Source organism: Grampus griseus (genome assembly GCF_964374135.1).
Source record: "Grampus griseus genome assembly, chromosome: 5".
In the NCBI taxonomy this organism is placed as follows: Eukaryota; Metazoa; Chordata; class Mammalia; order Artiodactyla; family Delphinidae; genus Grampus; species Grampus griseus.
This window is the reverse complement of record NC_138998.1, coordinates 126114296-126258474: the sequence shown is the minus strand read 5'-3', so window position 1 is coordinate 126258474 and position 144179 is coordinate 126114296.

The following is a 144179-nucleotide window of genomic DNA, read 5'->3' as shown; positions in this document are numbered from 1 at the left end:
AAAACAGGTAAAGGACCTGAACAGGCATATTTTTCCAAAGAAGATATAGAAAAGGCCAACAGGTACATGAAAAGGTGCTAACATTACTAATCATCATGGAAATGCAAATCCAAAACCACAATAAAATATCACCTTACGCCTGTTAGAATAGTTGTTATAAAAAAGAAAAGAGGTAAGAAATGTTGATGAAGGTGGAGAAAGGGAACCCTTGTACTCTGTTGGTGTAAATATAAATTGGTTCAGCCATTTTTTAAAACAGTGTGGAGATTCCTCAAAAATTAAAAACAAAACTTTCATATGATCCAACAATCTCACTTCTGGGTATATATCCAAAGGAAATGACATCTGTATTCCCATGTTTATTGCAGCATTATTTACAATAGCCAAGACATTAAAAACAACCTAAGTGTCTGACAAGGGATGAATGGATAATGAAAATGTGCTATATATTATGAAATATTATTCAGTCATGAGAAAGAAGGACATTCTTCCATTCAGGGCAATGTAGGTGAAACTGGAGGGCATTATGCTAATTGAAATAAGCCAGACAGAGAAAGACCGATACTGCATGGTATCACTTTTATGTGGAATCTTGAAAAACAACACCAAAAATAATGATATCATGGAGAAAAATGTGAAATGATAAAATGGTGATTGCCAGGGGTAAGGGTGGGGGAGATGGGGAGATGCAGGTCAATCAAAAGGTACAAAGTTAGTTATAAGATGAGTAAGTTCTAAGGATCTAATGTACAGTATAGTGACTGTAGTGAATAATACGGTATTGTGTACTTAAAATTTGCTGAGAGTAAATCGTGTGTTCTCATCCCCCCAAAAAGAAAATTGAGTTAAGTATATGAGATGATGGATGTCTTAATTAACTTGATTGTGCAAATCATTTTACAGTGTTTATGTACATCAAATCTTCTCATTGTACAATTTAAATATATACAATATTTTCGTAATGATAAATATATACAATATACAATCCAGTGGAGTGGATTTTGATGACATCACAAGCTTTACAGCAGAAGTGAGAGCTTTTAATTTGATACTGTTGTTTTATTTTTCTTTTTTTATGAAAAGAAGCAAAGTTATGTTAAATGACATAAAGTGGCCATAAAATGTTCAAGAGAGCTAGAAGCCAACGATCAGGAATTAGTTTTAATCAATACTTCAAACTTAGTTTATTCACAAATAGTTTTTTTCTTTTGTAGACTTACCTTAAGAAGTTGCTTCAAGGCCTAGGAGAAAGGGCCAGGCTGGGGGGCAGTGGAATGAGGAGGGACCGGGAGGAACGTGATGGAGAAAGAATTCAGACAACATAAGCTCTCTAACTTTTTAAAAAAGAAAAATTGAAGGTAATCAGTTTGTGGTTATTTGTGCTCTGCACCCAAACTTCAATGTGCGTAGTGTGTGGTGGATAGGGGTGGGCTTCCCCCATACTCCCAGGTAATTCTCCCGACTCCGCTAGGTGTCCTGCTGTTCAACTCAATTCTGACACTATTTAGCCAAAGCTAGCATCAGATTCTGCAGGTTGAGGGCTCAGACCCACAAGACTGCTGTCTTCTCCCCACACTGCATGCACCAGTCGCCAGTTGCAAGCCGAGGTTATTGCTTGTACTTCTGAACAACTGGGTATAAACCAGAGGTTCCCACAACCTTCTCCACGGGGTTGATTCTTTTGCTATAGCAGCTCACAGAACGCAGAGAAACATTTTATTTACTAGATCACCAGTTTCTTATAAAAGGATAGAACTCAGGAACAGCCTGATCTAAGAAACGCACAGGGCAAGGCATGGGGAAAGAGCCAGGAGTTTCTATGCCTCTCTGAGAATCACTCTTTCAGCACCTTTATATGTTCACCAACCCAGAAGCTCTCCAAACTGTCCTTTAAGGCTTTTATGGAGGTTCATTACTTAGAAATAATTGATTAAATCATTGGCAGCTGGAGATTTCCCCCTTTTTCCTCCCCCAAAGGTGGGCTGGGTAAAGAAGTGGGGTGAGACTGAAAGTTTCAACCCCTCTAATTTCTCCCTTGGTTGTCATGGCAAACACCCTCCCCATCATTTCATTAACATAAAAAAAGACACCTTTAAGGCTCTCAGCAGTTAGGAAATTCCAAGAGTTTTTGGAGCTCTGTGACAGAAATAGGGTCAAAGAGCAAATAAATATTTCTTATTATAAATCACAAAATCACAGTGCTATTTTTATACTTCAGTCTGTGACCATGTTGCAATAAATAAATAAATCCTGTTACAACCAAGTATATTTTCTAATTTTCCTCTCAAACCAAGTATGTTTTCTAATTTTCCTCTCACTGCCTAAAGGATGATTCTGTTTTCCCAGCTAATGGTGTGCTGTTGTAGTTAAGATTCAGGTGTATAAATAAACTGAGAAATTACCCAAGCTATAAAAGCAGTATACTTTGCTTCCTTCCATTTGTTAATTTAGGTTTGCAGAAGATGTATTCCTAGGAAAAATGAAAAATATATGTATAATGCCAGATGTACACTAGAATTAAATTGATGGGTTTCTAAAGAGACTGTTTAGCCAAAGAAAAATTAGAAATTCTGAGAATAAAGGAAATAAACTTTTCTGAAAAACAGTTGTTGTTCCCAATGACCACTAAATACGCTTTATTCCATGAGTTGCAATTCTGTTTCTTTTTTCTGGGAGACTCTTGGGAAGCATTGGTTCCTAGTTTCATGGGCGGGGAGGTCTTCAAAGTCCAGGCACATAGAGAAAGAAGCAAGTTCAATGGTAAAACCAAATGAAGCCTCCTGTAGCCTCTAGTTCAGTCCCCCTTTAAGATGTTTGGAGGAGATTGACTCTGATCTAATACCTTTTGGCGCTGCTCTGTCTACAGACACTCAAACCTGAAACCCAGCCAATCATAACAGTTCCTGCCCATACGAATAATCACAGGCATTTCAGAGTTTAGTCTTACACTTTGGCTGTGAGTTTATAATGAAAATATGCTATTCAGTGTTTGCAGAATGAGGAAAGCTAACTGGCCAGGTGTATTTTTCCAAACTGTCAATTATTTCTAGAATCTAGGAGTATTTTCCTTTTTTTTTCTTTTTAACAGTGATACTTTGCTTTCATATAGTTCAGTTTGCACCCCCTCTTTTTTATCATCTGACATTCCTACAAGAGTAGAAACTTACAACTTTTATGAAAACTTTGTAGTCGCCAATCAAAATGATAAATCAAATTAAGTGCAATTTTCTCTTGAAGAATCTCATGAGTGCTGCTTTCTTAGAACAACCTCATATTGCAAAACATCTACTTTCAGGCATAATTGATGCAAATCAGAATCAATGACAGGCCAGTGGTTTACTGCTTTCTTCCTGTATCATTCCTACATCATTTATTCAATGCATATTTATTGAAATTGTAGAAAGTAAGGGGCAAGTCAACCATGATTGTGTCCTGGGCCTCAAAGAATTTATAATATTTTAGGAAGGCAAATTTGGAGAAAAAATAGATAGCCATGCATACATATGCAGTAAATTTCTGTAGCTACAATGGATGAATGGTATTTTTTTTCCTGATTGTGGCCATATGAATGGAGTCACCTTTCTCCATGCATGTGTTCCGTTCTCCCTAATCCAGTACCTTCAAGATCCATCCCCAGGCAGGTGCACCCATTTCTTGTTGGTACATATTAGCCAGACCTGCAGTTATATGTTGAATAGTCCCTTTCTTCCTTTAGCAGGAACATGATTTTTGTGGTCATGCCAGGTTAAGACTTAATCTGTATGATTGGTTTAGAAGCAATGAAGAGAAGTAGGAGTCGATAATGAGAACCACATTATCTTGAGAGGCATCTATCTTGGGTGAATCCTTTGCATAGTTTCAGTCAATTTGGGGCTATCATGATGGAGGGAGGGGATATATCCTTGCTGGCTCATAGGGTCCAAGAGCGTTCTCCCAAATGTCTCCATCTAGGCTCGGTATTCTAGTATTCCTTTATCAGGACCCAGAATTCAACATAGAAGGATTTGCCAGGAAATACAAATTTAGCCTCCTTTCAACTGTAACTCTCTTACTATTAAATCTCAAGCCTGGTTTTCCGTGTATTCTGCTCTTCAGCTAAAGGAGATGTGAGCCTGTTTAAATGCTGCAAAGAATAGCTTCTGGCTTACACTCTGCGACTTTATTTGATAACCTCTATTTTCTTCCTTCAGAGTCTATATGGTCACTAACAACAGCTAACCAATCTGATAATCTTGATAATTATTATTTTTTCCATGCATTTCCTGTGAAGAGCTATTACAAAACCAATCATTATCTCTTCACTTGTACTTCAATCCATCACAGGTGGTGAAAAGTACGGTGCTGAAAATTTCAACTAGCCTATTTAGATTTTGGAAACAATGCATACCACACTTGAGAATACCATTTTACCCATGTATTGAAGGACTCAAAAGGCTGACAGTCTTGAATGTGCCCCAGAGATGATTCTGCAGTAGTTTCAGTCTGTAGTACAAGTAACCCTTCCACTTGACTCAAATGATTTAGCCAATTCCACAGTGCAGGAGGGTTTTTGGTAGATAGGACATTATATCTCATCTCTGGCAAGCCACAGAGAAAATGACCTTGCTCTAGATATTAGAGTAAGCCCATACCATCTTTAGCAAAGAACAACTCACCATTTGAAAAAACAGCTTCTTATATGCTACAGGGCCCTACTAGAGACTGAGCAACAGAACACATGATATCAAGTGGCAGTGTTGTAAAAGACACCCATCAAGAGCTGCATATTGTCTGATCCATCAAATCATAAGTTAGATTGAGCACAGTAACATCTATCAAATGATACAAATAGCAAATTTGGGCCCAACCAATTCTAAAGGTCATGAACAAATTATGCGAAATAGATGACTGAGGTCTCAAGTCACCTATGTCTCTTTCCCTGACTCCTATCTTTAGCTCAAATCTATGACCTTGTGGAGGACTCCCTACAACCAGATGATAGAGAGGGTAGAAAATCTGGTCCTAGTTTATGGATGGATCGATTTAATATGTTGCTGTGAGTCAAAATGGACTGTTGTCATACTAATACAGCTCCATTTAGGAATGACTATAAAAGTCACTGATGAGAGAGAAATATATCAGTGGGCAGAGCTTTGAGAAGTTTTTGTGGTCATAAACTTTGTGTGAAAGAGAAGTGGCCTAAGTTAATGTAATCCTGAGCAGTGCCTAATGGCTTGGCTGCATAGTCAAGTGTCTGGAAACAGCAAAATTCATAAGGCACTAAACGAACCTATACACAGGATGACCCATCCAGTGGAAGTAAAAAAAACTTTGTCATCTGCCACCCCACTGTTTGCACAGCGGGCCTATCCATAAGTAACTCTGATAGAAGGGGTACACATGGGCTCAAGAATAGAATCCTTTAATCCACTTCACCAACACTCATCAAGCTTCAATGCTGCTAAATGTTTAACCTATCAAGAGCTGACTAAAACAAACCTTTGAGACCAACCATCCCTCTTTTATGGGCATTAACATGAGACACAAAAGATTTGCATACATCAACACTGGGGTTGGGGAAGCAGCAATTTTCCCTTACAGGGATTGGTATGTTTTCTGAATATGGGCTTGCCTGTCATGTTCACAGTGTCTTGGCCAGCACCAAAATGCAAACTCATTAAAAATTCTGCATAACAGCAAATATTACCTTGAACCAAACGACCAAATTGATAGGAAAGATCTGTGACCCTGGGCACACGGCCACAGGACTGATAATTTGTAGCATGTACTTCATCACCATGAAGATGCTTGCCTGATAGAGCATTGAAACAGCTTTTGAAAAGCACAGCTAAATTGTTGATTACATGGGACAGTCTATGGGGTTGGGGCATTTTCATTCAAGACAACGTGCATACTTAAAGACAACGTGTATACTTAAAGTCAATAGCCATGGCATGGTACAATAACCCAGATAGAGCACATAGGCTTGGGAATCAAGAGGTAGAAAGAAGTGTGGTCCCTCACACCATCATTCTCAGGGATCCACTGAAAAGAATTTATACTCTATACTTCTCTTTCCAACGATTTTAGGCCCTGCTGAACTACTGATAGAAATACAGATGCCAGGTGGAGGATGGGTGGGGTAGAGAGGACTCTTTGACCAAAAGAAATAGTAAGGATTTAACTTAAAATAATAAGGATTGAACTTTAAAATTACTAATTCTACATGATTATTTTGGGCTCTTCATGCCAGTAGACCTGTGGAGGGGGGCAAGTTAATGTACTGGCAGGTATAATCAACCCTGATTATTGTGAGACACTTAGATTGCTGTTAAAAAAAATATAGAGGCATAAGCATCAGGGTATGCACTGGGGCATGTTTAGATATATCTTAACCCATTGACAACCACAAGTGGGCAAGGTAGAAAACACAATTACATAAGAAATCAGTAAACAGAAATTTACTCAAAGGTGAAGATCTGCCCGTGGAAAGATTTCACCACACTACTGTTTAGGAGGTCCATGTTCAATGGGCCTAAAGTGTGTGTCTTAGTCAGCTCAGGCCTCTATAACAAAATACCATAGACTGGGTGGCTTAAACAACAGACATTCATTTCTCATAGTTATGGAGACTGGGAAGACCAAGATCATGGTGCCAGAAGATTTGGTTCTTGGTGAGAGCCCTCTTCCTGGCTTGTAGATGGCCACCTTTTCACTGTGTCCTTACGTGGCAGAGAGAGTAAGTTCTGGTGTTACTTCTCTTTATAAGGGCATGAATACCATCATGGGGGCTCCACCCTCATGACTTCATCTAAACCTAATTACCTCCCAAAGGCCACACATCCTAATACCACCAGCTTGGGGGTTAGAGCTTCAATATATGGACTGAGGGTGGTGGGGATGACATAAACATTCATTCCAAAACAGTGTGACAGCCATCCATTTGCCACCCTCATCAACACACTCGGCTGGCTCATGAAGCAGGCCAAAGTCTTTTCCTTCTCTGTTGGGTCATTGTAAAGTGCCTCTCTGCAACTCAAAGAAAAGATATAAAAGAAAAGGAAAGAAGAAAGTTCAACATAGGTAGGTAGCATGGGAGTCAGGCCCTCTGTACCTGCCTGATCTTACCTGGATTCCCTGGTCAGTGCTATGTGCAAGCAAACTGGACAAACAAAAGTGCTGTTGGAGGATAACAAAATCTAGAATGGATAGTAAGAAGAGAAAACGTATGAGGTTGGGGTCAACTGCAGTGGTGGGGAGTGTAGTTTATTTTACTTAATCTTTCTTTTGCAAGGCTTTAATTGTGACTGGCCACTAGTATATAGTGTTTGTATTAGTTTTCTATTCCTACATAACAAATCATCATTCACTTAGAGGCTTTAAAAACCTCTCTCACCATTCTGTATGTCAGAAGTCCAGGAAGGCTGCCAAAATTAAAGTGTTGGACAACTGGGTCATTTATTTAGAGGCTCTGGGGAAGAATGTCTTCTGAGCTTATCTAGGTTGTTGGCACAGAATCTAGTTCCATGCAGGTGTAGGACTGACATCCCCATTTTCCTGCTAGACAATTTAGGCATTCTCTACCATGCTTTCAAAATTTTCCTCAAATGCCTTCCAGACTCCACCCACTTGATTCCAAAGCCTCCCTCACATTTTTATGTATTTGTTATGGCAGTACCCACTGCCAAGTACCAAAATTGTCTATACAAGTCAGAATACAACCAGAGATGTGGAACCCGTAGAACATGTGTGTCTGTGCACAAACAAGATAGGAGATGGATGGATAGATAGATGACATGGTTGCAGGAACTGGCCAACAAAGTCTGAAATCCATGGAGTAGGTGTTTAGAAAGAGGAAACTTTGAAACCATGGTTCAGGCTGAAACTGTCAATCATGAGAAGGGAAGATAGCAAGCAGGATGGAACTCCATGAGAAGAGGTCTAAGGTGTTGCCTACAAGAGGGATTTCTTCTGTTTGTCTTGATGAAATGTCAGCCCTCTATTTAAGGTTTTACAACTGATTGACTTAGTCCCACTCAGATTATCCAGGATAATTGTTTCCTTAAAGACACATTATTAGGACCTTTAATTACATCTACAAAGTACCTTCACAGCAACACCTGGATTCATGTTTGATTGAGTAACTGAGAACTGGAGCCTAGTCAAGTTGACACATCACAAAAGCCATCACAACGTTAGTGCCCTCTGTGTAAGCCCTTAGAATGGTACTTGCTCTTGCCATATGGGCAGTAAATGTCCCATTGTAAGCATTTGTGGCTCTAAGACCAAGAGTCTCTTCTCAGTCTGTGAGCTGGATGGTATGGAAATGTTGGAGAATTATCATCCCCAGGAAGTGCCCTCGGTCAATGACAAATGGAACTTCAACACCTTTCCTCAGTGTTCTTTTCTCACCAAATCCTAACCAAATTAATCAGCATTCTTGGTTGCAAACAACACAAACCACTTCTAGTGAACTTGACGGTGTTGATGAAATTCAGTTAACTATCAAGTTCAGAAGTAAAAGGGAATTTTATTTGAACCAAACTGAGGACTGTAACCCAGGAAGCAAATTCTCAGAAAGCTCTGAGAACTATTTCGCCTGTTAGAAGTCAAAGGCATAGTCATATACATGTTTGAGACAAAGGATTGTACATCAAAATGACAAACTGATACTTTACATAAAGGTCACCAAGGATCCATAGTCCAGGTAAGCATGTACAAAGCAAGCAGAGTCACCATGACCTCCTGCTGAGTTGGGAAAGAACACTATCCTTTCAAGAAGTTACATTGCTAGCCGTCAGAATTAAGAAAAAAAGAATTGCTCTTTATGGTTGAGCAGACACTCCCATCTTTGAGGAGCTCTGGTTAATGTGTAATGCAGATGCACACCTCATATTAGGGAGGAAAGGAGGAGGCCCAAACAAACACACAGAGAGAATTTTATGTTTAATTTTGTTCCTGTCCTGCCTTAAAATATAAATTTGATTTCATCAGCAGGTAGAGGCTATTTGCAACAAGGCTGCCAGATGCCTCCAGAAATGAATGAAAGCCTAGAGAACTAGGCTTAGAAAATGATAGAAGCAAAGAGACATGAGTGGTGAGAACATAGTCATGGTTCTTCCTTAAAAACTGTCTACTTAGAAAGCCCCAATCACTAGAAACTAACTATAGCACCTTGGGTTCTCAATTGCCAGCTTCTCATTGGATATGTCTGCTTTTGTATCTTTGTGCCGTTTTCTCAGTGGGGACATCGGCTTGACAAACACAAGGTCGAATGGCCACACTTTGGCAGCTAGGGATCAAGACAGTGCATACCTCCTTCCCAGGATAGAAAGCTTAATATAGTGTGTAGCTAAGGAAAGACCAATGTCCTCAAGATAGCCATTTCCAGTGAAGAACTTGCCATATGGTACATCTCATTTTAGTGTATGCAGTGGTATTAAATACTGGATTCCTACGAAAGGAATTCCAACTTCCTCTTATCCTACCCATATTGTCAGACCTTTCTGCATGAGTTATGGGTAAAACAAGATCATGCACATACCTATGTAAAAACATGTAAACACAAACAGCCAAGACAGCTGGAGATAAAGATTCTTATACAAAATTTCAGCTAGGGACCAATCTCTTGTTCTTTCCTCTCTACATGAACTAATGTAGAAGAAAAGTCAATGCCAGGAATAATTGCTTCAGGAATTGTATGTAACTGGGTAAAGCCGATAGGATATCTCAGACCTTTCAAAATGAACTAGCAGCATTTGAGTCTTATATGCCAAACTAACACTTAAAAACAACAAAAAAGACATGTGAGAGATGGAGGTACAGCTGACGTTGAGAGCGTCTCAGGTCATGGTTAGGTTAAAACAGGGGTGAGGCTGCAGGAAGGGAGAGAAAGACTGTAAGACGATCTTTTAAAAATAGATTCCTATGCCTGAAACCACCCAAAACAAGCTGTTGATGAGAACAGTGACTTATGGTAAACTTCAAGCATATTATTTTAAAAGAAAAGGAAAGAAAGAGTGATATTAAAAGAGAGAGAGAGAGAGAGAGAGAGAGAGAGAGAGAGAGAGAAGGAAGCAGGGAGAAGAAAGGGAGAAAGAAAAAAGAGAAAGAAGGAAAAAAGAGAAAAGAACACAGCCTGCATTTCAAACACATGGAAATTCTGGACAAGCATATTTTACAGAAAATATGTTTATATATTTCTTTCACCAAAAGTTCACATGCTTTCCAGGTAGTCAGTATAATTTCCTGCTTTATTATAAAACCTAATACTTCTCTTTAATTTTCCTACATCCCCCAAGCAATGCATTAGGCCAAAGTTCTCATGAATTACCAAATCTCCCGGAACACTAAAACTAATCCTGTTTTATAATTTGAAAGAGTTTAAAAAGCCTCTTGCTCATGAATTTACTAAACCAAAATAACAGGCTTTATTATTCAAAATGAACTTTGTGCTAAGGACTTAGTTAAGTGCTGGAGACATAAAATCAAATAAGAAATGTCTTCAAGAAACTTACAGTTTAGAAAAACACATACACAGATGATAACTACACAGTGCAATAGATGTTGATTCAAAGCCAGAGCTAGCCAGGGTTATGTTAGGAGAATCAACGAAGCTCAAGGAATGTGAATGAGAACAAATGAACCACAAACCAGGAACCAAGTCCTGTGATGTGTAATGGGAAGTTGTAAAATATACCGCTGAAGAAATAATCAGAGACAAGATCACATGCAATGCGAAAGAATGTGTGACCATAAGCAGTGGGGAGACATTAAAAGGCTTAACTGTAGGAACCATATTTTGCATTTTAGAATGAACCCTGGGGAATACATTTGGGGGAGCAGGAAGAAGGCAGAGAACACAGGCTATTGTGGAAGTTCAAATGAGAATAAACAATACATGAACCGGGAAAGAGGTAGTAGAAATAAAACAGAGGATATGCATTTAGAGGTGTGTAGGAGCTAAAAAAATAGTCAAAGCCTTGACTTTGGCTCAAGTGGGGGTGAAAACACTCAGGCCAAGACAATCCCTAGTTCTCCAGCTTGGTGACTTTGCTTACGTGATGCACCAATGGTGTTTCAATGGAACTGAAGCACTCAGTTTAGTGGGAGAAGAAAAAACATTTGTCTTTGAGCCTGTTGTGCTTGATATGCCTGTGTACGTACATATAGTTGGAAAAATAAGGGAGGTGAGGGGCTAGAAAAGGTTAGGAGTCATCACTGATGCTGGCAGAATAATACCTCCTCCTCCTCAAATCTCTAGAACCTGTGAACATATTATTTTATACGGCAAAAGAAACTTTGCAGATGTGATTAATTTGTGAATCTCAAGATGGGGAGATTATTCTAGATTATCCAGGTGGCAGAATGTAATCACAAGAATCCTTACAGGGAAACCTTAGAACTAAGAACTCAGGAGAATCAGAGAAGGAGCTGTGAAGAAGGAGACAGGAATAGAAAGAAAGAGATTTGGAGATGCTACTCTGCTGGCCTTGAAGGCTTGAGAACGTGGAAGAGGTAAGGGCATACAGCCTGGCCAGCACTTCGATGTTAGGACCCCTGACTTCCAGAGCTATGACATAATACATTTATATTGTTTTGAGCCACTAAATTTGTGACGATTTCTTACAGCAGCAGCAGGAAACACAAACACCATATGAAAGAGCTGAATTCAGAAGTGTGGTTTGTGGGACAGGGTAAATACAGAGAGAAATTGTTGTAAGATAAGAGCATTGGAGAAAATCATGTTTTAAAGAGAAAGAGAGAGGAAGAAAAATGAATATGTAATTAACCACTTCACAAGTTAGAAATATATAGGTATATATAAACACACACATATTTCAAATTTAGATCCAATATGGGAAGAAAAGATAGAAAGAAATGAAATGAACATAAAAGCTATAGTTACATTTCATGTGACATTTTCTCACATTCATTTGATGGAGAAAAAATTGTTTTTTCTTAAAGGAGAAGTTACATGATTTGACACTCCTTTTTTCTTTTAAAAATTAAATGGAAACAAAACCAAGCTAAATACCCACAAAACAAACTTAACAAATATTCCTGGATGCAGCTTGTTGGACACAGTTTCTAGGGATCATAGACTATTGCTCTATATTCCCTCAATTGGAAAAGTGCAAGTGTATGTTATCCCAAGGAAAAATGAATGACTTCTCTCTAGGGCACTCTGTTCCTGCCCAAGCGTCTATATTTAAATAAATATTTTCTGTTAAGTAAAGGTCAAAAGTCTGTGGTTGCAACTGCAGTGTTAGGAATCGTTGGCCCTAACAAATGAATGTGTGAAAGAATGTCATGTAAAAGGAAACTAAAGGCACCAAACATTTCTTAACACTTTTTCTCCATTCCTCTCATTGAATCCAAATATTTTACCAGCTTCTGCCAGCATAGGATTCAAACATGCACTGTGGGCATCTGAAGAGCAAAATCTCAAGAGGCCAAGAAAAACATGAGCTAATCCTGTAGGTTTCCCGTTCATTTGCAAAATTGCCTTCAAAGTAAGAAAGAGCCAGGAAGGTGAAAGACTGGGCTGGTGGTTTCAGTAACAGCCTCAAAATGAAGACATATGATCTTTTTTCTTAAGACTGACATTTACTCATTGATGAATTATTTTCTGGCATAAAGAAGACATTTAACTAAACTTTTTTTCTAATATGGTCAGGTCATTGAGATTTAATGCCAAAGGCTCATTCTAGGGCAGAGAAGTTATTGGAGGGAAGCTAACTATGAAGTCCCTCCAAAGTCTGGTCCCTGCTGGTCTCTCCATCCACTTCTCTTGTTAGTCCTTCATTCTAGCCCTAAGGTATGACTTGAACCTCTTCACACTGTTCCACTTCTCAAGTTGCACATTTTCTGTCCTGATTCCTGAGTTCCTGCTTCAATGAGGCAGCCCTGGTTTTCTCCAATATGAATAATCACTCCTTTTATTGATCTAGACCTGCTCTATCTACCAGCAACACACAGTTAAACAGAACTTGAACTTTGGCTGGTCCAAATTGAGGTATACTGTATAAGTATAAAATACATGCCAGATTTTAAAGACTTAACACAGAAAAAGAAGGCAAAATATCTCATTAATCCTTTTTTATATTGATTACATATAGAAATGAAAATATTTTGCAGTATTAGGTTACATGATATATATCATTAAAATAAATTTCACCTATTCATTCTCACCTTTTTACATGGCTAATAGAATTTTAAATTACATATGTGGATCAATATTCTATTGAATATTACTGCTCTAAAACTTGTCTATCTCCACCATTAAACTTCTACGCAAATTCTATGGTACTACTTTGACCTGTCTCCTATAATAGACTTATTTTCGTTAATGAGAAGAGGGTCATGTTCTATTTTCTCTTGTCCTTGTTGCCTATGACAGCACCTAGAACTTATTATACAATAAAAAATATCTGCAGAACAAGTGGAAATGGAAATGAAAGCATAAGAAAATATTTTACAAGCAACTGTATAGCTCAAGTGATATTGTTAAAACATTATTATTGAGTAAAATAGTATGGGATTACATTTCCTCATTTTTCTTTTTGCTTCTTGGTGGGTATTTGTTAATCTATTATTCAAAAGTTATGAAGTTCTACCACTGAAACTGTGTTCCCACTGCTTTAAAAAGTCTATGATATGCTTAATGCCACCAAGAAACATAGGATTTTTATTGGCAATACTGTGATATCTTAGCTAATTGGTACCCACTTAACCAGAAAATAGTGCACGTTTTCTAATTTTTTTCTTTACCTCAAGAAGATAGTATTAAATAAAAGTAAAACAACTTCATCCCTGCTATATATATTATATATATATATATACATTTATACACACATACATTCATGTGTGTATATATATATGAATGTGCTGTTCTGAATACAACATGACACTGCAAATTTTTAAACAAAAATCAATTCTATTGTCAACATTAGGAGTTGGTATTCCAGGGGATTGCATCTCTCTAATTGTGATACTTAAAAGTGTTATAGAAAGAAAATAATTTTAAAAAATTAGCTTTAGACAATAAATTCCTCTGATCACCAAAGAAAACTTCAATTATACTTTTTAGCCTGTACTTACTAAGATAAAATAACTAATTAAAATATTTTATGCAATTTTCACTGCACTAAAAAAGTTTAGTTGAAAAAAATTACTTAGTTTTTGTAATATCCAGTTTAATCTGGATTTCATTATTTCTTTGTGCATTTTCTGAGTCCGAATTAGTGAAGGTGCAATGGAAAAGAGCAAGAAGAAGCAAGTCAAGGCATTCTCCAAGTAATCTGGCCATAACATGGATCACCAGTTTAAGGATTATCAAATATTGATTGAAAATTGTTATTGTTGAAAATAAATTTACTTACTAAGATCCACTTGTGAACTGTAATATCCTGTTTGAAAAGAGCTTGATTAATTAATAAAATATGCAGTTATTTTCAGATAATACTACTTACCTTCAGAGTTCAAAATATGCCCATGGTAAAGCCACTCATTGGTCACCTGATCTTAGGAAACCCAGTAGATTCTTATGGGAGCCTCAAATTTGTCTGCAAAATACAGAATCTTAATTCTGGAACCTGACTGTCACAAAACTGTTCTGTGCCTGTGTGGTGAGTGGAAAGACCGGTGAACTTGAATACGGAAAATCTGGGTACATTTATTAATTTAGGTGAGTTTTTTGCTTCACTGGACTTCAATTTCTCATCCAAAAAGAACTATGGATTAGATGAACTTCAAGATCAATTTCACTTTAAAATGCTTTTTAAAAGAAACTGCTGTTTGAGCAATCATATTGCTCATGTGATATTCTTTAATATTGTTAACATATGTTGTCTTATACAAAATAATATATAAAATATAATTTACTAAACTATCAAGGACTATAAACAGTAAAGATATTTTTATATTAGAAGAAGTTTGGGTAATTTATTATATCTCTTCTACCATGATGGAGATCAAGAATATGTACTCAACAGTGACAATACTTTCAGAGACACAATCTAATCTCAAGTACCGATTTATTCTTAGAGATTCATCTTGGTAACAGTTTCAGGACTATGTTTAGTCACTGTTTCATAGTACAGTAAGATGAAAACAGTAGTTTTCAAATTTCTTGAAAAGTGAACCACTATTGAAGTGTAGGTCTAGAGGACAGTTATATCCTATAACTGGAGAAGTCAGGACATCAAAAGAAGTTCAAGTGAAGTTGAACTTCATTTGATCTACCTCTATATAGACTTTACATGCTTGGGTAGCAACTAACCAAATATCTATCTGTCCTCATATTCTTGTATTTATAATTGGGGAGCTATCGTGATTCACAAAGGCATTGAGGAGTTGAGTTCAGATTTAATGAGCTTTGCAAATACCACAGTAAATTAGTAATCACAAAAAAATCCATGGTCCATATGCACTGAGTTCCATCACACAGCTTGATAGATTTGAGGATGTGGTATAGATTAAGACACGTTTCTTTTTTAACTTTAAAAGTAGGAGAGAGCCTCCCCCTCCAACCTGAAAGTAACATTTTTAAAAAGATATATACTTTATTTTATAATTTGTCCCTCAAATCTTTACAAATTTTCATAACACTGCCAGAGGTATCCTTCTAAATCTATAGATGTTCGGATCTCCGCTTTGCTTTGGAACATTTAAAGAGGACTGTGTTGCTTACAGGACAAATCCAAATTCCTGGTCACACAGACTTACAGACAAACTGTCTTTGGCACCTTATCTCCTGCTACTTCTCCTTCACCCTCAAAAGCATCATATGCCCTAATTACACTATTTTCATTACACTTTATCTTCTTTCATGTACCTTCTTCTTCCTTCCCTTTGTATCAGATATCTTTCTAACAGACAGTCTCCTCTTCATATACCCTTCTCCACAGTGGTGGAATTACACTCACCTTTATGGACCATTGTGATGTCACTTTCATTGTTACACACTCTCAGACCTGCAGACTCAGTAACATCTCCTTCTTCTATTCTTCCATAATGCCATAGAGAGCAGCGGTCCCCAAACCTTTTGACACCAAGGACCGGTTTAATGGAAGAAACAGACAGGTGTGTGTGTGGGGGTGGGGGGTACGGTTGAGGCAGTAATGCAAGCAATGGGGAGCGATGCAGAAAAGCAGGTGAAGCTTCGCTCACTCACCCTCCACTCACCTCCTGATGTGTGACCCAGTTCCCAACAGGTCTCGGACCAGTACCAGTCCAGAGCCCCAGGCTTGGGGACCCCTGGTATAGAGTATAAAGTAAATAGAATGGTACCACAAACATAAAAGGTACAACATTAATATACACTGATTTTTTTTAATATAAATTTATTTATTTACTTATTTTTGGCTGTGTTGGGTCTTCGTTGCTGCATGTGGGCTTTCTGTAGTTGCGGAGAGCGGGGGCTACTCTTCGTTGCAGTGTACAGGCTTCTCATCACGGTGGCTTCTCTTGTTGCAGAGCACGGGTTCTAGGTATGTGGGCTTCAGCAGTTGATCCATAGAATTTTAAATAAAATTGATATGAAAACTCAACCTACACATGAGCTACTTAGTGGTCAGTAGTGTCCACTCTAAAGCAGATTGCCAGAGGTAGAATCCCAGTAGGGCCACTTACTAGGGGTTTGTCCAATCCACTTAATTATGTTGGGCAAGTTTCTAATCTCTTTTTGTTATTGCTACTTCATTCTTAAAATGAAAATATTTTTGTCATGATTAAAGGAGTAGAACACAAATGTAAAGCATTTAGAATGGTTCTAGCATATAGGAAGCATTTAATAAATGTTATTACTATTATTTTGTTATTAGAAGTTTGTTTTCTACTTTGTTCCTATCAAAATTGAGCTATCTGCTTGGTGAAGTGGAAATAACAAGAACTTTGAGATAAGAAAACCCCGACCATACAAATAGCTCGGAAGAGTTTGAATTTTCTGGCAGGCTTTGGAGAATTCAACAATTTGGGGGAGATCCCATGGCCAGATTAAGACTAAGATCACTCAGAATGTAAGGGAACATCTCAGAAATGAATCTTCACTTAACATAGTTACATATTTTCATAAAGAAGTAGAAAATAAAGGTCTTAAGGTGACTAAATAGAGAGTTTGGGAACATTTAAGGTCGTTTAAAACAAGTGATTTTTAAAAGGCTATCTCAATAAAGATGTTTAAACTTTTCAAAAATGGGAAAAAATGTAGATTTGAATCTGTATATTATTTTCATGGGCAGTAACTAATGTTATTTAGAGTATATTCTACAATTTGCCTAATACACATCAGTCACAGTCTATAAGGAGATTATACAAGTAAAGCATTCATAAAATTTTAATTTTATAAGCACTGCTATAAAACTAAAGTGTTCATCAAATATTGATAACTATAAAAGGCAGACTATGTATCCACCGTTTTCTATAATGGGAAGTCCTTCTTTTAAATCATTTTGGTTTTAACCCACAAACTAGAAAATACCCCAAAGAGAGTGATCAGGATAGTGTACAGTCTTAACTCACCATATTACACAATACAGTGAAGGATATTCAAAAGTTTTGCTTGAAGGAGTTAAGAAGAGAGCTTCAGTCAAATATTTGAACCACTGGCAAATGGAAGAATAATGAGACTTACCTAGTGACTTTCCTAAGGCCAGGACTGGAACAAAAGACTAGAAATTATAGGGAGAGCAACATCAGATAACTCTAAGGCAGAATTTCCTGACGACTAGAGATGGCCCAACAAAGTCAAAGTCACAGACTACCTGATATAGAAGTAAGCCTGCTCCGTTGTTGGGAACCTAAACGAGAAAACAGATAAATGTCTTCAGGAATTCATCAGATCAAAGTCAGGTTTAAAATGTTAGCAACCCATAGGCATAATTCTACTAATCAGAAAGGACAACAGCTCTTCCACCACAATAGGTAGATGGATTGCACAGGTAGACAGACTTTTCTGAATCAGAAGAGTGACTAGACCAGAAAACTAAGTTTGAGGCTGTATTGACTATTGTCGAGCATGCATGAGTAAAGAAATATTCTACAGGAAATTGACATTTCATGATTTGGGGTATGTTAAGGGTCTATCTTTCTTTACTTTCATGATGTGTGCTGGTTTCTTGGTGATCTCCTCTTGTCCCTTGACTTTAAATACAGTCTAGACACTGGTGACTCTGAACTGGGTATCCCCAGACCTACACTTGCTGCCTCGATGGATCCATAATACAATTAGAGTGATAGCCTTATTATGGCCTTGAGTGACCTACCTAATCTGTCCCTCAGGGAGCCTCGTCCCATCATATCTCTGATTTCACCCATTACTTCTCTCCCCTTATTCCATCTGACTTCAGACACTCGGTTCCTTGTTTTTTCTCTGACACACCCAGCACCCTCTCCATTTAGGACTTTAGCAAAGGCTAGTCCCTCAGCCTGCAATAATTGTCTTCTAAATATCCTCATGGCTTAATTCATTACTCCTTATTCAAAGCTCACCTTTTCAATGAATGCTATGCTGCTTTATTTAATATGTTATGTTCTAAATTACATTAATGTATTTGTATTATACCATTATATTGTTATCTATCTCCCACAAGAATGTAAGTACCATGAGTGCAGGTATCTTTTTCACTTTTGCTCATTCTATACTTCTGACAGATATTTTTTATTTTAAAATTTTTAAGTAAATATGTAATACTCCTCCTCTACAGGAAGAGTATACTTTATTTCCCCGGTTATGTTGAACTTGACTCTGTCTCTTGTTTTGGTGAATGGAATGTGGGCAGAAATGACAGCATGCCACTTTTAGACAGAGGCTTTTCTCCATGACAAAAACATATCTGTGGTAGCTACTGCTTTTTGGGGTATGTTTCTAGAATGATAGACATTGAGGACCTGAATCCTACATATGCCTAAATCCAAACTCAACCTAGCCCAGCATAGCCCAGCAGAGCTACAGACAGTCAGTCTACAGATCCAGAAGCAAGACCTAAATGTTCTTGTAACCCACTGGGACTAGGGGTTGCGTGTTATGTAACACATCCCTAGCAAAAATCTGACTGATGCATATCCCAAGTACGTAGAACTGTGCTTGACACATAGGAGGTGCTCGATAAAAATTATTACAGTGAATCACATTCATTTTACCTGAATGAATCAATAAGTTAGAATTAAATGACTTTCTAATTAACCTTTTAGTACTATCATAATTGTGTTTGATGCACCCATTTTTCTCTAGGTTTAAGTTAGGTACTTAGACAGTTGTTTGATCTCTTTCAAGCCACTCAAATATCACTGAGTAAGTTAGTATTCAGGATACTAAGTAGCATTCCAATAAACTAAAAGAGTTTTAGTGTTTTTTAATGAGTTTATTCAAATGAAATCCACATAAAACAAACCAAGTGTTTGGTTTCTTTTAATTTGTTTAGTCACTAATATCAAGTGCTTCAGGCACCAAAACTGTTTATTTTTAAGGAAATAAAATTGACAAGGATGTTGGTGGTCCAGACACCTCAATGATCCTAAAAACTGGGATAAAACTACTATTCAGTAATTGAATCTGGTTTAGTATGATGTTTACATTGATGTGACTTCACTTTCAGTAAATTGCACACTGGGGAAATTCAGTTTAAAGGAAATGATGGATTTTTGGAAGATGCTATTTCCATGGTTTGCTAAGGAACCAGATCGTGATATGCTTCCATATTTGAATATAATCACTTGAAAATTTTTTGAATTGCTCCTTTCTGTTTTGCTTTCTACACTATTCCTGCTTTTGGTTTGACTTCGCTCCTTCATTCTCTTGTTATTTTTCCCCTTACTACTTGATCCTTTTAAAAGGCCTTGTTAACACTCATTAACGAGAGCAGTCCAAAAGTCCAAAGCAAACAAGCAGCAGAAGAAAGGGGATGAAAGAACTGAAGTTAGTTCTCCTGCCAGGTTTCAATGGATCTCAACAGCAGCTGGGTCACCAGCCAGTTTTTTGTAGGAACTGCTACAAGGCCACCACCCTTTTAGTCTCTATACAAGTATAACCAGAAGTGCAAGAACTGTCCAAACACTTAAAAGCTGACTTTCTTAGGATTGGTTTTCCACACCATCAAAAAAAAAAAATTTGTATTCTTTGTAAAGATCATTTGCCTCCCTCTACCCTGAGTATTAAGCCTCCCTCCAAAAGGTGGCTGCCTTCAAACCATTACACAGGAACATTTAGGTTCTCAGCTTTAGCGAAAAACTAAGAGAGTCGTTAACAAAGACACTGGTATTTCTAGATGTCTGTCAGGTTGACTAGAGAGAAGCCTCTGTGTATAGTATTTTATTTGATTTTGCTAATCTCATTAGAAAGTTTTGACTTTTAATCTCTTATGCATGAGAATATTTTATTTCCTTTACTGTTTGCTTGCTTAGCATATGTAGCCTTAATATTATTCATGTATCACAGATGTGTATTTAGCAAATTAATTCCTTTTTCAACAAATATTTATTGAGCTAATGCTACAGTACATGCAGGACCATTGTAGGTGCTGAGGACACATCAATGAACAAAACAGGAAATAATCCTGGTTCTCATGAAGCATATATATTAACAACGGAAACAAGCAATAAATGTGTTAAATAAATATAATGTATAATATGGTAGATAGTGTTAAGTGTTAAAATGAAAAAAAGTAGAGAAAGGGAAATTTAAAGTCTCTAGATTGCAATCTTAGATAACATACCAAGGAAAATCTATATGAGAAAATACCATTTTAAAAATGACTTAAAGGAACAAGTATTTTTAAAATAGTTTTGTAATTACAAAAAAAAATGCAGTCATTGAAGGGGAAAAAGAAAGACAACTCAGGAAATCCCAGAGAAAATTGAAATAACCATCTGAAATTCTGTCATTCATAGTTAATCTTTATTTAAAAGTTGATATAGATTCATCCTAGTTTTTCTTTAGATATGGCTGAGTTTAATGTGTGTGTGTGTGTGTGTGTGTGTGTGTGTGTGTGTGTGTGTGTGTGTGTGTGAAAGAGAGAGAGAGAAAGAGAGAGAGAGCTGAAAGAGAAAGAGAATATTTAGGTTATTTAGAGAATTGGGACACTACTCAGTTTCAACACTGTGAGTCTCATTATTAAGCAAATAGTCTTTGAAAACAATTTTTAAAACTTTTCATGTTATGTTGTTAAAATGACACTGAGAAGAATATAATTGCGCATACATTCTTGCAAATAATTCTTCTGTGAAAAGGACATTTTAAAAAATTGTTTAACCTTAGACTTGTCTTCATTTGTTATGTTGAATTTTACTGCTATGATCAACCATTTACTGCATATTCGCCAATTTGGATACTTCAGGTACAAGGAAAATAAGCTCTAACTCAATGGGATTAAACAATAATGAGTTTATGATATACGCATGAAGCATGACATTGAGGTTTTTCAGAGGTGGCTAATTTAGGAGCTCAGTGTTTTCTTTTCACACACTTCTACCCTCATAATGATGATTTTGTCCTCAGACTTGTATCCTTTGCTGGCCATTAGGCAATTGTTTATCAGCTTCAGAGCCACACTTTTGTACTCTGCTTGTGACACTGGGGCTGGTGTCCTGCAAAGCACATTTCACAGTGCCAGGTGGCTCCCTGTTAGGCTCTGCCAGTAGGGGGAACGAGAGGGAGACTGGACAGAAGGGCAGAGAAAAGACCGACTCCTCTCAGCTTCCTGTCTTGTCAGGTGAACGACACAATAACTTTTCCCACAGGCACCAGTGGTTACGTCCAGTTCCACCAGATGATTGCAGTTTGAGCATGCTCCAATAGTCCCTTGACAAGCTTCATTTCACCCCTTGAGATTCAGAGCCAGCCAGTTAGTGCTCCCTCCTCAGAAGTCAGAATCATAGCTGTTGGACCTCTTCCTCCAACTCCAAAATTTAATAATTCTATGTTTTTTCCTCTGTTTCCTCAACTGTAAGAGTGGCAGATACTTCCTTATAGTTAACACAACCATGATACCTCAGTGTTCTTTTTTTTTTTGATGTTCTTTTTTGCCTTTTCAGTTCTCCAATATGTGATTAATTATTATTTACACTAAATCCTTTATGTTAAAATAATTGTTGTACTTTCTGATTCTTTACTGGACCCTACCTGATACTACCCTCATGGTGACAAGATGGCTGCCTCAAGCCCAGTTCCAAAGCTTTACACAATTCCCTATGACCAAAAGAGAATTTCCTTTCTCAGTTCTTTTGAAGAAAGAAGAAGTCTTTTCCAGAAATCACCAAGCTTATATTGTCTATGCGTCATTGGCAAGAATTATGTCACAATGACCTTTCTAAATCAATCCCAGTCAGAGGGTATAGAGTTACCACTATTTAAATAAACTAATTAAGATTGTTAACAAAGGATGGAGGAGCCAGACTTCCCTGAAATATATGTACCAGATCAGATTCCCGATAAAACTAAGGGTTTATTTTAAGAAGGAAAGAAGGAGGGTGGTAAAATGCTATAGAGTTGATAGCTAACAGTGTCTGCCATCATAATGTATTGAAAATCTATAAATTTCATTTCTCAAAAGCCTAATATTTAGCTTTATTGCCATCTTTTACTCTATGAATAGCTTCAGGTTCTGTAAGTGTGAAAGCTCTAATATTGGATATCAGATTTCCATATTCCTGAAGAAACTCCACAGAAAGTGATGTTGGAAATTTTTATTTGAACTTGAGTAAAGACCATGTATGTATATAAGCTCAGATATGATTCTTTTGGATTATTGGCCCATTTCACAGATGGAGAGTCTGAGACCCGGAGAAATATAGTAGCTTTTCAAGACTTCAAAGTAAGGTAAGAGCAGAGGCAGGCCAGTAGTCTCTCACAGTCACCCTAACTGCACAAAGAAGCCACTTTATCATGTCCCCACTGTTTGTCAGAATAAAAGCGGCTTTTGAAAATGTCACTTGAAGTATAGGCCTGCAGTATTTCTGATACATTTCAGTAAACTAAATTCCAAGAACAGCAGAGAGGGAATTTCATCTAAATAAAAAGTGATTGGCTTTGAGTAATATAAAAAGACTGTGTGATTTTTAAAAGCAAATTCACATGCAGCAATTTTAAAAACCTCAAGTCACAATTGGCATATAATTTATGTTTTATATTAAATATATTTGTATCTATCTATTATTCAGATATTGGGGGCCAAGCAAAAACATTTCTCCCCTCCATTTCTTGTAAGGTTCCACATAATAGAAGCTTTGTTTACTATGCTTCATCATATCATATTGTATTGAATTGTTATACCAATTCTAGTGAATGCTGTTGTTTTCATTTTATACGTAGGAATGTGAAGTGCAGGGAGGCCATGTGCTTTACCCAAAATAGCAGAGGAAATTAAAGGGTCAGATCTGAAATTCAAGCCTATCACACAGGATACTTGGTCAGGCTATTCATTTATATTTGGGAGGAAACAGCTGATAAGAAACCTGCATCAAATGGCTAACTAGATTAGGTGACCTCAAGAATTTAGTCCATGTCTGAAAATCTTTGGCTCCAGACCTTATGCATAACTGGAGTCATCATGACAACCTGAGAGTTTTTAAGCCTCTCTTTAGCAGCGCATATGGAATGCATCATAGCAAAATTGGCGTTCAACGTGAATAAAGATAAATGAAAACTTTGCTATAGCAAAGTCTTATTTATGTACAATAGCCAGTCCTCCATGATGCTGGATAACAGTTTCACCATAAGCTTACTATTGTAATAATCATAATATACTTTCATGATGACACTTTTTGGAAAGTATCTACAATTATTTATGAACTCTGAATTTGAGAAACATAATATGGAGAATAAAATCTATCAAAATCCTATCAAATTCTTTCATGTTTACATTTTTTCAAAGTCTCAAATGGATAAAGCCTGATAAGCAAGAGTTTTTATTTGTTTTTGTTTTTTTTAAATAAAAAGCATGGATCCTCTGAATCAGGTCTTAAAATTTAGTGTATCAACTAAAAGACATCAGAAAAACTTGGTAAGCAACTTACTATTCCAACTTACTATGTAAACTATTTAAAAGGGTATGGAGTTTCTAAATAAGCTTCCAAAGTTATCCATTCATGAATGGTCAAAAGAGAACTTAATAAAAATGTAATATATCTATTCTAAATATTAAATAATCTAAAAAGAAATGACTTTGATTTAATGAAATATTTTAGATTCAGTAATAAGCAAGTTCTCTAAAATAAATGAAATAGGAAGGGTGTTATATACCTAAATGATACAGAGGATCAACACTTGTTATTCTAGCATATTATTTCTCAGTTTGTTGGTTAATTGTCAAATCCATATTTCTATGACTTAACCATTGAGAAAAGTGTTAATGTATACTTACTATACATCACCTTGACTGTGAGTCCCTGAGTAATTCCCTGTTAAAACTCATTTATTTTGCAAACAAGTTCACCTGTACCACCTTTTTAGATTCCACATATAAGCAAAATCATATATTTGTCTTTCTCGTCCAACCCACACCACTCAGTATGATATACACACTGTACTATATATAAAATAGATAATTAATAAGGACCTACTGTATAGTCCAGGGAACTCTACTCAGTGCTCTATAGTAACCTGTATGGGAAAAGAATCTAAAAAAAAGTGGATATACATGTAACTGATTCATTTTGCTGTACAGCAGAAACTAACACAGCATTGTAAATCAACTATACTCCAATAAAAATTTAAACACACACACACACACACACACACACACAAGTCATTTATGTTTACCATAAGTCATTATAGGAAGAGAATGTGGAGCCTTGTAATATTTTGAGACCAGTAGGTAGAATTCATCAATGAACAATGAAAATGATTTGTTGGTTTATCTTATACTGGTTGTAAAATAAATTAAGTTTTTTGTTTTGTTATTTTGTTATTTAGCAGCAGCCTCACCAGAAAAAGCATCACTTTAATGAGGAGATGCAATGAAGAAAAACTGGCATAACTAACTACTCAAAGTATAATTTAATAACAATAACCTGCTACTGAGAATATAATTGAACATGGAATATTTATCCACTGATGGCTTAAGAGATGCTCTCTTATCTAAATCATGTTGTGAGGCAAGTTACTTGTTATCATATTTTTAAAAAAGATTTTCACTGTCTTCTCTTTTACATATTTTCATTGACTCCATTTTTATTTCAAAAATAACCCTAAATATAAAGACTTGCCATGGCACCATCATGAACTGAAGGAAAATTTATGGCACTTTGTGTTTCAAAAGAGTCTTTTTATGATCTTAAACTTTAGAAATCACTGATTGGAGAGTCTAAAGTATCAGACATAAACAGTTTAATCTTGCATGTTACAAGGATGCTGTTATAAATTTATTTTTATTCATGTGGTAATCTATTCATTTCTTAATATTTTAAAGTTTCCTTAGACACTTTCAGAATTAGCAACATTTTAATGTATTTAAATTTAATTTAGCAGCCAGCGTGTGCCACTACTGAAGAAAAAGCAATCACTCTCATTTTCCTGAAAGACAGTAAAATTGGAAAACGAATCTTTGGAATCCTGGTCAGCTCTTTGCTCATTTATTCAAATCCTTACTTGTAAATTTCTGGGGATATACATGTTAATGATCTTAGTGCTACTATCATATCCTACCTAACTTAATGTTGTAAGTCTATATTATCTAAGTGAGCCGTGAGAAATTAAAATAGACAATAAAGAGAACTAATAGTGGAAAAGCCCCAACATTTTAGAAAAGGAGGCCCAAAGCATATATATGTTAGAAAAATGCTCATAAACTTCATAATTTTATTCAAATACATAACTGATGCCTGGGTACTGATTATTTTCATTTTGCAGAATAATTTTATTGATTGCTAAGTTCTTCTTGAGATTTCACTGCAAAATAGCCATAATACGAATTTTTAGAATGACTTTTCTACTTGCTAAAGTCTCTTGTCAGCACCAACTGCAAAGATTCATGGTTATTTGTATAGTGAAACTCTCTGGATTTGACTTAACTATATTTGATAGAGTAATAATTGTTGTATTTGTTCATTCTTTGTGCTTTGTAATGACCAGCGATAGGATAGGCTGAGCTAAGTCACAGAGCAAGGACAGCTACTTGACTTAAAAATGGTGTTTTATACAACCTGGTCTTAAGGATCTTATTAGTTGGTATTTGAAGTGTCCTTGAAACAACTTAAGGACAGAAGGGTTCATTAGCCCATAACAAATAAAGAACATTATTCTCTAGTAGGTCAACACTAACATTGTGTATAAAAAGAAAAAAGAAGATGAGCATCTTATATAAAGCAGAAACCTGTCAATGGGCATTTCATATAACACCTAGAGGTAATTCTCAGTATTGAAGTTGGATTGGGTCTCTTTGGGGGCTATATATTTTTTTTTAATCAAAAATTTTAAAAAATGTACATGTTCTTGTTTATCTTTTTACTGAAGTAAAATATACCACAGAAAAGTATGCACATCCTGAGTATAAAGCTCAATACATTTTTACAAACTAACCACATCCATGAAACCAGTACAATATCAAGAAATTGAACCAGTCCAAGTCCTGGACAGGCCTGTTGAATCCTGTTCCAATCACTGCCTCTCCAAGGTAATCACTATCCTAACTTCTAACATAGGTAATTTTTGCCTGTTTGACAAAAGTAAAATCATTCAGTATGTACTTTTCATGTCTGGATTCTGTCACCCAAATTTGTTTGTGAAACACATTTTTGTATTATTGCTTAAGTTCTAGGTGGTTCATTCTCTTGCTCTGTAAGTTCTAGGCAATTCATTCTCTTGCTCCATAGATTCAATTGTGTGAATGCCCACTGCTTACTTGTCCATTCTACTGTTGATGGTCATTTGGACAGTTTCTGCTTTGGGGCTATTTCAAACAGTGCTGTTCTTAAGATTCTAGTGCATGTATTTTGCCAAACAGGTATTTCTGCAATTATAGGTCATTGGGTACGTCTATGTCCAACTTTAGTAGATACTCCCAAATCATTTTCCATGTCCTGACTGTACATTTTACATTCCCACCAGCAGTGTGTAACATTTCCGATTGTTCCACTTTCTTTCTAATACATGTTAGTGTCTGTGTTTTTCTTTTTGAACCATAAGTTTTCCAACTATTATTTTTCGTAGGTTTTCTAAACATATATGCACTAATCTATTTTTATAATTGCATCCATTTTAACTGATGGGTTTAGCATGGTAAAGTTTTAACTCTTCAACTCTCATTCTGCTGTTGATTCTTTCTCCACTTCTTTTTTGTTTTCCCCAATGATGAAACATATTAAAGAAATATTATATAGAGAAAAGCATCAAAGAGAAAACATAGGTAGGCAGCAAACAATATTTTAAAAATCATCAATAGTATCAATTTATTTATTCATACCTAAGTCTGAAATTGCAGATAGTATGTTTTCTAATAAGCAGAGGATTTTTTCCATTTCCAATGGGAGTTACTTTGTCTCTTAATTTGAATGTCAAACACATTAAAAAAAAAAAGCCCAATTTCAGGCCCACTTGTAAACTCTAAAGCCGAGTTCATCAGCATACATCAAGAATGTATTTCTTGGATCTTTTCATGTAAAATTATTTTATTTGTTCCATCAAGAAAACAAACCTTGTGAAATAGCACTGTTGGTTTCTTACAAGTGGAGTTCAGAAAACTTGTGACTTCTAAAGCATGTATCTTATATAAATAGAAGAGCTGGATTCTGAACTCAGATCTGCTAATTCAGCATTTTTCCACTTATTTAGCCAAAGAAATCTCTCTTCACAGAACACTTGTAAACATCTGACAGGACCTGTTTCCTACAAACAAGAGTTTGGAAAGCATTATTCTAATTCCAAATTCAATCAACTTTCCATTACACTGCAGATGTCCCTACCAAGCTATGATTAAACTATATTTAAAACAGTACAGAAATTCTGGCTATCAAAATTAAATGAGTCTCAACATTTCATTCTGTTACTTTAGGTAAAGGACACAGTTAAAAGGATTACCTCAGAAATGTCCATATTTAAACATCTTTAGCTATTTTTATTCCAAACATTAACTTTCATAATTTGATTCAGAAGTCACTAGTTCTTATATGCCTCATTCATGAAGACTTAAAAAAAAATCCATCTCCTCAAAATGACATCTCAGTTTCCTGAACCATGAGAGTCAGATGCTAAGGCTGGGAGCCAAGACTAATAAGCATCTTTACAAATGTATACAAGATGGGAAGGACATGATAGTAATCATGTTGTAATCTTAGAATTGTAGTGTCAGGAAGCAAGTTCATGGTAGAACATACAAGGGAAACATGAGCACAAATGCCTAATTTACATGCATAGTTTTCCACAATAATGAGAACTAGCATTCATGTAGAGTTGACTGAATGCCATGTAGCATTTTAAGTGCTTTCCATTTAGTAATTTATTTAATATCTCCAAGGCATAAAGTAGGTTCTATTATTACTGGTTTTTGAGCAGTGAAAAAGTTGATGTACCAAATGATAATTTGACAAAGGCTGCACTAGCAGAGTCTGATTTGAACAGAGGCCATCTGAAGCCAGACTCCACTCTCATCCAGGCCAACTTCAGGAAGTCAATTCACACCTTTTCAGATAGTATTAATCTCTCCCTTTTCAGGATTCAAATAGATTTTTTTTTCTTTCTTTCTCTCTCTCCTTCTCTCTCCCACCCTCTCTCCCTCTCTCTCTCTCTCTCAGTTATAAATGTCTTTTTTGGATAGACTGATGAGTTATATTTGGGGTATTTAGGCTTGGCATTACCTTTCATTTAATCCCTCATGAAATCGATGAGATAATAATTAGAACTAGAAAGCACTCCCTCTTCATCCCCTCAACGTTTAAAGGGATATTTCTGCCTAGTGAGTTCACAGAGGCAGCAGATCTGACAAACGCAAACAAAAAGGGCCCATGTGTGGTTCTTCAATCTTCATAACTATCTCCTGTGTTTCATGGACAAAAGCAATGATACATTTAGGTAACAGCCCTCTTGTAGTAAACTTAATACTCCTTTTTCTGTATGGCTCTGCACTATTGAAGGCAAATTTCTCATTCATAGTCTAAGGATTAATTTTTGCATTGGGGATACCCATCACTAAATACTCAAGGTATAGAAACAGAAACAGAAAAAGAGCAATATTAGTGTATCCAAGCCGGATGTGTCAACATTTCAATGTTATTTCTTTGTCTTCTGAGGACCCCAGGGTAGGAAGACAGGCATATCCTCCCTTCCTGTGAGGGGAGGTACATTCCATTAATCTTTGCAATCAAACCCTTAGGGAGCCTTGGTATCCTGCTCCAAGTGAAGACTTTGGTCTGCTCAGCACTTTTCCAGGGGGGTCTCCCTAGGGGCACATAACTTCAGACTATGACTTTTTAAAGCTACTTGTACTTACTCTCCTTACTTTGGTGCTTTCCCATTTCTATGACGCGTTTTCTGCAATAGGCTAGGGCGGGTATTTTCAAAGATAGTAGTTTGTCACTAACTCCCAGGAAATAAAGGATACCTTATTTTAAATGTTGAGAAGAAAAACTGCTCATCTTTATTCCAAAAGTATGTCCAGAGATGGGATTCACTGGCATTCTGACAAAGGATACTCTGAAAATGAAAATTTAATTATCTTAAATGTGGACAAGAAGTACCTGCTGTTTTAGCTTTCTTAGTAAGTGCCCAAATCAAAAGGTTTAGTATGAAACGTATCGCTGCAGTATAAAAAAAGAAACACACACACACATATCATATGTGATCATAGATTCACTGTGTGCATGGTGTCAAGGCTCAGGATAAGTGTATTCAGTTATAAAAATCCATTCTTTTGTTTCTCAACACTACCGCATGGGAGATATTAGTCCTTTGTTTTGTTTTTTCTGTTGTTGTTGTTTTGTTTTTCCTTGGGAGCCAGTATTTACTGAGTGCTTTTGCTGTGTTGGGCACTTTACCTAGATTTCTCATTAAATTCTCCCAGCAGTGCTCTGAGCTAGGTATCAATGCCTAGCTTACTAATCATCCTTACTACAGATGAAAGAATAGACCTTAGGAGGCTCAATAATTTTTCCAAAGGCACATAACTGGCACTGAACTTATTTAAGTTGAGAATCCATCGTTTTACCACCATGTCACTCTGTTCCCAAGACCCTCCTTATGTTGGAACTTAACATTGCTTATTGTTTCTTTCCCCAGATATTCCCTGGAAGTTCAAAGTATTCTTTCACTCACACTGCTGTCAACTCCCCACTGATGCTGCCAGGTCAACCTTGTTGCTTCCATGGCTTGTTTTATTACCACAGCTGCTGCTGCTACCCCAGTAGCGAGTACTGACAGAGCTTCGGGGTGGAAAGAAAGTTTATCCTCTGAGTGATTTCAGGTCTATACTTAAGACTGCCCATACTCCCCTCATGTCCCTCCAAATAAAATGGTTTCTTCAATTTCACAATCACCATTCTTACAAAAAAATCAAGGAAGATGAAAGAAAGAAAGAAAGAAAGAAAAGAAAGAAAAGAAAGAAAGAAAGAAAGAAAGAAAGAAAGAAAGAAAGAAAGAAAGAAAGAAAGAAAGAAAGAAAGAAAGAAAGAAAGAAAGGAAGGAAGGAAGAAAGAAAGAAAGAAAGAAAGAAAGAACCATGACCAGCTTCTCAGGGCAAAAAAAAATCATATTATTATTGTGTGCTCGCCATGTGACATCATTTTGCTTACTCTTCTCAGCAATTCTGTAAGTTATTTTACAGACTAGAAACAGAGGGTTAAGAAATAAGGGCATAAATTGAGTGAAACTTTATTTCAAACTCAACAAAAGCACCTAGCCATTGACTAGAGTCTGGTATTTCCTGCTGGGATGACATTTTTCAGCTGCCGCCTCCTTCAAGAGGAAGGCCTGCCTTTCCAGGGCTTTTGTCTGCCTTATAAGTTGACACACACTCTTTTCTTCAGGGGTGTTAATTTTAATATTTTAAGAGCCTCTCTGGGCTCTCCTACAAAATGATTCATAAAGACTATCCCTTGGTAATAGAGCGAACTCTTGCACATTGTAAAAAATAATAACTACAGTATCTCTAATATCATAGGCATGACAAGACTACATTGTTCTAAAGTAGATTCCAGATTTTTCTTGACTTTGCCAATACAGTTATTAAAACTAGACAAATACCTTTGCTGTTGAGTCTGTGCTTACCAATCAACTTTCTGATCTCCAATTTGACTTCATAAAAACCTTAACTAGGAGCAAAGTAGCCCAGTGGTGAATGGGAGCACTTCAGTTCCTGGAAAGGTCTAGTCTCATTGGGATTCTATTTCAGGGTTTCCAAAACATCAGTTAATTTCACATTACATTCACACATTTTGCCAAATCTGTATGCCACATTTTATTATATATTTAATATTTCATTTTAAAATTCTCACATTTTTAACTGATATAATTTATCAGAAAAAACAACAACAAAAACTCTGGGCAACTACCTAAATCATGGTTATTATGTGCCTGTTACATTTCCAAATTCATATTTAATATCTAAATATAAATTATTTTTAATGTTCATTAATTTACCATCTTAAATCATCCCAGGAACTACCAGTTGGCTGCAAAGCATACATTACAAAACACAGCTAAGGTCTATAAATTAATCATTAATCCATTGTGTATTGAATGTGTACTTACACAATAATTGGTAAATTAGAATTACCGAAAACCTAAAAAATCTGTGTTTTTCGGTCAAATTTAGTTTATACTGCTGCAAAGTTTAGATGCAGACTCTTACTATGGTCAAGCCCAAAGTTTATTCCCTCCACTTTATTTTTATCTCTCTTTTCTCAATTTCAATGACTTGCTTTTTTATTTGGGCTTTGAAAAATATCTTTAAATGTCTATAATTCTGGGAAGAACCACATAATCTGACTTTCCTTCTTTTTTAAAAAATTTTAATTAATTAATTTGACTGCATGGGGTCTTAGTTGTTGCAAGCAGGATCTTCATTGTATCGTGCGGGATCTTTTTTATTTTTGTTGCGGCACACAGGCTCTTATTTGTGGCATGCAGGATCTAGTTCCCTGACCAGGGATCTAACACCAGGTCCACTGCATTGAGAGCACAGAGTATTAACTGCTGGACCACCAGGGAAATCCCTGACTTCCTTTCTTATGTATCTTTGCAACCTATCAACTTTAAAATTTTTCTCTAGTAATGGCCAATTGATTTGCTACTAAATTATATTCCACATCATCTCTAACTTCTCTGTGGTTCTTCACATGTCAATCTTTATTCTCAAAAACAATATGATTTTGTGCATAATTGAAATAAGTAGAATTATTTAGCTTATGTTTTGACAAACTAGACATAAACCTAAAATAAAGCAACCTTATGTTTCCCTAGCTAAAAAAAAATGTATGTCTCTCTCAATTAAGACTATGAAAAGTGATATAAATCTAAGATGTTAAACAGCTTTCCTTTGAATTTGAAGCATGAGTTCAATACTAATATCACTCCTGCTGATTTCTCATTTTAAATATTCATAATTGAGTTTCCATCCTCTAGATACCTATTTTAAATGTTAGAGAACCAGTGGTAGACATGTAAATTCTCAGAAGCTTGTGTATATAAATGTACACACACTCATTTAAACTTGAGATTTGAAAGCTAGGGTTCATGAAATTCTCTGGTGATTTCCCATAATGATACAAGTTAATCTAATAATTACTAAAAGCCTTTGATTGTGATAATTCAGTAGACAAATATTCTTGAAAAACTTACTCTGAGAGGGTCCCCTGTGTAAAGTGGCATTGACAGGCTATCAGGCAACAATCCAGCTGTGCTATCAGGCAACAATGCAGCTAGATAGATTTTGGAAAAGTTCACTCACTAGAATGAACTAGTGTGGAAAACAGCAAGATCATCAATTTGGCATGTGGAAGGGATTTGAGCCTTTCCCATCAGGAAAGCTTTCCCATGAGTCACTAAAGCAGATTCATTGGAGGCAGAGTACACCACAGGTCAAGAACTGTCAATTCCTGGGCAAAAGCAAGGGTCACTACGCTAGTGTGAAAAACTGAAATCAGCATCTTGTATGAAATAGATGCAGTAATCAGGAACTGACACCTAAAACACAAGAGATATGAATCAGATAGCCAAATCAAAGTCATTATGTGAGTTGCATAATACCTGACTCTGATCTGAGAATGATCCTCTCCCCCAGCCCCCCAAAAGAAAATCTCATGATAGGACCTTTTGGCTACTACATCTTTGTTCAATAAATATATTTTAAAATTTGTCAGCAAACTCTCCCCACTCCTCTTCCATTCCCAGGTTGAATGGCTTAGGTTGTATAATTCGGATGGGTTTGATGGCTCCAAAGGAAGCTCCAGTGAATATATCAGACCCTGCCTTGTTTTCTGTCTTCTGGCCAACTCCAAAGCTTAGACCAGCCACAACTGTAAGCCCTATCCTGGGAGAAGCATCTCATCACATCCTCCAAGAGGCAGGGAAGTTCAAATAGTTCTAGGACCTAGAAACAGGCACAGTTTCCCTCAAATATATCTGTCCTTTGGGCTCGAGGTATCTTTTCCTGGGGTCAGTCCTCAATTTACCATCATACTTCCTGATGGTTTAGAGCAAACGTCTTGATGTTCCTTCTGGAATCCAAAAGGTTGTCACTTCACTCAGTAGTACCCCATTTCCTTTGTAGACTGGATTCCTGTACTGAGGCCCGATCCATGTGATGGGAAAACCAATGCCTAAGTATATAATTTTGTTCTTCTTTCCATCTACCACCCAGGGACCAAGATCCTGCCTATTCAAACTTACTTGTTGGCTTCTTTTTCCTGCATGGACAGACCTCCCAGAATCCTGACCTCATGCATAATGACTGAATTCCTGTGTATAATGACCCACCCGCAAAACTGGTGGACCTACCCAGTTCTGACTGTTCCTGGAATTAACTCTGAAACCATTTACCACCTCTTAATATGGCCCCCCATGTGACCCTCTTCCTTCCCAAGCAACCCTCTATGTCAAGATCAAGTTTTCGAACCATCACAACTTACACTAACCAATTGACTTTTTAAAAGTTTTATCCCCATGCAAAGGCTCTAGTTTATGCTTAGAGCCAAAGAGAAGGAAAGAAATAAAGAAAAACACACATACACACTCATAGACACAGTTTCTTCAGGTTGTGTTTCTAACATGTTGTCATAGCCTAAAAGTGCTAAACAATCATTTTCTAGGACAAATGCCTTCTTTGTTTATTAAAATAAAAACTATTTTTATAATTTATAATTACATAAATTATATATTGTATAATTTAACTTATATATTTATATTATAGCATTAATAAATACAAATATATTTATTTTAAATAATTTAGGTAACTTATTTTAATGGGTCAAGTTTTCACTTCATTTAAAAGTATGGAAACTATTTGTGTTAATCTCCTTTGAAGTTTATCCTGAGAGTAGTTTCAAGGTCACAGCATGAAGATTCTGCGTCACCAGATAAAGCCTCCTTTGAAATCCTTCTGGACACTTCTCAGGAACTGGTGGAGCAGATCTCAACTCAACAGCAGGAACTGGGTGATCTTGACTATTATTAGAATCTTCTCCAGAGTTGCTAAAGAGGTACTGACCAAAGAAAGACAGAGAGAGAGAAAGAGAGAAAGAAGAAAGAAAGAAAGAAAGAAAGAAAGAAAGAAAGAAAAAAAACATACTCTTTCCTACTTTCTACAGATACTTTAAGTGAAAACAGGAAATGTTTCTGTATCTACTATGAGGATAGAGTGAGACTTCTAAAGCCTCTGCTACTTGCTAATTTAAAATACGATGCAGTTATGTATACAATGTAAGTAATAAAATATACGGTATATTTTATAAAATATACCATATATTACTTTATTTTATGTACTAGAATAGGGGTCTGCAAGCTTTTTCTGTAAAGGGACAGATGGCAAATATTTTAGGTTTTGTGGGTCATAATGTATTGGTTGCAATTAATCAACTATGCTGTTGTAGCATGAAAGGAAAGTAGCCATCAGCAGTATGTAAACAAATGAAAGTGGCAATGTTACAATAAAACTTTATTTACAAAAGAGAATGACAAGTTCATGAGACATAGTTTACCAATTCCTGATAGAGACTATAAAATAATTTAACTATATTGTGAAATACATAATTTACACATGATATAATAAATATTTTTATCAGGAAACATCATTTAAAATAGATGTATTTAATCATGTATAATTAGCTGTGAAGGAATGAGAATTATCCTGTTCCAGAAAGTATTCTGACTGATTAGTGTTATGGTTGTTTTGGTTGTTTTCTATCTCAGTGGTAGAGTCAATTAAATCCAAAGCAGTTTCTTTAAAAGTAAGTAAATAAATAAATGGGTTATTTTATTGAAGAACAGTACACAATTTCAATTGTTTCTTTTTTAAACATTTAAATTAACTATGTGATCTAATTAGCAAATTAAATAGATAACAATTAGAGGCATTTTTAGTTTTTGATGATCTATTTACTACTTTCATTTGCTTTTCTCCATTTTAAACAGAATAAATTAAACAGAGCTCAGTGGACTGAATATTAACAAGAAATGCATTTGTGATCATCACACAATACAATTTAATTACCAACACAACTTGCAGTTTCACATTTGTTACTCAATAGTCCTCAGTTTTCATGGCACATTCATTCAATTGTTTGTCCTCCTTAGGAGCCCTGAGGTGCCTCTCAAACAACCTGAAGTAAGGTTATATACGCAAAAACCTCCAGTATTCACTCCCGAAGTATTAAATGAAAGAAATTGACTACTTGTTAAGAATGTACAGGCATACAGCTCATAGATCATGAAAACATTAGTTTTGCAGAATATCAGACAGATGTGATGTGTGTCACTTGTTCATGCAAGTCAACGCTCCTCCTAGAGAACTCCAGTGCCCTCCAATACCTTCAAAACCCATATTTAGGGGCCAAAGATAGTTTTTGATATTATGCCTTGGGGAAAACTATCATAATGAATCACATTTTTTCATATGAACCGTTATTCTTACTTACTGGATCTTCCCTATTGGGAATGGAGAACAAACTCATTTTAAATATCCTATCTGGATCCAAACTGTTTTCAGAGGGGGTTCATATTATTTGTCATCTTCCTTGGATTGATAAATGCTTACATCACTTGGTCTAGATTTCCTTGGGTGAAATAACTGAAAATAAGTTGAAGACCATTTTGAAGTTACCCTTTTTGCCTTGGAGACAAGTTTTACAGAATAAAAATAGAGTGTAATAGTGTGGATAATGGGTGGTTTCCAATAATGTCATTTTATTTTATTCTATTCTATTTTATGTATAGTAGTAGTGTGTATCTGTTAATCCCAAACTCCTAATCCTCCCCTCCCCCAGCTTTCCCTTTGTAACTATAAATTTGTTTTTTTGTGTCTCTGAGTCTATTTCTGTTTTGTAAATAAGTATCATTTTTTAGATTCCATAATAAGTGATATCATATGATATTTTTCTTTCTCTGTCTGGCTTACTTTGCTTAATATGATAATTTCTAGGTCCATCTATGTTGTTGCAAATGGCATTATTTCATTTTTTATGGCTGAGTAATATTCCATTTTGTATATAAACCACATGTTCTTTATCCACTCATCTGTCAGTGGATATTTAGATTGTTTTCATGTCTTGGCTATTGTAAATAATGCTGCTATGAACATTGGGATGCATGTATCTTTTTGAGTTAGAGTTTTCATCTTTTCCAAATATATACTTGGGAGTGTGATTTCTGGATCATATGGTAACTCTATTTTTAGGTTTTTAAGGAACTTCCATACTGTTCTCCATAGTGACTACACCAATGTACATTCCCACCAACAGCATAGGAGGGATGTCCAGTTATTTTAGAACACTATACTTTAAAAAATAAAAGATCTTCTTGCTTCATATCTCTCACTAGAGTTTCAAATATCAAATATGTATAAGAAGTCTTGTTTTTTTCCAAGATATGAGGAGGAAAAGATGCAAAAATTCTCATTTCTAGTTCTCTGTGCTTTTTTTTTCTTTTTAAAAATTACCAACAAATAATCACCAATAATCATCAGCTCTCTATGTCACCCAAACTCATGACTTGACGACTCAAAGTATCTAGCTCCTTTTGGGTACTTCTGGTCACAAAGTCTCTTGGCAAGTGCTTCAGTTTCAGTGGAAGGCGATGCAAAGTTCAATAACTTGTCCTTGACTTTGGAAGGGGTATCACATGTTGCCCCAGACAACTGGAGTCTTTAAAATAACACCGGTGTAGTAGGTTACTGAATGTTTTAGAGTTCATTTTCCATCCTCTGGAGTGCGTATTTCTTACCAGTGCCTCCAGAATTGGTATTACTTGCTCTCAGTTCCAATCAATATGACATCATCAATACTGTGGACTAATGAGGGTTCTGCAGAATATCCAGATGGACCAAGCCCCTTTGGACTCTATATTGTGACCAAGAGTAGGAGACTTAACATAGCACTGGAGCAAGACAATGGATAAACTCCATTAATTATTACTTGTGAATTGTTTCTAATCTCACTTTCCAATGACTTTGAAAAAGAATGCATTTACTGTATCAATAGCCACACCAGAAGCTGTGTTAATCTGCTTTAATAAGGATACCACATCTGACACAGAAGCTTTGATTTGGGATACTAATTAAATTGTGGTAGTAGTTATTGTTCTGGTTGTGACAAGCATGGAGTAGGGGGAATAATGGGTTAGGGAGTTAATGTAGTCCCTAAGGAGGGCAAGCAGGGCATACAGCACTACAAGAAGAATTTGCCAGTGGTGTTTTTAACAGGTTGTGGTGGAGGGTTTCTCAGGAGTCTCGCTGTGATTGTTAAAAGTCCCTGAGAGGAAGAAGAAGCATTCTTCTTTAGCTGTAATAGAGCTCTTCATAAAACTTCACAGAAAGTCTTTGCTGTATGCAGAACTCTAGAGAATAATAAAATTCAAATGAGCCTCTTGCTCTCAGGGAACTGACTAGTTCACAAAGAGATAAAGCATATTCATTTGAAATTATGAGATGAAAATATGCAAATAGCAGCAAAATCTAAAAGTATGTGTTTTATGTAACAGGGAGAATGATCAGCATGAGTCGTAAGGGGTAGAAAGGCAGTGGAGATGGAGGATTGCTTAAATTGGATGTAGATAACAGGTTAGTTTTACCATCATCGATATTTGATAAGGAGAGTGAAGGAAATGAACTTTTAAAAAATGTGCTTTACACTCTTTGACCATGGAATAGTAATTTAATTGCTCTGAGTTTCCATTTCGTCTCCCATGGACAAGGAGTTTAAAACATGGATTAACCCAGTTTCCAAAAACAGAGGCTAATGTGAAGATTACACACTAATGCTTTGGGGTTGGGGATGAAGGGTGGGAGGTGCCATGTCAGAACCACAAGAGTAAGGGATGAAGAAAGACAAGGCAGAAAAGGAAGGAAATATATAAAAGGTGATAAGTTGTTTAACTGGCCACACCTTTAAAAGAGAAACACAGTCTGTGGCTTAGACATGAGAGATCATAACTTTAGTTTTCAGAATACTCTATTTGGTAAAAAAAAAAAAAAAAAAAAAAAGGGAGGAGAACACATTGGCTGAATCCTTCCAGTTTTTTGTCTCTCACTAGTGAAAATTTATACCAAAGGGCATTAATATCACTCATACTTTTAGTTTCTCAACCCCAGTCCCTCAGAGCTGCCATTAGAGAAGTCAGATCTCACAGTCCATGGACTCTTCCGAGCCTAGAAATGAATAGAAGAAGCACAGCCAATGTGGTACAGTGGGGTCAGACTGGGGTCCCAGCATCAGTGCAGCTCTCACATCATCAGGAACAGCGTGGACCATATTGAAGACAATCCTCACTCCTGGGGAGGCAGAGTCAGGCACAGAATTAGAAGATGGATGGTGATAACAGATGCCTTTGCCATGGCAGGGGCTAGAAGCAGGGCAAGAGAAGCTGGGAGTAGGCTTACACTGGGTCAAATACACATGAAATGATGTCTAAGACTTTTACCAGTTTTAGGATTCTATAGCCATATGGGTCTTTTTGTATGAAATCCCAGAGCACCCAATAATTAATCAATTGAGACAATTCCATAATTACAAAAAAAGTTCATTAATTTTACATTGGCACCATTCCAATGAAACAAGAGTTTATGATGCTTTTTTTTCTGTAGCAATGTCTGAGTTCCATGAAATCAAGTCGAGAATTGAAATATGGAATTGTGTGCTTAAAAAAAAAGATGTGCTACAAAGGCAAATCTGGCCTCAGTCCTGAATTCCATAGACAGCTCCTTATTGCTAACAGCTGTGTGGGTTTGGACAGCCCCACATTCTCTATATGTGAAGTAGCTAAAACATAGAGATGGCTTTTTTGGATCTGCCTGATGTATTTGCATGTAAAGGTGACTGATTGCACTCTTACAAAAAAAAAAAAAAGAAAAAAAAAGGTACTGTGTTTAAATGAATGAGCTTTTTGATAATATTTTTAGTTTTAGAATCTTGTCCTAAACAGTCTTTATGGCTGTATGTAAGTCCTTGATTCTAAGGAATCCCCCAACCGTAGCCCATTTAAAGATTAAGTGGTGAGAACAGAAGTAAATCAATTAAATATGGCTAATGTCCTCCTTGTTCTCTTTGTTGTTTTTGGTACTGTGCACAAATAATTGATGCAATAGGCCATCCTTCTTCATGTCAGGGAAAGGACAGCATGACTACCAAAGGCTCCCACATCTGTTTGCTTAACTCAGTTCTTCCTGGATGTAAAGGGGTGGAAGAAATAGCCATATTGTAGATCTCCATGAATTGCACCCCTGACTTGTACAGTGCACAACCTGGGCAGCATTTTGGGCACTCTTAGGAAGAAAGTGTACCAGTCTCTGTGGCCAACATTATGTCTGTGATAGAGATTACTTTGCAGGTGAGGTGATGTATATCCAGAAAAAGCTAAATGATTTGTTCATTAAAAAGGGAGAGAGCAGAAAATAGTCTAGGTCTTCTGATTCCTGTTCCAGCATTATGTTTTGACTAAACCCTCGGAGAAAAAGGAAATTTAATGAAGTATCACATATTAATATGATGTGCAGTAAGGATGAGCACAAATTACTAAGTAAAGGAAATATGACTTTGGACAACAAATGATCCTCTTTCAGACTACAGTACAGGCTTAGTCCAGACACCACCAGGGACATGCATCCCCCTTCACCTCAGAGAGGAAATTTTCTTTCAAGAAGAGGGAGTGTTCTATTTTTCAACTATCCTTCTGCTCTATTGTAATTTTATATCCCCCAGTCTTGAGGCTGTACTGTAGATTAGACCGTTTTGTTGATGTCAGAATTTAAAGTCAATCTAAGTTACAGGAATATGAAGAATTAACAAAACATTGAGCAGAAGAAAGATGGAAGATAATTCAGTCCAATTTGATTGGTAAAATGACCCTTTCTTTAAAACATTTACCATAGGAGAGCTTGAAACCATTAATACCGATAATAATCAGGAAGGCTGTAAAAGTAGCTATTAATAATTTTAAACAAACATGAATCAAATGCTCATTTATTATATTGCATGGAGCTAAGTGCTTACATACAGTATTTTATTTAGTCCTTTTGAGAAACCTGTGAGATAGAAACTATTATCCCTTCTTCATAAATGAGAAAGTAAAGCAAAAAGTCGTGTGTGTGGGGGGGGGGTGGAGTGGGGGATTGGGAAAGTCATTTCTCTTTAATCAACTTGTATTGAATATCTACCCATAATACATAGCAACTTTTTGTTTATTGCTGCATGGGACAAAGATGAATGAGACACAGTCCCCAGCTCAAGTGATTTGTAGTCTAGAGGGTTAAAGGGACATGCACATAATTACAGGACTGTGGATGTAATTTATTCACATTCTCAAAATCCCCCTTTATTATGGAAGATGGATGATCTGAATATAAAACTAAATGAACTGTAGTTATGCCTGATGATGGTTAAAAGAATAAGCCAAATTAATAAACCCATTAAAAACAAGTCTTAGAGAAAATTCCACTGGTGCTTCAAATAAAAGCATGCTAATAATTCCCCTTTATTCCACACACACACAAAGAAAAGAAATGGAAACAAAAAGGTAAAACTTGGATACTAATATTTTTTCAGTCATCTCCCATTCCATTACCCAAGCAAAGTTATTAAACAAATGGAAAGCAGACATAAAGAGGGATTTTGGAACGTACTAGCTTTAGAAAAAACAGTTTAGTCACCATACTGTCATATCACATACCCTCTAAAAGGTGTGGGTTTGAAGCTGATGGCTGATTATGATCACGGAGCAACCTTGTTTGAGTGACTTGACTGAGTCTCAAAGAGGAGACTGAGGAGGAAAATGACTACAGTATGAACTCTGTATTCCATTAGAATGTTTAGAGTCACAGGGCTTCCAGCTTAGAGCTGCATCTATCTGCAGGATATTGCCAGTTTCTTGAAGAGCTAGGACAATCTTGGCATTGTTGTCTCAGGGCACTTACAGCTCCTAGACAGTTGAATAAGACCCTGTCCACTGTGAATCGATCATCAGCAGTCCCAACCATCTTATTCCATTACTTCATTGCTTTTGATATTTACAGAGGGTGACAAAACTCTACAACATTTTAAATTGGATTATTTTAAAGCTGTTTAACTATTTGGGGAAAAAGCAAAGCATGTTGGTAAAAATATGGAGAACGCTGAAATGGGATTGTGATATGACTAGTGAACAGCAAGATAGTTTTCCTTTTAGGAGAGAAAAAGTTGGCAAACTCACTAATTGCTTCAGCTAATGTATGCTGTCACAGCTATGCTTTTTATTCAATTAGCTTGAATAATTAAAGTATATATGCTTTATTTACATAATCTCAGTCATAATTGAGTAAGTGAAGTTTATTATAGTTAAGAGCAAGTAGCAGGAACGGCAGTTACTATTTTACACCAGTGGTTCTCAAACTGTGCTTTCTGGATTAGAGGCCCCAGCATCGCCTGGGAATGTGTTGGAAATTACCAGGTCCTACCCCAGTAGTTCCTACCAGGACCTACTGTTTCAGAAACTCTGGGGGTGGGGTTAGCAATCTGCTTTAACAAGCCCTATAGGCGATTTAGATGTATGCTTAAGTTTGAGAACCACGGTTTAATGCTCTCAAAGGCCAGAAAGAGTAAATCAATCTGTGTAACTGGCTTGCAAAGACAATTAAATGGTTAAGCCATTGGCTGCCTGGAATTCGGGCCCCAGTTATAATAAAAGCACTCACATTCACATTTAGTAAATCTCTATGCTGGTCAAACAAATTATGTTTGCTGGTCAAACATAATTGTAGGCTGAATTATGTTACCCACTGACCCTTAGTTGGCAACTTTGGTTTTAAAAACATAAGTATTTAGCAACACAATTTTAGAAAAAGTTTTACAATTTTAAGACAGGTTTACCACAATTTACAAAAAAGAAAATATTTTCCTTGTAGCTTACTGTCCTGACACCCACCTTGGAAGCTTATCTCATACCTCAAAACTTTTGAAGCTGTTGATGGCCAACTGCTATTTAAACTGGTTGACTGGTCTGATGATGAAAAAGAAATGGAGGAAATTATGGCTCCTAAAGATCAATGACCATAGGCATGCATGCAGTTGGTCCAATCAGGATGGGTTATATAATTTTTAAAGGTCAGTGGAAAATTTAATAAAGAAGAAAAAACATGTATGCTCCATTGCCAAAAGTTCACTTATAAAACACAAGCTCAAGAAAAAACATTAAAAATTTCAAGATGGTGACAGAAGAGTAGAGCTTTGCTGAGGCTGGGTTCATGTGTGACAGTACAGATAGTGCACCTATGGAGTCGGTCTTCGATCCAATGATCTCTCTTTTAACTCCTTGGATACTATTTGCTTATATTACCTAAAAACGAAGAGGTAAAGTCTAGGGAATGCTTGTAGGAAGGAACAACTAAAACAGATCAGTTTTATACTATGGGATATATGATGCACTTGGATGAAGCTTGAAAAAGATTCCAAAAATAGAATAGAATACTAGACAGGTATTGTAATTAATCTTAACATTCACTTCCAATAAGACTTTGCTCTTAGTTATATTTATATGTAGACGACCTTAAGTTGAAAATTTCGTAAAGACAGGAACTCTGTTATAATTTTTTCTTGTAATTTTTGAATTTTTAACATATTAAAATTTATGTCTCTCTTTTTCTCTAATTTAATTTAATTTATTTGTTTTTTATACAGCAGGTTTTATTAGTTATCTATTTTATACATATTGGTGTACATATGTCAATCCCAATCTCCCAATTCATCCCATCACCGCCATCACCACAACCACCACTTTCCCCCCTTGGTGTCCATATGTTTGTTCTCTACATCTGTGTCTCTATTTCTGCCTTGCAAACCAGTTCATCTGTACCATTTTTCTACATTTCACATATATGCATTAATATGCAATATTTTTCTCTTTCTGACTTACTTCACTCTGTATGACAGTCTTTAGGTCCAACCATGTCTCTGCAAATGACCCAATTTCGGTCCTTTTTATGGCTGAGTAATATTCCATTGTATATATGTACCACATCTTCTTTACCCTTTTGTCTGTTGATGGACATTTAGGTTGCTTCCATGACCAAACTATTGTAAATAGTGCTGCAATGACCATTGGGGTGCATGTGTCATTTTGAATTATGGTTTTCTCTGGGTATATGCACAGTAGTGGGATTGCTGGGTCATATAGTAGTTCAATTTTTATTTTTTTAAGGAAGCTCCATACTGTTCTCCATAGTAGCTGTATCCATTTACATTCCTATCAGCAGTGCAAGAGGGTTCCCTTTTCTCCACACCCTCTCTAGCATTTGTTGTTTGTAGATTTTCTGATCATGCCCATTTTAACAGGTGTGAGGTGATAGCTTATTGTAGTTTTGATTTGCATTTCTCTAATTAGTGATGTTGAGCAGCTTTTCATGTGCTTCTTGGCCATCTGTATGTCTTCTTTGGAGAAATGTGTATTTACGTTTTCTGCCCATTATTGGTTTGGGTTGTTTGTTGTTTTTCTTTAATATTGAGCTTCATGAGCTGTTTACATATTTTGGAGATTAATCCTTTGTCTGTTGCTTCATTTGCAAATATTTTCCCCATTCTGAGGGTTGTCTTTTCATATTATTTAGAGTTTCCTTTGCTGTGCAAAAGTTTTTAAGTTTCATTAGGACCCATTTGTTTATTTTTGTTTTTATTTCCATTACTCTAGGAGGTGGGTCAAAAAAGATCTTGCTGTGATTTATGTCAAAGAGTTTTTTCCTCTAAGAGTTTTATAGTGTCTGGTCTTACATTTAGGTCTTTAATCCATTTTGAGTTTATTTTTTGTGTATGGTGTTAGGGAGTGTTCTAATTTCATTCTTTTGCATGTAGCTGTCCAGTTTTCCCAGCACCAATTATTGAAGAGACTGTCTTTTCTTCATTGTATATCCTTGCTTCCTTTGTCATAGATTAGTTGACCATAGGTGTGTGGGTTTATCTCTGGGCTTTCTATCCTGTTCCATTGATCTATATTTCTACTTTTGTGCCAGTACCATATTGTCTTGAATACTGTAACTTTATAGTATAGTCTAAGGTCACGAAGTCTTATTCCTCCAGCTCCATTTTTTTCCGTCAAGATTGCTTTGGCTACTCAGGGTCTTTTGTGTCTCTTTACAAATTTTCAGATTTTTTGTTCTAGTTCTGTAAAAAGTGCCACTGGTAGTTTGATAGGGACTGCATTGAATCTGTAGATTGCTTTGGGTAGTATAGTCATTTTCACAGTTTCGATTCTTCTGATCCAACAACATGGTATATCTCTCCATCTGTTTGTAACATCTTTGATTTCTTTCATCAGTGTCTTATAGTTTTCTGAGTACAGGTCTTTTGTCTCCTTATGTAGGTTTATTACTAGGCATTTAATTCTTTTTCTTGCACTGGTGAATGGGATTGTTTCCTTAATTTCTCTTTCTGATCTTTTGTTGTTAGTGTATAGGAATGCAAGAGATTTCTGAGCATTCATTTTGTATCCTGCTACTTTACCAAATTCATTGATTAGCTCTAGTAGTCTTCTGGTAGTATCTTTAGGATTCTCTCTGTATAGTATCATGTCACCTGCAAACAGTGACAGCTTTACTTCTTTTCCAATTTGTATTCCTTTTATTTCTTTTTCTTCTCTGATTGCCGTGGTTAGGACTTCCAAAACTATGTTGAATAATAGTGGCAAGAGTGGATATCCTTGTCTTCTTCCTGATTTTAGAGGAAATATTTTCAGTTTTTCACCATTGAGAATGGTGCTTGCAGGGATTTTGTCAAATATGGACAGTGTTATGATGAGGTAGCTTCCCTCTATGCCCACTTTCTGGAGAGTTTTTATTATAAATTTGTGTTGAATTTTGCCAAAGGCTTTTTCTGCATCTATTGAGGTGATCATATGGTTTTTATTCTTCAGTTTTTTAATATGGTGTTGCACATTGATTGATTTGCATATATTGAAGAATCCTTGCATCCCTGGGATAAATCCCACTTTGTCATAGGGTATGATCCTTTTAATGTTTTGCTGGATTCTGTTTGCTAGTATTTCGTGGAGGATTTTTGCGTCTATACTCATTGGTGATATTGGTCTGTAATTTTCTTTTTTTTGTAGTATCTTTCTCTGGTTTTGGTATCAGAGTGATTGTGGCCTCATAGAATGAGTTTGGGAGTGTTCCTTTCTCTGCAATTTTTTGGAAGAGTTTGAGAAGGATAGGTGTTAACTCTTCTCTAAATGTTTCACAGAATTCACATGTGAAGCTATCTGGTCCTGGTCTTTTGTTTGTTGGAAGATATTTAATCACAGTTTCAATTTCATTACTTGTGATTAATCTGTTCATATTTTCTATTTCTTCCTGGTTCAGTCTTGTAAGGTTAAACCTTTCTAATAATTTGTCCATTTCTTCCAGGTTTTCCATTTTACTGGCATAGAGTTGCTTGTAGTGGTCTCTTATGATGCTTTGTATTTCTGCAGTGTCCATTGTAGCTTCTCCTTTTTCATTTCTAATTTTAGTGATTTGAGTCCTCTCCCTCTTTTTCTTGATGAATCTGGCTAAAGGTTTAACAATTTTGTTTATCTTCTCAAAGAATCAGATTTTGGTTTTGTTGATCTTTGCTATTTTTTTTTGTTTCTATTTCCATTTATCTCTGCTCTGGTTTTTATGATTTCTTTCCTTCTACTAATTTTGGATTTTGTTTGTTTTCCTTTTTCTAGTTCCTTTAGGTGTAAGGTTTTAGATTGTTTATTTGAGTTTTTTCTTGTTTTTTAAGGTAGGATTGTATTGCTATAAACTTCCCTCTTAGAACGGCTTTTGCTGCATCCCATAGGTTTTGGATCATCAAGTTTGCATTGTCATTTGTCTCTAGGTATTTTCTGATTTCCTCTCTGATTTCTTCATTGATCTCTTGGTTATTTAGTACCATACTGTTTAGTCTCCATGTGTTTGTGATTTTTACATTTTTCCCTGTAAATGATTTCTAATCTCATAGCATTGTGGTCAGAAAAGATACTTGATATGATTTCAGTTATCTTACATATACCAAGGCTTGATTTGTGACTCAAGATATGATCTACCCTGGAGAATGTTCTGTGTGCACTTGAGAAGGAAGTGTAATCTTCTGTTTTCAAATGGAATGTCCTATAAATATCAATTAAATCTATCTGGTCTATTGTGTCATTTAAAGCTTGTGTTTCCTTATTAATTTTCTGTCTGGATGATTTCCTCTTTTATAGCTGTTAGCATTTGCCTTATGTACTGAGGTGCTCCTATGCTGAGTGCATATATATTTATAATAGTTATATATTTTTCTTGGATTTATCCCTTGATCATTATGTAGTGTCCTTCCTTGTCTCTTGTAACATTCTTTATTTTAAAGTCTATTTTATCTGATATGAGTATTGCTACTCCAGCTTTCTTTTGATTTCCATTTGCATGGAATATCTATTTCCATCCCCTCACTTTCAATCTGTTTGTGTCCCTAAGTCTAAAGTGTGTCTCTTGTAGACAGCAGATATATGGGTCTTGTTTTTGTATCCATCCATTTTGTATCCTGTGTCTTTTGGTTGACACATTTAATCCATTTACATTTAAGGTAATTTTTGATATGTATGTTCCTGTTACCATTTTCTTAATTGTTTTTTTTTGTTTTGTTTTGTTTTGTTTTTTGTAGGTCCTTTTCTTCTCTTGTGTTTCCCACTTAGAGAAGTTCCTTTAGCATTTGTTGTCAAGCTGGTTTGGTGGTGCTAAATTCTCTTAGCTTCTGCTTGCCTGTAAAGCTTTTGATTTCTCCATCAAATATGAATGAGATCCTTGCTGGGTAGAATAATCTTGGTTGTAGGTTCTTCCCTTTCATCACTTTAAATATATTGTGCCACTCCCTTCTGGCTTGCAGAGTTTCTGCTGAGAAATCAGCTGTTAACCTTATGGGAGTTCCTTTGTATGTTATTTGTCATTTTTCCCTTGTTGCTTTCAATAAGTTTTCTTTGTCTTTAATTTTTGTTAATTTGATTACTATGTGTCTTAGCATGTTTCTCCTTGGGTTTATCCTCAGACTCTCTGTGCTTCCTGGACTTGGGTGGCTGTTTTCTTTCCCATGTTAGGGAAGTTTTCAACTATAATCTCTTCAAATATTTTCTCAGGTCCTTTCTCTCTCTCTTCTCCTTCTGGGACCCCTATAATGCAAATGTTGATGTGTTTAATGTTGTCTCAAAGGTCTCTTAGACTGTCTTCATTTCCTTTTGTTCTTTTATCTTTATTCTGTTCCACAGCAGTGAATTCCACTGTTCTGTCTTCCAGGTCACTTATCCGTTCTTCTGCATCAGTCTGCTATTGATTCCCTCTAGTGTATTTTTCATTTTAGTTATTGTATTATTCGTCCCTCTTTGTTCTTTAATTCTTCCAGGTATTTGTTCTTTAATTCTTCTAGGTCTTTGTTAAACATTTCTTGTGTCTTCTCGATCTTTGCCTCCATTCTTTGTCTGAGGTCCTGGATCATCTTCATTATCATTATTCTGAATTCTTTTTCTGTAAGGTTGCCTATCTCCACTTCATTTAGTTGATTTTCTGGGGTTTTGTCTTGTTCCTTCATCTGGTACATAGTCCTCTTCCTTTTCATTTTGTCTATCTTTCTGTGAATGTGGTTTTCATTCCACAGGCTGTGATTTGTTCTTCTTGCTTCTGCTGTCTGCCCTCTGGTGGATGAGGCTATCCCAGAACTCTCTTATTCTTAATTCTTTCTGTGACGTGATTGATAGCAACCTAGAATGTATTATACTGAGAAAGGCATTTGATAACCAAATCTTCCAAATGAAAAAATTAGAAATTTTGGAAGCTTGTACAAACTTTTTCACATCACATGGGTACTGTAAATATCACTGATGGAGTTAATGCATCTTCCATATTTCCTAAATTTTCCCCAAAATATGACTTCTGGGAAAAAAAAAAAAAAAACAATGTCAAGAGAGCACCTCAGATTTAGGCAGAGTAGGTACTTGGCTACTTAATGGGGTTTAGAGGAACACATTCCAAAGTCTTCCTTTCACCTCAGTGTGAGACAGAGCTTTGCATGTTGCCTGAAATTTATTTTCTTGTGGAACCACTAACTTGGTCAAGGTATTACTTTGTCAAACAAACACATGCTCTTGACTTCATACTGTGTCAGGGCAAAGCATTACTTCAGAACTGAGCAAACTGCAGATTTCACAATAACATCACTTGCTCTTAGAACAAAATCCAAACATCTTATGAAGGTTTAAGGACATCTTTAAAAGTATGCTTCTCCTACCTTTCCATCCCATTTTACATCATTCTACCACTTGTGTGTCATTCTCTGGAAACACTGTCCGGGAACAGGTGGAGCTGTGTTCTCCCATGACTTTTCACCTAGTTGACTTTTATTTGACCTTCAAACCTAAGCAGAAAAATATCTGAGAGAGGCCTTCCCTGACTTTCCTATCTAATATGCTAATATTAATATCTAACTAATATCCCACCATATGGACCAACCCTAATCACTTTCCATTAGTTCCATGGCTACCTCCTTCTTGGCAGACATTGTAATCAGCAATTCTCTCTCACTTTTATTTAGTTATTTATTTAGGTCATTTATTTATCCTTTTTAGAATATAAACTCCTTTAAGGCAGGGACTTACTGTCTTGTATATATCTCCATATCCTTAATGTCTATGATAATGTCTGGCCCACAGTAGACAATGAACATATAGTGACAAGTGCTGAATGAAATATAGAAAAATATATTTGAGTGGTTCTTTGGTTCTATCTCCTTTCACTAACTCAAAAATATATTTGAGTTAGTGAAAGGAGACTGGGGACTGGAAATCATGGAAAGAAAAGCTGGAGGGAAGGAAACTTCCTGAGGCTATGCATAATCTAGTTGAGAACCCTCCATAAGGAGGTCTTGATGCAGAAACGGGGAACAGGCAGATGCTAGGACCTCAGGAAAGAAGAAGCTGCAGAAAGGGAAATTGAGAGGGAACTAAAATGCTTGATCCCCCTCACAATACTTTCATGGGTACAGTTTTATTAAAATCTGACAATATTGTTAACTCCCCAGAAGACCAGTTGTTAGGACTTCCACTACAGGGGGCATGGGTTCAATCCATGGTTTGTGAATTAAGATCCTCAAGCTGCACGGCGCAGCCCCCCCCCCACACACACACACACACAAATCTGACAATATTTATGAGAAAGCATTCCCAAAATACAGTCTTATTCTAAGAGTTCTGGTAATTTACTTTCTTAAGAATTGTGCAAAGCAAGCAACACCCTCTTTTGAAGACTGGAAAACTAAAAATCGAATGTGCTGACTGAGGTTTGCAAATCAACAACAAAATCAGGTTTTCACTGAGGCTCACAGATCTAGAAATCTTTAGCAGTTTGGACCTGAAGTTACTTTCCAGAAGGAAATACTTGGTCAGGGTTAAATTTTAAAAGTAGAAGCCATTCTTCATCTACCTCCTTTATGCTCAATTATGATTTTTTTTTAAAGTACTTTGAGGAGAAGTTTTCCTTGTTTAGTCACAACTTGGAAGAATTTTATTTTCAGTTTTGACCTAAATCAAATAATATTGAACCATAGCATTTTCCTTTTACAGCTGGAGGGGGAAGGGAGCAATAATTTTCTCTATTTTAAGAAACCTGAACTCTATTTGCACTCAGAAAAACAACACTCTCAATAACCTGAACATGCAAACTTCAAAACTTGGCATTGTGGAAGAGTCTGATTAACAAAAAAAAAAGCAAGCAAAGCTAAATCCAATGAAAAACTGTCTCATATTTTAAAGTCACCCAGATTTAAATAGAATGTCTTGCAGTGAGAGGGGCCACAACTTCATCCATTAAAAAATGTTATCTCCATTTATAATGGTTCAGTGAATGGTAATGTAACTAGAAGATATGGTTTAGGATGCTGTAAAGATGGTTGTATAAATCAGAACACTAGTTAAGGTGTCTGATAGCACTCACCAGAAAGCAGTCTCCAAGTACTTTCTTCATCCCTTTCTTGTGAGCAACAGGTGATAATTCAGAAATCAATTTGTAGTTTTTTTGAATCCAAAAGTCTGACTTCAACTATCAGAATCCTAAAATTAGCACTACATTGCTTGGCATTTGGAAAAACCTACTCAAAATACATGTAATTTCGTATCTCAGGGTTGGGACTTCTTCCAGGAATCAGTCATTGTTTTTTTTTTTTTAATTTCTCTTTGTTTTGATAGTCAGTTTATAAATTAATACTTTACGTACACAACTGGAAATAGCAAAAGAGTGAAGGTAACTTAGAGTCACATATCATGAGAGTTCCCTCCTCAGTAACTGAGAATAATATAGGGTACTACAATTTGTTGAACTAAATGGAATACTTTTTAAGAAACATAATCAATGTGAGAGAATATCCCTTTCCTGGTTGATTGTAAACTTACTGTGAGTCTCTATAAGTTGATCCCAGCCCATTATGATAGTAAAATTATTCAGAACTCAGACCTCAGCATTAAATAAAGGGGATTTGAATGTCAACTGTATCACTTATTTGCTATGTGAATTCGGGAAGATTATTCTAGAAGGCTAGATTTCTTCATCTGAAAATCGGGTTGATAAAAATCCCTAAGTCCTAAAAATCTGAAAAAATAATAAAATAGCCAATGTTATAAAGTGCTGAACATAGGTTCTAGCACATGACAGAATACTCGTACACTAATGGTGAGACCAGAAAAAGTGACTGAGGTAGTATTGCTGGTGGTAGCAGCAGCAATGGTAGTAAGACAAACACATTTCATATCATTAATTATAATATATAATGTAATTACAGAATAATCTAGATTTTCTTCAAAGTTACAGTATATAAAGATATCTCTTATTTTGAATATTTCAGGGATATCATTTGACTGAAGTAAATTATATATTTAAAAGGCATTTTAGGTATTTTTTGTATCATGGTCTATTGACCATATCTCACTATAAGCTTATTGCTTTTCTGTTTCATAAGGAATGATTCTTTGTCATATCCTGTTAGAAAAACAGTCTCCAAAAAGAGGGATAAGAAATAGGTAAAACATGCCTCATTTCCTATAAGAGATGTAAAGATGAATAAAATATACTCCCTGCTATCAAGAGTTCAATCCATAGAGTATAGGGTGAAAAAGAAATACAGATGCAATGAAGAAGTGCAAATCAATACATGTCTTAAAAGAGAAACACAAAATGCAGCAGAGTTAAAAGGAGAAAAATGGGCTTAATTGGTGGAATCAAGAAAGAATTCATGAAGGGGTAGAATGTGAGGTGTATTTTGAAAGACCGAGCAAGGAAGTAGCATGTGGGGAGACAAACCTCCATGAGTCTCTTACATTTCTGCATGTCTTGTGGGCACTGACTGCTTTTGTTCTAGATCATTCTCTCCAATAGTTAAGTTTTACAAACAGCTTTTGGGGGACATAGTCTCTCCCTATGGCTCATAAGACAGGTTTGTTTACTTTCCAGTAAAATAAAGATAGTGTCTCCCATTGGAGCAAGGGTCAGACAGGTTTGCTTGCAGCCCATTATAAAAGATGTGGGTGTCCCAAACTTGGAGTTCTTCAGGTATGGTGCAAAACCACTGTGTATGCAGCAAATAAAACTTAATTGTAAATAAAAAATTACTATTAGAAAATTAATCAACCTAGATGTTGTCTTATAACATATAAGATTATATCTGATGTAGGAACAAATGAGAATTTAAAGAATATATTATCATTTAGTAGAACACTGTATAAACTTCAAGTTGCATTATTTTCTTTATACATTCTAATTATTTGACATTAAGCAATTTTAATAACAGTGATAAATAATTAAAATGTACATTGAAGGTAGCATTTTAAACTAAAAGTTATTTAAAATATTTTTTCAAATTATATTTGCCCATAGAACAAATGATACACTAGCACTGCATATGGTAAAACAAATATTTATTTGGTAAAACAAAAATATATATATACACACACATATATATATATATAGTATTATAACCAACTACTAATTTAGTCTTAGTAAATATTATATTGTGCCCTGAATCTAAAATCAAAGCTCTCTAGAACTAACAGAGATGGATGACAGACATTTCAAGTTAACAACGTCAAAAGGGCATGTTAGTAGAATTCCAGCAAGGGAGGCATGAGGGAGGAATGAATGGAATGAAAGGAGGGGAGGTCTTTGACAGTCTGTCTCCCCCAGTCTACATAGTTTCCTGGGCAGTTAGTTACTAGAAGAACCTGTCACGTATTTACCTTGACATCTCATTCTTAAGAAGAGATGAGAAAATAGTAATAAATAATAAAGGCATTACTGCCAACAGCTGGCAAAATTTTTATTTCCTAAGATATTTAAATCATACTTTCTTTAATGATTGTTTCTTTGTATTGTCAGTCTTTTTTAAACCATATTTATTTAGCATGACTCTGAGACTCTGTGTTCATGGTAGTCTGGGGGGAAACTTGAGGGAAATTCAAATATCATTTCTACGTTACCTGGTAAGCCATTCAGCCAAGAGTCACAATACCTAAGTAATGACTATAACTCTCCATACCTGAAGTCTCCAATTTCTTCACTAAGTGATTTTTTTTTTATTTGCCAATCATCAAAATGAAGATCATGAGTCAGTTCAAGATGACTGTATAGGAAGATCCTGAACTCACCTCCTCCCACAGACACAACAAATATACAGTTATGTATGAAACAAATCCCTCTGAAAAAAACCTGAGAACTAAGTGAACACTTGCTCCAAAACTAAGGATAAAAGGGCCACAGGGAGATGTGTAGGAGAGGCAGAGACACACGCTTATCAAAACCCACCCCAGCTGTAGCAACTCACAATCTGGAGAGATGTCAAACATAAATAAATACACACATATACAAAATGGAGCTTCTCCCCCACACCAGTCAGCTGAACACTTGGGCCCTGTACCTGAAAGATGAGCCCCAAAATGTCTGGCTTTGAAAACCAATGTGTCTTATGTTCAGGAGAAACATAAAGTTATAGAGAAAAAATATTCTGCTTTTAAAGGGTTCACACAGAGACCCATTTGTCCCAGGACCCAGCACAAAAAGCAGCAACTTGAAAACAGCTTAGACGTTATGTGAAGGAGAGATTCACTTACATCTGCCAGAGGGGCAGAAATCCCCTGGTTCACTCTCCAGGAACAGAAAACTGACTGCTGCCATTAGTACGGGCTTCCTCAGTGTTGCTGGCATTGGCGCTGGTGGGCGCCATTTTTGCCATCTCACTCTAACCTGATAAAGGTGGTAGGTGAGCAGTCCCTTCCCCCCAACTGCACCACTTGCACCTGACTGTTATGGCTGCAAAAGGCAAACAGCCCACCCCCATCATGCCACTTGTGTGACGCCACCATAACCAATGGGCAAGGAGCCTTGCCCCCACCAATGTTGTGCACACAACCTGTCAGAGCCAACAGGCACACAGAGCCCAAACAGGGGACACCCCATTGATCACCAGGCTTAGCCGGAGCACGTTTATGTACCCCATGAGGCTGAAATAAGTGGAGAGAGATAATTTGAGAGACAACCAAAAACTACATCAACGTTAAACAATAAGGTTCATCTCCTACACAGGGCTACCATTCCAATACAGGGAGAGATGGCTGTTTTGTATAATGCACAAAAACAAACACAGAGAGTCAAGCAAAATGGAGAAACAGAAGAAACTGTTCCAAATGAAGAAACAAGATAAACCACAGGGGGAAAAAAAACCCTTAATGAAATGGACATAAGTAATTTACCTGATAAAGAATTCAAGATAACGGTCATAACAATGCTCACGGGGAAGAAACCATCAAGATGGCAGATGGTGGAGGAGTAAGACATGGAGATCACCATCCTCACCACAAATATATCAGAAACACATCTGCATGTGAAACAACTCCTACAGAACACCTACTGAACGCTGGCAGAAGACTTCAGACTTCATAAAAGGCAAGAAACTCCTCACAAACCTGGGTAGGGTAAAAGAAAAAAGAAACAACAGAGACAAAAGAATAGGGATGGGACTTGCACCTCTGGGAGGGAATTGTGAAGGAGGAAAACTTTCCACACACTAAGAAGACCCTTCACTGGTGGAGACAGGGGTGTGGCAGGGGGTAAGCTTTGGAGTCATGGAGGAGAATGCAGCAACAAGAGTGCAGAGGGCAAAGCAGACAGATTCCAGCACAGAGGATAGGTGCCAACCAGAACTCACCAGCCTGAGAGGCCTCTCTGCTTACCTGCTGGGGCGAGTGGGGGCTGGGAACTGAGGCTTGGGCTTCGGAAGTCAGATCCCAGGGAGAGGACTGGGGTTGGCTGCCTAAACACAGCCTGAAGGGGGTTAGTGCACCACAGCTAGCTGGGAGGGAGTCCAGGAAAAAGTCTGGAACTTGCTAAGAGGCAAGAGACCATTGTTTTGGGGTACGTGAGGAGAGGGGATTCAGAGCACTGCCTAAACGAGCTCCAGAGACGGGCGTGAGCTGCAGCTATCAGCACGGACACCAGAGATGGGCAAGAAACGCTAAGACTGCTGCTGCAGCCACCAAGAAGCCTGTGTGCAAGCACAGGTCACTATCCACAACTCCCCTCCCCAGAGCCTGTGCAGGCCTCCACTGCCAGGGTCCTGTGATCCAGGGACAACTTCCCCAGAATATATGGTGTGCCTCAGACTGTTGCAACGTCATGCTGGCCTCTGCTGCTGCAGGATCACCCAGGATTCTGTACCCTCCCTTGCAATGACCTGAGTGAGCCAGAGCCTCCTAATCAGCTGCGACTTAACCCTGTCCTGTCTGAGCAAAGAACGGACACCCTCAGGTGACCTACACACAGAGGCAGGGCCAAATCCAAAGCTGAACCCCAGAAGCTGTGTGAACAAAGAAGGGAAAGGGAAATTTCTCCCAGCAACCTCAGGAGCAGCAGATTAAACCTCCACAATCAACTTGATGTACCTTACATCTGTGGAATACCTGAATAAACAACAAGTCATCCCAAAATTAAAGAGGTGGGTTTTGGGAGCAACTGTAGACTTGGGGTTTGCTTTCTTCATCTAATGTGTTTCTGGTTTTATGATTATCTTAGTTTAGTATTTAGAGTTTATTATCATTGGTAGATTTGTTTATTGATTTGGTTGCTCTCTTCCATTTTTTTAATATATAGATATATATAATTTTTTCCTTTTTCTTTTTGTGAGTGTGTATGGGTATGCTTCTTTGTGTGATTTTGTCTGTAGAGCTTGGCTTTTACCATTTGTCTTAGGGTTCTGTCTGTCTTTTTTTTTTTTAACTATTGTTTTAGCACTTGTTATCATTAGTGCATTTGTTTTTTGGATTGGTTGATCTTTCTTTCTTTCTTTTTCTAATTACTTTTTAACTTTTTTATTAATATTTTTATTTTTTATTTTAGTAAATTTTTTAAATTTATTTTTCTTTCTTTCTTTCATTTTTTCTCCCTTGTCTTCTGATTCATGTGGCTGACAGGGACTTGGTGCTCTGGCTGGTGTCAGGCCTGTGCCTCTGAGGTGGCAGAGCTGAGTTCAAGACATTGGTTCACCAGAGACCTCCTGGTTCCACATAATATCAAATGGCAAAGGTCCTCCCAAAGATCTCCAACTCAACATTAAGACCCAACTCCACTCAATGACCAGCAAGCTACAGTGCTAGAAACTCCATGCCAAAAAACTAGAAAGACAGGAACACAACCCCACCCATTAGCAGAGAGGGTGCCTAAAATCATAATAAGTTCACAGACACCCCAAAACACAGAAGCCAAAGAAAGACAATATCCAGACTCATCCATGAGAACACAGGAACAAGTGCCCTCCACCAGGAAGCCTACACAACCCACTGAACCAACCTTAGCCACTGTGGGCAGACACCAAAAAAACCCGGGAACTATGAACCTGCAGCCTGCAAAGAGCAGACCGCAAACACAGTTAATTAGGCAAAATGAGAAGACAGAGAAACACACAGCAGATGAAAAATCAAGATAAAAGCCAACAAAACCAAACACATGAAGAGGAAATAGGCAGTCTACCTGAAAAATAATTCAGAGTAATGAGAGTAAACATGATCCAAAATCTTGGAAATAGAAAGGAGAAAATAAAAGAAACGTTTAACAAGGACCTAGAAGAACTAAAGAGCAAACAAACAATGATGAACAACACAATAAATGAAATTAAAACTTCTCTAGAAGGAATCAATAGCAGAATAACTGAGGCAGAAGAACAGATAAGTGACATGCAATATAAACTAGTGGAAATAACTACCACAAAGCGGAATAAAGAAAAAAGAATAAAAAGAGGTCACTTTCAGAGACCTCTGGGACAACATTAAACTCACCAACATTTGAATTATGGGGGTCCCAGAAGAAGAGAAAAATAAAGGGACTGAGAAAATATTTGAAGAGATTATAGTTGAAACCTTCCCTAATATGGGAAAGGAAATAGTCAATCAAGTCCAGGAAGTGCAGAGTCACATACAGGATAAATCCAAGGAGAAACATGCGAAGACACATATTAATCAAACTATCAAAAATTAAATACAAAGAAAACATATTAAAAGCGGCAAGGGAAAAACAACAAATAACATACAAGGGAATCCCCATAAGGTTAACAGATTATCTTCAGCAGAAACTCTGCCAGCCAGAAGGCAGTGGCAGGACATATTTAAAGTGATGAAAGGGAAAAAAAAACCTACAACTAAGATTACTCTACCAAGCAAGGATCTCATTCAGATTTGACAGAGAAATCAAAACCTTTACAGACAAGCAAAAGCTAAGAGAATTCAGCACCAACAAACCAGCTTTACAACAAATGCTAAAGGAACTTCTCTAGGCAGGAAACACAAGAGAAGGAGAAGACCTATAATAACAAGCCCAAAACAATTAAGAAAATGGTAATAGGAACATACATATCAATAACTACATTAAATGTAAATGGACTAAATGCTCTAACCAAAAGACATAGACTGGCTGAATGGACACAAAAACAAGAGCTGTATATATGCTGCCTACAAGAAACCCACTTCAGACCTAGGGACACAGACAGACTGAAAATGAGGGGATAGAAAAACATTCCATGCAAATGGAAATCAAAGGAAGCTGGAGTAGCAATTCTCATATCAGAAAAAATAGACTTTAAAATAAAGACAATTACAAGACACAAAGAAGGACACTACATAATGATCAAGGGATCAATCCAAGAAGATATAACAATTGTAAATATTTATGCACCCAACATAGGAGCACCTCAGTATATAAGCCAAATGCTAACAGCCGTAAAAGGGGAAATTGACAGTAACACAATCATAGTAGGGGACATTAACACCCCACTTTCACCAATGGACAAATCATCCACCATAAAAATAAATAAGGAAACACAAGCTTTAAATGATACATTAAACAAGATGGACTTAATTGATATATATAGAACATTCCACCCAAAAACAATAAAATACACTTTCTTCTCAAATGCTCATGGAACATTCTCCTGGATAGATCATTTGTGGGACACAAATCAAGCTTTGGTAAATTTAAGAAAATTAAAATTGTATCAAGTATCTTTTCCAACCATAATACTATGAGACTAGATATCAATTACAGGAAAAAACTTGTAAAAAATACGAACATATGGAGGCTAAACAATACACTAATAAATAACAAAGAGATCACTGAAGAAATTAAAGAGGAAATCAAAATATACCTAGAAAAAAATCACAATGAAAACAAAACAACCCAAAACCTAGCAAAAGCAGTTCTAAGGGAAGTTTATAGCAATACAATCCTACCCCAAGAAAAAAGAAACATCTCAAATAAACAACCTAACCTTACACCGAAAGCAAATAGAGAAAGAAGAACAAAAAAGAAAAAAAAAAAACAAATTTAGCAGAATGAAAGAAATCATAAAAAACAGATCAGAAATAAATGAAAAATAAATGAAAGAAACAATAGCTAATATCAATAAAACCAAAAGCTGGTTCTTTGAGAAGATAAACAAAATTGATAAACCATCAGACTCATCAAGAAAATAACAAGACCCAAATCAATAGAATTAGAAATGAAAAAGGAGAAGTAAAAACTGACACTGAAGAAAAAAAAAAGGATCATGAGAGATTACTACAAGCAACTATATGCCAATAAAATGGACAACCTGGAAAAAATGGACAAATTCTTAGAAAAGCACAACCTTCCAAGAGTAAACCAGGAAGGAATAGAAAATATAAACAGACCAATCACAAGCACTGAAATTGAGACTGTGATTAAAAATACTCCAACAAACAAAAGCCCAGGACCAGAAGGCTTCACAGGCAAATTCTATCAAACATTTAGAGAAGCACTAACACTTAACCTTTTCAAACCCTTCCAAAATAAAGCAGAGGTATGAACACTCCCAAACTCATTCTACAAGGTCATTGTCACCCCGATACCAAAACCAGACAAAGATGTCACAAAGAAAGAAAGCTACAGGCCAATATCACTAATAAACATAGATGCTAAAATCCTCAACAAAATACTAGCAAACAGAACCCAACAGCACATTAAAAGCGTCATTCACCATGATCAAGTAGAGTTTATCACAGAAATGCAAGGATTCTTCAATATACACAAATCAATCAATGTGATAAACTATATTAACAAATTGAAGGAGAAAAACCATATAATCATCTCAATAGATGCAGAAAAAGCTTATAACGAAATTTGACACCCATTTATAATAAAAACCCTCGAGAAAGTCTGCATAGAGGGAGCTTACCTCAACATAATAAAGGCCATATATGGCAAACCCATAGCCAACATTGTTCTCAATGGTAGAAAACCTGAAACCATTTCCTCTAAATCGGGAACAAGACAAGGTTGTCCACATTCACCACTATTATTCAACATAGTTTTGGAAGTTTTATCCACAGCAATCAGAGAAGAGAAAGAAATAAAAGGAATCCAAATCGGAAAAGAAGTAAAGCTGTCACTGCTGGCAGATGACATGATACTATACGTAGAGAATCCTAAAGATGCTACCAGAAAACTACTAGAGCTAATCAATGAATTTGGTAAAGTAGCAGGATACAATATTAATGCACAGACATCTCTTGCATTCCTATACACTAATGATGAGAAATCTGAAAGAGAATTTAAGCAAACAGTCCCATTTACCATTGCAACAAAAATAATAAAATACCTAGGAATAAACCTACCTAAGGAGAAAAAAGACCTGTATGCAGAGAACTATAACACACTGATGAAAGAAATTAAAGATGATACAAACAGGTGGAGAGGTATACCACATTCTTGGATTGAAAGAATCAACATTGTGAAAATGACTATACTACCAAAAGCAATCTACAGATTCAATGCAATCCCTATCAAACTACCAATGACATTTTTCACAGAACTAGAACAAAATATTGCACAATTAGTAAGGGAACACAAAAGACTCTGAATAGCCAAAGAAATCTTGAGAAAGAAAAAGGGAACTAGAGGAATCAGGCTCCCTGAGTTCACACTATACTACAAAGCTAAAGTAATCAAGACAGTATGGTACTGGCACAAAAACAGAAATATAGATCAATGGAACAGGATAGAAAGCCCAGAGATAAATCCATGCACTTATGGCCTCCTTATTTTTGATAAAGGAGGCAAGACTATACAATGGAGAAAGACGACCTCTTCAATATGTGGTGCTGGGAAAAGTGGACAGCTACATGTAAAAGAATGTAATTAGAACACTCCCTAACACCATACACAAAAATAAACTCAAAATGTATTAAAGACCTAAATGTAAGACTGGACACTATAAAACTCTTAGAAGAAAACATAGGAAAAACACTCTGTGACATAAATCACAGCAAGATCCTTTTTGACCCACCTCCTAAAGAAATGGAAATAAAAACAAAAATAAACAAATGGGACCTAATGAAACTTAAAAGCTTTTGCACAGCAAAGGAAACCATAAACAAGACAAAAAGAGAACCCTCATAATGAGTGAAAATATTTTCAAATGGAGTAACTGACAAAGGATTAATCTCCAAAATATACAATCTCATGCAGCTCAATATCAAAAAAACAAACAACCCAATCCAAAAATGGGCAGAAGACCTAAATAGACATTTCTCCAAAGAAGATATACAGATTGCTATCAAACACATGAAAGAATGCTCAACATCACTAATCATTAGAGAAACGCAAATTAAAACTACAATGAGATATCATCTCACACCAGTCAGAATGGCCATCATCAAAAAATCTACAAACAGTAAATGCTGGAGAGGGTGTGGAGAAAAGGGAACCCTCTTGTACTCTTGGTTGGTTGTAAATTAATACAGCCACTATGGCGAACAGTATGGAGGTTCTTTAAAAAACTAAAAATAGAACTACCTTACGACACAGCAATTCCACTACTGGGCATATATCCTGAGAAAGCCATAATTCAAAAAGAGTCATGTACCACAATGTTCATTGCAGCTCTCTTTACAATAGCCAGCACATGGAAGTAACCTATGTGTCCATCGACAGATGAATGGATAAAGAAGATCTGGCTCATATATACAATGGAATATTACTCAGCCATAAAATGAAACAAAATTGATTTATTTGTAGTGATGTGGATGGACCTAGAGTCTGTCATACAGAGTGAAGTAAGTTAGAAAGAGGAAAACAAATACTGTATGTGAACAAAAATAATAGTTCTGAAGAACCTAGGGGCAGGACAGTAATAAAGACGCAGACGTAGAGAATGGACTTGAGAACACGGGGAGGGAGAAAGGTAAGCTGGGATGAAGTGAGAGAGTGGCATGGACATATATACACTACCAAATATGATATAGATAGCTAGTGGGAAGCAGCCACATAGCACAGAGAGATCAGCTCGGTGCTTTGTGACCACCTAAAGCAGTGGGATAGGGAGGGTAAGAGGGAGATGCAAGAGGGAGGAGATATGGGGATATATGTATATGTATAGCTGATTCACTTTGCTCTAAAGCAGAAACTAACACACCATTGTAAAGCAATTATACTCCAATAAAGATTTTAAAAATAAATGAAAAACTGCACACGGATCCCAGAAGAATAAAAGATGAAGACAGTGAGACGTAGAAAATATAGGCAAGTTCCAAACAGAACTCACACAGCCAAAGAATACAGTAACTGAACTGAACGATACTGTAGAGGGAATCTACAGCAGACTAGACGATACTGAAAAATGGATCAGTGACCTGGAAGACGAGGTAGTGGAAATCACCCAAATAGAATAACTAATAGAAAAAAGAATTTTTAAAAATGAGGGAAATTTAAGAGACCTGTGGGACAACATCAAGCATACTAACATTCTCATTTTACAGGTTCCAGAAAGAGAAGAGAAAGGCAAAGGGGAAGAAGACATGTTTGAAGAAATAATGGCTGAAGACTTTTAACCTGGGGAAGGAAACGGACATCTAGGTCCAGAAAGCACAGTGTGTCCCAAGCAAGATAAACCCAGAGGTCCACATCAAAACGTATTGTCACTAAAATGTCAAATTTTAAATATAAGAATCTTAAAAAAAAAAGAGAAAAAAACTAGTTGTGTACAAAGGAACCCCCATAAGACCATCAGCTGATTCTTCAGCTGCAACTTTGCAGAAGACAGTGGCATGATATATTTAAAGTGTTGAAAGGAGAAAACTTCCAATCAAGACTACTCTGCTTGGCAAGATTATCATTCAGAATTGAAGGAGAGATAAAGAGTTTCCCATAAAGCAAAAGTTTAAGGAGTTTATCAACACCCAACCGGCCTTACAATGAATTTTAAAAGGATTTCTTTCAGCTGAAAAAAAAAAATGGGCAATAGCTAAAAATAAGAAAATATGTAAAAGAAAAAACCTCACTGCTAAAGGCAAACATATAGTAGAAGTAATGATATAACCACTTTGAAAACCACTTATGAAGGACAAAAGTAGTAAAATCATCTATAACTATAATAAGTAGTTAAGGGGTACACAAAGTAAAAATGATATAAAATAAGACATCAAAATAATAATAAAACAGGGAAAGGGAGTAAAAATGAAGAACAAAATAAAATTTTGTTCATTTTAGGTGATTTTAATATGCCATTTCCTGAAACAAGAATGTTCCTTCTTCAGAGAGCCCCATGAGTCACTCCTTCACTTCTTTCTGGTCTTTATTTAAATATCATCTTATCAGATAGAGAGGTCTTGCTAATCACAAATATAACACAGCACCTGGACTGTCAATTTAGTTTTTCCTCTCCCCATTTACTTTTTTAACTTTTCTCTATGGTTCTTACACCATTGGGCAGGTATTTAATTCATGTCTTTATTTGTTTACTGCTCATCTGCTAACCCCACACCAGAAAGTAAGCAACATGATGTCATGGATTTTGTTTTATTTATTGTTTTATATCAAACCCTAGAGCAGTGCCAGCCACAGAGATACTCAAAAAGGTTTTACTGAAAATGAATTAGGAATGAATATATAATTTAATCAAGGTTTAAAGAAACAAAATTATAGGATACCTATTTAAGGAGATATCTACTCAGCACATTCAGTTTTCTGAAAATTGCTTTGCTCCTTCATATTTCACCTCTCTTTGAATCCATACATATGTTTCCTATGAGTGCTCCCATGTGCAATTAGTTCCATAGTTCTTGTCCATAATAGCTTTCTCTAGCAATCATTATCTGACCCAAGATGGGCAGTATCTTTCTCCAAGATTCCACACCTGGACACAGTTAATTGATGGGGAATGGGCATCAGTCCTAAGTTAGAATTTTTAGGAACGGTAGCAAATCGAGTCTGTCTCTCCTTATGTAATTAAAGTTTAGATAGTTAAGCCTCCTGTTAACTGGCCTATTTTATGCAGAAAGCTAGGAAGCTGTGGGAAAACACAATGAAGCCAAAAACTGAAAAACATAATACAAAATGGTGGACTCAAGTCAAAATTCAGAATCCTGATTTCCTGAGTACTGCCTCAAGCAATAAAATAGTTTTCAACAAATTCAGGGAAGAAATAAATTAGCACTTAATTCTTGAGCTGAAAAATTATTAAAACATGACTTCATTTTTGATAATGCTTGTCTCTTTGGAGGTAAGAGCAATGCATCTATTTTAACATGGGTGTGATTTTTCTACAACTTTGCCATTAGTTATAGCTCCAGGTCAAAAGAATTCATTCTATTCTCTATGGGAATATCAAGGCTGAGTATTTTATTGTTGCTGAGAAAAGAACTTTGAAACAGCAGCTGATGTAACCAACTGAATGCAAACGTAGTGAGGCAGATTTCATTTCATAGTGATCAAGTTATTCATGGAATTTTATTTAATCACACCCTGACTTAAAGGCTAAAAGAAGTGGATAAAAATGACCATTATCTTTATTTGGTAACAAGGCAAAAATAATATCAGTGGTCCTATAGCCTAGTAACCAACCCCTAGAGGGATGAAACTGTAATTCATTTTTAAATGGAGAATTTATAAACCAAAATGGGCAGTGGAATTCTAAAAATCATCATTTCTCAACACAACAGCGAAAGATGTCTCAATGCAAAATTTTTCTACTTCATAACTTTCTCAGAGCTAATCTATTATGTTATAATGACTGTCAGCATTATTTACTTCCTATGTTTATCTGTTTTATTTTCCTTCATAGGTGTTGCAACTACAGGAATATGAGTTAATTATCTCTAACCATTATGTGTGTTTGGATAGCTTAGTCACTCTCCCTTTCCAACTCTTATATGCATGGTCTTATGGGTTTAATAGTGTCCTTTAAATATTCATACGTTGAAGCCCTAGCTTTTCTCATGCCAGAATGTGACTTTATTTGGGTATAAGGTCTTTATAGAAGTAATCAATATAAAATGAGTTCATTAAGTTGGGCCTTCATCCAATATGTTTGATGTCCTTATAAGAAGGGGAAAGTTGGACATACAAATGTAGAGAGAGAAGACGATGTAAAGACACAGAGAGAAGAGAGTCATCTACAAGCCAAGGAGAGAGGAATGGAACAGATTTCTTTTCAGAGCCCTCAAAAGGAACCAACCCGACCAATTCCTTTTTCTCAAACCACTAGCCTTCATAACTGTTCTTATTGTTTAAGCCACCCAATTTGTGGTACTTTGCTGTGGCAGCTCTAGCAATGTAATACACATGATGCATCTTCTCTTTATCCTTCAAGGTTCAGCATTGAATATTATCTCAGCTCTTTCTCCTAAGCTTCATGTTCATAGATTTATTAACTATGTATTTTTCCATATGTATAACACTCACTACTGAAAACAATTTGAGTGACCCCATTGCTCTCATGTCAAGATACAATCCCTTTCATATTATATTGTAAACACTCCATTATCTGGCCCCTGTCTACCTATCTAGTCTTGCTATGGACCACATTTCATTCTTTCTAACTACCATGTTCCAGCAGTACCAAACTACTACACTTTTCATTCCACAAATGTTCACTATTCTTGTGCCACTAAGTTTTTACTCATGCCATCTCCTCTGCTATGAATCACTTCTAACTCTTCTCCTTATACTCTTGCTCCTTTATCTGACTGAATTTTAGTAATCATTTGGTCTCAGTTTATACAACTTTCTCTTGTAAGGTTTCCCTGATGCCTAATAACTAGTTTACATATCTACTGTTATCATAGCACAAAAAATTATCCTTCTAGTAGTACTATTTACTTGTTTTTCTCCTTCAAAAGATGATAAGCTCCTTCTAGCCAGGGATGTGTTCTGTCATGCTATTTCTACAACCTAGAATAATACTAGGCTAGCAACACATAAAAGACACTCAAATTCTAAAGCATGTACCTTTTGTAAAACCCTACCAGACTATTCCAGGCTTTACTACTCTGAATCCATTGTAATTTAAGTATCATATTTGTGTACTTTATTATTGGCCAAAAATCTGTACAGTATCTCACTTTTCATATGCCATTGTCAGTCAAATATTTAGTTCACATGCCTAACTCTACTTAACAGTTTTATGAGAAAATAGTGTCTCACCTTTTCCATGTTTTGTTGCACAGTTCTAGTACGGTTATTAGTGTATTGTAAGCATTCATGATTTTCATTAATGAATGAAAAAAATGATCCCATAAAGAAAAGTAAATTTCTGCCTTGGTATTAGGGCTGAAAGCACCTTATTGGAGTGACATCTATTTAGACCCATTCTAGTAAAACTTAAAACACAAATCAAAGGGATAAAACTAATCTGCAAGTAATTTAACTGCCTACCAAAACAAAAGTCACACTCTTAAAGAAACACAAAATGTTCCAGACCCTCAACAGTCTGATTTCACAATATTCAACATCTAATCAAAAAGTACTAAACAGTCCAAGAAGCAGGGAGATACTACCATAACTAGGAGAAAAATCAATCAGTATAAATGTGGATACAGAGATACCTGTAACAACAACATTTTCTAGTTTCTGTATTTGATGCTTTGATGTCTTGGGGCCTTGCTGACCCTGGAGGGACTGGCCCTTCCAGGGTCAGCCAATTCCTAGAGACAGTAAAGGACTTATCTGGAAACACACCTTTCACATGCAAACTAACAAATCCTGAGTGCAAACCCCAACCAACTTCTTTCTCAGGCTCTCTCACTCAGGGCCACTATTCCTCTGCCCTAATCAACCCAGGGCCAGATACCAGACAGCTAGAGACAAGCCTTATGCATTACTCAAATTATTCAAAATAGCCAGCTCCAAACCTTCTTATACCAACTCTCCTATATTTCCAACAAAAACCGCAACAAAGGTGTCCACGTTTTCCCCTCACTCTCACTGCCTCCTGACTGACCCTGTGTGACCCCTCATGGAGTGGTATGCCTCCTCCTCTTGAGACTGTGAATATAGCAAGTTATCTTTTCAATGGCAATTGTCTCTTGATCCATTGGCCTTGTCATAACTGAATAATAAAAGAACTTACATTTTAAAACAACGTCAGAGATGATGTAATTAGCAGTCAAACATGTCAAAACAGCCTTTATAATTATATTCAAGTACTCCATTATTTAAAGAAAAGCATAAGCATAATGAGAAGAAAAGAGGAGAGAAGAGGAGAAAAGCAGAGACTTAAAAGTGGAAATAGTAATAGAATCCACCCAAAATGAAATACAGAGAGAAAAGTCTAATAAAAATAAATGACTAATAAAAAATAAATGACTAAAAAAAAGAAAAGTCTAATAAAAATAAATAGTGACTTCTAGAACAATATTAAGTGGTTTAATATCTGTGTAATGGAAGTGCCTGAAAGAAGAGGGAGCCAGAAAAATATTTAATGAAATAATGGCCAATTGTTTTCTAAATTTGATGAAAACTATCAACCTACATTTCCAAGAATCTCAACAAACTCCAAGCAGGATAAACCTACATGCACAGAGAAAAAAGAAAGACGATATGGCTATGCAAGCCTGAAGAATTTTTGTCTGTGTGCATGTACATATGTATCTTGCACAGAGGAAAGAAAGAAAGAAAGAAAGAAAGAAAGAAAGAAAGAAAGAAAGAAAGAAAGAAAGAAAGAAAGAAAGAAAGAAAGAAAGAAAGAAAGAAAGAAAGAAAGAAAGAAAGAAAGAAAGAAAGGAAGGAAGGAAGAAAGAAAGAAAGAAAGAAAGAAAGAAAGAAAGAAAGAAAGAAAGAAAGAAAAAAAGAAAAAAAGAGAGAGAGGGAGGGAGGGAGGGAGGGAGGAAGGAAGGAAGGAAGAAAGAAAAAAAGAAAGGCACTGATGGTCACACTGATGTTAGTGATTCTCTCCTATGGTTATATCATCAAGACAGTTCTCAAATTCCCTCCTGCTCAGCTAAGGACCGAAGACTTTTCTACATGTTCTTCCCACATGATTATAGTTTCCATTTCTTACGGCAGCTGCATCTTCATGTACATAAAACCATCAGCAAATGATAGAGTGACTTTAAGCAAAGGAGTAGCTGTGCTCAATACCTTGGCTACCCTTTTATTGAATCCCTTCGTTTATAGCCTAAGGAACCAGCAAGTGAAACAGGCCTTAAAGGACATGGTCCAAAAAGTTTCTTTTGCTTCAAACAAATGAGAAAATTCTAAAAAGTATGAAGAAAAAAAATGAATAAAAACATTGTCCTTTTGATCTTGCTTTAGTTCATCTTACTCTGTACATATTTTTAGATTATATTAGCAATTTCAGCCAATTTGGGCCTCCTTCCATGCTATCATTTCTTGCTAGAAATTCTATTCTACAAACCTTTCCTTTATCGGTTTCAGGAATGCAGAATTTTAAATGTGATATTTTTCACAGATCGTACTGTATGAAACAGATGTTTTCATAAGGCTGTGTATGAGTTTATGTGTTAGATACCTTTCCAGAACTTGGCATATGAAATTTTGTAGCTGGAACCACATTTTTGGAAAAAGAATGACTAAAGAAAGAAAGAAACCACAAAATCAATTATTTAGTCAAGAAAATAGTTCAATTATAATAGATATAACATTATGCTCTTGAGAATATTGTTTCATAAGTGTCATATTTTTTAATGTGTGAGCAGATTGTACAAATTATAAAGTAAGATATAATTTATAATTATTTTACAAAATAATTTTTCACTCAGTAAGATAATAAATTTTGATCCTTCTTTATGTGATGAATAAGAAAAATAATGATCAGATTCTGCATGACCCCAGATGAAAATGTTTTTAATTAAACTCCTAAATTTTTGAATTTCTGAAAGAGATATTATCTACCTATGCCCATGAGTTGAATTATAATGTAAGAAATTACTTCATTGACTTACTTCAAAGTCTAAAGTACATTCTACTTCTTCCACTGAATTTTCCTTATTGAATAAAGCTATTTTCTCTATCTAAAACATTCCTTATTTGAGTATAATAATTATTTTTCCATATAATGCTAAGTTGCACTTTAATATTATATTCTAGTTCAGTGAGTCTTTGGTGATGTTACTGGTAATGATAGCGATACAGGCTAAATCTCAGTAGAACCTTTTCTTTCTGTTAATCAAATTGATTTTAATGTAAAGTATTGCTATACTTTGAACAAAAGAAATGTGGGAAAGAAAGTGTTAGTACATTAGTACAAATTTCATAAGATAAAAAGTGATATTTGCAACTTACTGAAGGAACAATCAAATGAATGGCAGAGGTCAAATTCAGAGTTTCTGCAAGAGATAAGGTATTGAATTTTCTCAAAAATCCAGCAGAAAATTGACGCAGGTAAAATATGTAATTACATGATTTTTAACTTCTATTATTTGCTTTTATAGTATAATCTCCTATATATTTCTTTGGAATTTTGAATTGTTTCATAGGAGTATCTCTGAGTAGGGAAAAATATTTCTCAGCCTGATTCAGTTCAATCCCTTGGAGACCTACTATGTGAAATTGACAAATTTGGCTCTATTAATAGAACAAAAATGAAAGTATATATGAAATGAGTTTGAAAATATGTTCCATACTACAACCCTATACCTTAGTCAATAATAAAGATAAGGTGAAAAATTAAATAAATAAAAAGAAAGAAGGAAGGAAGAGATAGAGAGGAAGAAAGGAAGGGAAAACCATTGAGCCTTGTTATCAAATTACTAAAAACTATTATAAAGAGTAAATCTTTAAAGAATCCAGAGATAAAAGACACATTACCTTCAAATGAATAAGCATGAAAATAATTGCATACTTCTCAACAGATACTAATGAACTGCATTTTTAACATCCAGAAAGTAAAAGACTGTCAATTTAGAATTCTATATCCAATCTTCCATACTCACAGAAGTCAGGCTTTCTAACACCTTGAAGCGATCTTTTGACTTCAAGGTAAGTATAGAAGGAAAGCAGAGAAAAAATTGTTTTAAAAAATAGGCCACTAACTTCCAAACAATATAGTAGTAGCTCCCTAGTCTTTGTGTCATCAAATAATTTGCATAAGAAATGGGTGGAGCTCTTTTATTATAACTGTAGTCTTTACACCATCAACAAATATGCTGAAACATCAACTTTGGTACTGTGCTGGACAATCCCAATTTATCACTGTTTTTCATGCTATTAGTTTTTGTTAAAGATGTCTAGGAGTCATGAAGCAACTAGCTGGAAAATAAAACAACACAAAATTCAATAAAGACACCATGCAAATGTTTGGTCAGCAAGTCAAATCACCTTGACCAAATGTCATATTATTATTATTTCTTAGCAAGAAATAGAACAGACAGATTGAAAAGTTATGATGCATTCTATTTCTCTCAAAATTGTTTTTCAAATAAAGCCTACATATTATTTACTTTAGATATCTATAACATAATGCCTCAGCAAACTAAAGTTAAATACACTTCAAAAATGTAATATATTCATTACTGAACAGGGTTAAAACAAGGACGCCTGAGTCAAGCTGCTTGGGTTCCATTTCTGCTCCACATTTGCATACTTTCATGACTTTGGTCAAGTTACTCAACTTCTTTGAGCCTTATTTTTCTTATATGTAGAATATGAATAATAATACATATTTTATATAATTTTTGAAGTTAAAATCGATTTAAGTATTTCATGTACTATGGTAGTCCACAGTAAGTATGCAATTAATATTAGCTACTATTATTACTGCTGCTGTTGCTGCTACTACTACCACAATTACTATTATTACCACTAATAATACTGCTAAGTGTGGAATTCATTCTTTTCGCTTTTGGAATGCTGGAAGACATTTGTTTTTCTCCAGTTTTCCAGAACCTTTTCAATCTCTACATTTTCATAAAAATCTTTATCCAATTATATACAGTTTATTCTAAAGACAAGACTTCTAGTTGTTTAAAGCATCCTAGATGTTTGCTCATCCAATGTTCATTTATCTTCGGTTCTATTTATGTTCATTCCTATCCCTTTCCTTCTGCAGATTATTCTTATCAGATAATTCTCAAGAAAAATGAGAGTGCATTTACTTTTCTTTTTATCCCTCAGTGTTACATTACTGAACATAGTTAAGTTTATCTTTTTCTAGTTCATCATATTGCTGTAATGGGAAAAGCATATTGTTTGTATGACTCTGCTCAATTGGGTTATGCCTCCCTTTTGACTATCTTAGTGTGTACATAGTAATTTTATAACATTCTTTGGTATCTGTATTCTATAACTTTTCCTTTTAAATAATACCTTGAGGCTTCTTAGTGCTTACACAGGCTGTTTGCTTATAATAACTGTACAGAATGAGGAGGCAGAATAAATCTATTCTATGTACACCTCAGCCCAGGTCCTTTGCCTAGTCTGTATTATGAATAGGGGGACATGGAGTTGAGGAAAAAAAAACTAACAATGATACCTATAATTTATTTTTTTTCTGCACATGAAACTCTGGTAAGTTTGGTAAGTTCTTTCCTCATTTTATTCTCACAAAATCCTAAAATGTAGGTAAAAGTATATCTTCTACTTCTTAGAAGGGAAACCGAGGCTCTGAGAGGTTGAGTAACTTAACAGTATCACTCCATGTGTGAATGCAACAGTTGACATTTAAACTTAGGCAATCTGGCTCCAAAGCCTAAACTCCTAACTTCTATGTTGTTTTATTTCTATAACTTCATTATAGAGACACCATTTTTTAAATATTCATCTCCCTTTATTTTAGGATTGAAAACATCTGTGATTATAGTTAAAATTATAGCCTTTTTAAGTTTATCTCTTCTCTCAAAACATTCTATCTTTCAGAATTTCAAGCTAGGAATTTCTTTATTCTGAACATTTTAAAGCCTGTCTTCCTAAAGATGGCAGCTCACACTGGACTCTTCCTTCCAGCCATTTGCTACTATAAACAATAAAATGAAATGGCATGGCTTCTTCTCCCTAAGTTTCTATCATACTTTTCTAACCAGGAACCAATCAGTTACTTCCTATTGATGAGAATCATATAAATTGATGTAATCATTCTAATTATTTCTTCTGTTTTCTCTCAAATAGGATTGGAAAAAACTCAAGAAGTTTTCAATCCCTCTGTATTTCGTTGAAAGAGGTTTTGTGCAAATAAGCTTAGTTGAGCCTCCTTTTTCAGAATTCTAATTCATTTCTGCACCAGGTTATTATCTGTATCAGGAAGGCATCATTTATTTATTTGTTTATTTATTTTTGGCCATGGCCCATGGCATGTGGGATCTTAGTTCCCCAACCAGGGATCGAACCCTTGCCCCCTGCATTGGAAGTGCAGAGTCTTAACAACTAGACTGCCAGGGAAGTTCCATCATTCATTTCTTTTAGTTGACTGGAAACCCAAAGTGAAGTCTTATATCATTTTGCTTTCTCTATTACACTCTATTTTCCTTAACTCCTATGTTCTATGTAATTCTATAAAGGAGTGATTGAAAAAAATCTATTCCTCTTGGGTAAACAGGCCTTAGATGAAATCTCCTTAGATCCTAGATTATCTTCAGCCTGTGGCCTTTAGTAAAGTACAATCTTCTCTTTTTTGAGAGTCAATAGATATTTATCCCCTATAGTGATTCAAAACCTGTGCTAAGCACTTTACAAGCATTATTTCATTTAGTCCTCACAACAAACATACAAACAAGATTTTATAATCATTTAAAGGTAAGGAACTGGTGAAACAACCTTTCAGTGATCAGTTGGGGTTCTGCGAGATTATCTGGTTCTGAGACCAATTCTCTCCTCTTTAAACAATAGTTTTTTCAGGTTTGTCATCTGTCCAATGAAGGACTCTCAACCCTACTAGTCAGTAGATCTATGAAGTCAGTCATCAAAAGGACCAGATACCCAGAATGGAATCCTTTTGTAAACCTGGTGACCTAGGACCTATCTTTGGGAGCACACACCAGCCAAAAATGGGAGCAGAGTAGAAAATATATGGCCTGAGTAGTGAAGAAGTAAGTAATCTCATCTGTATGAAAAGACAGTGAAAAAAAGAAGTGAGAACAGGAAAAGAAATTAGCAAATATTTGGGTAGAGTGAAATAAATGCTATGTAAAGAAACTGCAAGTGACAAAGGGAATTTGTATGGGTTTCCAAAGCACATGGGAAAGGTCAGTAAAACTCATAGCAACTGAGCAGTCATTAAACAAGGGGCATTTGATCAAGACAGAAAAAGTGAGACATAAGATATTAATTATGCTGGGTTTTCTCTCCCAATTGGAATCTGTCCCTTGGGATAACAATTGGTGGTATAATACACAACGATAATGCTGTAGCATACTCATTATCAATTGTTTTTCTATAACAAAGTACTAAATTGCCTTGCATTTTCTGCAAAAGTATTATATTTTCCCTTCTTTTATATGGCTTTCATATTTTTGTTTATTAACAGTTCTACTGTCTGCAGACCAAATGATTTGGGGGAGGTCAGGACAAGGAATTAAAATTAAAAATATGCTTTCAAAAATTATATTTATCCAAAAGTAATCAGTGTCTAATGCTCAACTTATTGCAATGCTGAAGGACTTCCCCAAACTTCCACCTACATGATTCCATGATTTCAGTAAGAAAAGTAGCAAACTGGGCAAGAACAGGCTCCCTGTTTTCCCTCAGATGATGTTTAAAGGATACCAGATCATTGTGATCATTGAAAATATTGAAAATAATAAATAAGTAACTTGCTTGTAGTATTTTCTTATGGTCCTTTTCTACTATCAGTCAAAATATGAGTCAGAATTATCAAAAAGCATCATAACCTCTAGAAAGAAATTCCAGAAGGTTCTCATGCTTTTTTTATAACTCTGCTCCCAAATGGAATGTCAGAGCAAAGTCAAATAGATAAGGGGGCAATGGACCCTGTAAACAGAAACCTCCTACAAAGGAAGTCCAGTATTTTTCCACTCAACTTTGAATCCTAGTAGAGGTAAGCAGACAAAACAAGATAAAGAGGAAAGTCTTAAACATTTGAAGAATAAACTCTGAACTCCAAAGAAAACAGATTTAAAAGCCTAACTTATTCAAGAGAATGATTAAGAAGAAAAAAAAGAACAAGGGAATATGCTCATAAAAGACAATAAATTTTTTAAAAATGTAATTTATAAAGTAACACTGAAAATAATTTACAGCTTCTGAATTCCTCCCCCCAAAATCACATGATATTTGTAATCAAAAAATAAGAATTACAGCTGTTAGCTAAGGAAAATTATGCAATTGCACAGTCCAGTCTTAGGCAATTTTTTATCTTCTGTTTTACCATTTCCCATAAATCCACAGGTATTACAAGGCACATGTTTTTTTAACGTGACTCTGTTTTGAAATCACAGTTGATCTTCCCAGTTACATTAGCAGCAGAAGAAAAAATATGTCATAACTAAAAATCTAATATAAAGCATCAGTATTAAATCCAATATGGGACATGTTATAAAATGAACTCAATGCTTCAGTAGATAAAGTTAGTTATCCAGGCTGAGAGAGTGTTAGTAAATAGAAATTACTATTTTACATCAATTTATTTGTTTGTTAAATTATCATCATTATTATTATCATCATCATTCAATAAGGAACTTGGAAAACTGACTTCTTCATCAACTTTCCTTACCCATGAAAGACAGAAGAATGGTGGAGGTTGAAAGTCTTCTGAGATCAAAAGCAGTTGCCCATGTTTGTGACCTTCTCAGATGGAGATAGTTTCCTTTCTGAGATCCATTTCTAATGATTAATCATCAGATTTACTGACAGCCAGATACAAGCAAGATCTCAAAAATAGAATTATTCTACAAAAGCACCAAGGAAAAAACACATTTGTATATTCTAGCCACTCATTTCACATCCAATTGAATACTGAAATCTCATAAGGTGAAATTTTAAGAATTCATAGGCCCAGATCCCAATCCTAGAGAATTTACTTGAGTAGGTGCTGAGTGAGGATTTTCCTGTGTGATTCGATTTGTAAATTAACAAACCCTCCCTGTGATTCTTATACATGATAACATTTGATGACCACTACCTTATGCTATCTCATAGAGCTACTCAGAAAGATGAAATAATGAAAACAAAGGAAATACCAATATGAAGCATCTTCTATTATTTTTATCTTTTTTTTTTTTTTTTTGTGGTACGTGGGCCTCTCACTGCCGGGGCCTACTCCCATTGCGGAGCACAGGCTACGGACGCGCAGGCCCATGGCCCACGGGCCCAGCCGCTCTGCTGCACGTGGGATCTTCCCGAACCGCTGCACGAACCCGTGTCCCCTGCATCGGCAGGTGGACTCTCAACCACTGTGCCACCAGGGAAGCCCTATTTTTAACTTTAGCTAAACATGCCTTTAAGCTCCCTCTTATGACAGATGGTTTACAAAAGTACCTGTGTTTTAGCAGCTGTGGGGGAATCTCTTGGGTAACAGGAAATTCCCAATTAGCTGAAAATTATTTTTCAGGAACTAATGTTTGTTAGATGGCAGTGATAATCAAGATAATAATTTGTCTTCTTACATTGTTATGTGGCTTCTGAAATGCTTCATTTAAAATGTATCCATAGTTTTGTGTAGCCATTAGGCTATAACAATGCACCCCAGAAGTGCCAGTTGTTTGTCTCTTGACTATGGCTTCTTTTGAATGACAAACAGAGACCATTATGGCCTACAAAGTCAAATATATTTATTATCTGGCTCTCTAGAGAAAAAGTTTGCTGTCTCCACCAAATCTAAAATATCCAAGAACAAACTGTCTAAATACATTTTCATAGTTTTTCCTCTTAAGAGAAAAACAAAAGGACATTCCTAGCCTAGAGTAAATTGGTACAAGATTTGGATTCCAGGAGAATGAGATTAAATTCCCCATGTAAGATCCTGGCTGTTTATAACAAGCCTGGATGGATTCTATTAACCGTGCTCTGTTCTATTTTAATGACATGAGTAATTTAGGGACAAATGCTTGGTGGTTAGATCCTGATCATTCCTAAGAGGATTGTTGTTATTTTGATAAAATGTAGACATTTCCCTCTGGAAAAACTACTCTGCCTATTCAAAACTCAGTTTCCAGCATCATCAAACTGTGTTTATCCTCTATTACAGAATACTCTGAAGTTATAAATGGGCATGGTGAATTTGATAGATATTTGATTCCACATTCTCCTGAGACCTCACAAATATGTCAACAAAAGTTGTGGGGGGGTTTTCCCGAAAAGGTCACGCACCCACAAAAATAAAAGTAATGAGAAGGATAAAATAGCAACAAAATTCGAGAAGTTGGAAAACTCATGGACAAATGGTAACTGAATTAGCAGGCCACAGAAAGTAGACACCAAGGTGGTGATGCGAAATCCCTTAAGAGGCCCGGCTCCAGAAAGCCTCAGAAGCTGAAGGCACCAGACAGGTGGGAAAGCTCAGGAGGGTAGCTACCAGCTGGAATTTTGTCTGAAATTTCCTACCATTTTAGGAACATAGTATTTATCATTTCTTTGTGAAATATATGATTTATATTGGTCTGAGCTTCGCTAATTACATCAACAAATATTCACATGATTATGCAAGACATATCTACCCATATTTCTGATGCTTATTTCTAGGTCTATCCCTTTATAACTTTTACAGATGATGAAGTAAATATTTCATCAGAAAAATAACACCCCTTGAAACTCTGGGACTACACAGTGTGATCATTCAAATATATTATACATTTTTAAAAAACCATAACTTTAAATTATATTTTAAAATAGCCTGTGTATCTTTGGTTTGCATTTCTCTGATGACTAGCGATGTTGAGCATTTTTTATGTGCTTGTTGGCCATCTGTATATGTTCTTTGGAAAAATGTCTCCTCAAGTCTTCTGCCCATTTTTAATCTGGTTGTTTGTTTTTTTGACATTGAGTTGTCTGTAATATATTTTGGATATTAACTCCTTATTGGTCGTATCATTTGCAAATATTTTCTCCCATTCAGTAGGTTGTCTTTTGGTTTTGCTGATGGTTTCCTTTGTTGTGCAAAAGCTTTTAAGTTTAAGTAGGTCCTATTTGTTTATTTTTGTTTTTGTTTCTGTTGCCATGGGACACAGATCCAGAAAGATATAACTTCACACCAGTCAGAATGGCTATCATCAAAAAGTATACAAATAACAAATATTAGCAAAGAGGTGAAGAAAAGGGAATCCTAGTACACTGTTGGTGGGAATGTAAATTGGTTCAGCTACTGTGGAAAACAGTGTGAAGTTTCCTCAGAAAACTAAAAATAGGACTACCATGTGATCCAGCAATTCCACTCCTGCGTATATATCAGAAGAAAAAGAAAACAGTAATTGGAAAAGGTACATGTACTCCAATGCTTGTAGCAGGATTATTTACAATAACCAGGTTATAGAAGCAACCTAAGTTAGTGTCCATCAACAGATGAATGGGTAAAGAAGTTGGTGTGTGTGTGTGTGTGTGTGTGTGTGTGTGTGTGTGTATGAAATAGAATATTTCTCAGCCATAAAAAAGAAAGAAACAGACCCACAGATATAGGGAACAAACTAGTGGTTACCAGTGGGGAAAGGGTAGGAGGCAGGGGCAAGACAGGGGTAGAGGATTAAGAAGTACAAACTACTGTGAATAAAATAAGTACACAACAAGGATATATTGTACAACAGAGGGAAATACAGCCATTATTTTGTCATAACTTTAAATGGAGTATAATCTACAAAAATATTGAATCACTGTGTTGTACACCCAAATTTAATATAACATTGTAAATTAACTATACTTCAATAAAAAAACATAAAATAAAATATCATGTGTATCAAATTGTCTGATATTGCAAAGGGAAAGTGATATTTAGCTGCAAAAGAGTACCAGGAAACTACTTCTTGCTTAGAGCTAGATGCTCAAAATACAGGCCCTTTATTTAACTGTGGATCTTATTTTCCCATATGCATTGAATGAGCCTTAAGACATCCTTAATTCTCCGATCTGTTTTGTTTGGTGATACAACAAATATGTTTAGTTACTTTAGGAGCATCTCAGTTTCCTTAACTTCATCATTCTACTTTCTTCTGTATTGGGTCTGCACCCCTTCTAAGGTTCAATGATTTCTGATCCTTTTAATGAATAATTGATCATTTCAGTTTTACACAAATGACATCAAATTTTACTTCATATTTGTCGAGTTGGTAGAGCAGTGGAGATGCTAGAAGGAACAGATGCCTCACTAAGGGTCTTCTTCCCCTCTTTCGAGTTAATGAGCATACAAGTGTATAAATTAGAAAGGTACAGAAAAATTATCTTCCTGTTCATTTCAGTTTGTATTTTCTATTCAGATCATGGAGGATATTATACGGTGACCTATTTCTCACCGATACAGTGATAAAGGATGCATGTACAAAACAAGATACCAGATACAGCTTCAAAGTTTCCACTGCTCATCAACTCCTCTCTTAACAGCTAATTATTATGTCATTTAAACATATTTTTTTAAGATATAACTTTATAATTTGTGTATTGATTTGGGAAAATAATCTCTGATTAAATAAGTCAAAAGCCAGTTAAAATGTGACATGAACTAATCTGACTGAGAATGGATCCAATGTACTAGTGAAAAAAAGTGAACACAATTTAGGATCTGTCAAAATTAATATGGGGAAGAAAATTGTTTTTAATGGATAGCAATTCTAGGCTTCTGGGGGGATACAGTATTTAAATAAAGACTCAATCTTGGAACATATCTATGAAATGAGCAGTCTTTTAAGTAGCACAACACCAGATGCAACAATAAATAAAACACACATCATTTCAATGGCTTAGATAATAGAAAAGTATTACTTTTTCACATAATATACCGAGGCATTTGTTCCTGCGTTGTAGACACCTGCTCTGTCTTTTTATTAGGGGAGCAGCTGATTTTCGTTCTGCATTTTTAATTGTTGACTTCTCAGGTTATCCTGTGTGTGACAATCAGGTGATGGAGTAAGAAAGAAAATGTGGACCATTACACCACACCTATTTCTGCTCACATTCTGTTGGTCATAAGTAGTCGCATGACCCTACCATAATGCAAGGGAACCTAAGGAATAAAATCCTTGGACAGGAAGTTGTTCTCTAACATCAGCTCTATATAGAGGTTCAGAAACATATCTTGAGCCAAATCCAACCTACTGCCTATTTTTGTGGGACCCACAGACTAACAATTTGTTTTATACTTTTAAATGGTTGTTATATAAGTACCTACATTATGTCCTCTATTTTGCCTGTAGACCTGTAAAGTATCAAATATTTACCATTTGGATCAGGACAGAAAAATCTGCTGTGTCTGGCATACACTATGTGAAAAAAAAAATCCCTGACTTAGGTTTTTCAGCCCTTCTGGCCTCCAAATTCCTATGTGTAGACCTTTCCCACACAGAGAAACTTTACACTCTCTCTAGGGGAACCACCTTAAGTGCTACCCAGTTATGGCATCCAGCTCAAGGTCTAGGATTTCTACTTTGCAGTCCAGATAGGGCTCCTCCTGCTCTAGAAAATCATAAAGTGCAAGTTATCATCCCACATCCATTCATTTCTTCACAATCAGAATAAAATGATGAAGCAAGGTTAGCACACGATCATTATCATCCATGACAAGGGAAAATAGGAGACTCAATAGCAACATATAGAGAAATAATGGAAAACCTCCGGTAGATGTTAATCTCTTAGCACTGGAAGCATTTCCTTCAGTAGATCCCAAGGAATTCCCTTGTCCATTGTTCCCTGCAGTCCTTGACTCTGACTTCTGGAAGACTTCCTCCTTAACATTATTCTCTGTGGTCACATCTAAAGTAAGCATTAGGAAGTAATTCCTTCCTAGTGGACTTCTCAGATTTCCCAGCTCCCTTCATTCTCATACAATTTTTGGAGCCCAAGTCTTGGTTTAAAGGCTCCAGTACTCAAAGATTTCTTTTGTTTGGGCTCATGGCTTCTTCATAATATAGTTCCCATCAAAAGACTGAAGCCCTCTGAATTAAAGTTGCCAGATAAAATACAGGATGTCTAGTGAAATTTGAGTTTCAGATAAACAACAAATGATGTTTTAATATAAGCATGCTCTCTGTAATAGTTTCTATAATAAATATAGTATATGATATTTGGGACATACTTATACTAAAATAGTATTTATTATTTATCTGAAATTTTAATTTAACTGGGTGTTTTGCATTTTCATTTGTTAAATCTGGCAACCCTACCCTGAATTCTTTGTGTTCATGTTTCAATAATAAAACCCAAAGTTCTTTCTAGATACTGTCCTCAACCTGATTCATGCATTGGTTTCTTAGGCCTAAGAGTTCTCCCTTTCAAGTTTGTGGAGGCTACATTGCCACTATACCAACAGGATGGCAAGGAAGATCCACAATGCATATGATCTTTGACGTAGTGCTGAGTCTTAATGGATCCTTGAAACTAAAAGGTTTTTAGGTCTCTCTCTTCCCATTTGGGCAATGGAGGCCTTTCCGGTATGAGAGGCCGCAAATTCTTGCACAATTTTAATCTCTTCTAAGTATGCTCTCAATTAAACCAATTGTTGCTTGAACTCATCTCTTTCTTTGTGGTACTTTCCTAAACTCAGCAAATGACAACCAACATAAGCTATTAATAGCTGACTTTCCAACCTTTTTCCCCTACAAGCTTAGTAAACAACTTGTTGGCATTCCAATGTATTACAGGCAAAATTTTACGCAACATTTTTAATGTTTTGCCATTACAGTACATGGTTCTTTCTGCAGCATAAGTTTTCTCTTTGATTGCTGCCTGATTTGCTAAATCAGTACCATATATTTTAGGTTTTTATTACAACAGCACCCACCGAATACAACAATTTTTATACAGCTTAAGAGTAATGCTAGCTGCTTCACAAATGAACTGCATAATCTCAGTGGTTTGACACAGGAGAGGCTATTTCTCAATTAAGTAACAGTCCCCTGAAGATGCTTTATCATGAGGGCGAATTGAGTGAGGAAAGTGCTTCTGCTCCATTCACTCACTTAGGGAATCAGATGGATAGAAAAGCCATAATCCTCAGTAAGGCTTTGACATCCAAAAGGCAGAAAGGAAATAACAATGGAGAAGGCACATGTGCTTTTCCCTTCTTTGATCAGGAAAACGCACCCTAGCATACTCTGACAAGGAGAAATAATAAAATGTCCCACTTAGACGCAAGGGGACTGAGGCATGTAGACCCTGATTAGGCAACTGTGGGTGATAACATGAAGTTTTGATAAATATCTGGTCATTTATGTGACAAATACCTCTTCCTATCTCATCCCAAACAGTCATACAACAACAAAAACACTTACTGAAGTTCTGTTATTTGCAAAGTACTGCAATGGATGTTAAAAATACCAAATAAAAACAAAATCCATGGTTCATGCTGAACACTAGTTATATGCTGTGTTAGTTTTCTGGGGCTGCCATAAAAATGCCACAGACTGGGTTGCTTAATCAACAGGAGTTTATTTTCTTATATTTCTGGAAGCTAGACATTCAAGATCAAGATGTCCATAGGGTTAGTTTCTTCTGAGGTCCATGGGGGAAGGATCTTTTCCAGGCCTCTCTCTTTGGTTTGCAGTTGTCCATCTTCTCCATGTGTCTTCACATAGTCTTCCCTCTGTGTACATGTCCTAATCTCTTCTTGTAAGAACATCAGTCATATTGGCTTAGAGTTCACTCTTCAGACCTCATTTTAACTCAGTTATCTTTTTAAAGACCCTATCTCCAAATACAGTCACTTTCTGAGGTACTGGGGGTTAGGAATACAACATCATTTGGGGGGAACACATGTCTTAGAAAATATGTTTTATTTTTTTCTTATTTCTTTTCCTACACAGAATGGTTTATAAGAATTATCCCTCCAAGTTTAACATCTTGTGATGGTTAATTTCATGTGCTAACTTGACTGGGCTAAGGCATGTTCAGATAGCTGGTAAAATTTAATTTCTGTGTGTATCTGTGAGGGTATCTCTGGAAGAAGTCTGTCTGCTTGAGCTGAGACATCCATCTTCTCCTGTCCTTCAGATACGATGCTCCAGGTCCTTGGACCTTCAGAATCTGACTGGGCCTGCAACTTTTACCATTACTGCCTTCTCCCCCTACCCTGGTTCTCAGGCCTTAGGACTCAGACTGAATTACACCACTGGGCCTCCCGGTTCTCCAGCTTGCATATGGCAGATCATGGGAATTACCAGCTTCCATAATCGTGTGAGCCAATTCCTACAATAAATCTCCTCTCTTATATATCTCTCTATAATCTTATTGGTTCTGTTTCTCCAGAGGGCTCTGACTAATACACTTCTGAAGTTATTTTTTTAATCAGAGAGAAAAAAATTTCTTAGAGAGGAATAATCTCCCTAGATAAGAATAATTAAATTATAATTAACTTAGAAAATAATAACAATAATGTAAGTTATTTCCTCTATACCTTTAGGGATAAAATACACTATTAAAACAGTGTAAACGTGTCAAAGAACAAAGTTTGACTTGTCCATATAGGAAAAAGACAATAAATAATACACTAACATTACTCAGTTTAAGAGGACTGGTTTTATTCCTTTTAGTTTGTACTATATGTAAAGAGTAGACATCCTAAGACTTTATCAGGGATGATAAGTACTTCTAGTATGTAAAATATCCCTTCATGTTAAACATTTCAGGTATTGAAGGGCCTGAGAGACTCCAGATTGTGTGAACTTTCTCTGTGGTCTTGAGTTCTAGGATAGCTTTTAAATACAGTCATTATAATAATAACATGAAAATCACTTTTTAAAATTCAAATGGGGTTACGAAGTCCATACAACCAATGTGTAAACGATTGGAAAGCAGAGAAATCAGACTTAGAATCCACGACTACATTTAAATTTCCCGCAGATATAATGTAATTTAATTGCAATTAATCCTTAAGTCTTTCCAGAAGAGTGATAAAGAACTCTCATGCCAAGTGGGAAGAAACATCTGATAAAGAAATGTTAAGAAAAACTCCATGATCTAAAATTAAAATTTAAAATCAACCTTGCTGACTCTCTTACATAAATCCACCATGATTGCCTCACAGTAGTTATGGCACGCATCTTACTTTTCTTTTCCAGTCTTGTTAATAAATCAATCCACTTCCCATCATCTCTTTCCATTTTATGTCTCTGGCCATACATATCCACATTTCTGGCCTGACCCTCAGATGTAGGTGTCAGATCTGTGACCATAAAATAATTTCCCTGTGGCTGAAGCAATCCTGCCTACGTAGGGAGGAAACCCACAATTATGGTTCATGTAAAATAATCTCAAATGTGCAAGGCTATTTGGCTCAATCTCTGTAATCCACGAGAACAAATGAACAAAAACATCAGAGCAGTAGCTGACAAAGCCCTCTTTACATGCTGCAATATTTATTCCAAAAATCTTTAAGAAAATCCTACTTTCTGCAGAGTATTGTTTTAACCAATGAACATAAGGGAGTGAGATGTTTTCTCTGAGCTAAGAGGAAACTGACCCAGAAGTGAACTATAGCAAGAATCTTGATTTGGCACTTAGAAAAGAAACTTTCTGACCAGTCAGCCAGAATCCATCTTTTCATTGCCAATTTAAAAAATAAGGATCATAAGAGTTACACAGGTGCTGCTGGTGGGCTAATTATAGGTGCCAAGTCAAATGAGTCTTCTTTGGCATCAAGTCAGTTCAGTTTTATGATGTCTTGACTCAGTTATAAAAATACATCCTTCCATTAGCAGGAATGTTATACCAAAGGTGCAACTCAGTACTGTATGGAGTTTAGTTCAGCTGAAGTTTACCAGTTAACTTTGCACCTTCCCAATTAGGTAACAATAACATTGTCCAGAGATCCATAGATAAATCTGTCCTTAATAAAACTGCCATCAGACTGAATGAGGGTTACTCGACCTCAGCACTACTGACACTTATGGTCCAGATAATTCTTTATTGTGAGGTACTCCACTGCTCATTAAAAGACATTTAGCAGCATCTCTGGGCGCTATTCAATAGATGCCAGTCTTGTTCCCCCAGTTATGACAGTCAACAATGACCCCAGATATTGCCAAGTGTCCCTGGGCAGGGTGAGAGGGAAAATAACTCTGGTTAAAAACTGTTATTCTAATTATGAGGTTGGGATTAACATATACACACTACTGTATATAAAACAAATAACCAACAAGGTCCTACTGTATAGCACAGGTAACTCTACTCAATATTTTGTAATAACCTAATACATATATATATTCATTATATATAATATATATTCATTATATATAATATATATATTCATTGCATATATATATATATATATATATATATATATATATATATAACTGGATCACTGTGCTCTATACCTGAAACTCACACGATATTGTAAATCAACTATATTTCAATTTTAAAAAAAAAAACAACGAAACTTTAAAAAAAAATTTATCTAAAATAGGCATGCTACACAGGAATGCCTACATAATTTCTGGGGCCCAATGTAAAATAAACATGTGGGCCCCTTTTTCAAAAATATTAAGGATTCTAAGATGGCTGCAGCAAAGCATTAAACTAAGCATTGGGTCTTTGTAAGCACAAGGTCTTATGTGACTGCATAGGTCATAAGTTCACAAAGTTGGCTCTGATGCTACATTATTCCACCCCATTCCTCAACATCATAATGCCAATAACACACATTTGTAAATTTTATAACTTATAGAGTCCTAGTTCACATTTGTCGACTCCCCACATGCTTTCCCCATGTATGTATTAGGTAGTTGCTTTCACCACCACCTTAATTCCAAGCTCCTTGCCCATATTCATCCTGTTTACCATCTTCCCATGTACTAATCTCTTTACTTTTCCTCCCATTTCTTCATTTATGTGGTCATTGGAACAGGGCAAGAGCATTCAGTTTAATGACTAGTTCTCCTTCAACCAGCCCTCCACTGCTAAGTCTCCACCCAGTACCAAAGCATCAGGCTTTCTTGGGAAGGTTCTTATCCCCACTCTGTATCCACCCACCTCCCACAAAAGGCTGTGTGCCTCCCTACATCCCTACCTCAGCCCTGCCCCCGAGGACTCCAAAATAATTGACCGCAATCAGCTTGATGAACACAATTCCGCAACTTGGACCATTTTGTTTTGACCAAAAGCAACTGCACCACTTACTGAGTTCTTTCTAAGGTGGTAGACTTCAGTTCTCGAAGCAGTATTGCATCAGCATTTTGCAGGTGAAGAAACCAAGTCTTTGCAAAGTTTAATAGAAAAACTAAAGTCTGCCTAAAGTCACACAGTAAAACTTAAGATTTGAAGCCATGTTTATGTAACTCCAAACCCTTGAACTTAACCACTATCTTACCTCCCCTTAACCTTTCTTCTGATTATGGAGTATGTTTTATTATGAGTCCTTCTATAACACCCATTAGCTGTGAAGATGTGTTTCAAAACCAAACCAAAATTAGAAAAATTTTGGCTTGGTATTAGTAAGTGATTATTCAACAGGAAGAAAATATTGTATCAGGCAAGTCTGATATTGATGCTCTAATATTTTATCACTTCTCAAAATAGAAATCTAAGTAATCTCAAAACTGGCTTTTTTGAATATATCAGCATTCTTCAACACAAAACTTTATTTGCTTCTATTCCACGATTGATCAACATTAATATTTGGTTTCCAAGTATATGTCATAATCGGCTCACCCAGAAATATAAAAATAATTTTAAAAGTGAAATGTATTTGATTTCATTTTTTTGTTACTAGAGTAATCACAATTTCTGATATAATTTCCTATTTATCTCATGTAAAATATTATTTTACTGTGTATTTTCACTCTCAAATCTAGAACATTTCTTAATAACTTTTCCTTCAAAAGTTTTTACACCGTCTAATGAAACATTTTTCCTTCTGAGATATATATGTATCAACTTTCTGCTAAAATTTATGATTCCCTTGTTTATATGGATTGGTATTTTATAAGTCCATTCTGCTTAGATAAATTTCTGGACCCTGAGTCCCTGTGCCACCAGTTTTTTGCAGTAAATGATGACCACTAAATTTAGCCATTGTGAAACAATCCCACGAGAAAAGATGGAAAAATGTAGAATAATATAATAATGAACATCTTTGTATTTTTTTCAATGTATTGAATATACCACAGCCATCTGTAGGTCACAGGCCCTGCACGAGAAAAACACTCAAAGGTCCAAGAATGTGTGAGAAAGTAAAGCCATTCAACATCCAACGTCAGAAGAGTCATTTGTTTCATCCATATAGCCATTCCAAATTCTTGAGCAGTTAGGGAAAATCTAAGAGGAAAAGAAATTCTTTTGTCAATTGAAACTGGTAAAATGTGAGAAGCGTCTCTAAGCACTGGATGGAAAGATGTCCACTCATAAATCTCTCCACTGTGGCAAACTGCAAAGTTGTATATACAGAAATGAAACTTGGGAGACAGCTGATCAAGCACTGTAAGAAGGTTTTTGGATAACTTTTTATAAATAATGAAAATGCATATATATCACCATTCACAGGATCAAGAATCATGAAACAGAAGAAAAGCAAAAACATAAAGTGATCAAAAACCACTTACTATCCTTTTAAATATTCAAATAGAGTTTACATACAGAAGGAAAAATTCAATATTATTTTCATGGTAGGTGTTTTATGCCATTCACTATTTCTATGAATTTTATCAACTTCCATTTTTCAGAAACTGTTAATGTCTCTCTCTGAACCAACTTCCCATTTCTTCAGTTTATTAACTGCATTTTAGTTTGCAGTAGCTCTACTATTCTAGAAAAGTAGATATATAAAAAAAAAAAACCTCTTTCCCCTTCCCTTCACACTTTCACAATCAAATTTCCAACTACAAAGAGTACTTGGATTATCACTTTTTTAAAACTCCCATTTTCTCCTCAACCAATTGAAATCTGGTTTTTATCTCCATCATTTCTTATGTATCAAATTATTTTTAGTTCTTAACTTTTTTGTATTAGAATTTCTGATCCGTGGCCAATCGCAAAAGTTTTAACAGTAGTTCCCTACATTTCAAACCCTGGCTCTGATACTTGCTTTCTGTGTGATCTTAGACAAATGATTTAATTTCTTGGAGCCTCAATTTAGAGGTGATAATTACAAGTAACTAGGATGGTTATGAAGATTCAATGAGGCAGCGTGAGTAAAACCACCATCACAGTCCATGGCACAAAACTGCAATAATTACTGATGGTTTTGTTAATATTATTAATGTAATTAATAGATTACTAATAATTTTTACTATTGAATCATCCTCACTCTTCAAGTTCTAGGACAGTGACCTTCCTGTTTTATTTCCTGCTTCATTGTCTCCTTTGTTGCCTCCTCCTTCTGCTCACGCTTAAAATATTAGGATTGCCAGGGCTCTGACCTTGAGTATTTTCTTTCCCCTCTGTCCATACTCTCCCTGGCCCCATTTATTTTCATATACTTCAACCACCTCCTAAATGCTGATGATTCTCACATTAATATCCCTGCCCTAATTCTTCTTCTAAGGTCTGGATCTACATAGTCAACAGACCAATGGAATCTCCACCTCGGTGTCCATGAGTTCCTTATCAAATCCTCCTAACCATCTGCCCAATAAAAGATTATTCATTGTCCCCAGTCACTATTACAGAGAAAGGCATCATCATTCCTCTAGTCACCCCAAGTAGAAAGATGGTCTGGAGGAGTAGCAGTCATCCAGGATTCCTCTCTCACCTGCAAGCCCCCAAACCAGTAAATTATCCCAGCCACTCATCACCCCTTTGACATCTCATTCCTCCTCCCAGTCCTGAAGCCTGAGTTCAGCCTTTCATCAACTTTACCCAGACAATTGGGAGTTCCCTCACCTGTCTCCCTGTCTAATTCCTGTCTGATTCTCCTTCTCTACTGCTGCCAGAGTTACTTTCCTAAAACCCAAATCAGATCAGAGAATTTAATTTAAAACCTTTTTATTTTTCATTTATTTTTTTGCTATATAAATGTTTACTCCCTAAAGCACAACTAGTTTACAGACCAAGGTTAAAAACAAGCAAATAAACAAAACCAATATATACTGTTGAAGTATTGTCAGGATTCGCATTTGCAAGTAATAGAACCCAAATTTAAAATGACTTTAAAAAAAAAAGGAAAAAGAAAAGGAAACTTCTTGGCTCATAAAACTAAAAATTCAAGGACTTCAGGCAAGGCTGGATCTAGAAGTTCAATAATGTCATTGGGAATTTTTCTGCTTGGTGGGTCCCAGTATTTCCACCCATCACTTCAGCATGGAGTATGGCAGAAGAAAAGAACTTTTTCCCCCCAATAGTTTCTGTAAAATTTCTGAAACTTATTCTTTTTTTTTTTTTTATGGAAAGACATTTTATTTTAAGTATAGCAGTGTGTACATGTCAATCCCAGACTCCCAATCTACCCCTTTCCCCCCTACCCTTCCCCCTGGTAACCCTAAATTCATTCTTTAAGTCTGTGAGTCTGTTTCTGTTTTGTAAATAAGTTCATTTCTATCATTAAAAACCTTTTTTAAGATTTAGATGTCTTCTCATCTCACAAGGTGGTACAGTAGCACATAAAGCCATTTCTGGCCAGGGATTTATTAACATGTCCTTCCTTATTTCCTCTAAGCCTCTCAGCTCAAAGATGATCTCATCTGTGACACTTGATTCATCTTCATAGGCTTAGAACTTCTCATATGTCCCATATCCCCCAGCTGAGATTGACATGGCTAAGAGCCTTCAGAATCTTGGCTGTTTGACCTTAACAGCTATTTGACCTTAAGCAAGTTAGTTAATCTCTGCATCTTATTCCTCATTTGTAGAATTAATATAATAATACCACCTACCTTATAAAGTCATTCTGAGGCATAATTCATGTAAAAGGATTAGCACTCATTAAATATTAATTATGATGACTATCATAAAGGTTTGCGTATGTATCTTTCCATTAGAGGATTATTTGCGTATTCTCTGCAAGTTTCACACTGTCTGGCACATAATGCTGATTCATTATATGTTTGTTGAGTATATGAGAGGGATAATTGATAAACAAATCAACCAAAATTTTGAGTCAACAAGCAGAAATCAAACATTTGGTTGGTGCCCAATAAATCTTTCATATACTTTGCTATTGTCTGCTAAGACATTTAAAATTTTAGTGTTTATCTAGTTCTCCTGCCTCTCTGACTTAAACCAAGAAGATGAAAATGAGCAATGGAAAAAGGGTAACTATCATCCTTTTCTCACATAGAAATAAGGTGACAGGATGAGGGTTTAAAGAAGACTCACCAAATGTCAGGCTTTTTACTTCCAAAATCTGTATTAGCCAAGATTCTCCAAAGAAACAGAACCAAGAGGATATATATATATATATATATATATATATATATGCACATACATATTTATATATACATGAAGAGAGAGAGAATGATTTGATGATTTGTTTCAAGGAATTGGCTCATGCAGTTACGGAGGCTGGCAAGTCCAAAGTCTGCATGGTAAGCTGGCAGGCTTGAGACCCAGGGAAGAACCCATGCTGCAGTTCAAGTCTGAAGGCTGTCTACTGGCAGATGCTCAGAAGGACCCTGTTAAGAGGGCTCTATGGCCCCCTCATCACAGATGAGAACTTTCAAGCTGAGAGCCAGCGCAAAGCCAGTTAGCAACTGAGCTGCAATTCAGTCCCTCATCACCCTGATTATTAAACCAAGTCACTGTCTATGAAACCAGACAGCAACTCTCCAGTGACTATAAACTCTCCTGAAGAGAAAAATAGAAGCAAATAAACTTTCACAAATAACTTTCTAAAAGTAAAGAAACCATGAGTTTTATTCTTTTTTGTGTTTTCCTTATTCCTAAACAAGTAACAATAAAGTGCAAGCTATTTCAGGCATGTTAACCCCTTTGTGGAAGGAACTTCAGAAAACAAGGAGAAGCAGAGGGAATTTTTTTTCTCTGAAGGTAATTAGAAGACATGTAATAAATGTCTATGTGGTTTTGACTTACAATATGTAAAAAAATAAAATAGAATCCTGACCAAGAATATCCTTGTTTTTGTTGATATGTCCACGGAGGCATCTTTCAGCTTAAGATGCTGAAGAACCCTATTCTTGATCTCCAGAAATTGTCCAGGAGGAATACTATATTAAGTCTTTGGGGCCATCCAAATTTTAGTGTGTCAATTACAGATCATGACCCCTTGGTGATAGACGGCAGGGACCAGGTAAGACCATTATCAGAAGCAGTGGAAGAGGAGAACTACAGGATCAAAAATGTCTCTGCCTGAGCATTTTGTCCAAGGCTAGCCTTACTTGTATTTTCCAATCTCTTACATATTATGAGATTTATTTGTACCAGCTTTTAATAATGGCTTTAAACCACATCGTGCAAAGCACAGTTTAATCGTATTCCCTAAGTCAGTCTGTCTTTCAGCCAAGTCAATATTTCTGTCTCTGCCCAGGCTTCTATATGATTTGGAAATGCGAGTTGCAGTAGAATGTTTTGACTTCTCCTACATAAGATAATTCATCTCTACCCAAGACATTCTTGTCTCTTTGTACTGTCTTATCCTTGATATATGAGGGTGCAAGGGTTCATTCTTCTAGCCATTCGATGTTGTCTCCAACATCATTCACGTCTTTGTTGATTTGGAGGAGGGATTGTGTGAGGTTTAATCAATGAGGTGTAAACAAGAATTCAGACTACTAAAGCTAATAAAGAACCAGAGACAACTACCTTTATTAAATGATTAGTCTTTCTAGCAAGACCTTCTTTCTTACTATTAATGAGTTCTATAGTTAGGGTTGCTTCTCAGCCACTCAGCATCTGATTAAGCCTAGAGATAGCAAAATGAAACAAGCATATAGGTCCAGAAGAGAATAATAAAAACACACAGCAAGCACTTAGCCGTCCTCACCAAATTTTAGCCATAATTTGGAAATTTGTGCTGAGAGTTGAAAACTGGAATGATACTAACCTAAGATTCTTTCTTATTTACAGAAAACTGAAAGAGCCAATAATACATCTGACAAAGAAAACCAGGATGGGATGGGCCACCCAGGAGATGAGTAGACAGGTTCTGTATCAGCACTGAAATAATTAGTTAAATGTTAGCATTTCATTAGAGTGAGGTTATTTGTTTCATTAACCAGTATCAGATGCCTATCACAGTGAACAAAATGCACGTGCCACCTTCCAGTCATGGTGGTAAAGCAATAGACCCAGTAACCTGTCACCAAACTGCAGATGAAACAGCAAAATCAGCAGGCAAACAACGTCTAGGAAGTAAATCTAACTTCATGGTGGTACCTCACTTTTTCCCTCAATAGTTGTACTTAAAGCTTTAGTTGTATCTCACTCAATCAACCATGTAAAATAATTATTGTGTTCAGAGAATAATGATTTTAGGGTTTAATGGATTCATTCAGTTTTGCTCTTTAAAATAATCATCCCAGGAAACAAGTTCATTAATATATATTGGCAAGCACAAATCAAAAGACATGATCTGTAGGAACTCTACAGGTCAGTAGACTAAACTCTGAAAACAAGATGACTAAGAAATTTCAAAAATAAGATTCTACTTTAGAATGTGGCAATGCAGCAGTCATAGTATTTCTCTTTAAGGAGAACTTGGAAACTGTAAGCAGAGAGGGCCAGATGCTGGGAAATGCCCTCTGGACTATAACTTCACTCCTTTTTAGGCATGTTAACTACTGAAGGGCAACAGCAATGCATTTCCAAATGTTTTACAATATTTTTAGTGTAAAAGCATAGAATATTTTTTATGCCTGTCATAGCAAGTATTTATTGATCAAGCACTTGGTACTACATAAAAGCTAAGTACTAGGGAATGCAAGGCAAAGTGAGGGTGACCATGTCCTGCTCTCCAGGAAACTGGGCAGAAAAGATGGCTCCTCCAGAAACAGATTATAAGTCAAGACTTTGAAAAGTGTGACAGTGTACCTGCTCCATAGTTCCCTTTAGGAGTTTTGAACAACTATGGATGGATAGACAGTTAGATGATAGATAGATAGATAGATAGATAGATAGATAGATAGATAGATAGATAGATAGATGATAGATAGATATGCATTTAAATGTATATTGTCATTCAAAACATTTTCACTTGAGGTTGTATATATTTTTATGATAGTGTCTGCTCACCACACATTTGGAACTTTTCTTTGAGAACTTCCTCACAAGCAGATTTATTAGTCACAAAACATGCTTTCTATTCACAAATGTAGTTTTTGACCAAAAAAAAACTAGCATTATCCAAATGAACTATCAATTTACTTTATCAAGCCTGGCTCCAATTGACTTTGTATATAAAGGAAAATCAAATCCATTCTTTTTTTTTTTTTTTTTTTTTGCGGTACGCAGGCCTCTCACTGTTGTGGCCTCTCCCATTGCGGAGCAGAGGCTCCAGACGCTGCAGGCTCAGCGGCCATGGCTCAGGGGTCCAACCGCTCCGCGGCATGTGGAATCTTCCCGGACCAGGGCACAAACCCGTGTCTCCTGCATCGGCAGGTGGACTCTCAACAACTGTGCCACCAGGGAAGCCCCAAATCCATTCTTAAAGAACAAAATATCTGCTCGTTGAGAATATTCAAGAGTGATACAAAAGGCAAATCTGAAGTGGGAATTCATATACTTTTTAATTCGTTTAGCAAATGGCAGAAGTATCAATGAAGTAAATGTAACACCTCTCAAAATTAGTACTCTGAAAAAAATCACGACTTACTATAGTTCAAGGATTAAAAGCACATGTAGAACTTTGGGAAAATTATTTTATATCTTGAGCCTTAATTTCTTCATCAATAAAGTAGAAATAATTGCATACACCTCTCATTTTTTCTCAAGTGAGTACTGAGTGAGGAAATATATATTAGCGGTTTATGACTGTGTCTCACACTTACGAAGTATTCAGTAATGCTCCCTATTATTATTGGATAATAGGTGCCTTGCAGCAGGCTTACTCTCAGGTCAACCCTGTTACTTTATAGTCATACTTCACATAGACACTGTATCAAATTTGTACAAATTAGAAACTCTGTAAAAGCTCATATAGGTACAATCGGTTATTAAAGTGTATTTTAAAAATTGAGCAAGATGTCTTGGACCCCATCAGTGGAAGTTTGAGAGTTGAACCATGGCTCTCCCTAAAATCTGAGGCTGGGGCTTTGTATCGCCATGTTGGGACTGTTTGTTCTGGCAGGCACTGGCAGGGGCTGTGAACTGAGCTTTGTCTATAGATTTTGTCCCTATTTAACTGTGTCTGTATGCTCTAACTGTGCAGTGGTTCTCTGCATGCAAGTTCAAACACTTTGTTAATTAATTATATTTATTCATGCACATTGTTTAAGTCATTTTTTAAAGCTCTAACAGTTCTACAAGACTGGTTATGAGAAAGAGGATTAAGAGGATATTTTCCATATCCTCTTAATATTTTCCAGAGGATATGGAAAATATCCTTTAATAGACAAATTTTATATTTACATCTGTGATGATTAATTTTATGTGTCAGCTTGACTAGGTCATGGGGTTGCTCAGATGTTTGGTTAAATATTATTTCTGGGTGCATCTGTAAGGCTGTTTCTGGATGAGATTAGCATTTAAATTGGAATGCTGAGTAAAGTAGAGTAGCTTTCCCTCCTAATGTGGGTGTAGGCTGAATAGAACAAAAAGATGGAGGAAGGGAGAATTCTCTGCCTGAGCTGTCTTCTCCTGCCCTCAAACTGGGACTTACACCATCAGCACTCCTCGTTCGCAGGCCCGCAGACTGGGACTGGAACACCACCAGCATTCTTTAGTCTCAAGCTTGGGGATGTCAGATCGTGGGACTTCTCAGCCTCCATAATTATGTAAACCAATTCCTTATAATAAATCATATATATATATATATGAATATATATATATATATATATATTTCTAATTGTTCTGCTTCTCTAGGGAAGCCTAATATTGCATCTATGTCTCTAAATAGTATGTTTAAATGTTAAGCTTTAGATGTTTTCAACTAATTGTCTTTCTGTGAAAAATAAAGATTCACTTTGTTCATATTCATTCACCCCATATGCCCACCACACACACAAACTTCACTCTGCCCCCAACAATCCATGAGAATTGTGTTGTAATTTTGTTTAGATCAATATTGTATTATCTATCATAAGCTGAGTAATGTAAACAGTAATTATTTTTTTCTTTCTGAAAAACATTTTTCTTTCCCTGAAGTTCATATTTGCCTTGATTTGTTGTTGTTGTTGTTTCATTTACTCCCTTTTTATCTTTGATTTATTTTCAGATGCTCTCCGAAACATATGAATCTCCTCTCAGTATGGTACAAACACATTAAGCATCCTAAAATTTTAATCTTAAAAACGTCTTTCTCAGCTCATTCTGATGTGCTGCAAATAGAAAGTGGTTGATGTAGGACTGTGCAAAGCTGTAGTCTTGGGACTTCTTTCCCACCTTCCTGGGAATTCCCACTGCCTCCCTCTTGTGCTGGACCCAGTGGCTTCCTGTTTCTAGGTTTTCTCCCTGACTTTAGCAGAACACAATGTCTTGAAAAAGTTTCATGGTTATGGAAGACAATTTTTTTGAATTCTTGCATATCTTAAATTATCTTATCCCTAAACTCACACTGGATATTTGGTTTAGCTGGTATAAACGTTCTTTTGTATAACATTTTTGCAAAGAGTTTTGAAAGAATTTCTCCAATGTCTTCTGATTTCCAACCTTTTATTAAGAACTTTGATGACCTTCTAATACTTCATCTGTTGCATAAAACATTCTTTCTGGAAGCTTCTAGAGGATTTTCTTTGCCTCAATTGCTCTTAAATTTCACAGGTTTTTTTTCTTGGTCTGGGTCTATATTTTTTCATGGTGTGGGACACTTGGTGAGCCCTTGTAATTAGGAAACCTCTGTTCTTTTGTGCTGAAATTATTTTTAAAATATATTTCTTTGATAATTTTCTCCATTTTCTCATTCTGAAACCTCTATTATTGGGATGTTGGAAGTCCTAAACTGATCATATAATTTTCTTAAACTTTTTTAATCCCACTTTATATCTGTCTTTTTGCTCTAATTTCTAGATTTCCTCAATATTATCTTCCAACTCATCTGAGTTTTTATTGCTACCAACATATTTTTAACTTCCAAGGGCTCCTTTATATTTTCCGAAATGCTTCATAGTATACATTTCTTGACCTCTCTTGGAATGCTAATCATATTTCTGAGATTTTCTTCTACTATGTTGCTCATTAATTGCTGGTCTCTTTCATTCCCTTTTCCAAAATCACATTGCTCTTACCTGATACCCCTTTCTTTGTCTGATCATTGTTTTTCAAAAGATTATCTGATTGACATTTTTAAGGGTTTGTAGGGTACTCCAGGCCAATTTATGCATTCATTCAATTTATGCATTAATTTAGTTAGTTCATGTTTAACTAACATATACATTTGTCTCAAAAATCCTTCTCCAACTCTCATGGTTCAGAATTCAAATTCAGATTCATCCCCCAGCACGATTAGGTTAAAACAACTTATTGGGAGCTCCCGTTCCTCCTTCTTGGGCTACTCAATCCCCAGAACATAGCTGAGTGTGTGATCTATTTTTCTTTCTCTCTCCTCCTTCACTTTGTACCCCTGATCACATTCATATAGCTAGTCTTTTTTCAGAGTGTTCTTTCAGAGGCATGTTTCCACTTGAAAATGTTCCTTGAGTACCTGTTATCGTCTATGCCAGTGCTGTCTAGTAGAAACTTAACGTGAGCCACAAACATGAGCCACATATGTAATTTAAAATTTTTAGAAGCCACATTAAAGAAAATAAAAAGAACATGTGAAATTAATTTTAGCAATAAAATTAACCTAATCCAATACATTCCAAATTTTATTTTAACATGTAATCAATATAAAAATGATTAATGAGATATTTTGCTTTTTTTTTTTTGATTAAGTCTTCAAAATCTAATGTGTATTTTACATGAACAGTGCCTTTCGACTTGGACCAGCTACATTTCAGTTCTCAATAAACACGTGACTAGTGGCTATTATATTGGACAGCATAGTTCTATGCACTTGCAATTCAAAATCTAATAAGTCACGATACTGTCCCAAATAGCTTATGGTCAAAGAAGTCAGATACACAAGAAAAAAAAAAAAAAGAGAACACTGTATAATAATTGCAGTGATAGGGATTTTTCCAGAAAAAAGAAAAGCATCTAAATAAGATTGCAATTGCAGGAAAGGCATTCTTGAGGAAGGGATACTTACTTGGAGTACTAAAAGTAAGTTTATATTGTTAAATTTTAGCAAAGGATACCTGCAGGACATAATGTGGAAGGGTTAATCAATGACACATTTCATCATCATTGCAGGCTAGCCTAATAGTTTGAAATTTAACTTGAAACCATAGGGAATAAATACTTTTAAATGTGGAAAAGTTGTGATCACATGAACGTGAAAATATTCAGATTGTACAGTAAAAAGCCTGATGGGAAAAGGGACAGATTGGAAGGAAGGAGATCAGTTAAGAATCTTGAACAGTCAGGCAGGCAGGCAAGAGATGGCACGAGACCGAATTACGGTGATGGTTGCAAGAGTGGAAGGTGAAGCGGATTGGAGACATTTGAACAAGGTCGACTCCTAATTTAGTGACTGTTTGGATAAGTCAGAGGGGGGAAGCAAGAGGGAATGAGAGACATTATTTTGATGCTTCATGTCTGCCTTTGGGAGGGAGGAAAATGGTTTTATACACCAAGATATGAATTGCAAGAGCAGAGAAAATGATTTGAGGTTACCAATGATGCGTTGCCTTTGGGGGATGATTTCCTGTTGGAAAACCCAGTAGAAATGCCCATTAACTAACTAAAAGTGGGTCTGGAGTTCAGCAGAAATACAGAAAGATAGACATGTCAGTAGCCAGTATACACATACATGAATTTTCAGTGGCCTAAAATAAACTAGGATCTCAGGCACAATGCGATGTTTTCAAAAAGATGAAAAATGGATTGAAATTAAAGGACACTAAGAGTTTTTTTTTAATGCAAACACTAGATGCAATGTGCAAAAAGATAGAAATGAAACACTTTCCCAATGACTTGCATGTATATTTTACTTGGCAAGACATTAGATTTTCCATGTTAACGATATAGTAGATAAGTTTGTTAAATAAACCAAAGAGACAGACATAGTCCTATTATTAAATATTCTTCAAAAGATGATTTAAAAGCTATTTTTATAGTTCACCAACATGTGTTCAAAGCAAAAATTGTATAGCTGAGCAAGGAGAAGATTTGTTTGCACCAGTCACCTCATGTTAGCTTTGTGTCCCTCTGTGCTGTGTTTACACTTGACAATTCAACACCCCATAAGAGGGTTCTTTTCTTCAAACACCAAATACCTTGTGTCTTTTCCAACACCACTTCTCCAAGTCTCTGACACTACCTATAGTTAGCATCAGATTCCACAGATTTAAGGGTTCAATTCTACAAGGCTTCCCACCTTCAACTGCCAACTGCAAGGCCCAGGGCTCCCATACACCAGGAGTTCCCATGATGCTCTACTCAGGTTTGATAATTTGCTAGAACAACTCACAGAATAAAGGAAAGCACTTTATTTACTATTACTGGTTTATTATAAAGGATACAACTCAGGGGCAGTCAAATGGAAAATATGCATAGGGTATGGTATGGGGGAAGGGGCTTGGTGCTTCCATGCCCTCTCCAGGCCCACCACCCTCCCAAGCACCTCGATATGCTCACCAGCTCAGAAGCTTCCCAAACCCCATCGTTCAGGGGTTTTCATGGGGGTTTCATTTCCTGAGCACGACTGATTAAGTCATTGGCCATTGGTGATTGAATGCAATATCCAACTCCTCTTCTTGCCTTTAATTACGTGGTTGGTTCCTCTAGCAACCAGCCCCCATCCAAAAGCTATTTTGGGGTCCACCAAGAGTTGCCTCAGTAGTATAAATTCAGGTATGTTTGAAAGGAGCTTATTACGAATAACAAAAGACACTCCTCTCACCCCATCAATCAGGAAATTCCAAGGATTTTAGAAGCTCCATGTCAGGAATCAAAGACGAAGAGTAGATATATATTTCTCATCACAGTCCCCCCAATCCAATTTTCTCTGGAGCATACTTCAACAACATTTTGTCAGCTTACAAAGTCAGCACATTGATAATCTCTCCCCAGAGGAAACATTAATAGATTTGAAAGTGTTTAGTTTACAATCTTAGATTACGTGAGACGCTTCAGCATCACCTTCATTACTTTAATTATGTAATCAAACTTAAAGCAATAATAACAATAACAAACATTGATTGAAAACATACCGTGTGCCAGCCAAGTAATGCCATAAAATGCCTCACACAGTTCAGATTGTTTAATCCTCACAAACAAGCCAATAACATAGGGAATATTTTTGTGTCCATGTGCAGCTCTATTGCCATTGGCTTACAGATCCATCTCTCCCCTACATCCTGCTCTGCCTTATCAGGAGGGCTGCATTTCCCAGGCACTGTTTTTGGTGGTTTCTGGCTGGGTTCAGCCTGTGGGAGGCACTGGTGTGAGATTGGAGGGTGGAAGGAAAGTGAAGCCAAGGCAATTCTCCCTCCATTTGCCTCAGGCAGCAGTAATCTCCTTTCAAACTGCAGCTCTTGCTGGGTACCGCATTTGTGCCACCCAGCAGTACCCTCCATAGAATGCCCCACCATGGGCCCAGGATCTGGAGTTTGGGAATGCCACCTCCTCCTGTTGCCATTCTATCCCTGGGGCACTTGGTGGCTTCCTGCTGTGGCTAATCTCCAGGGCACCTCACCAGCTCCTGTTTGGCTTCTAAGCCCTTCTAGTACTAGTGTAAAGGCAGTATTATATTATTTATATAGAATGTTTCTGCTTTCCTAACTGGACACTGACATATACTTCTATATATACAATACATATAAATATTATACAAGTATATATTATATGTAAATATGTGTTATAGACATATGTATATATGTGTATATATGTATACACACACACACATATATACACATATGTATTTACAGTTGACCCTTAAACAACACCAGGGTTAGGGGCACCAACCCCTGCACAGTCAAAAATCCCTGTATATCTTTTGACTCTCCCAAAACTTAACTACTAATAGCCTACTGTTGACCAGAAGCCTTATCGATAACATAAACAGTCAACTGCATACCAAAAGTTTACATCGTCTGTTTACAAGATGAATAATCTATCAGTATCTACATCAATATTGTCTTATATGATACAAAATGCTGTAGATGTTATACATATTACTAACATTAGACATCAAAAATGAAGAAATAATGTGAAAAAGATATTCATATTTATTTACAGGTATAATGATTCATGCACTGATAGTGAAGAAGCAGCAATATAATTGCTTTATGTTTGCCTAGTGTAATTGATGACATCATGTAGGGTCTGTCAGTGTTTATGTGTGTAAGTTTTGATAAATTTTAACTTTGCATAATCGATTCATGTATATTTTATTGTAGTAACTTAAAATAGACTAGTATCTACATATATTTCGTTCAATTATGACATAACTTTTTCTTATATTTTTCAATATCTCTAGGCTATATGGTTCATCTGTGTTTTCAAATTGTCACCAACCTCCAAAAATTTTTTAAATACAATTTATTGAAAAAAATCTACATGTAAATAAACCTGCCCAGTTTAAACCCTTGTTGTTCAAGGGTCAACTGTGCATGTATATGAATTTATATATCATTATACATGCATATATATGACTTATACACTTGTTTCATGTTCAAGAGAAGAAAGAATGATGCTTAGGGAATTTGAGAGCTTAAAATTAATAAGATTCCACAGCTCTAAAGTGATTGAACCAGAGTTTTATCTCACATAAAGAGGTCAAGATTTACACTCCTAGCCATATACTGAAGAGAAATGAAATACTCTAAAATTTATTTTTTTACAATAGCTAAGAATGGAAACCACATTTAAATAAAGATTTTGAGTTCAAAAAAAAATACTTTCATGCACATTGTCTCTCCCTCTTTTGATTGTTTGACCCTTTCATTGGACATTAATAATATGGTGCTGTATTAGTTTGCCATTGCTGCTGTAACAAATTATCACAAATTTAGTGGCTCGAAACAACACGCATTTATTATCTTCCAGTTCTGTAGGTCAGAAATCTGACACATCTCCTTGGGTTAAAATCAAGTTATTGGCAGGACTGCATTCATCCTGGAGGCCCGTGTAGAGAATCTGTTTCCTTATCTTATCTAGCATCTAGAGTAAGCCACACTCCTTGGCTCATGGTCCTCTCCCTCCATCTTCAAAGCCAGTAATACCAAGCCAAATCCCTCTCACTGTACATCAGTTTGACTCTCCTTCTGCCTCCTTTCATTTTTAAGGACTCATGATTGTATTGGATCTGCCAGGAAAATCCAGGATAATCCCCCTATTTTAAGGTCACCTGATTAACATCAATTATTTCTTATTGGCAGGTGATACAACATACTCACTGGTTCTAGGGATTTTGACATGGACTTTCTGAAGGAGGAGGCATTATTCTGCCAACCATAAGTACCTTGTATTTTTTTTATGATGAGCTGATTATTTCCCTACTAGATTATGAGCTCTTCACCAGCACATCTTATTACTCTCTGCTTTCTCTGTGGTGCTTTGCACAAAATAGGCAATCAATAAAAGTGATTTATTGATGCTGACTTACCAAGAACTTGTTCTATCTTGTGTGATAAGAAATTCCAACAAAATACATAGAAAACTTGGAGTAAGATCCACTTTTATTTGTTCTTCACAGATCAAACATAAATGTATGTAGAGTTGTTGGTGGAAATGTAATTTGGTGCAGCCACTAGAGAGAACAGTATGAAGGTTACTTAAAAAACTAAAACTAGAGTTACCATATGATCCAGCAATCCCACTCCTGGGCATATATCCAGAAAAGATGAAAATTCTAATTCAAAAAGGTACATGTACCCCAATGTTCATAGCAGCATTATTTACAATAGCTAAGACATTGAAACAACCTAAGTGTCCATTGACAGATGAATGGATAAAGAAGATGTGGTTTTATATATATATATATATATATATATATATATAATGGAATATTACTCAGCTGCCATAGGTTTGACATAAATACACTACCACGTGTAAAATAGATAGCTAGTGGGAACCTGTGGATTAGCACCAAGAGCTCAGTTTAGTGTTCTGTGGTGACCTAGATAGCTGGGATGCGTGGGTGGGGAGGGAGGTCCAAGAGAGAGAAGATATATGTATATATATAGCTGATTCACTTCCTTGTACAGCAGAAACTAACACAACATTGTAAAGCAATTTTACTCCAATAAAAAAAAGAATGAAATAATGCCATTTGCAGCAACATGGATGGACCTAGAGATGATCATACTAAGTGAAGTCAGACAGAGAAAGACAAATATCATATGATATCACTAATATATGGAATCTAAAAAATGATACAAATGAACTTATTTGCAAAACAAATAGACTCACAGACATAGAAAACACACTTATGGTTACCAAATGAAAAAGGTGAGGGAGGGATAAATTAAGAGGTCGGGATTAACAGATACACACTACTATATATAAAATAAACAGCAAGGACCTACTGTATAGCACAGGGAGCTATATTCAACATCTTGTATTAAGCTATAATGGAAAGGAATCTGAAACAGAAAAATACATAGGTGTGTGTGTATATATACACATATATAAATATATAAAACCAAATCACTTTGCTGTTCTCCTGAAATTAACACAGCATTGTAAATCAACTGTACTCCAATAAAAATAAAAAAAATAATTAATATTTACAAACTGAAAACTAAATAAATGTATTTAGAATACAAATCACTGATTACCTTGAGCTATTGCCACAGTGTGTCAGCGGGAACTTTAGGATCAGCCTACAAAATGAGAGAGAAATAAGAAAAAGAGCCCATTAAGTGATACCGAGCTGCAGATATCAAGGTGTTATGACAGGAGTTTCCATGTGACCTGCGTCACCCCCGGTCTGGAGAATTTTAATTATATGTCTTCTGAGATTTATCTCAATGCACAAACTTAGATGTTGGGACTTCTCATTTCTTAGCCTCTGAGCTGAGATGTTGGAAAACAGTTTGGTTGAGCTCTTCCAAGCACAGTCCTGTTTGTTCATGCTTTGAGGAAAAAGGTTATTTGGGGCATGATGGAATAAGTCTGTAGTTGAAGAATCTGTATTTACATACCTCTTGTGTGCAGTTTAATGTATGCAGTAGGATTGTCACACTGAAGAGGAATTAGAAAACAGAATATGACAGCATAGGATAATCTAAACCATTATGGGAAAGAAGAAGAAAAGTGAAAGGAGCAAAGGAAGCTGGATTTTAGATTCCCACACTTGACAGTCAAGCCAAAGGCCTGTGGGGAATTCTAAGAACTTTCATGCAGAAGTTATTAAAGCATGAAATTAGCCTGGAAATGATAACATGTGAAGTAAGAGGGGCAGGACAGAGTAAAAGCTAGCTACCTCTTCTCTTCCCCCAAAGCTATGCTTTATGCCAGGCTGAGGAGGAGAGTTCAGTGTCCTGTACTTCCGTATTACCTCATGGGACGTGTACCAAAGGGAAGCCTGAGAGCATCCATCGTCTTGACATCACAGGCTATTGAAGCTGGAAAGACTTTAGAGCTGTCTGGTTCAAAGCCATCACATTACAACTGAGGTCCAGAGAGTTTGTGTTCTTGCCAAAATTTATATAGTCTGTTTATGACAGAGGCAGGCAGAAGACACAGTATCCTTAATCTTAGTGCTCCTTTGGCTACTCTCTTTCCCGAAGTAGCTCTCAGGTATGTTAAAAAAAAAAAAAAAAAAAAACACTTCCAGCATCTCATTTATTTATAAACTAATCTCATTTATTTATAAACTAATCTCTGGCAATACCACTCAAAAAGTCCATGCATGTACCTGGTGAAAATACAATGTCTTCTGGGATAGGGTGGATATAAATGCAATAACAGAAGAAAGCAGCACCTTAAATGTAAAGAACACACTTGTTCAACCTGGTAATAATCCCTTCTTGCTGTGGTCCTTATTGATCTGGTATTGTCTATCCCTGTTAGTTCTAAAATTAAGGGCAAAAGAACCATTGCGTTCATTTGGTTTTCAAATAAATAGAAGCAAAAGGGGGAAAATAATTCTTTACAAGAAACAGTCTATTTTCTTCTTGGCAAGTTCATTCTGTAACTTTTGCCACCATATCTCTAGCATTTTATTCAATCCCAGACTCCATGGACCTTGGTTTCTGCTAAGTTGCCCCAAGAATATAATTTCCTTCATGTCAATCCAAAAGTACTTGGCTCCTGTTCCTGGCATTGAGTCCTGGAACAGAGTGAAACTAACCTTTCTCAAGTCATCTGACATTGAGAATAGAATCTGACACCTTTGGGTTAGCATTTATTCAAACTGCTGGGTCCCAAGGGGATAAATGATACTACTCCTAAAGAGGACCTAACAACGGTCACCGGACTAGGAAGGTGGAGGGGAAGGAGATTGCTGTTTCCCGCATACACCTCAGACCTGACACTTATAGAGCATTGCACTTAGTTGAGATTCAGTTGGTCTTGAACAAAACATGGCCCAGCAAAATGAGCCCATTTTTCTGTTTAAGATGAAAATCCTTAGCATAAGTTTATAATTTTGACTTCTGGAAAATGCATTAGCCGTTTTTTCTTACGTTACCTAATTGTTACCACCTATGTAAGTAATACTATTATAATAAGTGATCCACATCCACTGGAAAAATAAACCTTCTAAAATGGTGAAATGGAAGGCTATAAGGAGCTGTGCCCCTAGATGATATGGCTGAACTTTCAAAACAATCCTAGACCCTCTGCCGCTGCACTTTTTAATAAGCAGATAATAATTATCCTTTTACTTTCATCTGTTGCCATTTTTACTTGGTTTTACTTTACTTGAATTTGAAAATATCCTTAAGTGACACAGGGTATAGGTAATAAATAAATGTAATATAATTCTTGGATATTACACTTATAAATATTTTGTGTTTAAAATTTGACATGGATTATTCTTATTTTATAGCATAGATATAATTAAGCAATAATTTCCACTATAGTGAGTAATGTATCTTTTTATTGTTTTTCAATAATTTAGTCTTCATACCGATTATAAAAAAATTAGAGTTAAAATATTTTGGTGAGAAAGATTTTGGATGATGTCCAGTGGGATCATAGAACCTGCTGAAAAAGCAAGAGTCAGTGCTTACTGACTCATTTACTTCTTTATGGTACTTTCTTACCTATAAGGTTTTCTTTCTCACTGTTCACCTAAGCTCATAGGAATTTCTACTATATTTCATTTTTCTGATCCTCATATAAGGTTTTCAAAGCTCTATTTCTCTGTAAATTAGTAAAAATTCTAGAATGAGAGAATAAAGAAATGAAGGGAGAAAATTATTGAAGAAATAATCAGAATTCATTCAGAATTGAAGGATTCTAACTTTCAGTCTTAAAATGTCCTACTCAAGGCCAAGTAAAATAAATTTTTAGGTATCCACACTGAATCTCACCATCATAGAGTTTTATAACACCAGAGATAAAAAGAAAATTCTAATGTCTTACCCTGTCAGGGTACACAAGTCACATGCAAAGAAATGGCAGTCAAAAGTTCACTGGATGCTAAAAGACATGGAATAATGCCCTGAAAATCAAAGAGAAATTTATTGTTCAGCAATGTATAGTACTGTGACTATTCACAAATAATCCAGTTCTCCCCTCCTTCCAGACATGTCAGATTTCACTTCCTTCTTTAACATCAATGTGCTGTTGGCATTTACTTTGACAAATTAAATATGAGTGAAAGTCATATACTATATGACTTCTAGATGGAAGGTGCATTATGTGTCATGCTCCCTTTTACCTGCCTTAAGTATGGTCATGTGACTTTGCGGGCCAGTAAAATACAAATGGAAGTCAGCATGTTTCTTCCAGATGGACTTTTTCAGAGCCAATGCACACTATTCCCTTATCCCTGCCTTCATAACTGCGGAAGCATTTGTTGAGATGGAGCCTCCACTGGATCGGACTCTGACAAGGAGCCTTGATCTGCACTGGACACATAGCTTGAGCAAAAACTATATTTGTGATGTTAAATCACTGAGGTTTGTGGGCCGTTTGTTAAAGCAGCATAATCTAATTTATCATGGCTGATCAAGTAGATAAGTTCTTCCCAAACTACTGATGAAAAGTGATGTAGAATAAAACGTTTTTGGACATGCAAATCATCAGAAATCTTACTCCCAACAAATAAGTTACTTGAAAACGTATCCCAACAAATAAGGTAGTAAACTAAAAAAGGGTAAGACATGGAATGAAAAACCATTGACTCTGAACCAGAAGAGCAATGAAACGATATCCTAAAACATTAGCAGGATAGCTAATAGCTCATAGCTGTACTAAAGAGCAACCAGTGCAGATTGGAGCAGGGAGAACAAAGATAATTCTAAGATGACATTATCTGGGAAACAGGATTCTTTGTAACAATGTATGAGAAAAAATATGATGTAAGCAAATAATATAATAAAAAGAAAAATAATCAGAAATTCCTTGAAAAACGTGTTTAAAAATTTGCACACAAATGTAGAATCTCAAAGGTGAAGTAAATTAAAATACTGAATCATTTAGAGCAATTAATGAACTATAAGAAAAGAGAAGACATTTGATTTGGACCTGAAAAAAATTCTTTTTTAAGTGACTCTGGATTTGTGATAGTATACCCATAAAGAACCATACATAATTATAGAAAATACTTGGACTAGAATTAAACAGCATTTATTACAACTCGTACATTAAAAATGGGAACTCAGGGATATATTCAAAATGCAATTTGACTTTTTTTCCTTTTGCTGTTCTTTTGAAAAATTGAGGAAAAATGTTTTTTTGTAACTAAGTAAGTAAGTAAGTAACAATATCATTACTTCTTTGGATACTCCCAAGGCATAAAAGTCAGAAGTTCCCTCTAAATTGTTAAGTCACAATGTATAATCTTAATCCAGACATTAGAATGCTCATAGTATCAATAATCACCATGTTAATTTTCTTTCCAGCATAAGACTTACTCCCCAATAATGCCACCTAGCAGTTGGAGCTACCTTTAGATGTGAGCCTGCATCCAGGAAGGTGGGCAGATAGGATTCAGTCTTCTTTCTCACTCACTTCTTTCTCATTCCCTGTGTCTTGTTCCTGAAATCCTTGGGTCTGGAACATTAGAAGGTCCAAGGATAAAGGGGGAGTCAGAAAATTCTTTGTTTGGCTGGTATGGTTGGAAGTTATCTTCATGCTCTCCAGGCTTGGCAGAAGTTTAAAACTTACTCTTTATCTCATGGACACTTTTGAGACTGCTTTGGAACTCCTTTGCTGAGCCTATCCAGTTATAAGTTCTCTGGCATAAGCAGTGCTGATTGCATCTCAGCTCTAGTTTTACAGCAGTCTACGCTACACAGAACTCTCTATTGGAGGAGATCCTCTTTAGAAGGAGAGACAGCTGCTTTGGGTTGGCTTGTTCTCCCACTTGGACCACATTTAATTAATGGAAAACACTCACTTACCCTTAGCCTTGCTCCCAGAAGACAGTGCAATTTCCCACTGTCTGTTACAGTATCCTTGACTTTCTCAGGAAAACACCAGGCACTGATGCTCCATGTCATCCAGCTTTATACCCATCAGGACCTCTGAGCAATACTATTCTAACCTTTCTCACTACACTTCATTTAGGCAGTAGAGGCTCAGACTTCCAGTTTTGTGAATCAGGCGGGACTCACAGCTCTCCCACAGCTTTTTCAACAAACTCTCCTTATAAAATCTATCCTTCAAGTAAAAAAATCTGGATCTTTTCACACCAAGAATTTGGGGGGATTCATTGATTTTGGTTACTAGACAGATTATTAATGTTAAAAATCTTGAGGATGTGAAAATAAAGGTTTAGTAATAGAATAATGGTATGAGGAAGAAGAGAGACAGTATGCAGGAAAGAATAGAGGAAATGATATTCTTACCTTAAAATGAGATGTAGAAAGCTAACGGAAAAAAGAACTGGAGGCTTATAGTAGTTACAAAGCTAACCATTTGGCAAACACAAAATAATAATATAGCTATCAATATCTGGAGGAAGAGATGCAAGATGAGTATCATCATTCATACTGGGGAACTGGTAGATTTGGTTTGGATAAAGTGGAGAAACCAAGCAAAAGATGTATAGAGATCAAGATCACATTGGAAAATAAATTTCTAATTGGCGCAGAAAGAAAGGAGGCTGATGCTCTGATTCATACTCCTCCGTGTTATTGACTGACATGCATATGTATTAATTTGATAAAGCATAACCTTTAGAAAACAGATATAAATGCTTGCTGAATGAATGAATGGAAATTATTTTCCTATGTGACTGTGAATGTATAAAGTAATCTATACAAATGAGCAAAATCTCATCAGTTTAGGGTTAAACCACTATAAGTCAAAAAAAGAAAAATAGGACAACTTACCCAATGAGAGTTTTAATGGCTATTTCATTAATGTAAAAATTAATTCAAACATATTAAGTAAAACTAACAATCTCATAGTAGACTTGGTAAAACAATATTATTCATTCATAGGTGAGAATTCCACAGGTTCATTAAATGCATTACTCTAATAATATCGTATCTTAGGATTTAACTTAAAGTTGAGTCTATGGCCTATTGGAATCATTTAATCAAATCCTGGAGATAATTGGGAACACATGGTGGTATGGAATGTGCTGATCTAAAGTCACTAATGACACAACTCTGCATTCCTCGTTTTCTAGAAATCCTGACAAACTGCAGGATGATGGGACTGAGGGAGGTGGGGGAATTGGGACTGGCAAGAGGAACATGGCAAAGTGGAAAAACAGGGCAGTATCTGTCCTAAAGAACTAACAAATGCAGCTCCAAGATTTACTGATCGATCCTGATATACCAACTGGAGATCTCTTTTTTAAAAGTGTCAAACTGTGCTTTATAGAAAAAAAATCTATTGTTTCTGTTCCTGCACTTTCTAACCAACACTCTACCCAACACACTTTTTCATTGAACTGTTTTCTTGAGAAAGAAGATAGAAATGATGATTGTGAGGCACATAGTAAAAATATACTTCTTGGACAAAATCATGTGTCTTACCTTAAATATGGAAGAAAATTGGAGTGTGTGAACAATCTCAAACTATTGGGAATAGTATTTGTGGGGTCACTACCTTCCCAGCAGGGAGTGGAATGAGAAGTCCACCAGGTCACTTCATAGAGCCTGCCTGGCAGGGATAACTTCCAGTTGTTTCACAGCCCAAAAAAGGTAGAGTCAATGATGTGGTTGACCATCAGTCATCAGAGCATCATCTCAGATTGCTTTTTCTTTACCTTAGAATTGATACAATACATTGATGATACTTCATAGTCCATAAAATTTATTTTATTAAGATTAGGTTTTCCTTTCTCCTCAAACCAAATAAGTCATAAATCTCCTAACAGTCTCTATATTCACAGGGAATGTGGCGGATGTTTTCACTGAAACAAGGAAAATTCATTTTCCACAAAAGACTGGAAATCTGGTCCAGAAAGATTTGATAGAAGAAGGTAAATTTACTATCTGGATCCCCTAGCTGAGCATTCATTTTAAGAAGCACAGTAATAAAGAACTTTCTGAAAGGTCTCTGAATACTTAGGAAGCTATCTTATTCTTCTTTTGTATCTTCAGCAGTACCAACAAGAGTACTGAATCCATAAAATTGCTCAAAAAACACTTCTTTGAATAAGATGCATATAAAAGTCATATGTTTAATATAATTTTATGGTTAATATTTTATAGAATTAATATTATATCCACATATCAGATATATTTTATGAATATAATGATGTTAATATATAATGCATATTTATGTATATAATTATATGTAAAATTTCCTATCAGCAAAATTCTGCTAATCAATCCTACATCTTTGTACAGAGTAATGTTTTGAGCAGCATTCTTAATAAATGTAAGGTACTCAGTAATGTAACCGTCTGGATATATAAATTAGTCATGAACTTATGACTATTCTCTGGCTTACTGCTAATTTAATGTATCAAAACATATATGCTCTTCCCATACAGCTGAAATTTCTCCCCAAAACGGGGTGAATGTGAGAATTTGAGAGTGCTAATTTAATGTAGTAGCCAAAGGACTAATCATGATGTGATTTCACCTGAAATGCAGCCCTCAGACATGAACTCCTGGGACAGCAGAAGAGAAAGACTCCAGTGTTTGAGTTTTTGTTTTTTTTTTATTCCAACATAAATCAAAAGTGACTGGGCATTGTATTGCAATTTCTCCCAAACTAAATTTATCTTGGAATGGAGACAAAACAAGGACGACTTAAGAACTGAAGAGCATTTTCCATTATATTCTGAATATATGTAAACAATTCTCTTCAGAATGAAACTGAAAATCTGTGTGCCTTCTTACCTAGCCTTAGGGAGTTACTTCATTGAAATGGTTTGCTACTACACAGAAAATAACCAAAACGGATTAGCCTCATGGAACAAAAGAAGCCACATTATAAACTCAAATGACAAGCAATGAGATGCCATAGAGAGCAAATTCCTTAAAAGGAACTTTCAAAACCCCTTTGTTCTAGGTTTATCAGCACCAGGAACTTAATTTCATGAAGTTTTAGAAAGGAGGAAAATTGTAGTACATACTCTGCTAAGGTCAGATCTCTTAATCCTTCTAAATTGCCCTGTCTTGTTTAGAAAGATCTGCTTACAACCTTCATTGTGCAAGTGTAAACACAAGAGCTCTGAGATCCTTCTTTGTGCTTCAGATCTGCCAGCCATCATTCATGTCTCATTTTACAGGCAAACCCTTAGTACCACCACAAGCTTCTTTAAAAAACCAAACCCTAATGCAAGGCGCATGTACAAATCTTTGCATGTCTGGGTTTCCCTATAAGGGCATTGGGTTTTATTCCCATCACAATTCTTGTTTATAGCTCACTGAATTTATAGCCATCCTCTTAAACATCTGCAGTCATCATTTTTTTCTCTTTTTTCTGAGGAAAAAAACAACTCTCTCTATAGGACATAAAGCAGGTATTTTTTCCTATTAAACCTGAAAGGGAGATGTTCTTTCTATGTTTTCAACCACTGAAGTAAGTAAAACATAAGCCTCCAATGCTGTCAAGAGAATTAGGGTAAGGCACTTGACACTAGACCTTTAATATTTCTGGAAATTTCTATTAACTGCAAGTCAGGAAAACAGCGTCCTAAACCCACAATTTTTATTAATTTTCTGTGTGGCTGACAGCAAATCTCTTCATTTTCCTTGTGTTTCATAGAAACACAGACCTTGAATGCCAGGAGGAACTTTAAGGTTTCATCCAAAACAATGCTCTCATTTTAGAGAGAAAGTCCCTTATCCTAAACTACTAATTCAGCCTCCCACAGGAGAAGCACTGGAACTTCTCTCCTGATCTTCTAATTTCATAGTGTGTCTACTGGTCTTTCCACTATGCTATGACCCAGTTTCCCCAGCCAAGGCTTAATGACAGGTTTTCTATCAAAAATGCATTGTAAGTATCACACAAAATATGTGACCTGGAATTTATTGAAAAAATATTAAGTGTAACCCAAATGGAAGCTGTTGCATATTTTAAACTTAGTAATGGCTATAAAATGCAAGTTCAAGTGTTCACTTTAGAGTTACTTTCATATTTCTATAATAATACATTGCTATCAAGAAAGAGATCTGATGAACTGGGAGATTGGGATTGACATATATTCACTAATATGTATAAAATGGATAACTAATAAGAACCTGCAGTATAAAAAATAAAATAAAATAAAATAAAATTCAAAAAAGCCCACTATAATTGTAGGTAAAGATGGTTTACAGGAGGCCAAAAGACCCCAAAAAAGGTACCCATAAAATTCAACAGTAAGCAGGAAAAATTATATCTAGAAATCTAAAGTTAAAAGAGTCAATATAAAATGTCTGGGATTAGCCACTTGTGGAAATACTCCCCCAAAGCAATCTTCCTCTAAACAAATTTAACTGTAAATGTTTTTGAGAAATCAAAATGTTTACAAATTCCCTAGGGAAATCACAATCTAGATCTAAAATGAAAATAATTAAGATGAATATTTTTTTAATTAATTGTAACATGAATTAATACTAAGGATGAGATTTGGTAAAGATAGACTTTGATCTGCACAAATAGCGAGGAAAAGATCTAGACATAAATGATTTGCCAGTGTTTCATCAGTAGTTCTCAGAGGAAAGAATATACTGACTTAAGATGGCTGGTCCTAAATATTTCAGTAAAAAAAATTTTTTTGAGTCAAGAAGGACAATTTATCTGTTTACTAAGTTTAAGATAAATACTTCTAAAAGAACATACTACTCCTTTTGTTCTGTTAAAGTACGATACAAAATGGAGATCAAACTTGACAATTCCCTGAGTGATGTAAGCAAAACTAAATCTAGCTTACTTCATGAACATAAGTGAAAAATAGGTTATTTCTTATAAATGTCTTTGATAATAATAATAGAAACTTAAATCATCTTCCTAAAAATGGTATAAAATAATTATTTGTAACCAATCCCCTACCATCTGGAAACTCCCAGATTGTAACAAGCAACCATTGTAAAGGTTAAGGTATTTCCTCATCTTCACTTTTAAGGTCACACCTCTGAGCTCCATATCAGTCCTGTACTTGAAAATTCCTAGTTTGCAAACTGTTGTTATACACAAAATATACTCTTATCAAATATTTAAAAAAAAGAGATCATCTTTCATGATTCCATCATTGACAAGAATTTGTTATATATATATTCCATATATATGAGGGAACCCCTAACGTGATCGTATTTGGAGATTAGGTCTTTATGAAGTAATTAAGGTTAAATAAAATCATATGTGTAGGAGGGCCCAAATTCAATAGGACTGGTGGCCTCATGAGAAGAGGAACAGCCTCTCCCTCCCTATTTCTCTCTGTCTCTCTTTCTTTCTTCACACTCACTCACAATGAAAAGGCTACATGAGGACGGAACAAGATGGCAGCCATCTGCAAGCCAGGAAGAGAGATCTCACCAGAAACTGAATCAGCTGAACCTTAATCTTTCACTGCTACCCTCTAGAACGGTGAGAAAATAAATTTCCATTGTTTGTCACCTACTCTGTGGGAATTTTATTATAACAGCCCAAGAAGACTTATACAGTACTTCAAACGAAACTACAGAAAAAATATAATTTAAGAAATATTAGATTGAAAAATCTAAACTTTATGCTGAAAAGAATTTGGAAATATCTAAAAGGTCAGCGGTATCGGTCCTTTCCGTGTCACTTCCTGACACATCTGGCTTTTAGAGTTTACCAATATGACACTCAGTGACAATAGCAAAAACAAAAGTCTAATCAGATCTTAGCATCATGATTACATTCAACAGAAGAATGCAGTGTGATTTATTCCAGAGTAATCAAAAATGTGGTTGTTGTGCTGTCATTATTTCTTCTAAAAGCATAGCAGTCTGAGGGAAGAGGGGGAAGAAGCTCATTCTTTTGTCAGTAAAAGAGCAAGAATATCCTTAAAAGAAAAAAATATCTTTTGTGAGTTGCCTCCTCCCACTAGGGAACTTTGGACTGGTCCCTAGTTGGAGCTGGTGACAGGACACCACAATGCCCAAGCTCTTTCACCGAGTACCAAGGATTTTAACAGATGAAACAGCCTATGGAGTAACTATTTTTAAGGAGTTCTTTTCCCCTTCCTCTCAAGCTTTTAGTTTCCAGTGTAGTTTATTTTCCAATACTGCTTTTCTCTTTTTTGTTGCCAGAAAATCCAAGTTCTTTTTCAAAGATTAGATTACCAGCCAGTGATTTTTTTGGTTGTTGAAAGGACAAGCTTTCTAACAAAGGAGGTGCCTTTCAGAATAAAACAAGATGGCTTAAGGCATTGGGTCCCAAGGGCTAGGTATTTGCAAACTTTATAAAGCTAAGCAAACTTGTAAACTGTTTTACTACAGATTTTAGGACTAATTTCAATCTTTCTTCTTGGAAAAATAAAGAAAAGAGAAGAAAAGACCCTCTTATCCCCCCTGTCCCTACCCCAAAAAAAGCAATGTTATCAATAGCAAAATTCTCTAGTTTAAAATGCAAAAGAGTTCTTTACCATTTACTTATTGGAAAAACTCTGAAAATATTTTGCATCAAATAAATTGACTAATCTTCATATTTACATCCCACTATGTAAGATCTTGATTGTTTTCATCTGTTTAAATTATGAAGCAAAAACAAAAGTGAAAAAATGTGGGCAATTTAGAACCTCCTCAATATTTTCCCCATGTATTTATTGCAACCACAAAAATGCTAAAGGATATTTCCCTTTGTATCAGGAAGCACATGTTATTAAATTAATATATATCAAAAGACATTGTCTCTATACTGTTTATTGCCTTGCCTGGAGTGGATTTGGAAGAGAACCATGGATCACTAAGACAAAATAAAAGAGGAAACATGGTATTCATTCCAGTTTCCTTTGCCCATTTCTAACAGAAGATGGTTCATTCAAAGGTCTATCTCAGAAAAGCAGAGGTGCCTACTCCAGCAGGGTCTCACAACCCATGACTCCTTTGATATGATGCATGACTTTCTCTCCAGCCCATGTCAGCATCCTTGGTTCCCACAGCTCCCACTGCCCCACCCCAGTCACAAAGGCATTCCTTAACCTTCTCCTGAGCATCACTTTTCACCTCCCTCCCCTAAAATCAACCTAAAACTCATACAATACACACTCTTCACTCCTCCTTAACCTCTATTCCCAATAATGATAAGACCACCTAAGTGCTCAAAAAAAGGTATATCTTTTCAATTATTTTAACCAGTAAATATATTTATCAATCATCTTAGAAAAATCTCAAAAAAATAAAAAAATGAAAGCTATCTGTTCTTTAGAGAGTTTCTATGGTTTTTTTCAGGGCCTTAAAACTCACAGACCAAAAAAAAGATGAAGAGTTGAAATTGTAGGATCCTAATTTCTATTCAGATTCAATATTTTGTCTCATGTAAATTGACCAAATATGCATGTTCATGAAAAAATGAGACTCGAATAAAGTATATTTCTTTCCACATTTGACCCCCATGGAGATTATTTTTGAGAGAAGTGAGAAATGCTTTGATTTCAGGGAGTGAATATTCCCTGTAAATTTTGATAACCACTTTAACTCCACTCCAACTCAACAACATTTATTGCTTGACTGATGTTTCACCTCCTTTCCTTGATTTAAATTTTGAGTTCATAATAGTTCATAGAGCTGGAACTAATGTAAACATAACTGGGCTAATCACATAATTTTTCAAATGATGCCAGATAGGAAAAGGGACTTGCCAAAGGCTGTATATCTAGTCAGTGGCAAAACATGAACACAATTCTTTTTCTTGGTTCAAATGTCTTACCTACACACCAACTCAGGACTATTTTATTTACTAGGCAATATAGTCACATTGTCTGAGACCCCCTAGTTTTCCAAAGACATGTAAGAATGTTTGAGACTGGAGTCGGGGATATTCATTGACTTAAAAATATTTAAGAAAAGTGTAAAACCAAAATCCATAAACATACCATTAAATAAGTATACAACATTAATTTATGTCAACTAACCACTGCAGCATGACTTTTACAATTTTGTATAGTTATATGTGAATTTTATTAAATGAATTATCTGTTTATTATTATATAGAGTCAGGCCTACAAAAATCATAGAGCAATCTGATCCTGTTGTATAGTAGATAAAAAAGGGTTTTTAAAATTGGTATTATCAAAAATATTCATGAATGTACACACACACACACATACACACACACACACCCCACATGTAATATTTCCAGGTTGTAAGTATAATGGTTTAGTTAAAAAAAACTCTAATTCAAATTTCAAACTGTATCTATATAAAAATTCCAGATAATTAAAAGTCATCAAGTTTAGGGGTCTTTTTTGTCCTGGTTATCTAGGTTCTCATCTCTAAAGTAAGGTATTGGGCACATAAATCATTTGATCTCAAAGGTCTCTATGGCTCTAAATTCCCATAATTCTGTTATGATCCTTCTCTTACGAAGATCAATCATTAAGAAAAGAAAATCTTTCCTAAATTCCTATAGGGGACACAGGGGTGAGTTGGATATTGTTTCTGGTGTCCTGAGTTCCTTCCTCTTCGTTGCCTCATGCATTGCTGATGTCAGGGTTTTGACTGTGGACCATAAGCTGCAACTGCTACAGATTTTCCAGATGTTGACATGTTAGGCAAATGTATCCTTCGTGGGAGCAGCAACTGCTGTGGGAAGAGAAATCTTGGAAGCACATTCCATTTGCAGCCTGGTTTAATTGAGGTAGTAAACATCATGGGAACGATGGTTGACATTGGCCAGGCTCCACCATAAGGCGGTACACAGAGTCACAGGAGAACCAAAGGGGAAGTGAAGAAAATAAGGCAAAACAGATGAAGCAGTGAGAGGAGGAAAAGGGAGAGAGAACGCCAAGAAGTCCAGACACATAAACAAATGAGTAGTGCTTTTCATTGGTTGTTCAAATGTGTGCATGTGTGTGTGTGTGTGTGTGTGTGTGTGTGTGTGTGTGTGTTAAAAGCTCAGAGAGCAATTTATGGAATAAAATATTCTATAAGTTATTCTCTTTGAGAGAAGAATTTTCACACTATTTTAAGATGCTTATTTTTCAATCCTCTTTTAAAAAGGGTTAATTAACACAATTTACAAATTACAAAAACATTTACACAATTAAATCACAACATTTTTGCCAAGTTAACCTCATTGCCTTTCCTTAGTATATGAGACTTTTTGTACCCCATTAAAGAGCTCCCTTTGATCTCAAGGCAGCAATAAACTGATCAAGATGCTAAAAAGGGCTACAATTTTTTTCACTCAAGTTTAATGTCTACATTTTCCCTCCTCCAATAATAACAAGTTAAAATGTCTTTGAAGATTATGAGTAAAGTTGTTTTTTCTAATTCTCTACTTTTAAAAATACCAGTATATATTAACACTCTTTATACATTCTTATAACCAATGCTATCAAAACCCTATTTTTCTCAGGGTATATGCCCAGTAGTGGGATTGCTGGGTCATATGGTAGTTCTATTTGTAGTTTTTTAAGGAACCTCCACACTGTTCTCCATAGTGGCTGTACCAATTCACATTCCCACCAGCAGTGCAGGAGTGTTCCTTTTCTCCACACCCTCTCCAGCATCTATTGTTTCTAGATTTTTTGATGATGGCCATTCTGACTGGTGTGAGATACCCTGAGAAAACCATAATTCAAAAAGAGTCATGTACCAAAATGTTCATTGCAGCTCTATTTACAATAGCCCGGAGATGGAAACAACCTAAATGCCCATCATTGCATGAATGGATAAAGAAGATGTGGCACATATATACAATGGAATATTACTCAGCCATAAAAAGAAACGAAATTGAGCTATTTGTAATGAGGTGGATAGACATAGAGTCTGTCATACAGAGTGAAGTAAGTCAGAAAGAGAAAGACAAATACCATATGCTAACACATATATGTGGAATTTAAGAAAAAAAAATGTCATGAAGAACCTAGGGGTAAGACAGGAATAAAGACACACACCTACTGGAGAATGGACTTGAGGATATGGGGAGGGGGAAGGGTGAGCTGTGAGAAAGCGAGAGAGAGGCATGGACATATATACACTACCAAATGTAAGGTAGATAGTTAGTGGGAAGCAGCCGCATAGCACAGGGATATCAGCTCGGTGCTTTGTGACCACCTGGAGGGGTGGGATAGGGAGGGTGGGAGGGAGGGAGATGCAAGAGGGAAGAGATATGGGAACATATGTATATGCATAACTGATTCACTTTGTTATAAAGCAGAAACTAACAACACCATTGTAAAGCAATTATACCCCAATAAAGATGTTAAAAAAAAAACAAAAAAACCCCCCTATTTTTTCCTTTGCTTCAGTGCTTTAATATCTAGCAATTCAATACTTTTGAAATCTCATATCTTATTCCAACTATCCACATATTATGGATCAGTAACGGTTCATACAAAGAGTTTCATAGCTGTCCTGTCCTACCTATTCAAACATTCAGTTTCTCACGTTCTCTCTTTCCTGTGTTTCTAAATATATAAATACTTCAACTAACAGATGGCAAATGGAAGCACCAATGGGCACAGAAATCAATCCAAGGCTGTTAAGCATGAAATGTCCCTGAGGCAAGCAGGAGAAGGAAAAGAAAGGGAAGCCTGGATATTTTCAAAGGGAAGAAAGGGCTGACTGTTCTTCTTTGTAGATTGGGGAACCATTCAATAAATCGAGCAAATAAAGTTGACCAACTGAGAATGAATTCATTTTCTAACCTGATCCATGTTAATAAGTCACACTGAGAGTGATACTGGGCTGTTGGGTACCCAATATGGTAAAAACTAAGTAATAGACTCTCATCTTGAATGCTATGAAATAGTTTCATTGAAATGAGGACTAATGCGTGGCTCTACTTGTAAGGATTTCTGTGAATGCTATATTAAAGCCTTCCAGATTCTCAGTTTTTACTGTTTTGGGGATGACATTTACTCAGTCTGTGGAGTCTTCAGAACTGTTAAAGAAAAGGCAGTAATATAATCCTGAAATATGACTACTGCCTGATCTTTTTTTCTCAATAGTCATTCATCCCAGACAACTCTCTTTTTAATACATGACTATGAAGATTTTGAAATAAAACCATTCATACCAATGTTTGAAATAATTTCAAGTGTCCTTCAGGCTGGACATAATGGCTGGTGAAAAGAGAAAAATATGCTGTGTTCCTTTATCAGCCAAGAATCCAATTCAATCTTTTGAGGCACATTTAAATTTTAATTGTAATGCGCATTTCATGTTACAAAAAAATTAAATCCTAAATTGTTTCTTCACAGAGTAAAATTGAAGGAATAAAAATAAAACTACACTAAGAATAGAATATAAGCAGAACTAAGGTTCTGTAATGAAAATTAAATGGTTAGCTCCTGACATCGATTTTGTCTTGCTCTTTGTTGTAATTCCTTATTACTTTTTCTTATAAATACTATTTGAACTTTTTAAAAATTTAGATTGCATCCTCTAAAACTACAAAGAAATTTTGATAACAAATGCATTAACTTATAGAATGTTACAAACCAGGACAGTTCAACGTGGTTGGCAGTGTGATACAGGGGGAATCCCTGGAGTCCAGGTTGGAATCCTGGCATAACCAGACCAGTAAGAGAGTCAGATTTTTTTTAAGTAGCAGCTCAATAATTGAAATTATATGAGTTAAGAAAAGTGCTCTGGGGCTTCCTTGGTGGCGCAGTGGTTGGGAGCCCGCCTGCCGATGCACGGGACACGGGTTTGTGCTCCGGCCCGGGAGGATCCCACATGCTGCGGAGCCGTTGAGCCCGTGAGCCATGGCCGCTGAGCCTGCGCGTCCGGAGCCTGTGCTCCGCAATGGGAGAGGCCACAACAGTGAAAGGCCCGCATACCGAAAAAAAAAAAAAAAGAAAAAAAAGAAAAGTGCTCTGAACATAATCTAGGGTTAAGGTATCTAATTAGGAGTTAGGGAAGAGCTTTATTAGATACAGGTTCAAGAAAGTCAAAAGAATGACAAGAGGCCAGCCATGAGAAGAGAGGACAGGAGAACATGGCAGCAGAGAGATCAGCATGAACAAAAGCTTCAAGTCGACAAGAGCTTCACTTGCTCCAGAAGCTGGAGCTCTGTCAACAGGAGAGAAGCACAAGGGGAGAGTAAAGAAGTAGGCAGTAGGCTGTTGATTGCATTGTTAGCCAGAGGGATTTTTGTATTGAAAATGATTGAAGGGTTTTAACAAAGGAGTATGTGTTAGTTATCTATTTCTGTCTAACAAATACCCCAAAATTTAGAGGCTCAAACAGCATTTATCATCTCACAATTTCTATAGTTTCAGGAGTCCAGGCACAGTTTACCTGAGACCTCTGGCTCAGGGTCTCTCATGAGGCTACAATCAAAGTGTTGGCTGGGAATACAGGCATCTCACGGATAGACCGGGAAAAGATCAATTTCCAAGTTCACTTATGTGATTGTTGGCAGAATTCGGTTTCATGTAGACTATTGAACTGAGAGTCTCAGTTCCTTACTGGCTGTTGGCTGGAGGCCACCCTTGCTTCCCTTCCCCATGGGTCTCTCCATAAGGCAATTCACAGCAGGGCAGATTGCTTCATTAGAAGGTGTAACTGAGAAGAGCCAGAGAGAGAGAGAGAGAGAGCAAACAAGATAGAAGTCACAGTCTTCTGTAACCTAAGCTCAGAAGTGAAATCCCATTACTTTTGCCATATTCTATTCATTAGATGCCAATATGTCCAACCAACCCTCAGGGGAAGGAATGGTAAAATGGCATGAATATCAGGAGATGTAGATCATTGTGGGCTATCTTAGCAGGCTGCCCACTACAAAATATCATGATTTTATAATTTAGAAAGATTACTAGTTCTGTGTGAAGAATGGACTATAGGGATTAAAAGTAGACTCAGGCAGACCATTTAAGTACAGCCTATAGTATTTGCAGATGGCTTAGATGTACAGGGTTAGAGGAAGAGAGGATTCAAGAATTTCTCACTTTAGTAAATGACTTGATGATGATGTCATACTTTTGGATGGAGAAGCCAAGCTTAAAGAATATCTAAAGTATAAATTAATTAGCAATCTATGAAAAATCAAAATACATGTTTTAGAAATGTTCATTGAATACAATATGTTGCCTAGTTCATAATATACTCAATTGTTTTGCAATCTGAATTTATCTAGAAGAAAAAAAAATTGTAAACAATCTAAAAATATATGCGGCTTTGCCTGAAATTAAACTTTTATTCTATGTGGCACCCCAGGGAAGATTTAAAAATGACAAATACAAGTTACAGGAAAACAGGTTTCAAATTAGTATGAGTCTTCTAATAACTTAAAAATTTAATAAACTGCCCCATAAGATAACGAACTTCACATCTCTAGAGGTGTTAAAAGAACACTTAGAAAACCATAGGCAATTTTGTCCAATAGAAGGTGAATTAATTTATTTCTAAAGATTCACAAATCTTCTGTTCAATAGTTCCATAAAATATTGTGCAGAATTACAATAAAATTATTAAATTGTTGTATAAATAGGCTGTCTTTTATTTTGTTTAAGTAATATCACATTCATGAATTCTTTACATATGGACCTGCCGTAGGCTATGCTGAGCCACAGATTTTGATTGTAAATGAAACAGTTGAATAACACAGCACTTTCAGTCTGACTTTCCTTTATGTTGCATCTCATGTGATAGTGAAGTGCATTATAATGGGCCTCAGAATATTTATACACATGCATCTCACTATGCTCCACAGTCACTGAGGTTCTACTATGGAACCAATGGTTCTACTATGGAACAAATGTATTTCAGGACAGTGATCCTTTCCACGTCAAGTTCACTTGTAAAATATTACTGAGGAATAGTAAGGCCATTTCCCAGAATATCACAGGTATAAAGGTCCAAAATGTCTACACTTAATGCAATTTGAGAAGGTGAGAAATTTGACATGAAGAATGGAATGTTTTAGCACCATATCTAGATAGTCATACATCCTCATCTAATAAACGTGAAAAAACAAGAGTACGCGGCAGCTACAACATATTTCTTTTTCCTTCTTTTTCCTTTGTTGTAGGTAATTACAATTCATTTTATGTCCTATTTCCTTTATTGTGCTAATTTTTTTATTGAAACATATCGTACATACTTTGATATTGAAATGTAACAAAATAGCCCTTGATTGTGATGGCTTTGCCTTTATTATTTTGAGAATATAGTGGGCATATTTACAATGGGTCTTCCAGCTCATGAAAATGTCTTGTTATGCATTTTTTCATTTCTCTCAATAATTTTTTGCATTTTAAGTATTTGTATCAAAGTTTTTCACATCTTTGATTTATCCATAGGTACCTGATTCTTTTTGATACTATTGTAAATGGTATTATAAACATAACCAGCACTCCAGAAGACTCCTGGTACAAATTCGCAGTAATTACACCACCAAGGTAACCACAACTGTGACTTCCAGCATCATTGATTGGTTTTATTTTTATTTTTATGGAACTTTATATAAATGGGATCAGAAAGTCTGGTATACATGCTTCCTTCTCACAATCAAATTTATAAAGCAACTCACCTATGTTATAGCTATGAAAATACTCTCCAATTTTGGAGGGAGGTTTTAATAATTTACCTTTCTCATTTAGATCTTCAATCCATCTGGAATCTTCAATCCATCTGGAATTAGTTTTTATATATGGTGTGAGATGTGAGAAAAAGTTTAATTCAATTTCTTCTTCTGGATATTCATCTGACCCAGCATCACCTACTGAAAATGTGAAGGTTCATTTTTTTTTTCCATAGATATACCCAGTTTATCCAGTATCATATACTGAAAATATGAACCTTTCTTCATTGCATTTCAGTGGCACTTTTGTTATAAATGGTGTGATTTTTTTTACATGCATGTATCATTCTGGATTCTTTTTGGGGTCTCTCTGGACTATTTATCCGATTATGTCAATGCCACACAGTTTTACTATAGTTTTGTAATAAAGCATAATATCTGGTAGTTTAAGTCCTCGTGTTTGTTCTTCAGGCTTGTCTTTGCTACTCTTTACTCTTTGAATTTCTACATTCATTTTTAATAAACACACACACACACCCCTGCAGAGATTTTGATTGGTATTATGTTGTATGTACCATTTGAGGGACATATAGTTGATAGTCAATGTCTTTAAACAATGAGTCTTCCAATCCATAAACATAGTACATTATTGCCTTTACTTGTTCTTTTTCCTTTATTTCAGTAACGTTTGTTTTGTAATTTCAGTGTAGAGGTTTTCCACATCTTTCTTATGATTTATTCCTATGTATTTGCTATGTTTGATGCTATTTTAAAAGATAATATTTGAGTATTTCATTTTCTATTTGTTAATTTCAAACCCATCCTAAATTGGCCAACCAACAGAATCAAGAGCAAAAAATATACATGAAATTTTGTCATGGAGTTTTGAGCTGATTTTTAGTCTGCAATAACCAACTGATACAACTCCCCTTATCAGTTTAATGAAATTTCCCATTATTTCCCCAGTTTGCCAATAGATTTTTTAAAAAGAAGTAGACAATGATTTAATCAATATTTTTCTACATCTAATCAGATGACCCCATGTTTTCCTCCTTTATCTTATTAATGCAGTACGTTATATTGATTGATTTACAGACATTACACCACTCACCTTACTAGAACAAACACTACTTTCTGCATTACTGCATTAATTTTGCTGATATTTCATTTCAGATTTTTGTGTCTATGTTCTTTAAATAAATTTGCTTACAAATTTCCTTACTTGAAATGTCCATGCCTTGTTTTGGTATCAAATTATGTTTGCTATTAAAAAGTTTTGGGAAATATTCCCTCTATTTCTATTCCCAAAGGTTTTTGTAATAATAATGATATTGCTTCCCTAAATTTTTGGAAGAATTCAAAGTCCTTTGGACTTTGAGTTTTCTTAGTGGAAGTTTAAATTATGAATTCAATTTAATAAAAGATATAGAACAACTTACCTTTAATTTTCTTTCTTGTGTCACTTTCAGTAAGTTGTGGTTTGCAAGATATTGCTTCATTTAATATAATTATAAGCTTAATAAATTTTCCATATCTATCAAATATAGATATAACCTTTATTTCTTTAATAAGTTGTACTATCTCTTTTATTTTTAAATCAAGAACAGTTTTATTAGGTTATCAATTTTAATAGTATTTTCAAACAATCAAATTTTTTTCTTTATTTTCCCTAACAATTTGTTTTCTGTTTTATTGATTTCTGCTTTTACTTTTCATTATTTCCTTGCTTCTATTTTATTTAATTCATTTTTTCAGCTTCTCATGGAAGTTTATAGTGTTAATTTTTCAGATTTTCTTCTCTTATTATTGCATATCTACTAATTTATTCTCTAAGCACAGCTGTAGTAGCATACAAAAGACTTTTATGTAATATTATTATTATATTTTAGTTCAAAATATTTTCTGATTTCCATATAATTTCTTCTGTGGCACATGGATGATTTACAAATGCATTGTTTGATATGTAAAGTTTGGGGATTTTACTGGTTATCTTTCTATTTTTATTATTTGTTTTTTTTAATTTCCAGGTTAATTGCATTTTTGTCAGAACATACGTTTTATGACTTCATTTTCAAATTCTTTGAAATTTGTTAGGACTTGCTTTGTGGTCCAGCATGTGATGACCTATTTTGCGAAATGTTCTATGTACACTTGAAAAGAATGAATTTTGCAGTTGTTTGAGCGCAGCGTTTGTGTGTGTGTGCGCACATGTGCGTGTGTGTGTAGAGAGAATTACATATATTACATATTATATATATTTCATATAATGTATATACACATCAAGTTGTTTAATGTTGTTTACGCAGTTAAAATTTTAATACCCACACTGAATTTTTGTCTGCTTCACCTATTATTCACTGAATAAGTTATATATAAGTATCAAATTATGAGTGTGAATTTGTCTCTCTGTCCCTTTTTATCAGTTTTGAGAATATAGAATTAGTGGTGTACAAATTTAGGCCTTGTATACTTTCTGTTGAATATCTCTATTAATAATCACTTCCTTAAATATTTGATATTAGTATAGTTTTACAGCTTTATGTTGGTTACTATTTGCAGTATTCATCTCTTCCTCCCTCTTTCTTTCAACTATTCTATATCCTTACATTAAAGATGCACTTATGTAAGCAACATTGTTGAAGGAGGTATTTGAGAGGTCATGACCTCTGGTTGATCTGTGAGCTGGACCCTGGCAATCCGAGGCTCCTCACCCTCTCCCCTGTCCTTTGAATATACATTCCACCCACAGTTCCCACACTAGGAGTGTTCCAAGGATGCAACCTTGCAAGAGCAAGGTGTTGTTGAGACCATCTGGACTGTGTACACTACTGAACCCAGTCAAGGCCCCTATTTAATCTTTTAAGATTCTGGTGGGCCGGTGCAGAGATCTACTCATCTTGTGGCCACCCAGAGCAAGACTCACAGTTCCTTTGCTTATTAAATCTGCCACCTACCAATCTGGAGAGGCCTGCCTCTTTCTTCAGTTTCTCCTTGCCTCCCTGCAAAAGAACCAGTTTCAGATTTTACCCAGGAACTCCCGATGCTGCAAACCAACAAAATGTATAGTTGTTTCATTTTTTAATCCAATTTTTATGATTAATATTGTCTATTAAACTTAGATGTATCTCTACCAGCTTACTATTTGTTTTTTAATTTGTCCCATCGGTTCATTGTTTCTTCTTTTTATATTTCTTGCCCTTTCTGGATAAAGTATTTTTATTTTTCCACTCCTCATCCTCTATTAGCTTGCTAATAATACATTCTGTTATTATTTTTATTGTTGTTAAGGTTCTTTTTTATTGTGGTAAAATATATATGACATAAAATTTACCATTTTTAAGTGTACATTTCAGTGGCATTAATTATATTCACAATGTTGTACAACCATTACAAGCATCCATTTCCAGAACTTTTTTATCGTCCCAAAACAAAATTTCATACTCATTAAACAATAATTCCTCATTCTCTCTTCCACCCAGTTCCTGACAACCATCATTCAACTTTTTATCTGTATAAATTTGACTACGTTAGGTACTTCACATAAGTGACTGGCTTATCTCAGTCAGTATCAATATAATGTCATCAAGGTTCAACCATGTTGTAGTACATGTGAGAATTCCCTTCCTTTTTAAGTCTGAATAATATTTCATTGTATGTATACATCACATTTTGTTTATCCATTCATCCATCAATGGACACAAGTTGCAGCCACCTTTTGACTATTGTTAATAATGCTATTATGAACATGAGTGTACAAATATCTGTAAGTCTCTTTTTTCAATTCTTTTGGATATACACCCAGATATGGAACAGATATGTTACATGACACAATTATGTTTAATTTTTAGAGGAACGACCATACCATTTTTCACAGCATCTGCACCATCTTACATTCTTACCGGCAATATACAAGATTCCAATTTCTTCACATCCTCATCAACACTTGTTAGTTCTGCTTTTTTCATAATAGCCATTCTAATGGGTATGGTATGAAGTGGTATATAATTATGGTTTTGATTTACATTTCCACAATGATTAGTGATGTTCACCATCTTTTCATGTGATCACTGGTTATTTGTATGTCTTCTTTGGAGAAATGTCCACTCAAGTACATTGCTCATTTTCTAATGGGTTATCTTTTTTATTGTTGAATTGTATCATTATTCTTTTCATTGTTATGTTAGAAGCTATGATATGTATCCATGCCTTACTGGATTTCATATTAAATTCATACTTTACCACTTTCTAGTCAATGTAATGGCCTTATGGCATTTACTCTCCTTAATTTTTATACTATTTTATTATGACTTTTAATTCTGCATTTGTGTGGTTTAAAAAATACAAATATTATTATTACTAATTTATTATTACATTAAGCAGTCTGTTTTAATTTAGATCTCCCTATGTAGCTATCAATTCTCATGCTCTTCATTTCTGACTGATTTACTGTGTTTCCATCTAAAATAATTTTAATTCCGCCCCAAAATTCCATGTAGTATTTCCTCAGTATGGGTGTAGAGATGAAAGATTTTCACTGTTTCTCTGAAAATGTCTCTACTTTCCTATATTCTTAAAGAATATTTCTTTTGTGGAATAATACTCTAGTTTGATAGTTATATTCTTTCAGCTCTTTAAAAATGGCATCAGTGTTTTCTGTCTTTCATTGTTTCTGTTGCAGAGCTAGATATCAATCATATTTATGGTCCTTTGAAAGTAATGTATTCTTTCTCTTTGGTTGCTTTTAAAGTTTCTCTTTTTTATGGTTTTCAATAATCTTACTATTATGTGAATAAGTATCAGGTTTTTTTTAAATTGGTTTGGGGTTCATAAAAGTTTCTGAACCCATAGCTCAAGGTCTATAATGAATGTTGGAAAATTCTATACCATTATTTGTTAAAACATATATATATACATTTATATATATTTTATTTTATTTATATACATATTATATATTATGTATATAAATATATATATATTATATACATATTTATATATATATATGTTTTATTTTCTTTTGGTGACTCCAATTGTATGTATGTTAAAACTTTTCATTTTAACCCACAGTTTTGTTTTGTTCTTTTCATAGCATTTATTTTGTTTTCAATTATAGAATTTCCATTTTATACTTCTTAATAGATTCAATTCTCTGATGATATTCTTCAGCTTTTACTCTAGTTTTTGAATGTATTGGTAACACACCTTTTGTTGTTGTTATTTTTTAATTTTTATTTTCATTTTTATTTTTTAATTTTTATTGGAGTATAGTTGATTTACAATGTTGTGTTAGTTTCAGGTGTACAGCAAAGTGAATCATTTATACATATACATATATCCACTCTTTTTTTTTAGATTCTTTTCCCATATAGGCCATCACAGAGTATTGAGTAGAGTTCCCTGTGCTATGCAGCAGGTTCTTATTAGTTATCTATTTTATATATAGTAGTGTATATATGTTAATCCCAATCTCCCAATTTATCCCTTCCCTCTTATCCCCTGGTAACCATAAGTTTGTTTTCTACATCTGTGACTCTACTTCTGCTTTGTAAATGAGTTCATTTGTACCCTATTTTTTTAGATTCCACATATAAGCGATATATATGTGTCTTTCTGTGTCTGACTTACTTCACTCAGTGTGAAAATCTCTAGATCCACCACTAATAGAGAAATGCAAATCAAAACTACAACGAGGTATCACCTTACACCAATCAGAATGGCCATCATTAAAATGATCTAAAAGCAATAAATGTTGGAGAGGATGTGAAAAGAAAGGAATCCTCCTACACTGTTTTTTTTTTTTTTTTTTTCCTCCTACACTGTTGGTGCAAATGTAAATCCATAGTGTTTGTATGGAGAACAGTATGGGGGTTCCTTTAAAAACTAAAAGTAAAACTACCATATGACCCAGCAGTCCCATTCCCGGGCATATATCCAAAGAAATCATAATTCAAAAAGATACATGCACCCCAATGTTCATTGAAATACTATTTACAATAGCCAGGACATGGAAGCAACCTAAATGTCCATCAAGAGAGGAATGGATAAAGAAGATAGAAGATGTGATATATATGTGTGTATATATATATATATATATACAATGGAATATTACTCAACCATAAAAAGGAACAAAATAATGTCATTTGCAGCAACATGGGTGGACCCAGAGATTGTCATACTGAGTGAAGTACATCAGACAAAGTAGCATACCTTTTTAATTCCAGGTCTGATAATTCTATAGCTGTAGTTATATGATCTGTGTTTATAGTCTGCTTTGATTCCCACATTTGTTTTATCTCTTTCCCTTTAAAAATCAGCTATATATCTGGGAAAGGACGATATATGATATATAGTTGTAAATAATTTTTGAAAGAGAGCATGGATTTCCAAAAGACTGGCTCACAGTTAAAAAAGCAAACAAACAAAAATCCACAACAGGTATTTAAAAGAACTGGAGCTAAGAGAAACTACAATATAAGATTAACAAAGTTACTAAATTTGCAATTAATCTTATCCTGGTGAGAAAGAAGTAATATTTTCAGATGCTCAGTCTAACTATCTATCTAAAGAAATTTACTATTAGGAATTGGCTCACTTGATTACGGAGGCTGAGAAGTCCAAGATCCACAGTCAATAAGCCAGAGACCCAAGAAAGTCAACAGTATAGTTCTAGTCCAAGTCTGAAAACCTGAGAACCAGAAGAGCCAGTGCTGTATGCTCTTGTCTGAGTTCATTCCAAAGGCAGGAGAAGACCAATGTCTCAGCTCAAAGACAGTTTGGCAGAGAGAAAGAATTATTTCTTACTCAGCCTTTTCTTCTAATCAGGCCTTCAACAAATGAACACCGCCCACAGACATACCCAGAAATAATGTTTAACCAAATATCTGGGGTCTTGTGACCCAATCAAGTTGATACATAAAATTAACCATCACATCAAAAGTTGGGGTTCTTTTAAAATTTTTTTTAGACTTTTTAAAAAGCTGAGTTATAATTACCAGGGTTTTGTTTATTTGAGAGGAAGTGGATCTGGAAAGTACAACCCTGGGTATAAAGTTACTTGTTTGTTTGTTTGTTTAGGCTGCCTAGAATGTGATGAGTACTGATTCATGACCCATTGTGAAGGGAAAGCAGTGTATCAGCTCTGCTTTGACGTGTCATTTACAAGCTTGCATCTGGCCCTAGAGCACGGTGTTTCTATGGGCTGCTAATTGACCCATTTATAATAGAGGAGAATCTTTGGCTATGACATCATTGACACTCTAGTTTATTAGTTTAAGAGTGATGGGGTGTCCAGATTAAATATTATATTGATTGCTACTATTTCTGTTTTATCACAAGCCTCCAAGTCACCTCAGGGAAGTATTTGGGTTTCTCTGCAAAGCAAACTCTAACGATGTTTTCAAAGATCTAATTAATCAAAATATTTATGTAAATACCCCCAAAAATAACAACAAAAAAGCAACACTATAGTAATAATGCATCATGCTAAGATTATGTTGCCTTAGCGAAAGAGTTAAATAAATTAACTGAATTTATTTTAAATTAGATGAAATAGTTAAATGAATTAAGTTTTATAAATTACCTGTTTTCAAACTTTAAAGTATTATATATTTTATATAAAATTTTATTATAAAATTATTATAAAATAATTTTATAGCATAGTATATTTTATAATACATTAAAATCACAAATTTTATCATAAAAATTTCATACAATATATATAATTAACTTTGGAATATTATTCTTCTATTAAAATTAAGGAAATTTTATAATAAAATCATAAAACTTTTAAAATTATCAATATATACTATATATTTAAACTTTAGAATATTATTCTTCAATTGAAATTAAGGAAATTTCTATACTTGATAATGAGGGTTCATTATCTTATGGAAAGATATATTTCTCAAAGTTGTATTGTAAAAAAAAATTTGAAAGGATAAAATGTTCCATGATGAAATCACAACAAAATTTTCATATTAAAAATGACAGCTCTTATGTAAAACATTTCTTCAAGAATTTCAAATACTCTACTAAAATGTCTGACATTTCTATAAAACCATAGTAGATATTTTTGGTATAAAATAACATTACCTCAAGGAATTCCATAAACTGTTCCTCTTCACCTCTGTTAACAAAGTTTTTGTCAAACATGGGTCATGAAATGTATCTCTGAAAGCTCCAACTCCTTCAATCAAAACTGATGATGTAAAGTTGTCATACAATATTACAATTGTGTCCCCACAAGGAAACTGAGAGAGTATTATTTCAATCCCTTTAAAATTCCAGACGAAGAAATAAATTTAGAGAAGTGAAAATGTGTGTTAGGTTTGTACAAATAATGGCAGAACTAGTCCTGAAAAATGCTACTCATTAGTTTTAAAATCTTTCCCACAGACACACATTTAAAAGAGAAGAATGGAACTTCGGATCAAGATGGCAGAGTAGGAAGATGTGGAACTCACCTCCCCCAATGAACACATCAAAAATACATCTGAATGTGGAAAAATTCTCACTGAAAACTAACTGTAAACTGTCAGAAACAGTACAACCAAGGCTGTAACAAAGATCCACACAGAATCAGGAAGGAAGGGAACAGAGCAATCAGGTTGGGACCATACCCCTGGGATGGGACTCAGAGGAAAAGGGAGAATACACTAGTGGAGATCTGCCCTAATTAGTGAGCAGTTTGAGCCATATATTTGGTGTCCCAGTCCTGGAGTCCAACATAGGGCAGAAAAGCCCCCTTGGCTGGCTGGAGGGCCACTAGAACTAACAGGAGGGCTATAGGAAGCCTGGACTCCATTTGTGAGGAACATGAGAGTGCTGGCTTGTTCCCAAGGCAGAGCAGATAAGGTGGATTGAGGACTACTCCAGTGGCTACCTGATTTCCTGTGACTGCCCTGGCACATGCTCAAGCCTGAGTGGAGCAAATACTTCAGCTCCACTTACTTCACCTCACAGCTCAGCACAAGGGCAAGGGCTACCAGAACCAGGGAGAGAGCTTGACCATGGAACAGAGAGACAACTTGGACCTGGGGTGGCATCTGATGCAATGGGGATAGCCATTGCTGATGCTTGCTCAGGCAGCTCACTAGAAGCAGCCCTGATCTCTGACAGCAGTTGGACCACCACAGCCGAAGCCCTGATATGCTGAGAGCCCAAGTGAACCCCACCTACTGAGAAGAGCATCTCCACAACAGGGCAGAGGCTGAGAAGACTGGGGAGATTCATTGGCTGTGAGGGACAAAGGAGACTCAGATGCAGTGGGGCTGCCTTTACTGGCAATTGCACAGACACTGCATAAAACACAGCCTGAGCCTCTGTCTGTGGTTGAACCACCACAGCCCATGCCTCCTCATGAGCTGAGAGCCTGCATGGGCCCCTCTTGATACAGCACTTCTTCCCTCTGGGACAAGGGTGCTGGTGCTGGGAGATGAGAGAGCACACACTTAAAGGAAAGAGAGTCAGCTCAGACCTGACCCTCAGAGCTTCTGCTCCATCAACTTGAGGTCTGACTCCACATCCAGTAGGGTGGTAACAGCCTCTGAGCACAGAGGAAGCCCCATCTCACATCTGGTTCTGGCTCTAGCTCCTCTATCTCTAGCTCCACCTCCTTCCAAGGTGATAGCTGACAACATATCCTGAGGAAAGATGTCTTCTTTTCATGTCAAATCCAGCTCTCCCACCAAATGCACTGGGCACATGCAGACCATGGACACTCCTACATAAGGATATCCCTTCAAGACTGCAATAGGAAAGTGTTTCACCTAAATTCATAGAGGTGGAGAAAGTTACACAAAATGTAAAGAGAAAGGAACTAGTCTCAATTGAAAGAGCAAGAGAAAACCCCTGAAAAAATGAATAATGAAAGAGAAGTAAACAATTTATCAGATAAAGAATTCAAAACATTAGTAATAAGAATGCTAACTGAATTCAGGAAAATAATAGATAAACACAGTGAGAATTTTAACAAGGAACTAGAAAATATAAAAAAGAACCAGTCAGAACTGAAAAATACAATAACTGAAATGAAAAACACACCAGAATGAAGGAATAACAGACTAAGCAATACAGAAGAATGTATAAGTGATCTGGAAGATAGATCCAATCAGAATAGCAAAGCTAAAAACAAATTTTCTGGGACAACATCAAGAGTACCAACATTCATATTATAGGGGTCCCAGAATGAGAAGAGAGAAAGAGGGGATGAAAAAGGTATTTGATGAAGTTGTGACTGAAAAAGTCTCAGACCTGAAGAAGGAAATAGATATCCAGGTACACGAAACACAGAGTCTCAAATAACATAAACCCAAACAGACCCACACCAAGACATCATAATTAAAATGGCAAAAGATAAAGATAGAATTCTAAAGGCAGAAAGATAAAAACAAAGAGTCATATACAAAAGAACCTCCATAAGGCTATCAGCTGATTTTTCTTCAGAAGCTTTGCAGGCTAGAAGGGAGTAGCATGATATATTCAAAGCACTAAAAGGGAAAAACTTGCAACCAAGGGTACTCTACTCAACAATATTATTATTTAGAATCAAAGGAGAGATAATGAACTTCTCATACAAGCAAAACCTGAAAGTCCATCAATATTAAACCCTCCCTAAAAGGACTGTTAAATGGTCTTCTCTAAGTGGATAAGAAAAGTCTATCACAAGAAGTATCTATAGGAAAAGAAATATCCCACTAGGAAAGGCAAATATATAGTAAGAGCTGAGGATCAATCACTTAAATAAACCATTATAAAGAGTAAAGGACAAAAAAATTGTAAAAGCAACTATAACTAAAATAAACAGTGAAGAGATAAACACGAAGATGTAAAATGTAACATCAAAAACACAAAATGTAGGGAAGGGCAGTGAAAAAATAGAACTTTTAGAATGTTTTTGAACTTAAATGACTACCAATTTAAAACAAGTAGATATAGTTATATGCCAACATATATGAGCTCCATAGTAACCACAAATCAAAAATTTATAATAGATACACAAAAACTAGAAAGAAAGAAACACAAGCATATTATTAAAGAAAATAATCAAACCACAAAGTAATAAACAAAGAGAAGAAGAAATGAACAGAAAAGAGTTACAAAAAACACCAGAAAACAAATAATAAAATGGCAATAAGTACATACACTTATCAATAGTTACTTTAAATGTCAATGTACTAAATGCTCCAATCAAAAGACATAGGGTGGCTGATTGGATGAAAAAAGAAGACCCATATAAATGCTGCTTACAAGAGACTCACTTCAGAGCTAAAGGCACACACGGATTTTGAGCGAGGAGATGAGAAAAGATATCTCATGGGAATGGAAATGACAAGAAAGAGTGGGTAGCAATACCTGTATCATACAAAATAGACTTTTAAACACAGTCTATAACAAAAGATAAAGAAGGCCATTATATAATGATAAGGGTATCAATACAAGAAGAGGATTTGTAATTGTTAACCTATATGCATCCAATACAGGAACATCTAAATACATAAAGCAAATATTAACAGACACAAGAAGAGAAATTGACAATGATGCAATAATAATAGGGAACTTTAAGCACACTACTTACATCAATGGAAAATCAACCATACAGAAAATTAATAAGGCATCAGTAGTCTTAAATGACACAATAAAATGGTTGAACTTAATAGATATCTACAGGACATTCCATCCAAAAACAGAATACACACTCTTTTCAAGTGTTCACAGAATGTTCTCCAGGATAAATCACATGCTAGGCCACAAAAGAAGTATCAACACATTTAAGAGGATAGAACATATATCAAGCATTTTTTTTTCTGACAATGGCAGTATGAAACTAGAAATTAATTTCAGAAAGAAAAATGGGAAAAGCACAAATATGTGGAGACTATAAAACACGGTACTGAAAAAAGAAATGTGTCAATGAAGAAATCAAAGAGGAAAACAGAAAATATCTCAAGACACATGAAAATGAAAACACAACTTTTCAAAATCTATGGGATGCAGCAAAAGCCATTCTTAAGAGGGAAGTTTATAGCACACATGCTTTCCTCAAGAAATAAGAAAAATCTCAAATAAACAACCTAACCTACAATCTAAAGGAATTAGAAAAAGAAAACAAACAAAGCTCAAAGTCAACAGAAGGAAGGAAATTGGAAATAAATAAAATAGAGATAATAAAAAAAAAAACTAATAGAAAAGATTGGTGAAACCAAGAGCTGGTTTCTTGAAAAGATAAAAAAAATTGATAAACATTTAGCCAGGCTTATCACGAAGAAAAGAGAGAGGACCCAAATAAACAAAGCAAGAAATGAAAGGGGGGAGGAAATTTCCTGGCAGTCCACTGGTTAGGACTTGGCACTTTCACTGCCAAGGCCCAGGTTTGATCCCTGGTTGGGGCACTGAGGTCCTACAAACAGTGCACTGTGGCCCCACAAAAATTTTAAATGTAAAAAAAAAGAAATGAAAGAGGGTAAAAAACAACGAATATCACAGGGATACAAAAAAATCATAAGAGAATACTATGAACAGTTATATGTCAACAAATTAGACAACCTATAAGAAATAGACAAACTTCTGGAAACATACAAACTGCCAAGACTGAATCAGAAAGAAACAGACAATCTGAACATACCAATCACTAGTAGTGAAATTGAATTTGTAATTAAAAAAAACTACCAGCATACAAAAATCCAGGACCAGATGGCTTCACATGGGAATTCCACTAAACATACAAAGAAGAGTTAATATCTATCCTTCTCAAACTATTCCAAAAAATTGAAGAGGAAGAAACACTCCCAAATTCATTCTATGAGGCCAAAATTACCCTGATACTAAAACCAGATAAAGAGACTACAAAAAAAATATACACTAATATTGTAGATATGCATATAGATGAGAAAATCCTCAATAAAATATTAGCAAACTGAATCCAACAATATATAAAAAGGATCATGCACCATGATTGACTGGGGTTTACTCCAAGGATACAAAAATGGTTCAATATTGGCAAATCAATCAATATGATACACTACAATAACAAAAGGAGGGATAAAAATCACATGATCATCTCAATAGAAGCAGAAAAGGCATTTGACAAAATTCAACATTGATTCATGATTAAAAACTCTCATAAAACATTGATTAATGATAAAATCTCTCATAAAGTTGATATAGAGGAAACATATCTCATTATAATAAAGGCTTTTTATGGCAAACCCATAGCTAACATCATACTCAATGTTGAAAAACTGAAAGGCTTTCCTCTAAAATGAGGAACAAAAAAGGATGCCCATTCTTGCCACTTCTATTTAACATACTATTGAAGTCCTAGACACAAAAATCAGATAAGAAAAAGAAATAAGGGACTTCCCTGGTGGCACAGTGGTTAAGAATCTGCTTGCCAATGCAGGGGACACTGGTTCAAGCCCTGGTCTGGGAAGATCCCACATGCTGTGGAGCAGCTAAGCCCATCAGCCACAACTATTGAGCCTGCACTCTACAGCCCACAAGCCACAACTACTGAGACCACGTGCCACAACTACTGAAGCCCATGTGCCTACAGAACATGCTCTGCAACAAGAGAAGCCACTTCAATGAGAACCCTGTGAACTGCTGCTTGCTGCAACTAGAGAAAGCCCGCTCACAGCAACAAAGACTCAACACAGCCAAAAATTAATTAATTACTTTTTAAAAAGATGAGTTATTTAAAAAAAACATATATTTTTTTTAAAAAAAGAAAAAGAAATAAAAGGGATCAAAACTGGAAAGGAAGAATTAAAACTGTCACTATTTGCAGATGACATGATACTATCTATAGAAAACCCTAAAGTCTCCACCAAAAATACCTAATAAAACTCATGAATGAATTCAGTAAAGTTGTAGGATACAAGATTAATATACAAACATCTATTGCTTTTCTATACACTAATAATTAACTATCAGAAAGAAAAAAAACCCAAAATAAAATTCTATTTGAAATCACATCTCAAAGAATAAAATACCTAGAAATAAATTTAACAAAGGGAATGAAAAACTTGTTCTCTGACATTAATGAAGGAAACTGAATATAATACAAATAATGGGAAAACATCAAGTGTTTTTGGATTGGAAGAATCCAGTCCAAGCGGTGCTGGGAACTGGACAGCTACATGTAAATGAATGAGATTAGAATATTTTCTCACACTATATACAAAAATAAACAAAAAATGGATTAAAGACCTAAATGTAAGACCTGAAACCATAAAACACCTAGAAGAGAACATAGACAGAACATTCTCTGATGTAAATTATTGCAATATTTTCTTGGATCTGTCTCCTGAGGCAAAAAAGAAACAAAAGCAAAAATTAACAAATGTAACCTAATTAAACTTAAAAACTTTTGAACAGAAATGGAAACCATCAACAAAACAAAAAGACAACCTACAGAATGGATAAAATATTTACAAATGACATGATAGATAAGGGATTATTTTCCACAATAAATAAACAGCTCTACAAGTCAATATCAAAAATTTAAAAACCTAATAAAAATGGGTAGAAAACCTGAATAGGCATTTTTCCAAAGAAGACAAACAGATGGCCAACAGGCACATAAAAAGATGCTCAACACCATTAAAATTAAAGATATGCAAATTCAAACCACAATGAGATATTACCTCACACCAATCAGAATGGCTTGTCATCAAAAAGGCCGCAAATAACAAATTTTGACGAAAATGTGGAAAAAAGGGAACCCATGTACTCTGTTGGTGAGAATGTAAATTGATGCAGCCACTATGGAAAACAGTATGGGGGGGTCCTCAAAAAATTAAAAATAGAACTACCGATCCAGCAATTCCACTCCTTGGTATATATAAAAAAAAATTTTAAACACTAACTTGAAAAGATACATGCACCCCAATGTTCACAATAGCATTATTTCTAATAGCCAAGATATGGAAACAACCCAAGTGTCCATCAACAGATGAATGGATAAAGAAGGTATGGTATATATATATATATATATATATATATATATATATATATATATATATATATATATATATATATATATACAGTGGAATATTACTCAGCCATAAAAAAATGAAATTCTGCCATTTGCAACAGTGTGAATGGACCTAGAGAGTATTATGCTTAGTGAAATAAGCCAGACAGAGAAAGACACTCTATGTTGTCACTTACATGTGGAGTCTGAAAAATAGCAAGAATGTATGTATAAAACAAAACAGAAACAGACTCACTAATGTAGAGAACTAGTGGTTACCAGTGGGAAAAGGGAAGGGGGAAAGTGCACAACATGGGTATGGGATTAAGTGATACAAATTGCTATATATAAAACAAATAAGTTACAATAATATATTGTACAGCACAGGAAACTATAGCCATTATTTGTAAAAACTTTAAATGGAGTATAATCTATAAAGAATGTTGAATCACTTTGCTGTCACTATGAAAATAATATAATATTGTAAATCAACTGTATTTCAATAAAAACAAATAAAATAAAACAGAAGAAACTTACACCCAGAAGAAACTTACACCATGTGTAAATGGTAGCAATTCACAAGAAGCAGAAAGTTTCTTGGAAGTTTCTAGAGCTGTATGAATTTTTCAGCCAATGTAAAAAGGTACCCATATCTTTTTTAATGTAAAAATAATGTTTGTATTATATACCAATAAAAAATTTAAAAATCCAAGGAGATTAAAGAGAACTAATATAATATGGTAGACACAGAGTCCAGATTTTTTTTTTTATCCTTGGCAGACTGATATACCCTCCAGAGCATGCATGTTTCTGGGTTTTAGAAGCAAAGAATGACAATCTGTTTCCTATATCATTAATTTGATCAAGTGGGAGTGTGTCTGTGAAGTGGAGATAATTTTAAGAAGTCTAAGAGAGATTGGTTCAAGATGGAGGAGTAGAAGGACATGTGCTCACTCCCTCTTGTGAGAACACCAGAATCACAACTGACTGCTAAACAATCATCGACAGGGAGACACTGGAACTCACCAAAAAACACACCCCATATCCAAAGACAAAGGAGAAGATTCAATGAGATGGTAGGAGGGGAGCAATCACAATAAAATCAAATCCAATAACTGCTAGGTGGGTGACTCACAAACTGGAGAACAATTATACCACAGAAGTCCACACACTGGAGTGAAGGTTCTGAGTCCAACGTCAGGCTTCCCAACTGGGGAGTCCGGCAATAGAAGGAGGAATCCCAGAGAATCAGACTTTGAAGTCTAGCAGGATTTGACTACAGGACTTCAACAGGACTGGGAGAAACAGAGACTCCACACTTCAAGGGCACACACAAAGTAGTGTGTGCATCAGGACCCAGGGGGAAGGAGCAGTAACCCCATAGGAGACAACTAGACATACCTGCTAGTGATAGAGGGTCTCCTGCACAACTGGGATGTGGCTGTGGCTCACTTTGGGGACAAGAACACAGACAGCAGAAGGCCTGGGAAGTATTCCTTGGCATGAGCCCTCCTGGAGTCCGCCATTAGCCCCACCAAAGAGCCTGTAGCCTCCAATGCTGGGTCACCTCAGGCCAAACAACCAACAGGGAGGGAACTCAGCCCCTCCCATCAGCAGAGAAGCAGATTAAAGTTTTACTGAGCTCTGCCCACCAGAGCAACACCTAGCTCTACCCACTACCATTACCTCCCATCAGAAAGCTTGAACAAGCCTCTTAGATAGCTTTATATACCAGAGGGCAGAAAGCAGAAGCAGGAAGAATTACAATCCTTCAGCCTGTGGAATGCAAAACACATTCACAGAAAGATAGACAAAATGAAAAGGCAGAGGACTATGTACCAGATGAAGGAACAAGATAATACCCCAGAAAAACAACCAAATGAAGTGGAGATAGACAACTTTTCACAAAAAATAATTCAGAACAATGATAGTGAAGATGATCCAGGATCTCGGAAAAAGAATAGAGGCAAAGATCAAGAAGATGCAAGAAATGTTTAATAAAGACCTAGAAGAATTAAAGAACAAACAAACAGAGATGAACAATACAATAACTGAAATGAAAAATACACTAGAAGGAATCAATAGCAAAATAACTGAGACAGAAGAACAGATAAGTGACCTGGGAGACAGAATGGTGGGATTCACTGCTGCAGAACAGAATAAAGAAAAAAGAATGAAAGGAAATGAAGACAGCCTAAGTGACCTTTGGGACAACATTAAACACATCAACATTAGCATTATAGGGCTCCCAGAAGGAGAAGGGAGAGAAAAACTATCTGAGAAAATATTTGAAGAGATTATAGTTGAAATTTTCCCTAACACGGGAAAGTAAATAGCCACCCAAGTCCAGGAAATGCAGAGAGTCCCAGGTAGGGTAAATGCAAGGAAAACATGTCCAGACACATAGTAATCAAATTGATGAAATTAAAGACAAAGAAAAATTATTAAAAGCAACAAGGGAAAAATGACAAATAACATACAATGGAACTCCCATAAGGTTAAGAGCTGATTTCTCAGCAGAAACTCTAAAAGCCAGAAGGAAGTGGTACAATATATTTATAGTGATGAAAGGGAAGAACCTACAACCAAGATAACTCTAACTGGCAAGGATCTCATTCAGAAACAATGGAGAAATCAAAAGCTTTACAGACAAGCAAAAGCTAAGAGAATTCAGCACCACAAAACCAGCTTGACAACAAATGCTAAAGGGACTTCTCTGAGTGGGAAACACAAGAGAAGAAAAGGACCTACAAAAACAAACCCAAAACAATTAAGAAAATGGTAATAGGAACATACATATCAATAATTACCCTAAATGTGAATGGATTAAATGCTCTAACCAAAAGAAACAGGCTTGCTGAATGGATACAAAAAAAAAAAGACTGATATATATGCTGCCTACAAGAAACCCACTTCAGACCTAGGGACACATACAGACTGAAAGTGAGGGGATGGAAGAAGACATTCCATGCAAATGGAAATCAAAAGAAAGCTGGAATAACAATACTCATATCAGATAAAATAGACTTTAAAATAAGGAATGTTACAAGAGACAAGGAAGGACACTACAAAATGATCAAGGGATCAATCCAAGAAACAGACATAACGATTATCAATATATATGCACTCAGCATAGGAGCACCTCAATACATAAGGCAAATGCTAACAGCTATCAAAGAGGAAATCATCCAGACAGAAAATTAATAAGGAAGCACAAGCTTTAAATGACACAATAGACCAGATAGAGTTAATTGATATTTATAAGACATTCCATCCAGAAACAGCAGATTACACTTTCCTCTCATGTGCACATGGAACATTCTTCAGGATAGATCACATCTTGGGTCACAAATCAAGCCTCAGTAAATTTAAGAAAATTGAAATCATATCAAGCATCTATTCCGACCACAATGTTATGAGATTAGAAAACAACTAAAGGGAAAAACATAAAAAACACAAACACATGGAGGCTAAACAGTATGTTACTAAATAAATCACTGACTAGCTCACTGAAGAAATCAAAGAGGAAATCAAAAAATACCTAGAGATAAATGACAATGAAACATGATGATCCAAAACCTATGGGATGCAGCAAAAGCAGTTCTAAGAGGGAAGTTTATAGCAATACAATCCTACCTCAAGAAACAAGAAAAAAATATCTCACAAGATAAACAGTCTCACCTTACACCTAAAGGAATTAGAGAAAGAAGAACAAAGAAACCCAAAGTTAGTAAAAGGAAAGAAATCATAAAAATCAGAGCAGAAATAAATGAAATAGAAACAAAGAAAGCAATACCAAAGATCAATAAAATTAAAATCTGGTTCTTTGAGAAGATAAACAAAATTGATAAACCTTTAGCCAGACTCATCAAGAAAAAGATGGAAAGGACTCAATAAAATTAGAAATGAAAAAGGAGAAGTTACAATGAGCACCACAGAAATACAAAGCATCCTAAGAGACTACTACAAGCAACTCTATGCCAATAAAATGGACAAACTGGAAGAAATGGACAAGTTCTTAGAAAGGTTTAACCTTCCAAGACTGAACTAGAAAGAAATAGAAAATATGAACAGCCCAATCACAAGTAGTGAAATTGAACCTGTGATTAAATATCTTCCAACAAACAAAAGTCCAGGACCAGATGACTTCACAGGTGAATTCTAGAAAACATTAGAGAAGAGCTAACACCTATCCTTCTCAAACTCTTCCAAAAAATTGCAGAGGAAGGAACACTCCCCAACTAATTCTACAAGGCCACAATCACTCTGCCACCAAAACCAGATAAAAGATACTACAAAAAAGAAAATTACAGACTGATATCACTGATGAATATAGATGCAAAAAATCCTCAACAAAATACTAGCAAACAGAATCCAGCAAAACATTAAAAGGATCATACACCATGATCAAGTGGGATTTATCCCAGGGATGCAGGGATTCTTCAATATATGCAAATCAATGTGCAACACCATATTAAAAAACTGAAGAATAAAAGCCATATGATCACCTCAATAGATGCAGAAAAAGCTTTTGGCAAAATTCAACACAAATTTATGATAAAAACTCTCCAGAAAGTGGGCATAGAGGGAACCTACCTCATCATAACACTGCCCATATTTGACAAACTCACAGCAAACATCATTCTCAGTGGTGAAAAACTGAAATCATTTCCTCTAAAATCAGGAACAAGACAAGGATGTTCACTCTTGCCACTATTATTTAACATAGTTTTGGAAGTCCTAGCCACAGCAATCAGAGAAGAAAAAGAAATAAAAGGAATACAGACTGGAAAAGAAGAAGTAAAACTGTCACTGTTTGCAGGTGACATGATACTATACAGAGAGAATCCTAAAGATGCCACCAGAAAACTACTAGAGCTAATTAATGAATTTGGTAAAGTAGCAGGATACAAAATGAATGCACAGAAATGTCTTGCATTCTTATACACTAACAATGAAAGATCAGAAAGAGAAATTAAGGAAACAATCCCATTCACCCATTGCAACCAAAAGAATAAAATACCTAGGAATAAATCTACATAAGGAGGTAAAAGACCTGTACTCAGAAAACTATAAGACACTGATAAAAGAAATCAAAGATGATACAGACAGATGGAGAGATATATCATGTTCTTGGATGGGAAGAATCAATATTGTGAAAATGACTATACTACCCAAAACAATCTACAGTTTCAATGCAATCCCTATCAAATGACTAAAAAAATGGCATTTTTTTACAGAACTAGAACAAAAAATCTGAAAACTTGTATGGAGACTCAAAAGACCCCAAATAGCCAAAGCAATCTTGAGGGGAAAAAAATGGAGCTGGAGGAATCAGACTCCCTGACCTCAGACTATACTACAAAGCTATAATAATCAAGACAATATCATACTGGCACAAAAACAGAAATATAGATCATTGCAATAGGATAGAAAGCCCAGAGATAAACCCACACACCTATGGTCAACTAATCTATGACAAAGGAGGCAAGGATACACAATGGAGAAAAGGCAGTCTCTGCAATAATTGGTGCTGGGAAAACTGGAAGCTACATGTAAAAGAATGAAATTAGAACACTCCCTAACACCATACACAAAAATAAACTCAAAATGGTTTAAAGACCTAAATGTAAAACTGGACACTATTAAACTCTTAGAGGAAAACATAGGAAGAACACTTTTTGACATAAATCACAGCAAGATGTTTTTTGACCCACCTCCTAGAGTAAGGGAAATAATAACAAATGTTTCCTAATTAAACTTCAAAGCTTTTGCACAGCAAAGGAAACTATAAACAAGAGGAAAAGACAACCCTCAAAATGGGAGAAAATATTTGCAAATGAAGCAACAGACAAAGGATTAATCTCCAAAATATATAAACAGCACATGAAGCTCAATATTAAAAAAACAAACAACCTAAACCAAAAATGGGCACAAGACCTAAATAGACATTTCTCCAAATAAGACATAGAGATGTCCAACAGGCACATGAAAAGCTGCTCAACGTCACTAATTATTAGAGAAATCTAAATCAAAACTACAATGAGGTATCTCCTCACACTGGTTAGAATGGGCATCATCAGAAAATCTGCAACAGCAAATGCTGGAAAGGGTGTGAAGAAAAGGGAACCCTACTGCACTGTTGGTTGGAATGTAAATTAATACAGCCACTACGGAGAACAGTATTTTTTTTTAACATCTTTATTGAAGTATAATTGCTTTACATTGTTGTGTTAGTTTCTGCTGTATAACAAAGTGAACCAGCTATAGGTATATATATATATCCCCATATCCCCTTCCTCTTGCGTCTCCCTCCCACCCCCCCTTTCTGACCCCTCTAGGTGGTCACAAAGCACCGAGCTGGTCTCCCTTTCTATGCGGCTGCTTCCCACTAGCTATCTATTTTACATTTGGTAGTGTATATATGTCCATGCCACTCTCTCACTTTGTCCCAGCTTACCATTCCCCCTTCCTGTGTCCTCAAGTCCATTCTCTATGTCTGCGTCTTTATTCCTGTCTTGCCCCTAGGTTCTTCAGAACCTGTTTTTTTTTTAGATTCCATATATATGTGTTAGTTATGGTATTTGTTTTTTCTCTTTCTGACTTACTTCACTCCTTATGACAGACTAAAAAACTAAACATAGAATTACCATATGACCCAGCAATCCCACTACTGGGTATATACCCAGAGAAAACCATAATTCAAAAAGACACATACACCCCAATGTTCATTGAAGCACTATTTACAATAGCCAGGTCATTGAAACAACCTAAATGCCCATTGACAGACGAATGGATAAAGAAGATGTGGTACATATATACAATGCAATATTACTCAGCCATAAAAAGGAATGAAATTGGGTCATTTGTAGAGATGTGAATGGACCTAGAGACTGTCATACAGAGTGAAGTATGTCAGAAAGAGAAAAACAAATACCGTATATTAACGCATATATGTGGAATCTAGAAAAATGGTACAGATAAACTGGTTTACAAGGCAGAAATAGAGACACAGCTGCAGAGAAGAAGAAACATATGGACACCAAGTTGGGAAAGTGGGGTGGGTGGTGGTGGTGGGATGAATTGAGAGGTTGGGATTGACATATATACACTAATATGTATAAAATAGATAACTAATAAGAACATGCTGTATAAAAAAATAAAGTAAAATAAAATTCAATAAACAAAAACAAAAGAAGTCTAGGAAACAGTATAAATGATGCCAGATCTCAAAATAGACATTGGTGAATCTAGACAAATCTAAAATGCCATGAATTTCTATTAAATTCTACTATTTCATTAATAAATTGAGTTATTTGGCACTTTTTTCTCATAATATAAGCACCAAGGTATAAATTAGGGGAGACTGAAAGTGTAGCAATAGCTAGCCCTCTAGCACCAAGTGAAATCCTTAATGCCCAACCTTACTGCTCTGTACTTCAGTATCAACTCTTTCAGGTCTAAAATCCATCATTCTACTTTTTCTTTTTAGATTTACAAGGCCCATAGACTGCAGATAGGCACCAAAGTTGTCCTTCTCCAAGTTTGCATGGTTAGAAACAACCTTTTCTTTCTCTTCCCTTCATTAAAACTTCCTAATTTCTGTGAATTTCAAGTAGATATTAGGAGGAAAGCAATCTGATTAAATAAATTTAAATACAACATATATATATATATATACATACACACACACTTAGCTCCATATGTGTGTGTGTGTGTGTGTGTGTGTGTGTGTGTGTGTATATATATATATATATATATATATATATATATAGCTAAATAAGTGTGTAAAGCTATATATAGACTGGTTAACCCTTCCCAGGATTAGGTGTAATTTGAAAGGAGGGCTTATCCCTCGCTTGAATGAATTTGTGGTTAGTAGAGAATCTGAAACTTTAAACACAGTAATGGATGGAGAGGGGTTGCTGAGAATTATACCAGACTGTCTTCTTGTGCTCACTGCTCAGCTGTTTTGAGTTGTCATCTCCTGTAGCTTTTGAGGATACAGGAGGGTAGGGGGCAAGTGAAAGAGCAGGACTGCCTCAGTTTCAGAATTTTTTCAAAGATCTCCATGTTTCCCAGTGTGATTTGCTCCTGCACATTTCAATGCTTGTGAATCCTGGTTGCCTGCTTCATTACCCTGTAGATATTTCTTGTGAGATTATGTTTCCCAATCTCTTTCAACTTGCTGCTGCTCATGGCCCAGAGGATGAAAAAGCCCGTGTCTTTTGGGGAAGAGAATTCTGAATAGGCTATTTTCGTGTAGTAGTCTGGCATTGTCTTCAACTTGTCAGACAAGAGTTATCATGGTATCACGCATGGTTTCACTATTGTAGCCTTTCAACTGCTTACAAGGAATGACAACAATTCATTCTGTTGGTAAGATGGGGGCAGCCAAGAGGTTCACTTGATATAAGCTTTCTCTAAGGAGAGGTTATTAATGAAAATTGCTGATTTGAGTCCACATG